The sequence below is a fragment of the Liolophura sinensis genome, chromosome 13, assembly GCF_032854445.1.
Source record: "Liolophura sinensis isolate JHLJ2023 chromosome 13, CUHK_Ljap_v2, whole genome shotgun sequence".
Classification (NCBI taxonomy): domain Eukaryota; kingdom Metazoa; phylum Mollusca; class Polyplacophora; order Chitonida; family Chitonidae; genus Liolophura; species Liolophura sinensis.
The window spans coordinates 8,354,035-8,462,538 of NC_088307.1; the positions used below are offsets into that span (position 1 = coordinate 8,354,035).

General features: G+C 38.4%; 4 protein-coding genes across 4 annotated transcripts; 2 read left to right on the forward strand and 2 right to left on the reverse strand.

The window, feature by feature from the left end:
• Positions 1-4,483: 4,483 nt before the first annotated feature.
• Positions 4,484-28,071, reverse strand: LOC135480222 (transient receptor potential cation channel subfamily V member 6-like). Its single transcript, XM_064759997.1, has 15 exons — positions 27,383-28,071; positions 19,736-19,909; positions 17,846-18,035; positions 17,274-17,427; positions 16,412-16,540; positions 15,898-16,047; positions 14,274-14,356; positions 13,508-13,700; positions 11,829-11,936; positions 11,168-11,319; positions 10,463-10,572; positions 9,971-10,116; positions 6,406-6,522; positions 5,386-5,517; positions 4,484-5,009 (listed from the first exon to the last, which is right to left on the reverse strand). The coding sequence occupies exons 1-15, from the start codon at positions 27,747-27,749 to the stop codon at positions 4,863-4,865; spliced, it is 2,352 nt and encodes a 783-aa protein (XP_064616067.1). The 5' UTR covers positions 27,750-28,071; the 3' UTR covers positions 4,484-4,862.
• A 132-nt stretch (positions 28,072-28,203) lies between these two features.
• On the forward strand, positions 28,204-36,167 carry LOC135480476 (ciliary microtubule inner protein 2B-like). Its single transcript, XM_064760316.1, has 7 exons — positions 28,204-28,432; positions 29,396-29,471; positions 29,817-29,943; positions 30,756-30,983; positions 31,384-31,573; positions 32,387-32,487; positions 34,455-36,167. Exons 1-7 carry the CDS (start codon positions 28,347-28,349, stop codon positions 34,562-34,564), a joined length of 918 nt encoding a protein of 305 aa, XP_064616386.1. The 5' UTR covers positions 28,204-28,346; the 3' UTR covers positions 34,565-36,167.
• A 6,173-nt stretch (positions 36,168-42,340) lies between these two features.
• On the forward strand, positions 42,341-81,190 carry LOC135480288 (large neutral amino acids transporter small subunit 1-like). Its single transcript, XM_064760087.1, has 11 exons — positions 42,341-43,078; positions 57,468-57,593; positions 66,604-66,703; positions 66,950-66,994; positions 69,155-69,278; positions 69,917-70,020; positions 73,673-73,769; positions 74,616-74,765; positions 75,626-75,710; positions 76,232-76,324; positions 77,111-81,190. The coding sequence occupies exons 1-11, from the start codon at positions 42,574-42,576 to the stop codon at positions 77,173-77,175; spliced, it is 1,494 nt and encodes a 497-aa protein (XP_064616157.1). The 5' UTR covers positions 42,341-42,573; the 3' UTR covers positions 77,176-81,190.
• A 5,281-nt stretch (positions 81,191-86,471) lies between these two features.
• On the reverse strand, positions 86,472-100,949 carry LOC135480735 (uncharacterized). Its single transcript, XM_064760652.1, has 10 exons — positions 100,826-100,949; positions 98,084-98,199; positions 97,121-97,272; positions 95,526-95,690; positions 94,590-94,719; positions 91,347-91,469; positions 90,580-90,694; positions 90,049-90,123; positions 89,408-89,511; positions 86,472-86,996 (listed from the first exon to the last, which is right to left on the reverse strand). The coding sequence occupies exons 1-10, from the start codon at positions 100,931-100,933 to the stop codon at positions 86,876-86,878; spliced, it is 1,209 nt and encodes a 402-aa protein (XP_064616722.1). The 5' UTR covers positions 100,934-100,949; the 3' UTR covers positions 86,472-86,875.
• Between the last annotated feature and the right edge of the window lie 7,555 nt (positions 100,950-108,504).

Sequence of the window (108,504 nt, forward strand, 5' to 3'; positions counted from 1 at the left end):
AACAACACCTATCTCCAGGTGGCTATTTCAACTCCTCTGGCGGAGTATTATCTATATGCTGGGCTGGCGGAGTATTTTATTTACACTGGGCTTTCGGAATATTTTACTTATACTGGGCTGGCGGAATATTATGAAATACTCCGCCAGCCTGGAATAAAAGGAGGAGCTGCAATAGCCATCTGGAGCTGAGTATCACCTGGTATGTTCAGAAGTGTATTAACTTTACTCTAGAGTGCCATTCTCTTTGTGTCATGGTCAGACTGGTACAAACTTTAAAACCTGGCTTAACTTTAATACTCTTTTGAACAAGTGCTCCCAGAAAATTATGATGACAAGTATATTTAAATTAAAAGTTGGACTTGTAACAAAAGTAATGAGAGGTTTCAGTTTTGTAATCAGCAAAATATTTCTGTCCAAACTCTGGCTGATGTGTCTGGTTTCTGTGTGGAGGAAGGTCATAAGGTAATCAAACTCTCAGCAGTATGCATTATATTAGTCCCAATTAAACTGAAGCTTAATTATATGTAACCCATGAAGATATTAAGCCTTTCAAACTGCTCACCCAAAACCAGTACTCAAAAAAAAAAAAAAGAGGCCCTGCGTGTTCTTTCCACCACAGTGTTGTTTTGACAGCAATCACATACAATTGATTGATATTTCAAGTCATATTTAGGCATGGTATACTTACGTAAGATTTATTTACTTGTTCCTAGTGATTTATTTGTAACATATCATAATCACAAATTGTTTTACCTATACAATGATGATCAGTTCTACTCGTGAAAGAAACCATTGTGCCCTTAACACTTTGATTTTGTTATATATTTGGTTGGTGCTTTCCACTGTACACAAGAACATTCCAGTAATATGACGGCAGCAAGCATTTTAGCAGGAAGAAAACAGGCAGAGCCCAGGGGAAGCCCATGACTTTCATCAGCTCCTGACAGACCTTCCCACATATGGCCGGGAAGGAAGCCTGCATGAGCTGGATTCGAACTCACAGCGACTTTGTGAACTACAGATATGCACGGCATATTGATGGAAGACAAGAACATGTTCTTCATCAAAAATTAGCGCAAATGGCCACACTAGCAACATCAACCACTTATTGTGTCCATGGCCCCAGTGAGAGCTGTGGAATCTAACCCAATTCCTGCCAGTGTCTAATTCCCTCTTTAATAGGTTGCGCACCTATCAAGGCATATGTTTGGGTGAAAAAAGGAACAAGTGACAACACTGATTTGAAATCATTCATTTATACAGCAAAAATGTTTTCACACTGATAACCTACCAAATCTATTTTGCGCATCATATCAGTAACAATAAAACATCCATGCTTGCACAGTTTTGATCTCACAACAGCAAAGTAACCTCCCTTGGTGACCTGATGTTTGTCGTATTATTTAAGATATCCAGTTTCAAGGCCTTCTTGTGTTACAAGGAGCATGAAATGAAATCATTATAATCTTGATAAATTTCCTAAAATTATATCCTATGTTACAGTTTGACATGTCCTCTGCAAATCCCAGAGAATCATGTCCACATTTTCCATACCTTACGTCATATGAGAACACAGTTGAGCTTAGGGTCACCCACAGATGTTATACAGATAACCATGCTGTAAATGCCAAAAGCTCTGACTTCATTCCAGCAAGATTAATGGCCTCACTGTACATTCATGATTCAACAACACATCAGAAATATTTCTGCGCCACGTCGAGCAAAAAAAAAAGGAAGTACAAGGCTCGTAATTTCACAAAACTTCCGAAGTCCACTAAACTTCTTACGCAAGTCCAACATTGTTTCTCCAAAAGACTAAAATCAAACACTACCTACACTCATGTATGGTACATACGTATAATTTAGAATAACCAAGAAGCTTGGTGAAACTGGGGCCAGATGACTAAAACACTTCATGATACGTACCTATTAAATGATGTAGTATATTGTAAATATAACCACGGAGCCTGGATTTTTGTTCTATATAATGGCCTCATTAATATAACTGTTAAAATTGATAAGTTCATGATGATGGGTACATCTTCACTTCAAAATTTTGCAGTAACAGTATTGACAACTTAACATTTTGAACACTCTAGCACTTTGTTTAAATTACTTGTAAAATTATAACCATTTCATGATAATTACCACTTTATTACATTTACACATAAATGACACCACCACATCTGATATCACAGAATTTATACTTGAACTGTCATACGTGGGAAGGTCTGCCAGCACACTTCCCCCCTCCCCTATCGAGGTACATACTTTATGGGCAGCCCTCATGTGTAATTACAACATGTCGTGTTAAACCACAGAGACTTTATTGGCCTGTTTCACAATGTCATTTTGTCAGAAACTTTCATCTCCTCTACAAAACAAACCCCTTGAAATTGCCTGAAATCATTCTACTACAGCATAGAAGCATTGGTTAATATTCACTTTTATCAATTTTAATGTACATTTACAAAAGAGCTTCATTTGATTACATTTTTGGGCTAAAGCCCGAATCGCATTGTGAAACAGTCCCCTTGCATGATCACACCCTGATGACATGACACTTGTTAACAGTACAATAAATATGACTAAATAATTACTTGGAGAATTTACAAGACCTGTGCATGGAAATCTAAGCACTTTATAGTCCTACTAAATACCTGTAACTGACGCTGACTAGTGAGCTACACAAGATATACATACATTACATCTTAATGCTAATCTATTTCAGCACAGTCAGCAAATCACACATGTTCAGTATATACTGAAATGAGCAGGAACGTTGGGCTTCCCCCGGGACCTGCCCGGTTTCCTCCCACCATAACACTCGCTGCCGTCGTATAAGTGAAATATTCTTCAGTACGGTATAAAACACCAATTAAATAAATACATAAATGCAGATGTGCCCATAACACTGTCTCAAGACAAGTTCTCTTCAATGAACATTTAATGACTACTCGTCACCACAAAGGTTACTCAAATGGCTCTTATTAAGTGAATTTTTCACAAATTTGTATTGCTCCTCCAGAGCACAATTATGTACTGATCCTCCAGAGCACAATTATGTACTGATCCTCCAGAGAACAATTATGTACTGATCCTCCAGAGAACAATTATATACTGATCCTCCAGAGAACAATTATGTACTGATCCTCCAGAGAACAATTATGTACTGATGCTCCAGAGAACAATTATGTACTGATCCTCCAGAGAACAATTATGTACTGATCCTCCAGAGCACAATTATATACTGATCCTCCAGAGAACAATTATATACTGATCCTCCAGAGAACAATTATGTACTGATCCTCCAGAGCACAATTATGTACTGATCCTCCAGAGAACAATTATGTACTGATCCTCCAGAGAACAATTATGTACTGATCCTTCAGAGAACAATTATGTTCTGATCCTCCAGAGCACAATTATGTACTGATCCTCCAGAGAACAATTATGTTTTGATCCTCCAGAGAACAATTATGTACTGATCCTCCAGAGAACAATTATGTACTGATCCTCCCGAGCACAATTATGTACTGATCCTCCAGAGCACAATTACGTACTGATCCTCCAGAACACAATTTTGTACTGATCCTCCAGAGCACAATATTATATCAGTACTCCAGAGCACATAATTTTGCATCAAACTGATCAACCAATGCAGAAATTTACACAAATGTATAAATTTATCAACCATTGTACAAGTTTGTATTGAAGTCCACAATGATCATCCATTCCATAAATATCAGTTACAATCTACATCGCATGAACACATTTACTGCTGTACATATATCTTCACATTTACAACAAATCACCTGTAAAAAATCAGCTATAAAAATTACATATAAAAACATTATTTCTAGCCATCAAGTGGGTGTAAAAATTATATGGATAAATGAATACTGTAAATTCTATTAAAACTTGACAATCTTGTCAATATGAGTACAAAAATACATGTACATAGATATCTGAATGTAAAACAGATGAATAAAAGTTTAATCAGCAGTAAAAACATTACAGTTGGTTCCACATGTAGCTTCAGTTTTGTACCAGCAGAACTGTCCACCAATGTTTGGGCATCCTCCTGTGAATAGACGTTTCGAAACACTGGCATTGTTCTCTGTACCTGTATTTGGGATATCAACACTGCATTCATCTTGGACACTTACTGTTATTATTATCATGAACACAACTCTAAGTGTTGTGTATACCTTGAGACACCAATGTGACCATATGTATTGGACACCGATCTTGTTGTATCTTAGACACCAATCTCAGCGTTGTATGTATCTTGGAATACCCCACTGTAAGCACTGGACGGCTCTCAGTCTTGCATGTATCTTGCACCTCTTCGGTGTTGTCTGTATACTGCACACACCTCCCTCAGGGTGGTATCTTGGAAACTCCTTTCAGCCTTGGACACCCACACACAGTGTTGTATTTATATTGGACACCCCCCCCCCCCCCCCCCCCCCACCTTCAAAGTGGTATTTTGGACAACCCTCTCGTTGTATGTATCTTGCACACTCTTTTCAGTGTTGTCTGTATCTTGGACACTCGTCTCAGTGTTGTATGTATCTTGGACACTCGTCTCAGTGTTGTATGTATCTTGGACACTCCTCTCAGTGCTGTATGTATCTTGGACACTCCTCTCAGTGTTGTCTGTCTCTAGGACACTCCTCTCAATGTTGTCTGTATCTTGGACACTCCTCTCAGTGTTGTATGTATCTTGGACACTCCTCTCAGTGTTGTATGTACCTTGGACACTCCTCTCAGTGTTGTATGTATTTTGGACACTCCTCTCAGTGTTGTATGTATTTTGGACACTCCTCTCAGTGTTGTATGTATTTTGGACACTCCTCTCAGTGTTGTATGTACTTTGGACTATTGAGTCTAGCCTCAATGTTCTGATCAACCTTCACAGTTTCCATATCTCTTCTCTTCAAATTGTTTTTGGCTCGAGTATGATCCATCTCTCTCTTACTCTTCAGGGTTTCCTTTTCCTTTTCCTGTATGTCAATAAACAAAATTAATCACATTAAATTAATTAGGATACAAATCCATGAATTTATAACACTTTATTTGCCCTAATACATTAACTTAAAAAAGTGTATTTTTTAACACCACACACAAGAATTTTTCACTTATATGACATGTAGGTCAGCAATCAGATTTATAGGCAGAAAAAAACACAGGAGCATCTGGAGTAAACCATCAACCTTTACGAGACATCAACCTTTACAAGGTACGAGACAAACCTCTGAACAAATAAAACTGCGGCAGAAACAGCAAGAACTGGATCTGAACACTCAATCTTAATCAAAGACCTGATAGTCACAAAAAAATTGTTCTTGGATTGGTGAAATGTCAATCATGTTCACTTACCGACTGATGCCACCGACTGACCAGCACCCGCTTGTGCGCGTCCTCATTCATTGGTTGAGAGTAGGCCAATTGCTCTTCTCGCCGATGAGCTGTTGTGACACTCTGCTCAATCACCAGTACAATGTTTGCCCACTGCAAAAAAAGGAAAAAAACAAAAAATGTGACAAAATCCAATATACAAGAAATGTTCAGTATCAGGTTGGCTTGGTCTGAACTCCTGTGCGGGATTTGAAGGTAGCCAATTGATGTATAACATTAATTTCAATTTTAGGTAAATGACATCCGTAATACTGGTAACTTTTGTATAACTACATCTAGTTCACATCTACTACAAACCCATGGACTCACCTGTCTGAACCACTCTTTCTGTGTGTAGTTCACAAGCTGGTAATGGACGACTGTTTCACACCTACTACAAACTCATGGACTCACCTGTCTGAACCACTCTTTCTGTGTGTTGTTCACAAGCTGGTAATGGACAACCAGTTCACACCTACTACAAACTCATGGACTCACCTGTCTGAACCACTCTTTCTGTGTGTAGTTCACAAGCTGGTAATGGACGACCAGTTCACACCTACTACAAACCCATGGACTCACCTGTCTGAACCACTCTTTCTGTGTGTAGTTCACAAGCTGGTAATGGACGACCAGTTCACACCTACTACAAACTCATGGACTCACCTGTCTGAACCACTCTTTCTGTGTGTAGTTCACAAGCTGGTAATGGACGACTGTTTCACACCTACTACAAACTCATGGACTCACCTGTCTGAACCACTCTTTCTGTGTGTTGTTCACAAGCTGGTAATGGACAACCAGTTCACACCTACTACAAACCCATGGACTCACCTGTCTGAACCACTCTTTCTGTGTGTTGTTCACAAGCTGGTAATGGACGACCGGTTCACACCTACTACAAACCCATGGACTCACCTGTCTGAACCACTCTTTCTGTGTGTTGTAAACAAGCTGGTAATGGACGACCGGTTCACACCTACTACAAACCCATGGACTCACCTGTCTGAACCACTCTTTCTGTGTGTTGTTCACAAGCGTGTATGTATTTCCCATCATAGCAATCAGCATGTTGACCAGAAGCAGAGTCACCATGATCATGTATACTAGGAAAACCACCTAATCAAGACGAAGAAGAACAGTTCATAAACTCAGGCACAAAAAAATTCACACCAGTGGCGCCTGGGTTTTCTTTCATATATTTTGTAATTTTTATCCGCTTAATATCTTCTAACAATTCTCTGCAAATTAGCAATGAAACTTTCGTAAAATTTGCGCATGCATGTGCACTAGTCTCTGCATGCATGTATATGTATAAAAGGAATTCACCTGCAATGAAGCCTTACATTTATGTAAATTCTGCATGTAATTCAGCTAAAGTTTCGCAGTTTTGAAGTGGCACATTTTGATTGATTTTGATGGATTAATCCACTATAAAAGATTACTTTGAAGTCTGGTCTTAAATTTTTTGCAAAAACCAAACTAGGTAGCAGGACATCGAAAGTATCATTTTAAGACCTGCAAGTGTAAGTGCTGCGATCTGAAAGTGCATCATTACATACAAGTTTTTGGGCGATATACAGTACATGTAAATGTTAAAGAATACTGGAAACTCAAGTTCCTCGTTGAAATTAATGCTACAGCTCAACAGTGAGAGGTTTTGGCAGGTACCTAAAGGTGACGCTGATTTCCCACATCTCTGAACCACACTGCATGTGTAAAATTGAAATATTCTATTACATGTATACTAAATATTCGTTCAAATAAATCAAAGTATAAACTTATAGATGGGGAATTTAACAGTGGACATGTACCACCAAAAGACATTTATCTTATACAGTATAATTTTTCTTTTTCTTCCATTCTATCCCTAATTATAAAGACTCACATTCAGAGCATGGAAATGTCGGGATTCATCAAACTCTTCAACAAAGTCTTCAAATTCACCCGTTGCCATGGTGAGCAGAGCCATTATTGTTTCTAAGCCACTACTAAAGACTGTGCGCTTGGTGACGCCCAGGAAGGCAATGTAGAAGGCTACAAGTGCAGGGATTGCAGGGTACATCAAGTGCCAGGGAACCACACGAGAGTGAACATCAACCACACCGATACAACACCAAATACAAAGAGAAGAAAAAACAAGAAAGATATGTGTAAATTAGGTAATATCACCTTGGAGACTTGAGTGAAGATTGTTACAGCAATTTAATGAAAGTGGTGTGTAAATTTAATTTACATGTCTTGTTACAGCTTTGTTAAACCTGGGATTAATACAGACAGAGTCATTCTTAATCCAGGGTTAAATTGTCTAAATCCATATGCACAAAATTCCAAGCAGTGTGCACTTTGGTAATCCCAACAAATAGCGCTAATATCCATTAACAACAGTGTTGATTTATCTCCCCTTGGTCAAAGAGGTAATTAATCATACGTAAATGAATATGAAATGAAAATGAATATGTCTATGTACCATAATTCTTCCAGAATTGCAGACACTCTAGAAATTCAGACACTCTCGAATATCTCCCCCCCACCCCTCCAAGGCCCAGGTATTTAAACTTCTGAAAACATGGCTGATTGGATTATAGCTCCCTTACCCAACCTATCACCTGTACAGCTGTGCCTGCAGGGCTAGCCTATGATTGCCCGGAGGGCCAGCCAATTCTCCTCTACTGTCACGAGTGTTAACATGGCAGCTAAGTTTCATTTAGATATTAGTGCCAAACTGTTCAACACAAGCTCATTATTTGGAAGGCAATATAAAGTCTACAAAAAATCTTGGCAAATTTCACCTTTCAGCAACTCTCTACATATGCCAAATTTGTTACATTATTTATGCCACCTATAAATAATGTAAAGTTTTATGGAACAAAACAGTTTTCCAATAATGGTATACTGCAGATAATTCAAGCATGACCCTCTGATCTATAAGAGAAAAGGAAATGTGCATATTTCACAACATCAGAAAAATAAACAAATGTCTATTAAAATACCGGTACATGTAAATTGATCATGTATTGTAAATCTTCAACCTTTTCAACCACTAAAGCACTTTTTCAGTGGAATTGCATACGTTTATTATGAAAATCATGCTAAAAATGATTTGCTTGTAACATTAAAGATACAAACTTCACAAAAGTGTGCAAATTATTTCTCTACATTCCATAGTACTTTCAACATTTCAAAATATTGGTTGCATAGGTGGCTGAAAAGGTTGAAGAATTAGGATATGCACAACACTGAAAAATAAAGGTGCAATGCTGAAATAAAAAGGTGCAATGCTGAAATAAAAAGGTGCAATGCTGAAACAAAAAGGTGCAATGCTGAAAAAAAAACACAGTATAAAGTGTGTCACATAATTCATCTGCAACAGTCAACTGGCTAATGAAATATGCAAATTATGACAAAAAACTAAAAGTTTAAACAAAACCTCTTTCTCGAATGGTGAATTAAGAAGAAAGTTTCAAAAAAATGGTTAATGAAATATGCATGTACTGGTTCAAGGTAGCAATAAAGGCACACACACATGATACATCCACATGTCATTAAGCAGGGGTATGCTCATATTAAAAAGAATTTGCTCTTAAATTCAATGTAACAGTGACATCATTATACCATACAGCTCAGCTCAATACTGCCAATATCAAATTCACTTTAATATAAAGACAAAATTTGTCTTATTTTCTGTAACATTTTGCTGGCCTGGAGAAGAAATATTCTTAATTACACAACCTTTTTACAGTTTGTCCACACAATTTGTCCTTTTATACGTGTGTTTTATAGTCAGAAATAACAAGAGGGCATTTCATGAAGAAGCCATTATAGTTACCTTGTCTTCAGTGTACCAAAATTTGTATAATACTGGGACATTTTACTTGCAACTCTGGAATGTCTGGGTCAATGCACTTTCCAAAAACTTGGAAAAAAACGTTTCACAATTTTTCTTTTATTCCTAGATAATGTCATTTCCACTATGAAAAACATAAAAGAAACTGAACACACACTGTTAAAGAACAGTTACATCGGACATAAAATGTTGAGAAAAAAATGGAATTACGAAAATTTGTTAAAAAAAAATTGTATTTGATTTCTTGCCTTTTTTTCAGGAGAAAAAAAATCCTTTTCAGGGACAAATAAATGTCATAAAATATCACTTTTGGTGCTAAAACACCTTTTTGGGGGTGGGGGGTGGGGGAAGGGGGTAAATAAACTTTTTTCCAGTGCAATATAATCCTCCTTTCCAAACAAACCTCAAAACACATTTCTGAGACTCAGACAAAATAATCAAATAACTTATGCATGGACACAATTTTTGCTCATTTACCATATCAGAATCATCTTTGGGAATTCTTTCATGATCTGCAGAGTCACTCTCATTATGTACCAGTATTATACAGACCTTCGTCATCAATCAACTACACACCCTCAAAATTATTTAGTGCAGAACTACAATGAACAAAACAAGTGAATTTTTAAACACAAGTGCAATACTGTTGTGACTCCAGGCAGCCACAAAGACACTGGGGTCCTGGGGTGTAAAATACATGTGCACCAACATTATACATACTCTGCCAAGATCAGGGTATTTCGTCTCAACAAACGAGTCATAAATGTCTCCAAACTCTCCTAGGGACATGATGTACATGCCCATCATGGATTCTATTGGATGACTGAACACACTCCCATCCACTCCCCCAAACACCACGAACATGGCTGGAAAGTTGATCATTGTGGCAACGGTTTGTTATTGTAGGTAAAATCCAAAACCAGAAATATTTATTTAGTTATTAATGACTTGACTGTTGTTGACGGCTGTCAGGTTTATGGGCGGAGGACTGCCTGGAGTATTAAAACCACCTGCCTTCACAGATACTGTATTTGATCTACAAACCATGAACACTAAAAAGCTCAATCACTAAGAAATTATCATTAAACATTATGGGCGTGAGCATGTGATTTGCCATGTGAGAAGGTCAATGATGGTGTTCATACATATATGTATATGGAATATCAGTATAAGGTTACCAATGCACATAATGAATATGTAGATATTATTTACCCTGGGAGAATCCAATGACAAAGATGGCGTAGATGATGAAAAAGCGCAGCAGATCTCCACGAATCATATTGTAAATCATTACTACGAACGGACCCACAATACGGAAGCCTCTACAAATTAAGGAACAAAGCATCAAACATTACAACAGATGCTGCAACTGAAAAACAACCACTTCCTTTTCACACCTTAGTTTTTTTTTCAATCCTATGTGCTAAATCAGTTTGCAATGATTCAAGCACTTCAGCATTTTTTTTTTTTAATTTCTTATATGGTCACCTCTTTTATTAACATCCATAAATTTGACAATGGTGAATGTCATAGATTATAAATATTTTTGAGTATGGCTCAATCACATAACAAATTAATAACCAAATATTTTTAACAGTCATACAAAACATAAATAAAACGAAATTAATTTCCGATCTTAGATAAATCAGTACCGAAACTGCTACGCTGGAAATGATATAAAGTATACTTCTATGGACCAATCTGCTGGGTGACTTCTGGTGATGTTTATGGTTATTGTACCGGAGACTAACATCATTTTACTGATCAATCAATGTATTCATAACAGTGAAATCCCCCGTACCAACATGTAGTTCAAGTAAAATGACTGAGTCTACAATACTCTTCACAGGTAGGGCAAAAGATAATACACGCAGAAAGTTAACCCTTCAAATTGTGGAAACAAATCATTACATGTACCTGCAGAAGAAGAGGAAGTACGGGGCTGTAAACAAGATAGCCAGAATTCCCATAATGTCTTCATACTGGTAAGCACAGGCGGCCCGTCCAGGTAACATCAGGATAACAAACACACAGGACAGCAGGAACAGGGCCTTTGTCGGGGCTCCTTTCTGAGAAAACAATCAATAGATATCATGACAAACACACAGGACAGCAGGAACATGGTCTTTGTTGGGGCTCCTTTCTAAGAAAACAATCATGGGATATCATGACAAATGTATGACAGCGGGCACAGGGCCTTCCTCAGAGCTGCTTTCTAAGAAAACAATCAGGAGATATGACAAACACACAGGACAGCAGGAAAAGAGCCTTTGTCTGAGCTCCTTTCTGAGAAAACAATCAATAGGTATCATGACAAATACACAGGATAGCATGAAGAGGGCCTTTGCTGAGGCTCCTTTCCGAGAAAACAATCAGGAGATATCATGACAAATACACAGGATAGCATGAAGAGGGCCTTTGTTGAGGCTCCTTTCCGAGAAAACAATCAGGAGATATCATGACAAATACACAGGATAGCATGAAGAGGGCCTTTGTTGAGGCTCCTTCTTGAGAAAATAATCAGGAGATATCAGGACAAAGACATACATCAAAAGTAAATGTATAAGCATGTAGTTACCAGAGTTGTGAAGAATATTTTTGTGCCCTGGTGGTAGATTTCTTTCATAGCCAGCAGTATGTAGAGACAGGACCCTAGGTACATCATCACCTCCAAGACAAACCGAGCCTGCAAACAGAGTGCAGTTTTATGTGGCTTTGCACAGTAAGAAAACCTTGCCAAAACTTAACTGTGATCATTTCGGTCATGAAGTTTCTTTTGAAATTTCATGCCCTGTCCTATAAAATTTAACGATTTGAATCTTGACTGCAAATTCCAGACTGTTCACAATTAGTTAAAACCATGAGAGCTCAGCATTCTGGTGTTGCAGACTTGCCTGTCTGAAACCACATTACCATTTATCAGTACAAAAGACTAATCCTGCTGTATGAATGCTTCACGATAATCATTCAATCAAATTTATCAGATTTCTCAATCATAATATAAATAAAACACATGTATACATTTATAGTCTCATTCTGAGTCCAGTCTAAATCAATATGACAAACAACGCAAGTCCAAGCTCTGATAGGTGGGGTGCGGTTGGTTTCAATAAAACATGTTAAGCTGACAACTTCCCTTAGTAAAACAAAGACTGAAGAAATCTAAAGTAATTCAGAAGAATTTATATCCGGCCATGCCAGATATCCAAAAACCTAAGGAATGGATCAAGCTGGGTTTTATCTGTGCAGACACAAATGAATCTGCACACAAAATTTTTTCAGAATTGTAACAGAAATCAACAATTAATGAGAATCCCAGAAATAAATTTCCCAACCTTCCACAAAGTGACCCCTGGCACATACAAAGTGATCGAACCTGATCGATTTGGGACATGGAGTTGTGTATTAAGGATAATTTTATACATACATAAATTTACAAAAATTAGACAATATGAGCAGTTATTGCATGGATACCAAAGAAGGTTTGACATATGGGCTCAAATAAATATATCCCATGCTTTTGCTGAAGCTTGGAATGAAAAGAAAGACATATAAATATACAACATAAGACAAAGCATGACCAGTGTCACATGAAATACTTTGTGGCATGAAGATTTCACTGGAAAAAAAATATTTTCACCAAAGCAAAGTCAATTAATTTACATACATGATACTCTGATAAAACTGAGAAAGGAGAACAGTTCAGTTTATTCCAGCATTCATAGATTGCCTTTGTTTACCACATCATCCTTAGCTGCCACCCAACCATCCTCCCACAACGACAGCACTTTTCAATGGCTGCACCCACTGAACCATTCATTAATCTAACTCTGCTTTCTTTGTATTACTGGAACTGATGTGCACACATACATACCAGCCACTTGTGCTACGGTCAATGACCTCAAATTTCACTCTGGACTATGTTGTACATTTTGCCTGATTATAAGGAGGTCTTGTGGTCTCAGAAAGATGTTTTAATGTTTGTTTGGATGATAGGATGGTATCCTTCCAGAAAAATGTAATTTTCACACCAAAAGTAACGTGACATTTATCTAGACTTCTAATAAGGCACTTTTATGGATGAAATTATACATCATTTACAATCCTTTCTACAAATCATGCCAAAAAATGTCAACAAACCTCAAATATGCAACTCCTCAGTATCTATGTATTTCCATTAATTATGGCATAAAGATTATTAGTGGATCAACAACAAAATTAAACATAAATGTCTTGTTCAGTTCAAACAATTCTTACGATGTCCTCTGTCCTGTAGGGTTTCATCAGGTAGCAAGGATTAATGGTGGTTTCCTTGACCAGGGTGACATTGCCGTCATCTGTTACATTTTTCTCTGTAAGGGTTGGATTTAAGTCTGTGCCAGGTCTCAGCAGAAATGCCCCAATCACGATCAAAAAGTAGAACACAAACACAACAAGTCTCCGGTAGAATCTGAAAAATAAACGAAAGTCATGAGGATGAACAGCTCATTCATTACAATGAAAGACTGTTTATACCAACACACATGTACATAGATTGTCAAAGTTTAAATATTACCTGTTACTGTCCTGTTCAGCTGACTGAACTATCCAACACAAGGGCTCGCCCGGCCTATTTTCACTTTTCTTTATGGACTAATTTACTGAAGGTAAAATCAAGGTAAACAAACAAAAACAACTAATTGGTAAATTGATGAATTAACAGGTACACATGCTGGCTTATAATATATAACTGAGCCAGAATGTCTGCCATTTTTCCATCTCAACGACTTTTTATGACTTTCTGTGACCTTCTGGCATGAATTAACATTTGTCACATTATTCAATTTAAAATGCACAAAATCAAAAAACAAAAACTGTGAATTTTCATTACTTTTCTTCACCAGAGAGAACGAAATAACTTTTATGAGTTAAGTGTATAACCCGTGCATGTAGTGGAATAGCCTGCTGAGGGTTATGGACCCAAATGTTGATGGTTCAAACCCCCAACACTCTGCACTCACATGGCGTCATAGCCAGTGGTTACCTGAATCTGATAAATGTCCGCCACTTCTCCTTTAACAGGTACACTACAAGTCCATCCATCATCTCCAGGTGACTTTCCTTCTCCTAAAACATCCATTTGAATTCAGAGAATCTATTTCATTGTTGTGTTATGCCATTCTCAAGAATTTTTAACTTACACAAGGGTTTTTAGCTTTATGGGTGGAGGAAACCTGAGTGTGTGGTCCTCAGGTCACGAAACAATCTTAGACTTACGTCAAATTTGAAATAGTTAATTCTGATGTAGCCATGTTAAACATTGCTTGACAACTTTAATTCTGGGTGAGTTATTGTACAACAAATTTCAGCTAGAACAACAGCAAGGATTATGCCAAATTGAATGATTAAAAGTTTGACTTATGTTTAAGAACGCTTCATGATCCCTGGGGCTGGAGTAAACCACCAAGCTGTGCATGTTACTGACAAACTTCTCCATGTGTGACCTACAGATATTAAAACTGACTACTATGCACTGGTGGCAGACAAGTGGTCTTCAATGTTGTTGAATGTTGCCCCGTGAACAGTGAGAATGAGGTGAATGTATAAACCCAACAATAACCAGGTTTGAGCCGGCCTTAATGACTACACCATGCTCTCCTCCTCAGAGAAGGTAAATCTCAGATTTAATATGCAAAACATACACAGATACACCTGGTTTTGAAACCTGATCTGGGGAGCCTCCGTTGCTCAGTTGGCGCGGTCATTGTGAGTTCAAGTCCAGCACATGCTGACTTCCTCACAGGCCGTAAGTGGGGAGGTCTGCCAGCAAACTACAGATGGTCATGGGTTTCCCCCGGGCTCTGCCCGGTTTCCTCCCACCTTCATACTGGCCACTGTCGTATAAGTGAAATATTCTTGAGTACGGCATAAAACACCAAGCAAAGAAATAAATACATAAAACAAACCTGATCTCGGGAACACAAAAAATGAACCTGCACACAAAATTGTATCCAAATCAGGCAATACATGAAGCCGTAGCTACACGAAAACCAAGAAGCAGCCAATATCAAGGAAACATGTAAAACTCATGCAACACAGTTGCTACAGGAACAATAAGCAACCGATACAAAGCAAACAAAGGGGCATGTATATGCTAGTTAGTTATACTGCATGTATTTATGCTTGGGTTTTTACACCATATTTAACAATTTTTCAGTCATATGACAACGAGGAGTCATATTAGGTGTGTGTACATACATGTACATGTATACCATGTTTTTGTGTGGCAGGGAGAATCCATGCTGTGTTAGTCCTGCCGCCACTGAAGTATCATGCCGAAGACACCAGACATGACACCCCACCCAATCACATCATACTGACACTGGGCCAACCAGTCCTGTTTCCTCGCTCTAACCTCTCAGTGGTGAATGCCAAGTGAGGCAGCAGCAAGTACCATTTTTACAGTCTTTGGTATCACCCGACACAGGTTTGATCCCAGGTCCCGTGACTTCGAGGCATAAGTAATACTGAAGTGAAGCTGAATGTTGTTTGGTGAAAGTCGGACTGAGCAGAGGAAAAAAAGATGGTCAGAGGTTGAAAGCTAAGAATATAAATGGAAGGCAAAGATGTGGATACAAGTTGCCGGATTTTGCCACTGAGCTGCTCACCCCATAAACAATGAGATGAAGGGCTGAGTACTTGTTTATCTCCCCTGTCACAGAGATGGTGTCTATGTGCTCCAGAGGGTAGCCCGCACATGTCACATTCCCGTAGATCCAGTAATCCTCCCGCTCAATTTCCAAGATATACTCGTACATCTGTCAATAAATTCAAAATCTGCATTTAAAATGGGTAGATGTAACTCCGTCAGATTATTTGCTGATCACTGAAGCCTTAAATAAACATACAACAACAGCAAGTTTAAGTTTTCATGTAAATGTACATACCATTTAAAATAAACTCATCTTTATCAATATCAAACAGGTCATTGTTATTAATGTCCCAGCAAAATTAACACGCTTGAACTTTAACAATTTTATGTGCATGTTTAAATGTTACAGCTTGAAATATCACAAATGACAAGAAGTTTGTGACGATGTTGACAGCAAGTTTGACTGGCAATTGTATATTATTACTGTGTAACAACAACTCAGTGATGACATAGATATAACAAAAACCTACCGTCTTCCTGGCCAGCTTTGCTGCCAGTGTGAGCGGAGTGAGATTCTGTCTGTTGCTTATATTCAACTTTGCTCCCAGTCCATGCATCAAAGAAAACATGTCCTGGAAACAGTATTCATCATATAAACCCTGTAATATTTAACATTTTAACTACATGTAACTAAATGTTATCTCACTGTTATACACTCAATGTTATTGAATCTCTACACATGTATATGTACCCCTTCCCATACTATATGCATGGTACATTGAACTGTGTGAAACGTGTTTTCATGGCAAAATTAATCTGTCATATCCAGTGAGTTATTGTTAACTGTTATAATGGATTATCATTATGACATGGGGGCATCTGTGGCTGACATGATTGGCATGTGAGCGTGGCACAATGACCCAGGAGTATCTCACAAATGTGGTCGCTGTGAGTTCAAGTCCAGCTCATGCTGGCTTCCTCTCCGGCCATATATGAGCAGGTCTGTCAGCATCCTGCAAATGGTTGTGGTTCCCCGAGCTCTGCCCAATTTCCTCCCACCATAATAGTGGCTACCATTGTGCAAGTGAAATATCCTTGAGTACAGCGTAAAACAGCAATCAAATAAATAAATAAATGTCTTTTGCAGGCCTTTGGGGAAGAACAATTTCATTGTAAACTGATCGCGCAATCTTCATTAAATGAAAATATTATTTTTATTTTTATTACCAAACAACAGACTCATGTAACACATTACCCCTTAATAAGATAGGACAAGCCAGCTTGGGTTTTATTTCGGCCTTTATTTATTAACTATACGAAAAAGATATTATATTATTTTTTGTCAATATATGAATAAACGCAATGTATTGTGAAATAAACAAATAATGCAACCTTTTTGTCATAGATAACCAACATATGCAGAACTGTGTTCCCATTGGAATCTTGAAAGTTGAGGTCTGCCCCTTTAGCCACCAATAACCTCACACATTCCTCCTGTTCCAGGCAGGCAGCAAAGCTTAAAGGGCTTTCTCCCCAGTATGTGTACCTGGCCAAGGGAAAACAAAGAAACAAACTCATAAAAAAGTTTGAAAAAGTCAGATATACAAGTACATGGAGGTAAATGCAACCACTTATTTTACCATGCAAAAATCTTAAGCTTACACTTCTTTATCCTTGCTATATTTCGGCCTTAAAAATGCATATACGTATAGATTTATGAATACATTCACTGAATGAACCTTGAAGTGAGCTATTTCAAGCAAAGGATTACGAATGTAATGTCACTGATACCCTCCGGTTCACTACAGGCCAACGTAGAATCTGATGTTTTAAAACCATTTTACTTGGTTGGGAAAATTCTAAAAAAGTAAACCACAATATTTTCTTGGACAGCGTTTAATGGTCTTTGACCTGATATATTCTTCATTTTAGTGTTTTCTTTGTTGTTAAACACTTATACTTACCCCTCATAGTTGGTTTTCTTGCTGACATTAAACCACTCCTGGTCCGCCACCCCAGTGCGTGAATTCTTCTGGTCATTGGGACAGAAGAACTGACCACAGCACCTCTGGTGGACGTCCGCACCATTATCAAGCAGAAACTTGACCAGCGCTGGGTCCTCATTCACTATGGCAAGATGTAGCACGGACTCTCCTGGAGAAAATGCACAATTTTGAATTGCAGAGTAGTGGTCTCACACAGTGCCATTAATTTACAAACACATGTACATGTAGTGCTTACTAAGCAGAACCACCAAATAGGCCTGCCCTGAATTACCTCCCTTGTTACACAAGGCAGAAATGTCAAGAGATCTTGAATGAAGACCGTCTATTTCAGCTTAAGAGTTTGCCGAAGCTATCTATTGTATTTAATTAGGGCCAGGGTTTTAAAATTACCTGCAAATGGGTTAAAAAATACAGAATGTTCATCATGGGCTTTCCAAATAAGTATACAAAGTTAAGTCTTTAATGCTAGTAACTCACCATTCATCATTTTTTGAGGTCCCACCTAACCACAGATATCACTGATCAGTTTTGGGATATTCCTCAGCCATCATGCCTTACCAAAGTAGATATCCCCGATGCTGATATCACTGATCAGTTTTTGATATCCTTCCCTTTAGTAAACACTTTTTTTTTTGCACAAGAACATTTGTAATTTTGTAGTCCGGCACTATTTTGTTTGACGTAAAATATCTGAATCAAAAGAGTATCATGCTTTATTATTTTAATGAGATTTCACTGAATAACATGTAGAACAAAATGACAATACTGCGGCTGGTGTGAATCATAGCAGCCATCTTGAGAATTTATCCAATCAAACACGTTACTATCAGACATTTCAGATTGCATGGCCTATGCTGTGACATGGCCTTTTCCCATTCACTCCATGAATCAGTTGTTTTACAAGCCGTGTAATATTCAACGATGCCAAATTATGTCAGACACTAGCATACCATCTGGGCTTAAACCGCATTCATCTCTCAACAGACCCCTACAGGTATAATTAGTCACTCTGTTCAAACTACATTTTTTTCATTTATTTTAGTGTTTAGACAACAGTTCTGAATAACAAAATTTATTATGTAAGCCAAAAATTTATTGATATGACAAGACAGCATCTAACCGGATAATACTGAAAATTAACTAAATCTTATGATAAATAAATTAAATCTTAATGATATATTTTTTTCTCTGAATTTATTACAAATGAAGAATTTAAATTTTGCTCCTTCGTCTGTCTCACATACAAGGGATGTTTCTTCCCTTTTCTTCAAAGTCAAACAATTAACAATGATTTATTTCAGAATTGAGCATGAATCTAGTTGTACAACAACAGTTTGAAAATGTTTAACTGGGGTCAAAATCACCAGCATAACCCCTCCTGAGGCTACGACCTGAATCAGAAATGCCTTGGCCATGCATTTGCAGGTAGGCTATTGAAACAGGATTGCTGGAGTTCCTTGTACATAATATGGTAAGCCTGCTGTGTCAACAGTTCAAGCATTGGAAGAAATATCCTTTCAGTATGTCCAATTTCCGAGAAAGCTATTTATCACTTCGTGACCGAAGTCCACAGCTTTTATCTGCCATAAGCTACTACTTAGACTATTACACGGAGAACACCTTAGACGTTAAAGAGCGATAGTAAATGTGACATCACCTTTCTCTCGATAATGGAGACGTGCTGACGCTGTGTCAAGATGAAGTTTAACTAAACTTTTACTGTGCTGAAAAAAATCTAAAAAAAACATTTAATGCCGGGTTCACTTTAAGATTTACCAAAGTACATGAACATGTCCCCCGATTTAGATATCACTGATCAGTTTGGGATATCCCTCCCTTAAGACTCACCAAAGTACATGTCCCCAATGTAGATATCATTGATCAGCTTGGGGTAATGGTGCAGCAGCCTCTTAGCCAGGTCGGCATGTATAGTAGAGGAATTCAGGAAACAGAGATGTAGGATTGTCTCCCCTACAGTACCTCTTTTGTCTATACGCCAACATGTCTCCTTTACCTTCAGATCTGAAAAATACAATCACCCATAAAATGAACTACTTATATAAATCTTATGCCACGTACATGTATGTCACATATGCATACGAATCTAAAGAAATATATTTATCGTGAAATGAAATTAAATATATGCAAGATAAAATGACATCAAATACATGAATATGTGGAATGAAATCAAATAAAATACAAGTAACATAAAATGAAATGAAATACACATACAGAATGCAATCAAATTAAATACAAGCAGTATGAAATACATCATGTATCATTAAATCAGATGAAATACATACTGCATGAAATTCAAATACAAGTAGAAGAATGAAATACATTTAACATGCAATCAAATGAAATATCTAATGCAGCAGAAGTAGTATCCCTAGGCTTCCCACTTCAATTTCGGGGGTGGGTGCGTGTGGGGGTGGGGTGTGCAAAACCAACAGCCCCCACAGTTCAGCTGCTTATGTACATGTAACATGCATTCAAATGAAATACATCAGGAGCGAAGGAATGTCATGAAATTTGGTGGGGGGGGGGGGGGGCTAATGCAGCAGAAATTTCAGGGGTTGGGTTTGTGAGGGGGGGGGGGGGAATCTTAAAAACCTATTTGTTCAATACATGTTACATGAGTTTGAATGCACCGCTCACGGTTTTGGCCAAGGCTTCAAGTTACAACACTCAGGTTTGTCATGTGCCTGACAAAGTTCAGTGGTTTTATACTCTGAGCACTCCTCTTTCCTATATATATCATGTAAAGTGAAAATTCTTCAACACAGCCTACTTATTTTTATTTATTTGATTTGTGTTTTACACCATAATCAAGAACATTTCACTTTTGCAATGGCGGCCAGCATTATGATGGGAGGAAACCAGGCTGAGCACAGGGGAAACCCATGACCATCCACAGGTTGCTGACAGACCTTCCCACACATACAGCAAAAGGGGTAGCCGGCATGAGCTGGACTTGAACTCACAACGACCGCATTGGTGAAAGGATCCTGGGGCACTGAGACGCGCTGGCATGCTAACCCAGTCAGGCACGATGAGTACAAAAAAACTTCATGGGTACTTTAATATTAGCAGTAACTAAATTTTACACCATATAGTTAAGATTTACCAGCAGTTGATGGGTTTGACTCTTTCAGACTGTACTTTCTTTCCTTGTACCTCTTCCCATACACAGACTTGTTTGCTGTAGCACAGCTATAATCAACCATATCCCGATAATTCAGAATTTCTACGAGTGGCAGATCATACCCCTTGCCTTGGTGATACATCATTGATCTGATATCCCGAATTTTGGCGTCGAGCTTCGAAAAGTCGCCTGTTTGCTTAGCCAGCCTACACAGTTCCACCAGTTCTCCACCATCATTCAAATCCACCAGTTTGTAAACAGGGTTATAACTGTGGTCACCCTGCTTTCGGACATCCCGTGTTATATCCTCGGACTCCTTTGACCAGCATGAATGCCCCATCGCTCAGGCTTGGAGGACTCTATATAATGACGTCATAAAGTCATCACCTACATGTATAGTATAAACACTGCCACCGGTTACCACAATCACAAGCCTAGTTAGGGACACACTTTACAATATCATGAAACTATTCATCTCAGACGTGGCACCAAACTACATGTAAACCGCAGAGAATTGGTTACACACACTTCAGACATGCTTAGAGATCACTCACATATCCAGGTAACCTGTCCAGCATCCCTGCTCCAAAACCTTTGGGTCTTGCACCTTTGAGTGTCCTCAGGTACAAGTATACAGGTAGCACATTATAAGGTATTGTAACACCTTAGCCTCGCTTCAGGGAATAGTTCCTTGTATATGTATAGACTGTGTGATAATTCACATACAGATATACCTGTACACAGCGCAAGGTTTCGTCATGCATCACAACAAAAATCTACACAAACCCCTGGTAATATATTGTTGTAATGAGGCGACCTGAAACCCACAATTTGTCAACAGCAAACTGAAACCTGATTCAACCCTCTCAAGGATCAATCACTGTGACAGTGTCAGCCCACAAATCATAATTTTGAACACATGCAAATGTAGGTGTAATGTTATTTCAGTTTACAATCACATGCCATCCCTAAAGCAAATCATTTCTGACTAAATTTTTTTTCTCAAAAGAAGAAATCATTAAAATAATCTTTTTTGTATCATTACATGTACACGTAAATGTGGGTCTCAAAAAAAAAATATGAAACAAAGTTCTTTTCTGTGAGCATCAAATATAGGTCAGGCACCTGTACTTGTACATGTATGTAATGCTGGGGGTCCTTCACTGGGCTTCTCTAAGTGTTGTCCTGTCTCTTACACAGTCTGGTGACCTACATACACCCCTGCTCATCACATACAATGATATGCACGTCAGTACTTGTCTGTCTTATCAAGCACATACTCTACTAGTACTTGCCTCCTTTTAAGACGTACGTGTACATGTACAGTATAATGACACTAATTGTCATTACAGCCTATCACAGAATTACAATCCCTGCAGCCAACTGGACCAGACCACAACATGAGTGAGTGAGTGAGTGAGTGCTTGGGGTTTAACATCGTACTTAACAATTTTTCAGTCATATGTTGCAGGACCACAACATGAAGACTTGAAACTTTGGCACTTTATGTATATGTATGCTTGTTGTTTAACGACGTTCTTAATTAGTACTTAAACAAGTACATGTGACAACATGTATGAAATAATGCATAGTTTACATGTACACAGGTTTTGCTGTCCTAATTAAATAACTTATAGGTTGTACAAGTGTGTATTTTAATTGCAGTGCTTTATATAGACATATTTTATATAAACTGTTCCAATATGATTCTACATATTTATTTATTTATTTGATAGGCATTTTGCGCCATACTCAAGAACATTTCACTTCTGCGATGGCAGCCAGCATTATACAGAAATGACCGGGAAAAGCCCATGGGAAAAAAACACACCATCCACAGGTAGCTGCAGGCCTTCCAATGTATGACCATTTATGACACCTGATATTACAGTTACATATGGCTAGTTGTTTTATACTTAAGTACATGTGCATGCTACGAGGTTCAACTCGCAGATAAATCCAACCGGCATTCATGCCAAGTACTCTAACACTGCAACTAGATACATTTCTGTCTAAAACAAAACATGTTCAAAATGAACTATCCATTAGTGTTCTGTGATCCAATATTACATGGTGTATTTACACGCACTGTTATGTTATGAGCAATAATGACTTCCTAACTACAAGACCCGGACAACAATGCTACCCGGTAATTCAAGTATGAGGCTTTGGGGTTGCCACTGGTCTAAAGTAGCCAGTGGGCCAAAACTGCCACCTAGCTCTGACAGCCAGCAACTGGACTCGCACAGTTGGGCTTAGACTGGGGCGGGAATATACAAAATGGCTGGAATTACCACTTAGCCAAAATTGCCACATGACAGGATTGCCACGGGAGTGGAAACCGTCACTGGGCTACATGTGATATTACTGTAGGGACAGAATTACATGAACATTATGCTAGTACATGTACCACTAGGATGAAATTAATAACCACAGGGCCAGAATTATTGCTGAGACACATGTAGAATAGCCAGGTGGCCAAAGCTGCCCGTTGGTGGAATTGCCACAGGGCCAGAATTTCTACTGAACATGAATTACCACCAGATAAGAAGTGCTACAGTCAAGTGCTACAAATGTATTACTTGCCACTGGGTCTGAATTGCCACTGGGTTAGAGATGCCACAGGACTAGAATTGTCACAGGGCCAGAATTGCCACCATCCTAGAAGTGCCACTAGATTAGAGTTGCCACTAGGCTATAACTGCCCAAAAGCCAGAATTGTAGCTGGAATTTCAAAAGGCACTAGAATTTGTCACTCTGCTAACAAAACTGTCACAGGGTTAGAATTACCACAGGCCGAGAAATCCCACCAGACTAGAATTGCCACATGGTGAAAATTGCTAACAGGCTAGAATTGCCACAGGTCGAGAATTGCTACTTGGCTGGAATTGCAGAAGGGAGAGAATTGCCACTGGGCTGAGTTAACTCATGGCTACAATTGTCACACTGCATAACTTAAAGAAATACCAAAAAATGATAACAGCATCAACTGACAAAAAACTCCACTTGCCCTGTATCCCATTTATACACACATACCAAAAAAAGGCAAAAATTGCCGTACAGACAGACAGTTGTATAGATAAGGTTAAGACCTATAGTCCCGACCAATAGAGGACTAATAAAACCAAAAACACTGAAAAGTAAAAAAAAAAAAATAGATACACCACAAATATAAATTATTTTCTTATTCAATGTACACTATATACAAATATTACACCTCAAACATACGGTAGAGGAAAGTAGCGCCCCCTCAAATACAGGGCGGATGAAAGTAGCGCGTCCTTAAATACATGGCGGAGGAAAACAGCGCCTCCTCAAATACATGACAGAGGAAAGTAACACTTCCTCAACTACATGACAGAGGAAAGTACAGTGGACAGTTTTTCAGGGCAAAGAACCATACATGTGAAGTGCCTGTACCATACATGTACCCAACAGACTTCTACATATACAGTTCAAGCGGATACTAGCCATTAATCCTGCACCCATTGTGGCCAGAGGATACGCTGATGATTGGCCCATGGTCAGCGTACGATACATCGACCATGTCACCCTTCATATGCGTACCGTGGCGTGATCCTTCGGCTTTCATACGCCAACCCTCAGCCAACCATGAGCATCAAATGTTTCAACGCTATATATGATATATGGACCGATTTGCTGTAAACTGTCATGCCTCTTATCAACACCGTGATGGTTCACAGCATATTTACTTGCTGTGGACAGGGATTCAAGTTTACGATATTTTCTATGTAACATAAGTTACTTCACTAGTTATTAAATAACAAGACTTAGAGGTATTTATGGCAGAGTTATGTGCCAACAAATATACATGTATGCATAAGCAACACATTGCTTTCTCTGAAGTCCGCATTGTACATGACCGCTCTATACAACCGTGGCAGCGATTCACAATTTGAAAACGGACTCAAGTTCTTTGGCTTATCAGTTATCAGTAAATTTACCACAGTTTCATGTTGAATACAAAATTACGCAGGAATATTTGATTTTGGTGTGTGTGATGTGTATCAACCTGCGTGCTTATATACAACAAAAGGCCCTTTAAAAACCTATATTGAAAATGTATATGTGATAAGCCATATCGGTAAATCACACAATGCCTACAATGTATAAAATTCAGACACATATATAAAGGTCTGCATGTCACTGTTTTTCCTTTTAATCTTGATTCCCTTAATTGTATCCCTTATTCCATATTTGTTGATCCTATCATTTATTAAAGGAGAAGAAAATTTAAATATCAATCAAATAGCATTGAAAAGAGTATGCTTTTCTTCACAGGTGCAAGCTGATATATTATAAATAAAGTCAGCGCCAAAATCCGCTGTGAACGAATCCATTTTGCCTAAGAACAACTCCTGAGGTCTTCTGTGTTAGGAGGAGAATTGCTGTCGGAAACCGCCGAAGTGCAGTTTGTACATTTCTGGTAGAACTCTTCTTCCCAAAAGGCAGCAATGAGTACAGTTCATTTTCCACTTGACGATCAGGAAACCAGAATGTTGGACGTAGGTTTCGAGTTTACATGAACAAGCCGGCAGTTTAAATGACTCCTACTGGCTGAGAGGCAACGCACTCCCAGCATAAATTACAGGGTGCTAAAGATGGAGGACGCGATGGACTGGGCAATTTATGCCACCTTTACCCTTTTCAGGCTTTACATGTATGGCGAGGAAAAATCGCAAAATTATGCAGTAGGCACCACCAGATAGAAAACAATGTGCTCTTTTCAGCCCATAGTGTCATGTTTTTAGGTTTTCTTCTCCTTAAATTTTTATTGACACAAAAACAAGTTTATTGTAAGTTTATGCACAACAAGTGCAATCTTATTTATCTTTATTTTCACTTTACATGTACATGTGAACACATGTGAGTTGTAGGCCTATATATATATATGTACCCTAAATCTTGCAACCTATTAAATGTATTACATATTTTGAGAATATTCCTTTTCTTGTCAATGTACAAATTATAAAAACACATCGAAGACAGTAAAAATCGATACCGAAGATTTTTGGCACTGTTAAAAAAATCTATTAGCGCTAATTCAATTTGCTTTTTGCTGTTACTTTAGAAAAGCCCAAATAATTACCTTTCATGCAAATGTTACGTTCAAAATCAGCAATAAAGTTTGAAAAATTTATGGAGCAAGTCCCATTATAACTTTAGAATCATTTTAACAATTTCAATATTACAGGTATGCGTCTGGCATTTACAGCTTGAAACTCGGTTTAACACAAGCGAATAATACAAGGCCTACAGTGTACATCTGATGTTGTTACATCAAACTCGCAAGTGCATGACTGTTGTAAAATGATACGCTAACCATGCCGCCACCATGCATGGACTGTCGGCGGACCGTGTGCGGACCCTACGTAGATGGTAGGGCGGAAGATGACGGCGTGTTTGATCAGGGTCAGGCCAGGGTCAACAGCTATTTCGAAATCACAGAAAAAAAACAAAATTTATGCAAGCAATGTACATGTAAATACAAGTTTGCGAGGGAGGGGCACAGGTGGCTTCTTTAGAGAGATTAGAGTTGATTGTCAACCTGACTACTAAGAGTTGAACAATTCTTTGATTAGCGCCAGAGTCAGAATTGTAATATATACATGGAGTGTACATGTATATGCTAAAAATCTCTTCTGATTATTGTAAGACACATGTAGACATTAATAACTGTAATGTATACCTCTACACTTAGATAAACATGTGCCTATAAAAAACATACACTGTATCCTTCCTACATAAAATATAGCTTCATAAAAACATTGTTTGTTTCTTGCCTTTATCTGTCATCCAAATTATTTGATGTAGCTATTAATTATACTATTTCTAAATGAAAAGGAAAACTTGTATAGTAGTAGATGAAGTGAAAACAGGCATGTTTTAAGAGCACAACAGATCAAGTGCAGTTTTGTACATTCTGATGATGCAGTCACATGTATTTGCAAAAGTGGCAGGGAGTTGTAAAGACATAGGTGATGCCTTTGTTAATTGCTGACCCACTTCTCAGAAGTTCATCATGAAAAGGAAACCCTTCAATGAACTTACATCACTCTTCCACGTTACAGCAACCTAGTCTTTACAACAACCACGAAACATATTTCTTATTCACTATATGATGGTGTTCTTTCCAAATTTCGCGAAAAACCCAAAAACAAAAAATTTGAAAAGGTATGGATGCCCAATTATTCATTAGGCTTGGCTGGTGATCAGAAACAACTTATTTAACAAGTAATTTATATGAGATTCTTGGATTTTAAGCATTGGTCTTGCCTCATAGTCATACAAAGTCATTACAGTAGCAGCTTACATACAGGTGATATTACCTTTCTTTCTGTACAGATAGTTAAAATCCCCATTGGTGAGCGTGTCAATCTTTGGCAAAGGGTCTGCTTTGCCTTTGACTTTTAATCCAAATGGCTCTTTTCTGTAGTCTTTGTTGTCTCGAATATTCAAGATGTCAATGAGTGGAACTTTTTTACCTCCACCTCCATTGTAAAGCAGGGATTTGAAGCCATTGCTCAAGATAATCTCATCAAGCTCAGAGAAATCTTTCTTTCGTCTTCCTAGTTTGGTCAGTTCGACAAACAAGCCACCTCCATTAAGATCCACTAATTTGTACACATCATTTACAGCGTCATTGCCTTGCTGCTTCACATCGTTCGTGACATTCCCAGATTCTGTATTTCCCATTGTCAGTTATTAAAATAAATTTCAATCACGTAAATGTCTACAAGTAAGTCTGTTTTCTCTCTGCATAATAAGACCTAACAATAAAATTCATTTCATAAATGTTAATGTATGCATGAAACCACAGAGTTCAGCACAAACCTGAGCTGAGAGAATTTTAGCCAGTAACATTTGGCATCAGAAACTAAGCAAATACATTAGATCAGTTCTTTTGAATCCTATTCTTCCATGGATAGTCGCACCGATCTAGTCATCAGACATCAAGCTGCTGAACGGAGCCAAAAACATATTGATGGAGAAGTGCCAAACATCCCTCTCGCCGGGTATCGTTAGACGCCATTTGTAAACAACCAGCGGTGCGCATGCGCACATCATCAACATCTGTCAAAACGGGTCAGTGCGCGTTTGTGGAAGCGGAAATGCACGCTTAGCGACAAAAGCCAGCGGACCTAGTTACGGGATTAGAGCGGTCGCAAACAGGCAAACTGTTAGTCTTTAAGGCCTGTTTTAACCGCAAATTTTCACTTCAGCACAGTGTTTTCAAGGGTCACTCCTCACTCTTTTCGCTAGCAATTGACGCTTCGAGTTTATCAAATAATCATGACTACCATCGCATTCGGAGGCGGCCCAAGTCTGGAACAAAGGAGGTCTTTTGCCGCTCTAAAGGAAGGCGCCCATGTTCCGGGGTAAGATCCAAGATATAGACATAGATATATATTAGAATCCATCACAGTTAGTAGGTATCACGCTAACAGCAGTGTTTGACAGGTCAACAGGTTAAGTGCCAGTGATGTTTGTTTTGTATAGGGCGCTCTAAGCAATAAAGAGACATGTGAATGTTTGAATGTCAATCATGTGTTTGAATATGTCACAGGTACAGTTGAGATGACATAAATCATCGATATCGAGAGGACTGATGATTTTCTCTCTCGTTCATGCCATTTTGTCCACAGATCCAGGACAAGTCACAATGGACCATTCAAATGTCTGTTTTGATGATATATTTTAATAGAATGGAGTATCTGCATTTTATGTGACTTTGATAATGCTTCAATGTTGGACGTTTGAATCCCGTCATTCAATAGTTCAGTTCAGTTAAACATCAAGGTCTTTTTTTTCAACAATTTCTGATATATACCTGCCTCAGCATTTAATCGTTGAATCCAAAAACCCAAGGCAGGTAAATATCAGAAATTGTTGAAAATAGACCTCAACGTCTAAATTAATTGAACTTGTCATTTAAGAATACCAGTTTGATCAGTCAGGCACAATATCATTTCCAACCAACTTGATGTTTCATATATTTAATATGGTTATAGGTGTCAGTGATTTCTCGACAACATCACAATGTCAGAATTGATTCATTTTGCTGAAAACATTATTAATACACTGTTACAAAAAAGGGATACAGGACATTCAGGATTTGGGAAATGTGTATTATGGACAATACATAAATGATGTGGGAATACCCATTATAATAATATTAAGTGAGGTTATTGAACTTTGTCAAGACTCATTTTAAATTTCATTAAAACTCAAAGCAAACCTAGTGAAAAGGGAATTATTTATTCTTGCTTTCTGTGATTAAAGCTGATTAAGAGCGAAAGTAGCTATACAATAATTTCATGTAAATTATTCTTTCTTTGCAGGTACAGAGGCTACTGCCCACAAATCAAATACAGAGTTGGCCAAACATATGGACAGGACACTCACGACTTAGCCAAGGTCAAAAGAAAGCCTAGCTTTTTGTTCCTACTACAGTGCATATTGTGACATTTGACTTATTTCTGTTATATCATATTAAACTTTATGATAATAATTATTAAGATTTATTCCTGACCTCTGTCAAATAAATATGACTGATTTTTAAAATGGACAAGTTTTTGCCTATGTGTATGTCTAAGCTTTTGAAAGGAGTGAATTTTAAAGTTTACAACCTTCCATACTATGTCTGACAACTGTACATCTAACATTGCTTGAGAGCTAGATTGACCAGATGGTTAGCATCTGAACGTTTCTGAGTGATTAGATATAACAAGGTGGTTAAAACAATATTTACACATTTTACAGGGAAAACACCAAGTGAAGACGCAGTATGGAATTCTAAGTCCTGTGGTCAAAGAAACAATAATGAATCGTTTACCTGAATCAACAGGTGATAATAAATACACTGAGAACATGGTTCCTGGATACACTGGTAAGTGCTGTACTAATTAACCAAGAAAACATACTGCATTTCACCTATAGTTTAATACACATTTCCCAAATCCTGAATGTCCTGTAAAAATGCACTTTCAGAAGTAGCTTAAAATGGTACTTTTGTTGCCTACACTTAAGTTTTTCTGAATTGGGTCTAAATGTCCTCTGGAGGCATCCATTCATTTTTCTTCATTACAGACAAGACATCAGATGTAAACATGTATGACACTAAAAAGAAATTTAAGCATATTTCTGTAACAGTAAACAGATATTTAGCAAAACAAATTCAATTTAAAACCCAAGCATTCTGATAAAAATTAATCAAATTACAAAAAAAAGAAACATTCTAAAGAAGCACTCTAAGGTGAAAGAATCAACCAAGATCAAGCCAAATGCTAAACTTTAGGTGGATACAATGTAGACTGAGACACCTGGTGAAATCTTTGTCCATTGTTGTCATGGTTGTTGTTATCAATGTTTCAATGACCATCAAGCTCTTTTTTTGATTTTGAATTCATTGTGGGTCTTGTGTGACACTATTACAGAATAGTTCATGAACTGCAACAGTTTCCTCTCTCTCACAAAAGAGCACCATCAACCACTCATTGCCACCATGGCCTCAAGAGCCATGTGTGATATTGTCATAGTTTGCCACATGCATTTGTTTACATCACATGATCAGCTCCCCTTGACGTTGCAGCATAGCGATTGGCTAATAATATGTAAGTAACATACTGTAACATAACAAGTAACATAAAAGTATTACACCATAGATGCAATAAAATTCTGTGTGCTACATTGTAATTGTAGGCTATGTCCCTGGGATGACATTTAAGTTCGGCAACACGTACAAGGAGGAATGTGACAGCTGCATAGACAACCTCATCACAGGCCAAAGAACTGCAGACATGAAACAGGCCGATCTCAGATCCCAGGTAGCGAGTTACCCACGCCTGACCGCGGTCTCGTACGACCCCCATGTCAGAGACTATCTCAACCTGTACAGGGACACACATCCAAGACAACCCCTCATGCAAGGTTTGTGCAAAGCTAAATGTCAGTATATAAAAATTGTTGAAAAAAATTCCATGTAACAAGGTGTGATATTAGCCACCTCTGGGCTGAAGGAAGTTTGCCTGTAGTGTAGATCTCTAGCTGAGAATCCCTAGCTTGTTAACCTGGTCAAATGTACCTTTTATTTTCTTTTAATTTATTCCTGCATTTCTTTAATAGTGTATTCACATTTTACCATAATTGGTGAATATGGTACATAGACAAAAAATGGAAGACAAATTCAGTTTGTTTCATAACCAAGTGCAATTCTCATCTTAGGTAAATTTCGGCTTTTTCTCTTTCGGTCAACCTCCTTACTGATTTTTATTTCTGCATTATACACAGGCATACATTTATAAATGTTGTGTTGTAATCTTGCACACAGATGACAAGAGAGCTTTCACAGAACCCCCCATGCCTGGTTACCAAGGTTACATACCTAGGATACGACCCACTGAGCTGGGGCTGGGGTGTCGGTACCACACAGCGACGAAAAACGGCCTGGAAGCATTTAGTGGTGAAACCATGAGACATATGGCAAAAGAGAAGACATTTGCAGGATTCCCAACCAACAGGTAAATGACGGTAAATTTTGCCTGTGAAGAAGTTGTACATTTTGCGTGATTCTGAGAGTCCCTTTGATCCTAGAAAAGTGGTGGAAGGTTGGATGATGTTCAACTGAAAAAAAATTTTTGGAAAAATAATAAGTTATATACCTATATATAGGCTTTGCCTGTTTGTCGATGATTTTTATTTATATGAATAATGTATTGAAAGGTAGAAAGACTTTGTTTCGCAGATACATGTATGCATTCATCCTCATCCTATCATCATAGTTTAAACTAAACTCGCAAGTGTATTCGTCATGTCAGTGGCTCTGTTTACACATGTGGGAATTTTGTGTAGCCATTGTTCACAAAGAAGTATTTTATTTTATTTCGAACTTAAATACTGGAAAATCTTTCCTTGACTTTATGCTTAGCTCTGATACAATTTGTCAAGCACTCATGGCTGTCAATTGTTAAGCACGATGTCATAATGTCAGCCTGTAATCAGTTATTTTGATCAAACAGTGTTTTGTTTTTTTATAAAAGTGACAAAATAATTCTTTGTGCTTTTTATAACTGCGTGTAATGCTTTTCAGTTATACCTTTTATCTGTCTTACAGTGTTTAACTCTCCTCTAAGCTCTGCCTCCTTAGTGTGTTGTGAACAACTGGCTTGTATTTGTTACGTCCCTGATGTACATTTAATCCTCCATGGTGACTTGTTTATCTGACAGCAGATAAGTCTAGAGAAATTTTATAGCCCTACATGTTGTGCGCCACTGGCTTGTATTTGAAATGTCCATGTCACATTTTAACTTGTTGTCTTGTTTATTTCTGACAGTATGAGTCAAGACAAGCTCTCTATGAAGGTTGTTCCTGGGTTTGGACGGCGACTTTACATGACGGATGGGATGATCCCAAAATACACAGGATATGTCCCACGTAAGTCCCTTGTGACAGTCATGGCAGGTGTCACACTTGTGTTCAACCTTTATGTGTCCCATGTGAGGTGCTTGTGACATTAATGGTAGGTGTCACACTTGTGTTCAACCTTTATGTGTCCTATGTGAGGTGCTTGTGACATTAATGGTAGGTGTCACACTTGTGGTCAGCCTTTATGTGTCCCACATAAGTGCCTTGTGACAGTAATGATAGGTGTCACATGTGTAGTCAGCCTTTATGTGTCCCACATAAGTCCCTTGTGACAGTAATGGTAGGTGTCACACTTGTGGTCAGTCTTTATGTGTCCCATGTGAGGAGCTTGTGACAGTAATGAGAGGTGTCACACTTGTGGTCCGCCTTTATTTGTCCTATGTGAGGCGCTTGTGACAGTAATGGCAGGTGTCACACTTGTGCTCAGCCTTTATGCATCCCTACATAAGTCCCTTGTAAATCCCACATAAGTAATGATAGGTGTCACATGTGTTGTTAGTCTTTATGTGTCCCACATGGGTGTCACACTTGTGGTCAGCCATTATGTGTCCCATGTGAGGCGCTTGTGACAGTAATGGCAGGTGTAACACTTGTGATCAGCCTTTGTCCCACGTTAGTCCCTTGTGACAGTAATGGCAGGTGTCACACTTGTGGTCAGCCTTTATGTGTGCCATGTAAGACCCTTGTGACAGTAATGGCAGGTGTCACACTTGTGATCAGCCTTTGTCCCACGTTAGTCCCTTGTGACAGTAATGGCAGGTGTCACACTTGTGGTCAGCCTTTATGTGTGCCATGTAAGACCCTTGTGACAGTAATGGCAGGTGTCACACTTGTGATCAGCCTTTGTCCCACGTTAGTCCCTTGTGACAGTAATGGCAGGTGTCACACTTGTGATCAGCCTTATGTGTGCCATGTAAGACCCTTGTGACAGTAATGGCAGGTGTCACACTTGTGATCAGCCTTTATGTGTCCCATGCGAGGCGCTTGTGACAGTCATGGCAGGTGTCACCCTTGTGGTCAACCTTATGTGTCCCATGTGAGGTGCTTGTGACAGCAGGTGTCACACTTGTGGTAAGTGTTTGTGTCCCATGTGAGTCCCTTGTGACAGTAATGAGAGGGGTCACACTTGTGATCAGCCTTTGTCCCACGTTAGACCCATGTGACAGTCATGGTAGGTGTCACACTTGTGGTCAGCCTTTATGTGTCCCATGCGAGGCGCTTGTGACAGTCATGGCAGGTGTCACACTTTTGGTCAACATTATGTGTCCCATGTGAGGCGCTGGTGACAGTAAGGGCAGGTGTCACACTTGTGGTAAGTCTTTATGTGTCCCATGTGAGTCCCTTGTGACAGCAATGGTGTGCATCCCACTTGTAGTCAGCCTTTATTTCACTGCAATCCAAAAACAGTTGCTCTTACATTCCAGCTGAGCCACACACACAACACATTTTTTCCACTTGGTAATGCCATGCCTGCCCTGAATTCCTGACATGGCCATCCCTCAAGCCACAGCCATTTTGCATTCACCACAGTTGTTGTCTGGATGGTGCATGTGTGTTGAACTTGAAACCTGTAAAGAAAGAAGTGCCCATGGCTGATTTGTTTTGAACTAGTCGCCCGGTTATAAATCTGGGGCTGGCATTCCATTACCAAGTTGATTTACGTTTGGGACGGCAGGATCTGTGAACATTTCTGCTTTTACCATTTGGCTTTTCCTCTGTGGTACCAACCAAGGTAAAAGTTGCACTAAAAACTGTCCTGTTGTAATACCTGAGCACTGTGTCACCAGTTTGCACATAAATCATGATCACAAAGACAGGAATGAACAATTTGCTTGTATCACATTATGAATGAAACAGTTATGGGGGAAAGGTAAAATGAAACATAATTAACCTTATTTCACTATCCACATAAGTTCACTAGAAGCTGTTAGTGGTAAGTCTGCAGTCAGCCTGATCATTGTATTCTTTGTTTACAGAGAGACGATACGCATTTGGAAAGACGTACGGTGACACGACAAGATCCCTGGAAGTGTGCGCTCACCCCAGCTCTTCATTTGGGGAGTACGTTAAATTAAAAGGCCATTAGGGTACTCACACATACACATATGTATTATTCAGAGTTAAGTATTATTTGACCGTGACTACATTATATGGATGTGAACTTACCACAAACAAGAGACCGGTATAACAGACTGTACTACAAAACATGTACCAGTCTTTTGTTCACAGTATTACATTTGGGTGATAATTCAGTGGTGGTTTTAGCCATTTGTTGCATATCGCTGTAATGTTCAGTGAAGCATTGGGGTAATTTCATTACATATACTTGTAGGGGTACTTCACTTTTTGCATTCCTGTTTTGCCAAGTATTTGTCAAAGTGGGAGGAATTGGGTTGTTGGTTAGGTTATAGAAGGATCGGGGAGAAATGGATAACATAGAAACGTGTCTATTTTGGTTCTTGTGTTAGTGACATTTAATTCAGAGGGGATTTTTGTTTTGTTAGGGATAGCGTTCTATGATTTAAAGCCTATTCAAAGCTGTTGTCTTCTGTATATTGTTGTTACATATTGAAATAAAATTTGGAAGATATTATATATAAATTCATTCGTATGCTCACCATTTGAGAAACAAATATCTGAGAGCATTTTTATGTAGACTTAATAGTGTGACATGCATGAGGATTAAAACTGTGAGGATTGAACATCTGCATGTACATGGATTCCAAACCAGCTAATACAGGGTGTAACCATGAAAGATGAAGATCAATATTGTGGCATTCTGTTTTGAATGAAGTCAGAATGAAGTCTTGTCCCTGAGCATTACTAACATTTGTGTATTTTGTAAAACTTACAAGTAGTACTACAGGGTTTCAAAACCGTGAAATGATTAATAAAACAACAGGTGAGGATTAAAACAGAGAAATTAGACTTGAAAAGTAAGAGGGGGATTTTTCGGCAGGGTAGTATTCTGCTGCAGGTGCTACGAGTCCTGAGCCGAAAATTCTGTGCCGTGTCCTATTTTTGTCTTTGTCAGTACTAATGATGTTACATTAAAACATCGAATGCTTCGGTATACACTGATGAATAGATAGCAGATCAGACCAACTTTTCATAATTAACAAAAAGGTCATTTTTGTGACAACCCCCCCCCCCCCTTTGTACACTTCAACAGATACTATTCACCAGTTTTTCACTTTCTGTTCATCTCTGATTGTTAAAATTGCTATCTTGTATAATGTACGTTAGACTGTTACTTGAAGTGGGAAATTATTTATTTTGTTTATAAATTGCTAAGCCAGTTTTAATGCTGTATTTTACAACACAAGGGTCTGTGATACAGTATATATATTTATTTGCTTACATTTTACCATATGTTTGTGCATCTGTGATATAGCTTCTTGCTTTATTTATTTTGGTAATAAATGCTGTGTATTTGCATGATTTTTTGCAAGTTTATTAATGATTCTAAAAATAAGCTGTAAACAGTTGCCGATCTTGTATTCCCTTTGATAAAAAAAAAATTTAATTCAAGACTGTTAATTGTGGGTAATTCTTGAAAGGGTATGTATTCACATCCTTTGTGTTCTGGTGGGCACAAGATTTTTTTCCTGTGTCACATGATAATACATGACCTCCTTCTTGGTACTTTTTGTTTCGTGGACATATTTGTTTGGAATACATAAAGAAGGAAGTAATGAAATTTGGTATTGACAGTGTCTTTTGACACTATAATTTATCAGCATGGCATGGCTGTATTTGGTTATAAAATATGGGTATCATATTTTGAAAGTCTAAAACCTATGTAAAGCAATAAAGACTAAAATTGGAGATATATTTGCATAAAATATAGAAGTTCAAAATTTCTTGGGCCTGAAGTTTTCTCTAGGTCTGTTGCTTCCAGATAGTAACATTTGTCAAAATTGTGGTGTATATTTTCCTCCAATTTGTCTTAAAGACTTGTGGCCCTTACATTTCTGTACTTAAGTGTATGCTTGTTTTCTTATAAGGATATGATTCCATGTCTTATTTGTAAAGTAGCTTTTCTTTTTTGAATAGAGGTAAAAACAACTTATGAACTTGTATATTTTTTTTGTTCTCACAATGCATGTAAATGTATTTCTGACACATTTGTCTCTGTTTTCAAGGATATGAATTTCAAATTATATTGGATTATTTCGACGTCCTTTTTCCATCAAAACTTGCCTAAGAGATCAGTAAAAGTTTGTATAAAATTTATCATTGAAATCTGCTTTTTTTATTCCTTGTGTATTTGTTTTTGTTCTTTTTTTTTTCCCCATAAAATTTCCATTTATTCATCAGATCTGTGTCAAGTCATGGTTCTGTCTTGTTCAGTTCTCAACATAAGGGGATGGACCAAGTTCTGGTCAAGTTGGTATCAGTTTACTGTGATGCATTGGATGTCATGTGTGGTGTCTTTGTCATGATCTTCCAGTCAGGCAGCACTAAAAATAGTGCTGTCATTAAGACCAACCTGATAACAGATGAAGAAGATATTGCTCCTGAGCTGTAATTGGTAAACAATGTAACTAACAAATAAATAGGTAAAGATCAAACTTCTGCCGGTGTCGCATCACTTATTATGGCAAATGGATTTCTACATTTGTCAAATGTTCTCAGTCCTCTCTTCAGCCAAGTGGTTAAAACAGTCTTTCAACCACTACAGCGCAGGAGATTTTTAAATTCCAGCCTAGCTAGAAGACAGAATCCTGGAGATTCATCCACCTTTATAGGCTAGTCAGGGTTATCAGTAATTATCAACAGCGTTTGTATGGCCCTTTTGGTTGACTCCATGCATCTATAAAATTGTCATCCTTGCTACAATGAAATGTTCTACAGTATGATGCCATATCCATTCAGGTGAATTAACAACACACCAGCTTTCCTATTAGTCGAGTATGTGTGTGTGTGTTTATGAAGGAGTTTTGGAATTTTTGCTATATGAAATGTTCTTGGATGACAACACTGCCTAAATGTATTCTGGGGGAAAGCCTTCTATTAACTAATGATTATATTATAATTGTGGCCATGGAAAGTAAAATTAAATCTGACTTAATCCAATCATAAATATTGATGCATGCCTGAAAGATGCACACTTGCATTGATACGGGTAGTAATACAACTCTCAACGCCTGCATAAAGTACTGTGGTAATGTGATGGTGGTTGTGATAGATTTATCTTCCCCTTTAGTCCGATCGTGTAACAGTCGTCTTAACCAAGAAATATTGGACAGAGAAGGTTTGGTCAGGCAAAATGATTATGCCTTATAGATAAATATATTAATAAATAAAAATTTAAGAAAACGAAGTAATATTTTACAACTTACAAAATTTTTGGTACAGTACCAGTACCTACAATTTCTTCAGAATGTTATACGACCCACCATTAGGCGGAGAGCCTAAGGGCTATAACTCTATGACAACACAGTTCTGTCATTTCTCTGATCTTTTCAGTATCTTTTGCGCAAATGAAGAATTTGATCATACTTTTGGAACAACTGGAAGAATTTTTTTTGATCGGATCACAGCACCCACCCCCACTCTTCTTTGGCACAGCACCCAACCCCACACTTATTTGGCACAGCGTAAAACCTGGCTGGAAAACCGGGCTGAGGTTTTGCCTAGACTGTAATAAAAACAAAATAAATTTCCCCTACCCTAAAAGGCCTTCAGTACTGGGCCACAACCCAGTCAAAAAAATAACTTTAAAAAAAAAAAAATCAGTTTTCCTATAGTGTTTTCCTTAGGGGTGGGCGCTTATATATATAAAATATAGTAAAACATAAAAATAACAAAATTGTGTTAATTTATGATTCGGTCGACGAAATATCCTCGTTCGCGTTTCAATATTTGGGGAAATATATATTGAATTACCACAGTAAGCCTACATCACAAAATGTATCCTGGAAAAGTGCCATGAACAATAGGGCATACCAAATCTGAATTAACCTAATATATATATATATATTAGAGTTGCATTATATATACCCACCCATTGTTGTGCTGTTTCGTCTAGAGTTATTCCCCTCTTTAGTCCGATCACAGTAAAGTCTTCTTAGTGGACAAAAAGACAGCGAGGTTGTTATTGGAAATGAAGTTTTGATGCATTAAATGTCTTTTTGATCACCTTTATGTGTTATTTCTTGGCCATTTTCAATACGTTTTTGCGCAGTTGACGAGTTTTATCACCATTTTGGAAGAATTGTGAGAGTTACTCCCCCTTGGCTGGCAGAGGGGTGAGGAAAATGGCACACTGATTTCAGCTGCTGCACGTAGCCTACCCTTGCATTCTGCCCCAAAATAAAGTCAGAAAGCACTTTTTGACAAAATCAAAAAAATATTATAGATAAATATATCAATAAATAAAAATTTAAGAAAACGAAGTAATATTTTACAACTTTTACAACTTACAAAATTTTTGGTACAGTACCAGTACCTACAATTTCTTCAGACTGTTATACGCCCCACCATTAGGCGGAGAGCCTAAGGGCTATAACTCCAACAGTTTTCCCCATAGTTTTAGTTTTTGGTGGACTCATAGATACACAGATGATGATGTGTCGTGCCTCACAATTGTCCATTTCCACAGTTGTCATGGTTACCAGATTGCCATTTCCCTTTGTCTACTGTATAAATATACATGATTTCGTGTTCGGGCTATAATGCCAACAGTGTTCCACAAAGAGTTTAAATTTTTGGTGGATACATAGATACACAGATGACAATGTGTAGTGACTGACATTTGTCCGTTTACGGCTGTCATGATAACCAGATTGCCATTTTCCTTATATATAGAATATAGATAGACAGATATGATTTTGTGTCCAGGTTATAACGCCAACAGTTTTCCACAAAGAGTTTAAATTTTTGGTGGATGCATAGATATACAGATGACTATGTGTTGCAACTGACATTTGTCCATTTTCGCAGTTGTCATGGTAACTAGTTAGCCATTTTTCTTATATATTCTGTATGAACAGATTTGATTTTCATGTCCGAGCTACAACTCCAACTGTTTTTCCGCGCAAAGTTTGGGTTTAAGGTGGACACCTTTATCCACTTGTGATGAAGATTCCCCTCAGGGGTTATACTCACCACAATGCTGCTGATTTTTTTTATACATTTCAAACAAATGCATTTGTTGAGGCGTATCTTGTGTTCACCTGAACTCTTGTTTTTAAGTCAATTATGGCGCAGAGCTATAAACAGTAAAAAAAATTTTTCTAAAAAACTCTTTATACCTTAGTGGATATGGTAATGTGAACACATTTGCAATCAACTTGAGATAAAGCTACATTAAAGTCTACAACACAGCTTCTTATTACAAAAGTAATCAGGGAGTACCTCTAATGCTCACTGCGAATAAACTGTAAACACACGTTATATAATACGGTATGAAAACACACATTTGCTACCCTCAATATATGGATCAAATTCCATGACATAACCAACCACCCCTACCCCACCCCTACCCCACCCACACTGACACACACACCACAAACACCCCACCCCATTGGTGAATGCCCCATTTCTTTCTAATCCACCTAAGTGGTATGGACCCACTAATCATTTCCTGTCCAGAATAATACGTTTCAGGCTATTATAATACATTAATGTCAAGCCAACATTATGATGTTGTGGTGAAAATAATCCACATCTGCATAAGGCCAGGTGTATACAGGGGGTTAAGATGTAGAGCAGGTGACCGTAATGCTTGTTTATGCATGACACTTTAGATGTTCCGCGGATAAGCCACAACATTCAGGTTTATAAAAACATAGGGCTGTTCTGTTTCTCTCCTTTTGCAGAATTTTCATTCACTGATTCACTTCATTCCAGCGACTAAGGGTAGCATATGCTAAGTACAGTGCTATAATGTGATGTAGCCCCTACATAGAACAGGCATATGTAACAGCCGTATATAGAATCAAATGCCTTAATTAATTGATAAACATGGATAGAACTTCTTTAGATTCGATGAGATATCAGACTGTAAGGAATATTTCATTTGATGTCACTTTGTATCGTGTAAATAAATCCCGTAAAGGTAATAAATTCAAACACTGTAAACCCAATCTTACCATAATATCTGCTGTAAGTTACAGTCAAAAAATTTAGCTTGCTTTGAGTGCATATAAAGACAATGTATTTTTTGATCTTTTATCTTTTAATTTTGAACAGACGAAGAATAAGTCTGTGATATTTGTCACAGGAATAAGTTGTGTTACAAGAGGAAAAGTAAAGTGTAGATCAGATATTTTTATTTGAAAAGTGAAGTATAGATTTATTTCACTGTTTCCCTGGTTTGATGGGATGTCTCTGTCACACCTTTGAAAAGTAATTAACCTCTTTCAGTTGAAGTCATTTAATCACTATATATATTGTTTTTTATATACCGGTATATATATGTATATAATTTTTTTCATAATCTGGCTTCCAGAATTTTATTTGAATACCACCCAGATACAGACTTTGATTTTGATGTAAATGTCCATTAACTAGGTGCATTCTACTGGTCATGCGAAAAACTGGGCAAATATATCAGTGACATTCTTTAAACCTAGATTTTTTTTTTTTCCTTTATCTGTTCAAAGTTAATTTAACATCCCTACTGTAAGAGAGATTGCAGATATCTGATGGCACTACTGTATTAGGGATTGCAGATATCTGATGGCACTACTGTATGAGGATTGTAGATATCTGATGGCACTACTGAATGAGGGATTGCAGATATCTGATGGCACTACCGTACGAGAGATTGCAGATATTTGATGGCATTACTGTATGAGGGAATGCAGAGATCTGATGGCACTACTGTATGAGGACTGCAGATATCTGATGGCACTACTGTACAAAGAAGAAAATCCGCTCCGTAATATACGCTGAGATTTGTGTGAATGACAGACTATGGACGTAGAATATTCTGTATATTCTAGAATACTCTACCTCCATGGACAGAATAAGGTAAACAAAATATAGCTCTAGCTATGCCCACAATCAGTGTCTTTTATTTATTTATTTATTTATTTTTGGGCCTCCGTGGCCGAGGGAGTTAGCACGCCAGCACGGCACAATGACCCAGGAGCCTCTCACCAATGCAGTCGCTGTGAAGCTCAAGCCCAGCTCCTCTCCAGCAGCCTGCAGATGGTCGTGGGGTTCCCCAGGGCTCTACCCGGTACTCCCACCATAATGCTGGCCACCGTTGTATAACTGAAATATTCTTGAGTACGGAGTAAAACTTATATTTCTTGTATATATTTCTTTATGAACATACCGGTATGGTACGTATCGAGGAAATCACACTGAGCCGGAAGAAAAACAACCAAACCCCGCTTGCATAACGAACTTACTTGTTTAAAGCCACATTCCAGACTATCCTCTGACCCAAGAGGTAGTATAAGCGTATTGCTAGCAGTTTTTCATAACCATTCATTCATTCAACTATTTGACCGAGTTGTGGACCGGGCTCCATCAGACTAAACCACATGAATGAACGTAAAATAGATAAGCTGTGATTGGAACAATTTGGGATCGTCCAAGTTTAACTTCCCAGGGGTGTCTTCAAGTAATTTTGCTATCATAATGATAAATAACCAAAACGAAATTGAATACAACAGGATAACAATTGAGAATTTTGTACAACTACTTCTTTATTCTTATATGCACTCATTTAGTTGGGTGATTTGCGATGAATACATGGTAAATAGTCTAACCTTAGTTCCTGGTTGTATTATGTATTGATCCACTACCACGTGACGGGTCAAATGGCTTTTTTCATTGGCTAATAGAACTGGTATCTATCCGCAAGAGTGTCCGCGTGAAAATATGAGCGGGCTGTTGTAAAGCAAGCACACGTGTGTAGGTGCCCTCTCTCTCCCTGCATTCATTTTCCTACCGAAAATCCGCGCTGCTGGACAACCAGATTTGAAAAAAAACATCGTCATTAAGTGTTCGTTGAAGTGTCGGATTGGACTAGCGTATTGTGAAGCTGTTGGGGAAGCTGTTTTAGGTGGTATTGGCTAGGAAGGCTTGGATTCAGCTCCTACAGATACAACAAGCAACGCACAATAATCAGAGATGGCCGACAAAAACGATTACGCCGCAGTCAAAGATGGTACACCGCAGGCAAGCGCCGACAAGACCGAAGCCGGCGGTGATCATGGAGAGGACACGATTAATTTGAAACCCAAAATAACACTGATTAATGGTGTTACCGTAATCGTTGGTAGTATCATAGGATCTGGTATTTTCGTCAGCCCCACGGGCGTTTTGAAAGATTCTGGCAGTGTGGGACTGTCCCTTATAATTTGGGTTTTGTGTGGACTGTATTCGATGATCGGCGCGTACTGTTATGCCGAATTAGGAACGGCTATTGTACGATCTGGAGCTGATTATGCTTATATCTACGAAGCTTTCGGGCCGTTCCTGGCCTTTCTTCGCCTGTGGGTGGAATGTATGATCGTTCGGCCCTGTTCTCAAGCCATTGTAGCCCTCACGTTTGCGTACTACGTGATCGAGCCGCTTTTCCCGGGATGTGAACAGCCAGACATCGCTGTGAGGCTACTTGCTGCAGTCTGCATACGTAAGTATATGTATAATTATCTTTATTGATTACAGTACTGCAAAACAACCTTTTCGGCGCGATGCCTGGCAATATAAGCTTACACAAAGTGGGCTGTGTAAGTCAAGAATAAGTTTTTCTACTGTGTGCATGTCTAATCTACACACGTGGCCTCTTGCGGTGTAGCTAGACCACGTGGTTCGCAGACTTGTAACATCTGTCACTTAAGTTCATCTTCAAGTCGGTACACAACAAGATCGTTGTAAACCGAGCCAGCGATTTTTATTGACTTTATTTATCGCTGTCGATTTTCCTGCTGAAATCCGTAATTTGATCCCCCGTTCATACTATTGTCACCGACACGGGCCTGCGTCAATGAAGTCACAGTACATGTTTACAGCTTGGCGGAGGTGCATGAATTTGACTATTTGCCAAGTGGATCACGTGCTGACGCCAGCCGATAGAGTGGCAATAGTATCTTACTATTACAAGAGATAATATGTTACAACTGTGGGTTTCCTGAACTCAGTAATACCACACCCAAGGGCTTGGCTCTGGGTTGTGGACAAGTGTTTGTAAACATAAAACTCTGGCTACAATATCAGGAGTGGTTTGCACTTTGCTACCTAGATGATGAAATATACATCCAACTGGTTTTGTGGTGCCATTTCTGTGTTCCTTTCTGTTACCGATAGCTGAATTGTAGATTGCTTGAACCACAGTACATTTATAACAGCAGGCCAAAGGTTACATGCATGGAAGGAAATGTTTAAAGATTTCTTGTGATTATCCAAGCCAGATAAACTTAACAGATAAAACAAGGAAGGAGAAAAGTATTCAGTTTACCTAATAATTTTACTTGTTTTTTACACTGTGCGTGTGGCCCACAGATAAGCAGTGTTCAACTTCCATATACTTGTAAATCATGTGAAATGTCACGGAATTCTCATTTCTGTGAGTAGGGGTAACAGATGGCGAGAAGGCCTGTCACCTTACAAGAGATTCCTAGTTTGAAGTACCTACACGTGTGTATTCCCCAGTTAGGAACTAATATAGTAAGATAATTCAAGTCTTTCCTTCCACAAATGCCTACAAAGTATCTGAACCATTAAACAACCATGCACGGCTTTTGTTCCCTGATAGGATTGACTTCACATGTAGATTTCTGTATCTCTTACAGTTTGTCAGTCACATTCGCAGTGATCCATTATAAGGGCTTTGAAAACAATAATAGGAGGAACAACAAATGTACTCAGAAATGAATGGAAAAAAAAAAAAAGAAGAAAAATTTCTTCATTTATAGAGTAATGATTCAAAAGCTTATGAATCTGAAATCAGACTCCTGTTACATAGCCTTGCTAAAAGCTGGCTTGACAAGCTATTCAGTACCATTCAATAACCAATTCTTATTGCTGCGCGAGAAATGGTTTCTGTTGATATTCTGGATTGGCTTGGCTTCATTGCACAATAATGTACTGCACATGATTATACATGCCAATGCATTGAAAGGTCATGGAGCTCACAACTAGTCTGGGATCGCCCTGACATCAGGTTTGTCAAAATTTGGTTCGGTCAAGGATGGCCTCAAACCAACATCAACAGAGTTCCATTTAGAAACTTCATGCAGTTGTTGTGGCAGTGTGTCCGGCCTCTCACCACTACAGTCACTGTGAGCCCAGTTTCCTCCTAGCATAATCCTGGACACAGTTGTATACATGTAAGGGAAATATTCTTGAAAACAGCATAAAACACCAGTCAAATAAATAAGTAATTGATGAATCACCACCACAAGGAACAGCAGCAATTGCAGATTAGCACAAGGTAGTCACAACCGTATGTATAAACAGGTACTTGTGCAACAGTTTGTTGAATTAAATTTGTAACTTGTAAATATGAACCTGGATTTTCCCTGGTCAGTGGCTACCAGAATGAGGCAGTGCAAAGATGAGGTCGCACACAGTTTTAATGTTGAGCTTTTCATAATCCAAGAAAACATCCTGTTTCAAGGGTAAACTGTTACTGCTCTGAAGTTGTATTGACATTGGACGGAGTGTTGTCAAAGTTTACTCAGTGCCGGAGACTGGATCCATGTTGACAAGCACCTGTTGAGTCTGCTTGGGGGTTTGTGTGTGTGTGAGCAGTACAGCAATGCTGCAGACTGCAAGGATGTGTTGGCTGCAGCTGTATTTTAGACCTGACACCATTATTAAGAAGATGTTCATTGGGTATAACCTAACCAACCCCCAGAAATGGGCCCTACCCTTAAAGTTTTTATTGGGGTTTTGATAATTTTTTTCTGTTTTTCTCCCCATGTAAATTTGATTAAAATCACTATCTTTTTTTCTAGACCAGAATAAAAAAATTATTCAAGCAAACAATAGAATTCTCTATTGACGGACCACAGTTTTCACGATAGGTTTCGGTTGTATGCAATATCTTTTGTTAAAATTGCCATATAAAGCCAGTCAGGCTTGCTGATACTAGTGAATGTGAATAACTGGCAAACAGCATGGAAGTCACCAAGCTCTCTCTCTCTCTGGCTAGTGGCAGGGTGGTCACCTAGCTCCTTCTCTCTCTACCTTTGTGAGTGATGCAATCGTTCTCTGTACCTGGATAGCTGGCTAGTGGCAGGGAGGTCACCTAGCTCCCCCTCTCTCTGCCTGTGTGAATGATGAAATCGTTGTCTGTACCTGGATAGCTGGCTAGAAGCAGGGTGGTCATGTACACATAGTTTTCTTACTATGTTATACAGTCATTGCCTCTTCCTGTGGCTGTGATACAGTCATTGCCTCTTCTTACGGCTGTTGTACAGTCATTGCCTCTTCCTATGGCTGTGATACAGTCATTGCCTCTTCTTATGGCTTTGATACCGTCATTGCCTCTTCCTATGGCTGTGATACAGTCATTGCTTGTACCTGGACATTTCAATACTTTATAAAAGCCTTGATGGAGATGTTAAATTAAATTATGGGAAAGAATTCTGTATTTAATTACGAGAAGGAATATTGTATTAAATGTTTGGAGATGATTTTCTATTAACTTACACACAGGAACCTGCACAACATATGCATGAAATTCAGATTTAATTGAAAAAGTGCTGATTAGAAAATCTGACCAGAAAAAGTCATGCCTGTGTAAAAAGCCTTGTGTCCTGAGCATGTAAAGTTCTCTCATGTAGTACCTGTATACTGGTGTGTTATGTGTTGTGAAGCTCAAGGTGTGACGTTCAGGGGTGAACACCTGGTCATTCTCCATGGACAGACCTGAACATGTTTTCTACATGCGTGAACTACATGTGCCCCTGAACTACAGGTGTACCAGTTCTTCAACCCATTCAGCTATGGTATAAGGATTAAAACTTCATGATAAAAGTTTTCAGAATCGGTGCTGTCAGCACAGGTATTCTTCCCAGATGGAAGAAAATACATGTACATACAATCCCCGCTGTTAACATCTGAGCCCAGTAGACCTGATACATTGTACAGACTTGATGGCTTTGAATATCAGTCTATTTTTTCATTCCCAGTTATATTAGGTTTCTGTGTCAGTCCACCTGTACACATTGCTTGCAGGAAATAGTTACACAAGAATTTACAGGGAGCCAGGATGTGGCTCACATAAATTAATTTCAGACAATACTGCAGGTGCAACCAGTTCTGACTGCAATGGTTAAAAATCTGTCCAAGGATTTCACTTGGTTTTTGCAACAAACTTACTTATAAATCAGTAAATCAGTGTTTGTTTTACCATGGTGATAGAGAACCATTCAAAAATACTGCTGTATGTTGATGGAGCCATTAATTAATTTTGTTGATTAAAATATTGTGTTAACTTTTAAATTTGTGTTGATAATTAATAAAAATTTAAGGGCATAATTATGTTTTTCTGGAGAAGAATTGGGGAGGTGGGTAAAGGGTGCGGATATGCTGTATACTCAAAATGATTAAAGATGACCAAACTAAAATAACTGTGCCAAGAATGATATTAATCGAAAATTTCTCCAGACTCCAACATAGACAGTTTGATATTGCTTCAATGGGTATATACATCAGCATGTATTTTTGTTGAATACTGTGATCATATGCACCTTATTACATTGAACATACATATACCTGACCGATGTATAAATGATGTCTAGCACTTTATTTTCATTATTGTGCAATATTGGATTCTCTTGGCCAGACAAACCACATGAAATTCTCATTCAGTGTATGTTAATTAGAACAAGACTGATCTTTTGGGATAATGGAAGAAAAGATGCTCCAGGACCTACAGGTAACTGTGTATTCTTTGTGCAGCTGGCGATAATTCTGCAGCTGACAACGTTAGAGCTTGATGAACGTCACAGCTTCATTCAGTGCTGCACACATTCCAGGGATGTGTGGTAGCAATCTGTGAAGTGGAATTACCTGTGAAATAGAACACCTTCGTCCATGAATGTCTGTTCGCAAAACAGTGTTTGAACAAGAAAAAAAAAACTGCATGTGGCAGGATTAAGTAGTACATTTACATTATCACGTACAGGTATCTTTTTTTTCTAAGTCATCTACACTTTTGAAAGAGTGAAATGTCTTTGAAATTGGATATTGGAAAAATATTAAATAAAATGTACAGATAAATTAAGTTAGATGTAAATATTCAGTAAGTGCCATCGAATGATAAGTGCCATCGAATATAAAACCCATGTACATGTAAGTAACTTAATAATGTAGCATGCGTTACAGTCATTAATTCATTAACAAGCACTACAGTTCTAATACTTTTCAAACACCTTAATTAGAAATACCTAATTAGAATGTATTCCGGCTTTCACAAATCCAGCTTATTTGATCATCAGTTAATTTTGCTTTCTTTTAAGGAGGTTTACCTCCATTTAAGTATCGCAACATTGTGACATTGTTGTTGATTTATTTTTTTACCTGATATGATATACATACAATGAGAGAGGCTGTTTTTTAATCAACTGTATTTGCCTTCCAGTCTGATCACCTTTTCTACATCCTTGATACATCGCTCAGGGGTTTCCGTATTCAAACTTTTTGATAATGATGATTTCTGAGAAATTTACTCAAATCTGTTACAGTTCACTCAAAGTTTCACTCACACTGCTGATGCATGAGAATTAAACAGTGGGATTTATTTTTATCACATTTAATTGTTCATCGTCTCCTGGAGTGAATGATGCAGATATTTGCTCACAGCAGGTAAGGGCTTCATCTTATAAAGATTAGATTAAAAGCTTAGGATGATTAACTTCCTTTGCCTGATCAAGTTACTGCATCGTATAGAATTTTTGTCACATCTTACAGGTGCAAACAAATTTAAACGATAACATTGTTACTTGAATGCTTGAGTTGTTTTATCACTCAGCGTTTCTGTATTGAAGTTTGATTTTCATTTATCAGATCCGCGAAAGTTGATTCACACGAATGTGTCTTCTTACCAAATCTGCGAAAGTTTATGCATACGAATAAAAAGGCATTTACAGTATTTGTGTCCAATACCTTAAAAAATCAACAAAAAATTTTACTTGGAAGGAATCTCACTCGGAAACATAATTCAGAACAAGAAATTGTATTTTTCACTTAGGGACACATGTCAACTTGAGGGCCTACGTGGGCAAGGGGGTTAGGACGCCAGCACGGCGCAGTGACCTAGGAGCCTCCCACCAATGCGGTCGCTGTGAGTTCAAGTCCAGCACATGCCGTGACTTCCTTTCCAGCCATACATGGAAAGGTCTGCCAGCAGATGATCTTGGGTTTCCCCTGTGCTCTGCCCGGTTTCCTCCTGCTATAATGCTGGCTACCATTGTATTAGTGAAATATTCTTGAGGACGGCGTAAAACACAAATCAAAGAAATAAACATATCAGCTTTGTGGAAATTGTAAAGCAACATGTGGAGATCCTGTAACCTTTACATGCAGGAGCATCGTTAACTATAGCAATTCTTCAACCTTTTTGCATGATTGCAAGGTGTTTATTCAGGCATATTCTGAAGGCATTATTGTGTGTTGCTGATAAAATTGTACTTTTTGTGAAGCCCTGACACAGGCCAATCCAACCAAAATCAAATTAAAAATGGGCATAATCTGAGCTGAAAGTTGCTCTTTAATAAGCGAAATGGCCGAGGAAGAAGGACACAGCCACATAATCACCGTGCTGTCACACAACTCGTGCTGTGACATTTTTAATGTTAATTTGTAAACAAAACCAACTTTTGTCTGCTTCATATATACACCATTCACCATTTTAATTTTCCAACCATGTGGTGATAAATTTAACAGGGAAGACCTTTGTTAAACATTTGCTTTTGTGGATCGATACATTGTTTACACTGTTGACCTTGTTTTGAGTGGTTGGTTGTCTTGTTCTCATGGTTCATAAGACTACATTTTTTACAGTTCAATGCTCTAACCACTTAACCACTTTGTGGTTTGTGAAATATGGGTTATCATGTCCTCATGTCCTATACTTAAAGTGAACAGACGTTCTGGCACATCACAAAGTTTTAATAAGTAAATGAAAATGGCTTTGGCTATTTTGAATGCTGTTGATTTTGTCACATCATTTATTATCATTTTAAAGAGCACACCACCAGAGGCTGCAAAACGGTCATTGCCAGAGGCTGTGAAAATCTCCATGATGAATTGTGCTGTGCGGATACATGTAGAAAAACTCTGTAAAGTGCAAGGATATATTAACATGTGACAGTTATTACACCATAGTTAACCTAATACTGCCAATGACAAATTGTGACAGGAATGTAAATAACCTTGAGACAAATTTTTAAAACTGTCAGTACATCTCCATTAGGCTTTTTTTATGCATATTTTCGGGTTTGTTTTGATCTGTTGTATGAATTAACTGTTTACTCAAAGTTTTGAGTTGGACATTGTAAAAAACTCATCCAATGCTTAACGTTGTGGTAAAAACCTACAAATGCTTTAGGGAGTGTGGAAAAACCTACAAATGCTTTAGGGAGTGTGGTAAAAACCTACAAATGCTTTGGGGAGTGTGGTAAAAACCTACAAATGCTTTGGGGAGTGTGGTAAAAACCTACAAATGCTTTGGGGAGTGTGGTAAAAACATACAAATGCTTTACGGAGTGTGGTAAAAACATACAAATGCTTTACCGAGTGTGGTAAAAGCATACAAATGCTTTACAGAGTGTGGTAAAAACCTACAAATGCTTTGGGGAGTGTGGTAAAAACCTACAAATGCTTTGGGGAGTGTGGTAAAAACATACAAATGCTTTAGGGAGTGTGGTAAAAACCTACAAATGCTTTACCGAGTGTGGTAAAAACATACAAATGCTTTACCGAGTGTGGTAAAAACATACAAATGCTTTACCGAGTGTGGTAAAAACATACAAAGAAATATGCTCGTTACACAGAAAGTCTGACTTTACATACAAGTAATTCCTATTATGACAAACATATTTGACAAAATCCTGATGATGATCATGTGACAGCAATACAGTCATGATGAAAAACGGGACTAAATTTCCATTGTGACTGAACAGTGAATTATAATGGTTATATTATCATGAAATAATAAATGCAAAGATCTGTCAGAAGAATTACATGTATAGAATGTGCCAATGATAAGGTCCCAAAGGCAATATTTTATTCATGTCTATTCATATTCATGTTTTTGGGGCAACTTTTAGGTCAGACGCTGGAATTTTGGGCAACAGAGCACATCTTCTTATACCAAGGAGTCACTTTTCCTGGCTTATTTTAATCCAGTGTTCAACTGAACCAGTCATTTCTCTCCAGTGCAGATTTGCCCATGACTGTGTGCGTACAAAAAGTTGCTTGAATCTTGTCGGAGATTTTGTTTGTTTGCCAGCACAAAATTACACATCGCTAGCTATCTTCCTGGGAGGCTGCTTTTGCCCCGTCATGATTGATTGAGTGACGCACTGACTAATGAGTTACCTGCTGTATAACTGCCGGCACATGGCCTGATTAGTACTGTGTACCTGTGCATACTCATCAGGGAGTGGGGCATTTCAGTGTCGAAGGTCTTGTCAGCAGGGGTTAAGCCCTTGCCAGATTGCCTGTCTTTATTTTGACTTAATAACAAGTCTTGGCAGAAAAACCATGGCAGTACCTACATGTAAATGCAGCTTTCAAGACTGGAATGCTAGCGGAATTACATATGTCTGTGCATTGCTAAGCTTTGTGGAATTTCGCACTGGTACCACAGTTCAGAAAGTGCAGCCTGCATGAACCATAGTGGCAGGGTTTTCATTATCTTTTTTAGGCAAAAAGCAACCTTCAAAAAGAAACCAGCTACATGTACATGTACCTGAAAATTAAATGAAGTGCAATAGTTTTTTTACTGTTTTGTACATTTAAATGGCTGCCTGCTCAAAGTACCTGGCAGCCATCTTCAATTGAGGCCATCCTTAACAAATTCTTTGTTGGTCATGACCCAACCGTATCACAAAGAACAGTCGGTGGGTCTGTTAGGAATTGTTTTGTTGTTTCATTCTAGCTTCTGAAAAAGATTTTTCAAGAATTGTTAAAAAAAAGATATGGAGAGAAAAATAAGGAAAATTTTTTATCTATATCTCAATCAAAACTTAGAGAAGGACACTTTTTTTAATGGGTTGGTAGAGAATTCTTTTTTATTCTAGCTTATAAAAAAGATAGGAAATTTACATAAAATATAAAAAAAGAACTGTCAATATCCCAATAAAAATGGCTCCTTTTAAAGGGTTGGTAAGGGTATATGCCTAACATATATTTTTAAGGATGCCCTGAAGTGGTGGTCATTGTTGTGTAACTGCACAAACGTTCACACGAGCGTCTGACTTTAAGTATAACCAAAGGGACTTATGAACAATGAGGGCTGAGAAAGCACCTTCCACAGTTCACTCCCATGCATGCACATTGTTTGTGATATCATCAAAAATTTACAAGAGGTCCCCAGTATTTAACATGCACACATCATTGCGCTGACTGAAGCAACTCAAAAGCAGTGAAGAACATATGTGTGTTATATGGATTTTTGTTTGCCTGACTGATTTACTTTAATTCCTCAACCTTTTCGAATATAATAGAGCAACATTCAATGCAATTTATGCACATTTGTAATTTGATTTTGGAGACAAAACTACATTGATTGCTTTGTCAAGTTTCATGTCATTGGCCTGTATTATATAATAGTTGTCACCTTGATGTCCTTCTAGGTGTGTGGTACATTTATTTATAGCCACTTTAGTTCACTTGACATTGAGATAAGATTAGGTTATGACCAAAGTAACTACCACAGAATACCTAATAACAGTGGAAACAAAAATGTATAAATACACGTACATGTATATGAACGCAACAAAACTTAAGTACTGTTAATATGAAATGTACACATGTACATTTCATTTTACATTTTCTCCTGGCCTCAAAATCCACGATAATTAAGTCAACTCAATGTAGTCACTGGTTTTTGTTTTTTTTTGGGGTTTATTTTTTTTCCACTTTTACAAGCAAAGCTCCAGTACAGTTCTGGTATAGTTTTCCAGGTAACAATGTTATTTGTAACAAAAAAAGTAGAGTGCAGTGGTGCATTTTGCTGTTTGTTTCACCTGTGTTGTTACTGGTAACCCAGATGTTGTAACTCAGTCAAGCGTGTAATGGTGCTGCGTAATTCACTCTTTGTGTAAAACCTCTGGTAGCCGAAAACATTTAGGGATACACAGTTGCACATTTAACCTGATTTACAGGTGTATGTACCCTTTCTGCATATGAAAGAATAACTTTCATTGCAATTTATGCATATTTTTACCTGATTTTCAAGACAAAACCACATTGGTTGGATTGGTGAAGGCTTCACAAAAGGTACAATTTTATCATACATGTGTGTGTATGTGACATGCATGTTCATGAAACTGTAGTCGCCATGATGGTTTATTCATCCAAAAGAATTTGAATTTTAACTGAAATGTGCCTTATATGTAAACTAAAAGGCTGGTAATGTACATAGCTGAAAGTCCGTTTGAACAGTTCAAAAGTCCGTTTGAACAGTTCAAAAAGTCGTAAGTTTAGTATGGTGTAGTTGTTTTAAATTAGGTTTGTAAGAGTTACAAAATAACAACTATAGTTTATTATGCATGATACTGTACTGTACGATGAGTGGGGGCATCCGTGGCTCAGTTGGTTAGCGCGCTAGCGCAGCGTAATGACCCAGGAGCCTCTCACCAATGCGGTTGCTGCGAGTTCAAGTCCAGCTCATGCTGGCTTCCTCTCCAGCCGTATGTGGGAAGGTCTGCCAGCAACCTGCGGATGGTCGTGGGTCTCCCCCGGGCTCTGCCCGGTTTCCGCCCACCATAATGCTGGCCGCCGTCGTATAAGTGAAATATTCTTGAGTACGGCATAAACCACCAATCAAAAATCAAAAAAACTGTACGATGAGCAAGTATTGAGGCATTCCCCTCATTATTAGGTTTATCTGTGGCGACCAATTTTGCGTAACTCTTAACTAAACTGGTTTGCTTCAAGTCCAGCTCATGCTGGCTTCCTCTCCGCAGGTCTACCAGCAACCTGCGGATGGTCGTGGGTTTCCTCCCACCATAATTCTGGCCAATGCCATGTAAGCCATCTTGAGTGCGGCGTAAAACACCAATCAAATAAATAAATAAACGGGATTGCCCTTTTGAAAAAATGAAAGCTTTCAGAGACTGTAACACAATTGAAATAAATATGTCTAAATGTAAAATTTTATGTTCTTACCAAAAGGAAGAGATGCTGTTTTGGTTTATATTCAGCATTTTAGCATGTGTACATTAAAGTCATATAATTTCCTGTATAATACATACAATATTATGATTTACGTCAGAATTACTGGCCCGTGTGAAAGTCGAAAGGCTTCTTTGAACACCATGAAACTGCCTGTGGAGAGAGATCCTGTTTGTCTGACAACACCCAAACTCTGTTAGAGATCAAACACTTTTCAGCTGTCAAGCTTTACTTAACATCTCCTATCAGATTGCCAGTAATATCCCGAGAAGTGGGTAGCGTTATTTTTGCTAATCACTTTCAAAGTGTTATTCCATACTGTACTATTGATTGATGGTGACGGGGTGTGTCTGTACCAGAAACTCGGGCCTATGAAGCTAAACTCGGACCAGGACACCGCTAACCACCGTCATAGATTCTCTTTGACCTTGACCTGTTTACTGTACACTCACCTTGAATGTTTCTTCCATTGCACCGATATGCACATGCCAAGTTACCACTGGTATTTATGTAGATTTCGGAGGTCTGATTAAATCTCTAATGACATCTCTAACAGAATCCAGTGTGGATTACTTGTCAAGTTGCCTGCTCGCGCGTAGAATACCCCACGTATCAGACTTCAGTTTTTTCGTATAGATTAATGATATATTTGTCTTTGGCATGACTCAGTTAACACTGCACAGGTTTAGACGCAATTTATATTTATCGCAAATAAAGACATACGTTTAATTCTGATATTCTAATCACTTAATTGATTATTTGACGACAAAGTAATGGCATCTAACTCAGATTAGTCCTAAAATCTGTTTTTCTGAGCATAGAGATATAGCACGTTTCTTGTCAGATGGAATGGCCTTGTTTAGTTTTCTATCGGACACATGTAGTTTTCTGTATTGTATTTATAGTGCACGTGCACTAGTAAACATGTACAGAAAGGGTCCCTGTATGATTGGTTTCAGTATGAATTCATTTAGTTTTGTGATTGATTGGTTGATTAAAAAACTGACCATGACTGGCTGCAAAGAGTAGCCACGTGCACATCCCTTAACTTTTATGCATCATTGAGAATGATCAGTGACATGCACATATATATACATATATATATATATATATATATATATATATATATATATACACATTATATGATTTATACCAGTATAAACCACACTGTAAACCAGTAGTTAACATACATGTACATATAGAACATTTGAAACGATTGATTGGCTGACCAAGTATATTTGAACACGTATCACACCTAGCAGTTTTACATCTGCTTGACAACGAGTTTATATCAGATGTACACACAATAAATATTGCATTTCTGCCTATGGTGTGGGAGCACTGTACAGGATTAAAGCTGTCATGAGCGAGTGGATGTATTGTTGTGTTATAGCACTGAGGAGAGCTGTTCAAAGGGTATAGAATAGAAATTTCCTGTTGGCATTGACTTACATGGGGACTGTCACATGGTGGTATACATTTCCCCCATATACATGTGTGTATATATATATATATATATATATATATATATATATATATATATATATATATTTATAAAGCCTGTATTCTAAGCTGTTTTGATCAATATGATGGGTTAATGTTAGTCTGTGGCTAGTGAGCAGTTATTGGCACAGTAAAGGCAGGACCATAATAGTATCAAGGCATTGTTGGTTTGGCTTGCATGTACATGAAGCTTTTTTAGCCTTGGCAGTTTTATAATAAGGCCAGGTGTGGAAAATGATTTGGGGTAAATTATTAAACAAATGTTTGCAATTGTTGATATGACTTTTCAAGGTTGTAAGCACCAGCACTGTTGTAGTTGAAGAGCTGTTGTAAAGTAAACAGCTCAGTCGTTCAGTGTAGTGCTGCATGTAACAATAAATCATAGCGAGTGCTGCACGTAACAATAAATCATAGTGAAAACAATGTACATGTATTTGCACATGTATTTACAAGGTATAAAGATTATATAGGTATGTGTTTCAATACATTATATATGTTGATATGAGTGTAGAATGCTGTAGGTTACTGTGGATTGCTTTTTTCACTTCCCTGGTTTGGCTGTTAAGTAATATATATATATATATACACACATACACACACATGTGTAATTTTAAGAATAAGGTGCCAATTTTCAGTGTGGAATTACCCACTTCCTGAATATATATTTTCACCTCGACTGATTCATTTATTGATTTGAACATGATTGACCTATACAGGGTCACGTCCGTGGGTCACAAATGCCATTAAGCTCACACTGTTAGGGGTGGGTGAAAGCTTTTCTCTCCTCCATATCAGACAAGATGCCACATCACTTGGCATCGTTTCACCTGACTTTTTTCCAGGGATGTAAATATCCTCTCAAGGTCACCCTTGTGTCCTTGCCAGGTTTTGTCCACTCTTTCTCCAATGTAATTTATTTCCATAAATCCATCCCATAATTCTTTTACCTCTATACGTGCCGACACGGTAACAGCCGTAAAAACCGTTATTGATTAAAAGCGCTCTCTCCTATGAGCGGGTTTCTAAAGCCGTATTGGGCTTGATGTGTCCGAGAATAGAAAGCACAATGAACAAAGATGAATGCGCAGGAGTCTGAAGGGAGTCCGATGAAAACATCACTGTTGACAGGTGGCTGCTATAAATAATTGTCTTTTTGGTCTTATAACACACCTGAACTTGAATTCCTTTTAATTAAGGGTGCCTGTGCAGCAATGTTTACAGCTGTGATCCCCTACCCACGTGACACAACGCTGTCTACAATATAAATGGAGATGCAGCTATGTAACTCATGGTGCACATATGCATGGATATGTTCATGTGTAATAAAGGTGGTTCCGGTAACTACATAATGTGACTTGGTATGTTCAGTAATGAGGAAGTATTCCTTTGATACTGGAAACCACATATTTTACAGCAACTGTACAGCGTTCATGTACAAATATGGAGATCATATACATAAGTGTCTGCACCTAAATGCCAGTGCGTTGTATCAGCGTTGATCGTGGCCTCATTTCTCTAACTTTTCACATACTTGTATCTTACATATGTACTTATTACAGTGCTATGGCATTGAATGGTTATTTAGTAACTTTTTTCGGAAGTCTTTGGCCGAAAAATAAATTCTCTGTTGATCCAATTGATTTAAGCATCCTTTGTTATTTTAAGGCATTATTTTATAATGGACAGACCGTGTACAGTTGTTTGTGTGTTCTTACATGATTTTCATTGGAGCTTGACCAGCAGGTGCAAATTTGTGTGTGACAGATAGGAAAGCTTATCAACCAGAGGTGCCTGGTTTACTCTTAGTTTCTGCCAACCACCAAAGTGTCAGTGTCTGAGTGAAGTTTTTTTGAATGTTAAGCACAAAAAACTAACCCTCCCTGGAAATAATTTAAACAGAAAATCTCCACTTCCAAGTTTGAATAACTTTTATGTTGTTGGTCTGCTGTTACTTTAAATTCTGATTGGAATTTTTTAAATATCTACCACTTCTGCAGGGTGTTCTAGGGCTTGAAAATGTGGAGAAAAGGGTTTAGTCAGTGCATATGCAGTAAATAAGTTTTATATATAAGAGTTTTTTTATATATAAGAGTCCAAACAGCAAGTAAATGGTGATTATTTCAGGAAATCCTGTTCATAATAATTGTTTTTTGTTTCTTCCGCAGTGATCCTGACATTTGTGAACTGTGCTGACGTGAAGTGGGCCACAAGGATTCAGGACATCTTCACCTTCGCCAAGGTCGCGGCTCTCATCTTGATCATAATCACAGGCTTCGTCCAGCTTGGAAAAGGTAAGCCACTGTCAAAATTACACCTACAAGTATGTGTACAGTCACAGGGCCAAATACAAGGATGTTTTGATACCTTTTAAGACACCGACTGTCAAAATTATATCAACACATTCGTTGTCAAAATTACACCTATACAGTCACTGTCAAAATTATACCTGTACAGTCACTGTCAGAATTACACCTATACAGTTGCTGTCAACATTGAACCTATACAGTTGTTGTCAAAATTGCACCTAGACAGGCACTGTCCAAATTACACCTGTACAGTCACTGTCCATATTACACCTGTACAGTCACTGTCCATATTACACCTGTACAATCACTGTCCAAATGACACCTATACACTCAGTGTCAAAATTACACCTACAGAGACAGTCACAGGGCTGAATACAAGGAAATTTTGCTACCCTTTACAAGTGCCAAAATTACAGTGTACCCTAAAAGCCCAAAATAGAGATTATTGCCTGATAAATTTGACTCAAATGTTCGGAAAGTTTCTCTATATCTATCTATGTGTACTGATTGTACAAATGTTTATGAGTAATTTCCTCACTATAATTTGCTCTATACTACACTAGTTAGAGTTTTCTTAACGGCTGAAAATAATTTAGCCCCAATGAACCTGCTAAAAGGGTGTCCAAATGAGAAAACTGTATTTGACCGCGAGTCACTAACTGTCCAAATTACACCTGTAATTGATTACTTAAGTCTCTTTGGTGAAAATTCATTCATAATTTTGAGAAAAAAAATTTCAGAAATACCCTGTCAGGACTTGAACTACTTACTGCATTGATTGTTAAGCTATTCTGTGTAATCACTAATAAAACACACAGTGCACAGGTACCTTGTCATTTGTATGAACAGCATTCATGAATTCCCTGGACAGGAAACTTAGAAGCCCATAATCAGGTGACCTGGTTTCACACAGTCTTCTCGTTACATGAATGACCCATGTTAAAAGATAGGAGACCAAACATCTCACTGGTCAAGAAACACACTGTAACGTTAGTATAGAGCTTATTGTTGCAGCTATTAGACTGGGTGAACATAGGTATTGCCAAGGTTGTTTTCCGCTTCAGTAAAGACCATGTACATGTAATTATAGGTGAATAAAGCAACAATTCAAAAGTTATTGCTCCTCTCCAAAACAGACATTGGTCACTTGCTTAAATACAAAGCTTGGGGAGGGGGGGGCACATGTACATTACCCACGAAAAAAGATCTCATTTTGACCTTGGCTTTGTCATTCTGATCAGGATAAGATGATGGTGTTTTTAACTCCCATGGGGGCATGACATACATGTCTATTTATCTGCATTATTAAACTCAGGTCTGCTGTGTACATATTTCTATTATCTTCTCTATCTTCTCTCCAGTGTTAATCTTCCCCCACCCACCCACCCCCCGGCTATGTGTGAATTGTGGTGATGTAATGCTAAGAGGATGATTACGATGTATGCAAGTAGGCGTGAAACTCATGTTTAAGACATAAGCACGCTTCAGGGCTAGATTATCGTGTTATCAGATAAACTTGTGTGTACAGTTCGGTCATTTAAAAGAAAAGTTTGTCATTTACGTGTACAATTATAAGTCAGGTTGAAGTGAGATTTTGCATAACCTTGAACTCCATGATCCATTTCTTTCTTTTTTTTTTCTTTTTTTTTTTTTGTGACATTTGTGATAAAAGTATAATGGAGGTACACAGGTACCGGGTTGGCCTTTTAGAAAATAAAGAACATAGAATGGCCCACATATTTCCAGATGTCACATTTATAGATACCTGATACAAGCACTTTTACAAGTGCTGTATTTGTCCTAAAATATACCCTGAAAACTTAATTAAAGTGACAAAATCTTAGTTTTGGGGAGACAGAAACATTTTCTGGGAGGAGTTTGTATGATCCTACCATCCAATAAACCCATTGAAACCTTTTCTAAGAGCAGAAAAATTCTCAAAATCAGGCAAACAGATTAAATCAGTCTTGCGTGAAATTTTAAGTCAAGTACAATATGTCATCGTCAGATTTTTCAGTTCAACACATTGTGGTTATATTGCTATAAATATTCAACTTTTTCTAAAGCGCTTTTTTCAGGGCAATTTATACATGTAATCACTATGAAAGTAACCTTAAAAATAATTTGTTTGTGTCACTAAAATTCTAGCTTCATAAAACTGTGCAAATTATTTCTTTACACCCCATAGTATGTTTCAAAATATTTATCGCAGATTAGGTGGACATGATTGAAGAATTGGGGTGGATGAATTTGCCCTCCAGGCATTCAGGCACACTGACATATGTATGTATGGACATTTATTTACATGCATATGTACAGTATGCTTGAGTGCTGGTTAAAATTTTCATGTTTTCTTCCCAGAAATTTACACTAGAGGTAACCACATTTTTTGTGTGTGTGAAAGTGCATCATGTCTGGTATGTTTCAGACTTCATAATTTCCAACTGTTTCACATCAACTTAGGCACTTACCGGAACTGTATTGTGTTAATGTACACAAAACTACATGTATTAAATATCAGGTTTTTCATTTAGAATTGGAGGAGGAGGAGGACAGAGTTCAAAAGTAGGCAGATGAATTGAAAGTAATAATGTTACAGTTACTATTGATTTAAGTAGTAAGAGTATTCAAAGTAGGCAGCTACATGGACGGTAGTGGACAGCTGTCTGCAGCCTGCTATGGGGATGGCAGTAGACGGCTGTCTGCAGCCTGCTATGGGAACGGCAGTAGTCAGCTGTCTTACAGCCTGCTTCGGGGACGGCAGTAGACAGCCGTCTGCAGCCTGCTATGGGGACGGCAGTAGACAGCTGTCTTACAGCCTGCTATGGGGACAGCAGTAGACAGCTGTCTGCAGCATGCTACGGGGACGGCAGTAGACAGCTGTCTTACAGCCAGCTATGGGGATGGCAGTAGACAGCCATCTGCAGCCTGCTACGGGGATAGCAGTAGTCAGCTGTCTTACAGCGTGCTACGTGGACGGCAGTAGACAGCTGTCTGCAGCCTGCTACGGGGATGGCAGTAGACAGCCGTCTGCAGCCTGCTACGAGGACGGCAGTAGTCAGCCGTCTTATAGCCTGCTACGGGGACAGCAGTAGTCAGCTGTCTTACAGGGTGCTAAGGGGACGGCAGTAGACAGCTGTCTGCAGCCTGCTATGGGGACGGCAGTAGATAGCTGTCTGCAGCGTGCTACTTGCCCTTTTTGAACACCCTGAATATACTGCTCTAATCTGCAGAATATGTACAGGTGGGGTACATGTATCTTGTACTGTACAGTACATAAAACCTGATTTAGTGTGTCTAAAAAATGACATAAGTTTTGAGAGAGTATTTACAAACTCAGATGGTTTAAAATTACTATGATGTATGCTTAAGAGCATCAGGTACAAAGAAATTGCTGTACATATATAATTTGAACATGACTGGAATGTTTACAATCGTATACTAACTTCAGTCATATTTGCCATTCGTAATGGGGGCAGAGTGATTATCACGTTAGAGGAACACACTGATTCCAGAGCCCCTATGTGGTCCTATCTGATCGCACATGGGAAGGCCTATCAGCAGCCTGCGTTTGGCAGTAGGTGCCCCTCCCCTCTCTCCTCCAATCAAAACAAATCAATTAAGTAAATGATTAATTCTGATGGGGCGCCAGAATTAAACTTGTGTATACATATGTATTACATCCCGTGTAGTTGTCTGGGTTTGGAGTGAAAAGAAGAAAAAAAACTTCTTAAAATAAAAAAACGGAATGATATTTTTCTATTAATGCACTCACTAAAAACTCAGTGAGCAAGTAAACATTGTACTGCATGTTATCTGGCTTGTAAAGTGGATGGCAAATTCCTTGAACAAACAATTGCTGGCAGTAACAGACGAATGGCAAATGTCAACACGTCTTTATGAGACAAGAAGTGAACAGCAAGTACATGTAGTCCAATTTCTAATTACACTGTACCAAGACTACAAGTCCACTTGTCTGACAGGATATTACTGAATGTTGAAAACGGATGAGATTGTAATTAATTTGTTGTAATTAAAGCGAAGCAAGTTTGATTGATATGTCCCAGGGTTTTAATGACCAGCCCAGCTCTGTTTAAAGCCAGCTAACAATCCTCGAGATTCTGCTGGTTTCCTCTGCTCTCGGGGCTTTGCTGGCGATAAGTGGCGGACGGACATACATGTAGGTCTTAAATCTGTTCAGGTGATCTTCATGAAATTTGTACCCCAATTCCTCAACCTTTTCCCATATGAAAGAGAAACTTTCAGCACAATTCATGCACACTTTCAGTTTGATTTTGGAGACAAAGCTGTATTGGTTGGGTTGGCCAGTTTCAGGGCTTCGTGAAACTATAATGTGGGGGTGCCAGGATAATGCCTTAAGAACATGCTTGAATACACCTTGCAAATATGCGAAAAGGTTGAAGAATTACAGTAAGCATTTTTACCGCTTTGCCAGTCACTCACATGTAGAGCTTATATGCAGGTGAAAGTCTGTGTTGTGTGCAAGTCAAATAAATATGTGCTAGTGGGATAATTGAGGATAACTCTTGTCGGGTCGTACGCTCACAAAGCCACACCTTTTTCTCTGTAGAAAATCGTTACTGCCATATTTCATTTGGCATTTTGCCAGCAAGGTGTTTTGGTGTTTAGATGAAAGTCGTAGTCTGATGCAATGAGCTTAGTTGGATGATGCAATACATTGCAGATAATAACTGTTTGTGTAAATATTTGTTACATACACACATGAACATGCATGCCTTTGTATCGGTCTGTACAAAGAAAGAACAGTAAACCAAGTGGCAGATTCCTGTTATTTTGTCCGGAAAGGGTGATGCAATACATTGTGTTTGACCTAGAACAACTAGCCTGGTGGAAGGTGAAATGGCTCTGAAGCTCTCGCTGTACTCCTTCATAGTTCTGCTCAGAGTGGTCTTACACGGATTATTAATTAAAACCCCATATTGTTTTATCGTTAGAAAGAAACACGAGGATAAACATCAAAACTTAGACTTGAAGAAAGAGAGTAATTTAATGGAGCACTGTAAGCGCTTCAGGGCAATTTCACCTTCATGAAGGTTAAATTATCACCAGTTGGTGGGACTAGCCTGTGTAATAAGGCTAGCACTAGAATTGTACCAGATAATATTTCAACTAAGACTTGTTTTTTTGTTTTTTTTTCAATTTACCTGTCCTTGAGAGTAATTCTATTCATCTTAAAAAGGTGTTTGAAGGTTGTTTCAATTTTATAAATTTTGTCATTAAAGACAAGTGGTTGTGTAGCTGTTGCTACGAGTTATGAAGCCACGTAAGAATGTCACAAAACTTTATAAATTATTTCTTTATTTCTTTTAAATCTTTTGGAAACTCCTATAATTCCACTTTGACTCCTGAAAGTAAATAAAAATATCCCCTGACAAAACTACAGCTTATTTGTCACCTTTTGTGCACCTGCCATTACATAGATCTTGGTAGAACATTGGCAACACCTGTGAGCCCTGGTGGAGAACTGAGGATCTCTGACTGTCAGGTGTGCATTCTCAACAAACTAGGTGAGACGGTCAGGTGTCTGACCTCCACTAGGCCAAGTGTATTAAACACCTGGGGGGGGGGGGGTAAGTAGAGGAATGACAGATGGTGGTGGTACATGTGTCTTAACTCTTCAACCTTTCGAAACAAAATCAGATTTGTTGAGCAGATTTGCAGAAAATTCCATAGTCCAAACAATTCAAAGTTTTATGAAATTTAAAAACTATTTTTTTAACTACATGTTTACGTTTGTGAGATTAATTTAACATTGGTTGCTGTTGTTAATTCATTGAAGCTGCAATTTTAGCAATAAACTTTGTATCATTTATAGTGAAATTACCTTTTCGACACAGTTGAACTATTTTAATGAATGAAAAGGTTGTAAATTATACATAAAGGGTAACGAGTACTTTTAATAACCCCCCCAAAGGAAGATTCCAAAAGTCACAATAACTTGTGACCTTGTTGTGACCTTGTGATTCTTGGGAAGAGAGGAGATGGTGGAGGATGAAGTTGTTGGAATGGTGTTAAATCAACAGGTGGTTAAGTACATGTACATATACTCCGGAAATATTGTCAGCATCCTGTGCATAGGTCACAGGGTGTTAAAGCCAGCCGTAAAATATGACAGGGTTAATGAACGTTCCCAGGGGTCAGATGTTTTTAAATTGAGGGTGAGGTATTCATGTACTGTTAAGCAAAAACTACTTGGCTTCTGAATTAACATGCCCCAAGGTCATGTACATGTCATCAACGTACCACAAGGTACGCGGAAGAGTGGAATGTAAAAGACATACTCAAACGGAAAATTATCTGCGTTACACTTGGTTTACCCCCGGCCACTGATAAAGCTGACCCCTGTCGCATAAGTCTCAAGTATGGCATGGAGCATTGTCTGGATTCCTTTGTAGCTCTGTCTGGTTTCCTCTGCAGCTGCATCTGGATTTCCATGTAGTTTCTTTAGGTATCCTGGATAGCTCTGGTTTCCTCCATAGCTCTGACCATTTTCCTCTGTAACTCTGTCCAGTTTCCTCTGTAGCTCTGTCTGTTTTCTTCTGTCGCTCTATTCAATTACGTCTGTAGTTTTGTCAGGTTTCCTCTGTAGCTCAATTTTGTTTCCTATGTCGGTCTATTCCGTTTCCTCTGTAGCTCTGTCCAGTTTCCTCTGTAGCTCTGTTCAGATTCCTCCGTTGTTCTGTCCAATTTTCTCTTTAGCTCTGTCCTGTTTCCTCTGTAGATCTGTCCTGTTTCTTCTGTAGCTCTGTCTGGTTCCCTCTGGAGGTCGGTCTGGTTTCCTCTGTAGCTCTTTTCAGATTCCTCTGTAGCTGTGTACCAATAGAGTAGAAGTGAAATGTACATTCTGGAACATTGCCTAAAGCATCGCTAGTGCCAGTGGTCATGGCATGTAAGAATTATATTTTTGAACGCAGTTTTGCGTCATCAGTGACCCCTTTTGTTTGTTTATGTTTTTCTTTTTTCACCTTTTTTAATTAATTGAAGCTAACAAAAAGTGTAGTACACAATGTAGTTAACACTGTCATGGGTTTCCCACATGCTCTGCCCAGTTTCCTCCCACCATAATTCCGGCCACCATCCTGTAAGTGAAATATTCTTGAGTACAGTGTAAAACACCAATCAAATAAATGAACATGACTCTATGTTGAAACTTGCCAAAGATTTGTAGACTTTTTGTGCACTAGTTCTGTGCTCATTTGTGATATACATCATTGCCTAATTTGAATCAGTACACAATATTTCTGAATACGTATGGTGATATCTCTGAATTTCTTTGGGTCAGTAAAATATCCACCAAATGTGAAGTCAGATGGACAGGTGCAGAGAAAATACCTAAATTACCATAAATTTCATTAACTTGCCCATTTTTCCTCAGTCTGAGAGTTGTATTCATTTTAGAAAATTTGTTTTGGAACATGGGATCATATTCTGCTGGAAAATGTAAGTTTGATCACCGAGTTTTAGCAGCATGTCTCTGAGAGGGGCTTTACACGAAGTAGATGCGTGGTAGTTGATATGGCCCTTGTTAATTGATGCACTCCATGTTTCTGATACCTGCAACTTACAGGTGAAAAACCTGTAGCAAATGGCCATAATATGCTGCATCCTATGTCTGCTGCAGTTAGTAACCACAGCCCATAGTACACCTATTATAATATATAACATTTAGTTTTAATGCCCAATGAAAAATGTATGTTTTCAACATGAACAGTAATGCTTTAACAGCGTGAAACAAGAAAATTATTGCCTTTTCCATCAAATTACTTGTATCTTCGGATATAGCTGAATTATTCCCCAGAAACATAGAGCTCATTGGTTCGTAAATTTTTACGTGTAAGTTATGAGATTCCCCACATCTGATTTATCGTACGGACATCTGGGTTCCGTAAAACTGCAGTTGAGGATACATGTGTCTATTTATATGGAAACAAACAGGATAGTTTCTGCAATTTTCTTGGATAATTTTGATCTTTAGCCATGTAAAATTTTAAATATTTGGTGTATTATTTGGCCATTTCCAGATTTTTAACAGTTCTCAGCTTGTTTTACCTTCAGTGTTGAAAGCACATACAGGTGTATTTCCATGTACGGATTGGATGCTGCGCTGTAGCATGCTGTCCCGTCAGACAAGGTTTAATTCAGAGCTCTCCACTCACTGCCATTGATATTGATTTTCTAAGGGGTTATTTTAGAGGGGATTTTATGTGAATGATGTATTTATATCCCAAGGGCAGATGGAGGTATTGAGTGATTCTAAGTGGGGTACAATCTGAATCTGTTGTCAGGAAGTGACCCCCCGGGGGGCTATCCACTGCCAAGTCATAAGATACTTATCATAGCCCATACTACATGTTAGCTAAGCACATATCCATGGCTGAGTGTGAAGATGATCATTATGACCAGAGCGTGTGATACATGTATTGACCATCAAGGATATATGCATTGCCAAGGGAAGAGATGCAGCTGATTCCAAATTATGGAATAGGTGCGTCAAGAGGTCATTACTGTTACAGGTGAGGAGGGTATTCTTAGTGACCTTATTACTTGTCACAGAAAGGATTTTAGAACTCATAATGAGAGAGCGGGTACATTACAATTACATGTATTTGCCTTGCAGTCACTAAGACACACTAATTGTAGGTTCAAGTCTGGCCTTGGACAAGTGATTTGCAGTTTTCGCCTCTCTCACTGCGTGTGGGACTTCTTGATAACAAGTGATGGGCAGCACTTTTTTGGTCATTTGCACTGTCTTATGATTGCATCCAAAGGATGTGCATAACTGTGCGTCACATGTGGGAAAGTTCATCAGTAACTCGCCAAAGGTCAGTGGTTTACATCAGGCACTCCAGTTTCCTCTACCAAAAAAACCTGACCATCATCGTATAAGTGAAAAGTTCTTGAGTATAGCAGCTGTGAAATGAGTGATTATTTCTCACCCCCATTGTTGTTGTAGGTGAGACAGAACATTTCCAGAATGCGTTTGAAGACACGACCACTGATATTAGTCGAGCAGCTCTGGCATTTTACTCAGGGTTATTTGCCTATAATGGATGGTGAGTGGATTTCACGCTTATCTAATTTGCATATACTAAGTTTGGACCTCACTCAAACCAATATTTTTACAGCTTTTTTTCACTTTCAGAAACCGTATAATTTCAACACATTCCTTGGCTTGCTATTCTATCAAGAGAATATTTTTGGCTTCTGTGGGTATTTTTTCCTGAAGATACGGAATTTTTTCCGTGCTCTTTGAATTTTTTTATTGTTATTACTGTACAGTGTGCGCTTTTTATTTCCAGGAATTACCTGAACTTTGTCATTGAAGAGTTGCAGAACCCTTACAAGTAAGACCTTACAAGTTTAAGTAAAGAAAGATGTCAGGTTTTGTTTTTTTTCCTTTGCTCAGAGACTCGGTTATCAGGTGTACACAACTATTCATAAAAAGCATGATGCTTGTGAAATGCTGATTTGGTTTACAATTATCTATATTAACATTCAGCATCACAACCACAAATAAACAATGTGTTTAGTTGACCCTTACCAATTCAGCATCACAACCACACATAAACAATGTGTTTAGTTGACCCTTACCAATTCAGCATCACAACCACACATAAACAATGTGTTTAGTTGACCCTTACCAGTGCCTGGAGGGCTTGAGGAGAGAGGTGGGGAACATGAGTTTATGCCAAGTCTGTCAGTCACAAAAGACTTTGCTGGACTTTGCAAAGCTTTTCATCATATTGATTTGAAACGAGTTACAAACCAAGTTTGAGTTGTGGGCTATTTCGTCCCATTTTCAACAAAAGTGTGGCTATTTTTGTTTTCCTGTGGTCTAATTATTCTGACGTATTACATTGATAGCTCAGACATGTATTGGGGAAAGCAGTACTTCCAGAATGCTTGTCAGTTAATAAAGGCCATGACACATGACACACACATATTATAATGCTGATTCAGCTTTCAGTTATCTGTATTACCATCCAGTATCGCACTGGGCTTGTTTGATACACTGTAAATGTCATAGGCTATAATCAGTGGCCTGCGGCTCTTACTAAACATTCCCAACTTACAGCACACTTGGCTGATACAGTGACTGTCAATAACGATAACAATTTGAAAATCATCTAATTTGTGGAAAACTTGGAATGTCCTGTGAATTTTTCCTGTTGAAGACATTTATGCGATCGAAAAGCCCATGCAAAAACCGAGGAAAACACAAAATAAAATTTGTGTTGCCTTCGGATGGAGAGGATTATCCTGATTATCAGGAATTGTTACCTGAAGGTCATAATTTGCCGTACTATGAGCTAAATAATCTCGTTACACATCCTGATTAATGTCTCCTGGGGGAACAATAGAGGTCATTTTTATGTCAGCTTAATGGCTAAGTACCACCAGCCCTGGTGCCCATTATGATACCATAAATTGGGTAAAACTTCTAATTTATTACCCAGCCATATGATTGGACAGATTTTAAGAGTACTCATTAATGTTTACCAAGACAATTAAAATTTCCCATTATCTGTTACTCAGAGTTTTATTTGGCACCTAGTCAAGAAGACTGGTTTTCACTCTACAGGTCGTCCTTTAAAAAAATGTTTGATTGACAAAACGTAATTAAAAGTTAGGTAGATCAGATGGGTTTTTGAATTTGCATCGAAAAGCAAATTGCACTGGAAATAAAGAAATAAAAAAAAAATGCTAGAGAAAATATTGGTTAAAAGCATTTTAGTAGGGCCATTTTGGGTTGATGGGTAGGTCGATGCTATACAAACATGTTTTTAAGGATGCCCTTAGCTCAGTTATGATAGGAGAATTTTTCGGTTTTGTCTTGTTTATTTTATCAGATTACTCATCTCAGAACGTTAATAGTGTCAGCCAATTCAGACATACTCTGACCACTTAAACATTTATACGTCCCAGCTCAAGCCGCGTCTGCTGTTATGAGTGGTTTATGGGGATAACTATAGTGTCCTGAGTCATTATGAAGCTATGATGACAGAAACAGTGACCTATATAATATCTAGTGATTGTTATATCCTGAGCACCATTAAATAAGGATGGAGGTACGTTTTGATCTCCAGTATTATGTTATTAAAATCGGTTAACATGATGTGCTACATAAAGAAAAAAATATGTTCAACCTTAGCTGGGCCTTCACCGCCTCTTGATAATTTGCCTAGTTATGCATTATTCTGGCGGCAGCCAACCTGTCCCTGGCAAATTCGGTGTGTGATAGAACTATTGTAAAGTCCAGTTTATGGTAAAATATTCAGGCATAGTGGCTGTTGAAAGCTAGTGTTGATTTCTGTTTGTCATGAAACTCACACACATTTAATACACCTACTCTATATTTACTTATCTGACATTATTTACTCCAGGCTCAACATTCTCAAAAATAAAACGAAAAATTTCTGTTGTTAGATTTTATAGAACTAGGGGGAGACAACTGCTGTATGAAGTCCTACAGATAAGTGATGATTATGCCCCTTGTTTCACAGGAACTTGCCAAAGGCCATCTGGATCTCCATCATCATGGTGACTGTGATTTACACCTTGGCTAACGTGGCCTACTTTACTACCGTCAGCCCAACAGAGATCATTAATTCTCCTGCTGTTGCTGTGGTAAGACAGAATAGACCTTAAGGAATTTGTGAGAGAAATTGTGAACATTTTTGGGGGGGGGGGGGTGAGTGAGAAGGATGAGGAGGAAGGTTTGGCATGTTTGTTACTACATGTATATTTGCATGATTAGAGGGCTAGTGTGTCACCCCAGAAGTTTTAAAGAGCTGGCAACATTGACTACATTTTGTGTTTTGTGTCGTTAGACTGACCATTTGAACACTTCATAGTCAAGTTTTCATCCAAAAATATAAGTTATATTATGCTTTCAATCTGACCATACAACTGGAGATGTCACAAGTTTTTTAGTCCATTAGCCTCCGACCTAGCATGGTTACAGTCTTTGCTCAGCAAATGGTTTCCTTTGAAGAACAAAATAAACCCATTACAAGAAAGTTGTTTAATGCGAATACACTATGTACTTGTATGCAATCTGTTTTAATTTCAATTTTATAAAATTCTGTTGGTATCCTAAAGACCATGTCATTTGTCTTGTAAGCAGTGGATTTCTTATATTAGTTTTGACAACTTATTTTCTGAAAAAAAAAAATTGTTTCTCTTGAAGGTTTGTTTTAAATTAAGATCCAGTATTAGATTTATTTCAAGTTCATCGATTCTATGGCATTATTTTCTTGTTGCAGACTTTCGCTGTCCGTCTCTACGGAGTCATGTGGTGGATTATGCCTGTCTTTGTGGCACTCTCCACTTTTGGAGGTGTGAATGGCATCCTCTTTACCACTTCAAGGTAATTATCCAGAGACCAGATTTAGAAAACCTGTTCTGTTACCAATGTCTGATTTACAAAACATGAACATTTACACTCCAGACCTATATTCATTCCTGACCGGCCCTGATGGCTCAAGTTGGTAGAGTCTGCTTCGGAGACAGTAGACCCAGGGTTAATCCCTTGCCGGGTCACACCTAAGACCTTATAAGAGGAAGTTGTAGCTTCCCTGCTAGGTGTTCAGCATTGAGAGGATAGCCCAACCACTGGTTGGCCCTTATCAGTATAATGACCCTGGTGAAAGGCTTACTTGCCTTCGGTAAATTTTCAGTGAAGCAGCAATAGATAAAAGAGAGGTGGAAATCTGTCCTGCAACAAGGGGGCACATTACATGCACTCTAAGGACTCATTCATTGTCATATGACTGAAAAATTGTTAAGTATGACTTTAAAACCAAAGCACTAACTCTATATTCCTTCCTGACTGTTTTGTTGGGAGCTGTCCCAGCGACCTGCGGATGATCGTGGGATTCTCTGTTCTCTGCCCGGTTTCCTCCCACCACAATGGTGGCTGTCGTTGCATAAGTGAAATAACCTTGAATACTGCATAAAACACCCACCAAATAAATACATAAAATATATTCCTTCCCTTGTATTGGCGACAACAAACAGTCAGCAACGCTTGTACGTCCACATGCTGTATTGGAACTGAAATTTCATCCATGTCTAAGTTAATCATTTTGCCTGATTCTGAGGTGTTTTGGGGTTTGTTTGTAAGGTAAGATCATAATCTACAGGAAAAATGTAAGTTTTAGCACTGAAAGTAAGACTTTATGACCTTTATTTGCCTCCAAAAAAATGAATATATCAGGGCCAATATACAATTGGAGTGATACATCCAATTCTGTTGTGTTGACGTTATTTGACATGTGCATGGCGCTCGCCTGTCCATGTACATGTACTTTGCATTCTGTCGGGTTGACAGGTTTGTTTTATATGGGAATGACTCACTTGTGTCTGTACTAACAAGCCACGTTGTTGTGTTGACAGGTTGTTCTATGTGGGAATGGCTCACTTGTGTCTGTACTAACAAGCCACATTGTTGTGTTGACAGGTTGTTCTATGTGGGAATGGCTCACTTGTGTCTGTACTAACAAGCCACATTGTTGTGTTGACAGGTTGTTCTATGTGGGAATGGCTCACTTGTGTCTGTACTAACAAGCCACATTGTTGTGTTGACAGGTTGTTCTATGTGGGAATGGCTCACTTGTGTCTGTACTAACAAGCCACGTTGTTGTGTTGACAGGTCGTTCTATGTGGGAACGGCTCACTTGTGTCTGTACTAACAAGCCACGTTGTTGTGTTGACAGGTCGTTCTATGTGGGAATGGCTCCCTTGTGTCTGTGCTAACAAGCCACGTCGTTGTGTTTACAGGTTGTTCTATGTGGGAATGGCTCACTTGTGTCTGTACTAACAAGCCACATTGTTGTGTTGACAGGTTGTTTTATGTGGGAATGGCTCACTTGTGTCTGTACTAACAAGCCACGTTGTTGTGTTGACAGGTCGTTCTATGTGGGAATGGCTCACTTGTGTCTGTGCTAACAAGCCACGTCGTTGTGTTGACAGGTCGTTCTATGTGGGAACGGCTCACTTGTGTCTGTACTAACAAGCCACGTTGTTGTGTTGACAGGTCGTTCTATGTGGGAATGGCTCCCTTGTGTCTGTGCTAACAAGCCACGTCGTTGTGTTTACAGGTTGTTCTATGTGGGAATGGCTCACTTGTGTCTGTACTAACAAGCCACATTGTTGTGTTGACAGGTTGTTTTATGTGGGAATGGCTCACTTGTGTCTGTGCTAACAAGCCACATTGTTGTGTTGACAGGTCATTTTATGTGGGAGTGGCTCACTTGTGTCTGTGCTAACAAGCCACGTTGTTGTGTTGACAGGTCGTTCTATGTGGGAATGACTCACTTGTGTCTGTGCTAACAAGCCACGTTGTTGTGTTGACAGGTCGTTCTATGTGGGAATGGCTCACTTGTGTCTGTGCTAACAAGCCACGTTGTAGTGTTGACAGGTCGTTCTATGTGGGAATGGCTCACTTGTGTCTGTGCTAACAAGCCACGTTGTTGTGTTGACAGGTCGTTCTATGTGGGAATGGCTCACTTGTGTCTGTACTAACAAGCCACATTGTTGTGTTGACAGGTCGTTCTATGTGGGAATGGCTCCCTTGTGTCTGTGCTAACAAGCCACATTGTTGTGTTGACAGGTTGTTCTATGTGGGAGTGGCTCACTTGTGTCTGTGCTAACAAGCCACGTTGTTGTGTTGACAGGTCATTCTATGTGGGAGTGGCTCACTTGTGTCTGTGCTAACAAGCCACATTGTTGTGTTGACAGGTCATTTTATGTGGGAATGGCTCACTTGTGTCTGTGCTAACAAGCCACGTTGTTGTGTTGACAGGTCGTTTTATGTGGGAATGACTCACTTGTGTCTGTACTAACAAGCCACGTTGTTGTGTTGACAGGTCGTTCTATGTGGGAATGGCTCACTTGTGTCTGTACTAACAAGCCACATTGTTGTGTTGACAGGTTGTTCTATGTGGGAATGGCTCACTTGTGTCTGTACTAACAAGCCACGTTGTTGTGTTGACAGGTTGTTCTATGTGGGAATGGCTCCCTTGTGTCTGTGCTAACAAGCCACGTTGTTGTGTTGACAGGTTGTTCTATGTGGGAATGGCTCCCTTGTGTCTGTGCTAACAAGCCACATTGTTGTGTTGACAGGTTGTTCTATGTGGGAGTGGCTCACTTGTGTCTGTGCTAACAAGCCACGTTGTTGTGTTTACAGGTCATTCTATGTGGGAATGACTCACTTGTGTCTGTACTAACAAGCCACGTTGTTGTGTTGACAGGTTGTTCTATGTGGGAATGGCTCACTTGTGTCTGTACTAACAAGCCACGTTGTTGTGTTGACAGGTTGTTCTATGTGGGAATGACTCACTTGTGTCTGTGCTAACAAGCCACATTGTTGTGTTGACAGGTTGTTCTATGTGGGAATGGCTCACTTGTGTCAGTACTAACAAGCCACGTTGTTGTGTTGACAGGTCGTTCTATGTGGGAATGACTCACTTGTGTCTGTACTAACAAGCCACATTGTTGTGTTGACAGGTTGTTCTATGTGGGAATGGCTCACTTGTGTCTGTGCTAACAAGCCACGTTGTTGTGTTGACAGGTCCTTCTGTGTGGGAATGGCTCACTTGTGTCTGTGCTAACAAGCCACGTTGTTGTGTTGACAGGTCGTTCTATGTGGGAATGGCTCACTTGTGTCAGTACTAACAAGCCACATTGTTGTGTTGACAGGTTGTTCTATGTGGGAATGGCTCACTTGTGTCTGTGCTAACAAGCCACGTTGTTGTGTTGACAGGTCGTTCTATGTGGGAATGGCTCACTTGTGTCTGTGCTAACAAGCCACATTGTTGTGTTGACAGGTTGTGTTGTGTGGGAATGGCTCACTTGTGTCTGTGCTAACAAGCCACGTTGTTGTGTTGACAGGTCGTTCTATGTGGGAATGGCTCACTTGTGTCAGTACTAACAAGCCACATTGTTGTGTTGACAGGTTGTTCTATGTGGGAATGGCTCACTTGTGTCTGTGCTAACAAGCCACATTGTTGTGTTGACAGGTTGTTCTATGTGGGAGCCCGTGAGGGTCACATGCCTCAGATTCTCAGTATGATCTCTGTGCAGCGGCTCACTCCCATGCCTGCCGTCATCTTCATTGTAAGTAACATTCAAATTTCACTAAAAGTTAAATCTGTTAGACAGCGGGTCATGGCTGAAGGGCGTAGAGATCTTAGGGAGGCAAGTGTTAGTTTAGTCCCAACCTTGCACAGAAAATTTGTAGATTTTGGCATTTTCTGCTCGTAAGTGCCTTGGTGAAAAGAAGCGATCAGCAACGCTTGTGTGTCCATTTATGCACATAAACCTTCTTTGAAGAGTACTTGCCTTTTACTAATACAACATATAAGCTCGTATGTCACACATGGGAAAGATCAGCAGTAATTTGCCAAAGGTCAATGGTTTATGCTAAACACTTTGGTTTGCTCAGAATTATAAACTGACTGTCATCAGTGATCATAAAAATGAAAAATTCTTGGTTATTTCTTTGAGTAGCAATCGATCAATCTTGTAAACGTGTTTTCCTGGTGAACCTTAGCTTTTCACACTGCCAAAATATCACAGTGCAGGGTATTAATTGCTGAAAATACTGTCCAGTTGTAGTGCAAGTTTCTGTGTGGGCTCATTTGCGGGAACCTCACATGTTAGAAAGCCAGCCCAGTCGGCGAATAATTTCTTGCATACTTTTTTAATTCCACAACTACAATTCGCTCACTGTATGTTAATAGATTCAAATGTTGTCCAATTTTGATAAAATTGTGTACGTAGATTCATTTTGTGACACCTCAGCTCAGGTTCGAAAGCCAGCTTGAGTTATGCAAATGCTTTTCCACGATAATGCTGCCGATATAAGCCAAGATATAGTGTTAAGCCATAATCATTCATTCATTTATGCATTTGAAAGTCTTTGGATATATTTTCTCTGAATTATCTTGTTTTTCCTTGTAGGGTTTCTTGTCCCTGCTGTACTTAGCCTCCTCAGATATTTATCTCCTCATCAACTATGTGAGCTTTGTAAACTGGCTGGCCATTGGTCTGTCTGTCGTCTCTCTCCTGTATTTCCGTTATACGAGACCCCATATGGATCGTCCAATCAGGGTATGGATTTTCATTAACTGGATAGTGTCGTCTTCTTGTTCATGGACACAGTCTATTAAGTGATATCTATGGAAACAATGTTGCTCAAGATAAACCACATTTTATCAAAGTTTTAAATTATGATTTAAAGAGAAATTTGAAAACTTCAGAATGACTTTCTTCAATATTATATAATAATGAGAAATAAATTCACCAAACACCCTTAAAAAACCCTCTAAAATCAAAGTAGGCACAGCTAAATAGACCACTTAAAACTGAGCATAAATATACTTTCATATATATTTTTTGGGGTATTAAAGGCGCTCAAGTGTTTGAATTCTAAGGTAAGCTTGATGGACCATACTATCACAGGTTAGGAATTCTGATGTCACAGGAAGTTTATCCAACTCAAATCATGACACTGAATGTTGGAATAACTTTTTTGACTTTTGTCTAAAAGAATACCGAAATGATGTTCCCGAAAATTCCTTTCTTCTGGTGAGCATCAGAAAAAAAGATGATGTGATGTCGGAGTTCCTAGATACCGTCCGTATGGCTCATAAAACCTACTTTACTATTCAAACATTTGAATGTTTTTCAACACTTTTAAAAAAAATCTGAAAAAACTAAATGAAAGAAGTTTTACGCGTAGTTTTCTGTTGTCTTTATGATGAACATTATGAAATGAAAGCTATAATAACATCCAAATAACTATCAAGACAAATTGTATTATTATAAGGATTACATCGCCATAGTTACATGTAAGCATTCTATTTACCCCTTTGTGAATCCGGCCCACAACCAACAACCTAGCCTGGTGTCAAGTCTGAATCTGTCTTTTCCTGTACACCGTATCAAACAATGTCTTGTCTTTCCTCCAGGTGGCGCTAGTGTGGCCGATCATTTACGTTATGGTCACCTTATTCCTCATTATCCTGCCTATTTACTCCACCCCTGTGGAAACTGGTATGTACCACAAACCTCAATGCATTGTGTTTTTTTTTGTTTTGTTTTGTTTTTCTTAAAAGTGGCATTTCCTTCAGTCACTGAGGCATTGGTTCAGTTCCAGCCTCGGATTGGGAAATTTCAGGATTCTTGGAACTGAATGCCCTTGTTTTATACATGAAATTATTCTTTAAAATTGGATCAAACAGCCATGAATTAATGAATCAGTGCTTACACGTAGTGCCCTCACTTTTCGTGAGAAACTTCAGTGTAACCTTTGGATGGGGTTGGGGGGTGGGGGGGAGGGGAGGAATTGTGGAGAAAAATTATTTTTCTTTGTCAGCCCATTTTAATGCAATGAAACTGATATTATGAAAAAAAAATTATATATATATATATATATATATATATGTGTGTGTTGTGTGTTGATGTGCTCATGAAGTGGATTCTAAATTATTAATTTCAGGATTTACAAGTACCTGTATGTTCCTAAACATACGTAAATCCTTTATTGAGTGTTAAAATGGTCCATGTTTTTGCAGGATTGGGCTGTGCCATCATTGCCAGCGGGATACCGGTATACATCATATTTGTACTATGGAAAAAGAAGCCCAAGAGTATCATGAATTTTACTGGTAAGCGGTATTCCTACCATTGGATTGATTTAATGAGTGGGATAATTTGGGAAGCTGGACTGCTTTGTATAAAATTGTAATGTGCATACAAGAAATGAATCTTGAACACTGTTGGGAACATGGGATAACAATTTCCTCAAGTGTTCACGCTCATGTCAAAACACCTCCCCCTTATAACCCCCAGCCCCCCTTTATTTATCTCTTTTTTTTTTTTAGTCAGATATATTATGGGACAAAATTATTGGGCTGCAATTGAGCTATGAATTGATAAAGTACGAACGTTTGAGATGTTCATTTTTAAATTGTCAGATATGCCAGATGTTGGTTTCACTTGCCCTGTGGAGTGGGAAATTTTCAAGATTGTGTTTCGTGGGTCCTGATAAGAAGAGTTTATGTTGTCTTACACGGAGTTTAGTTGGGAATTATTTTCCATGAAGATTTATAACGATGAAAATAAATGTATCAAAATTGTTGTAACATTTGGTCATATTGTGCAGAAAATAATAAATTAAAAAACAAGGTGTCAGTTTTATGTAGTTTCTAAACACAAGTGCAAAAATGGTCGTGGGGTTCACCTGGTCTGTGCCCAGTTTCCTCCCACCATAATGTTTGCTGCAGTCATAGGAGTAAAATATTCTTGAGTATAGCATAAAACACCAGTCAAATAAATTAATAACAGTTGCAAAACTATGCATAGTGCTTGTGTTTCTATGGCATAGTTTACAATGTGGCAGTTGAAATGTGCATAACATGTTTTTACGACTTCTGTCTTACTGGTACTTGCAGACAATATGACAGTTTTGATGCAGAAAGCCATGATGTGTGTGCCAGAGGAAAAGAAAACAGTGTAGGCAAAAAGAATGTGAGAACTGGGTATCAAGTTTGGTCCCTGAAGTGACTGACTACTCATTTAAGAAATGCATCTCGGATCTTGTAACTTCTTTTCACTGACGGAGCGCTTCATCAGTCTTGTTTGAGAAAACCAACAAACTTGTGGTGAGAAATCAGCCTCTAACACAGAAGCTCCAAGACCTGGACACAAAGGGAGATAACTACAAGCTGCCATTTCCCATGCCCTGCACATGGAAGATTACCTTTGAGTAAGCTTTCGTCTTGTCTGTGACGTCGTTGTCACGAACAGCTGTGTGCTCTGCGTTGGAAACAAAAACAGAGGATTTCTCGCTGGCTGCCATTGAATAGATTATTTTATTTGATTTTATTTTTTAGAAACTTAGCAGAGTCTAGGACTCCTTCTGTACATATTTCATGTCTTGGGGATCTAAATAGTTAGTCACAGATTGTTCTGCGTTTACTGATGCCGGTGGACTTCATTAAGAAATCTCACATAAATTATGTTTAGAGTTTCCTGAACATTTTTTTAGAAAATGTTTTTAGGTTTTAGGAGGAAAATTTTTAATGCCCTGGTATACCATGACATTTGCCACTCAGACATTATTGACTTGCCATTTGCAATGCTTATTAGTATCTCAAATCCAGCGTATAGCAAGTTTTAAATTTGTTGACTAGCTTTAACTAATGATGCCAGTAATTACATCTTTTTTATCCTTGTCACAGTGAGATGTTAAAGGAATATTGTTGCGATTATTATGATGATTGATAGTGGCATGATAGCGGCATGAACAGATCTGTATGTTCACAATGCTGTTTTCCACAATATATGGCATTTAATTTTTTAACAACACCGTTTGTTTCTGGAAGATTGTTTAGATCTGTTTCATAATTATTGTCCAGATTCTCAGGGTTTTCAGATTTAGAGTAATTGACTGAAAATCAGTTATTGGTTTCTGTTGGAGTATAATGTGTGTTTGATTTAATACTGATTAATAATCTTTAGTGATTTCCCCATCTATTATTATTGTCACTGTCACAACTCAGTCAATGTTTGTAAGAAATTTTAGAATGATGTTCTAACTTCAGATAGTTGAATGTTTGACAGATGACAAATATACAATAATTGTCGTGAAAATCTGAACATGACCAAGGCACTCATTTTAACTTGCTGGAAAAAAGCAAGTTTTGACACCAAAAGTAACATTTTATGGTCTTTGTTTGCTGCTAAAAATGAATTCTCACAAGTAAATTTTTAAGGCAAAATTCTTTCTTCATTCCACATCAGACACGTCACGAAAGTGTCCCTGTTTGAAGAAGATTCCAGTTGATCCGCCACCACCCTCAACAACTCCCCCATCCTCATATCTTAACCCCTCCTCCCCGGCCTTTTCCAGTCTTCACCCCCACCACCCTCAACAACTCACCCATCCTCATACCTTAACCCCACTCCCCGGCCTTTTCCAGTCTTCCCCTCAATCACCTCCTCGCCCCCACCCCTTCCTCCCCGCCTGCACCCCCTCTTCCCCACCCGCACTCCACCATTTGTGAGTAATCAGTGACCAGATTTCACTGCTACATCTACATGGGTATATATAGATCTACTCTCTAGAATAAGCCATAAGTGTAGTATTCCATCATTTATTTTTTATTTATTGAAATGGTATGTGGCTTTACCTGGGTATTTTGGGTGTTCTGTTCCCATAAACCAGGGACTAAAAAATGGGGAATGTAAAGTGGCAATATCAGAAATGTGGAACATAAAGCTAAGAATGTTAGAAATGCGGAACATGAACCTGGACAGTGAAAAAATGTGAAACATGAACCTGAAACGGTGAAAAATATGAAATATGAACATGGAACTGTGAAAATCTGAAACATGAACCTGAAACTGTGAAAAATGTGAAACGTGAGCCTGGAACTGTGAAAAATGTAGAACACGGACCAGGGACTGAAAAGTGTGAAACATGAACCAGGGCCTGAAAAATGAGAAGTATTTACTGGGGACTGAAAATTGTGTTCCTTGAATCTGGAACTGGGATAAATGTAGAAAATCAGCCCCATTTCCTCACTGCTATTGCATGTGAACATTTTATTTCTTGCTTTGGTCAGTGGTTCATTTTGTCTTTCAGGAATGTTTCACTGCCAACACAGTTTTTATATGGCTGAGATTTTTCTACAAAAGGATCTCCATATAGGTTTCATGTAACAAATTTTGAAGAAATTTGTTTTGAGGTTTGAGGAGTTTGTATGGGATTAGGGTTCTGTTATGGTACATTGGGAGTCAAAGTGTAATTTTTATCAACATGTACATTTATGTCAAAAGCAAACATGACAAAAAATCAGCCCTGAAATTTTATGACAGTTTTGCATTTACTAATGGGATGTTTTTTGTGTATTTTTTGTGGCATTTCATGTACTTTGTGTGTGTGTTTATGGGTTTTTTTGTTTGTTTTTTTGTTGTGTAAAAATCTAGGATAGGATGCTATTTTTAAGGTTATTTTTCAAATTCTTAAATCTGTTGCATTTACAGTAGTGAAAACAAATGTGTGTATGTATATGACTGAAGAAGGTTATTTTTCTTCTGAAAGCATTGTCAAGTGTACATACAATCTTAAAACATCTTAAAAGAATATAAAAAAAATTTTTTTTTTTTTTTGCTAACCTGCGAGTTGATTGCGGGAAATGAATTCACAAGCCATAAATTCTGGAACTGTACCTGCAGGACATGATTAAGGGCATTTGCGCTTTTAGCGGATTTGATGAATGATTATGGCGTAATGGAACTTGGGAAATATGGCAGCCACATCGTGGTGAGGTAAATGATTGAAGGTGAATTCCAAGAGTTATTAAAATCATTTATTCCTGGATAAAGTTTGTGTTTTTGGCATTAAATTCATTTATTCCTGGCTAAAGTTTGTGTTTTTAGCATTAAATTCATTTATTCCTGGGTTAAGTTTGTGTTTTTATCAGCTTTATGTTTGGGCCTAATGCACACACATAGGGTACTTACAGTGTAGCACACTTGATCCTCATGATGGGCCCTAACTCCCCAACTTTCAGTGCAATTTATGCACACTTTTAATGTGATTTTGAAGTCAAAACTACATTGGTTGTATTGACCAATTTCAGGGCTTCACAAAAATTTAATCAGTTTACACAGAAAAATGCCCTCAGAATATGCCTGAATAAACACCTTGTGACACGGTTGAAGAAATACATTAAGTGCAACATTCTTGAGTATAGGATTTAAAACCAGATACACAGATATAAATCTCAACACGTAGATAACCTGACAACCAGATATGGTAAGTCTGTGTTTCACGTTATTATAAAGGGATGTAGAATCCATGCCATTTGGCTGACAGCAGAGAGAGTTTCCTTGATTATACCCTGCAACCTTGGTCACGCTTGAATAAATCTGCCGTCCCTATAATTCAGCTTAGGCTGGACTTGCCTATCTCTCACACCCACAAATCAGAATTGATTTTGGTATGATTTTGTAAAATTGAAATGATTGAACTTTTTTGATTTAGCAATGTCTGATATGCTGGGGTTTTTTTTGGACGTGATTTTTTTTTTTCCTGATTTGATTTGTTTGTGTAAAATTCGCAAAATTTTATAATTTCTAGAAAAAATTGTGCCATCAAGTGTAGTTATATGTAATGCCTGTTTGCTCCAGATACGTATATATTGCCATATCCATGAACCCTTCATGGTGATAGTAGTTGTGAAAATTCAGTGAAATGTTGTTACTGTGTTCAAATATTGATCAGAATTAAATAATAAATAAATAAACAAAGAAATGAAATTTTTAAAATGTCCTTGAAGTAAGTAGATGGACTGTGCCAGTGTTAATAAAGTGAATAAAGACAACACAAGTGGTTCCTGGCAGTGGCAGAACTTGCCTTTGAGCAGGAGTGTAATGTACATATAGCAAGGTACGTAGCAGTGCACTATGTAGTGGTGGGAATGTATAGATTTATTAGAATTCAACAAGAAAAATAAAAATTAAGTCTCGTAGTTCACAGCTTTTGTGTTTTTGCTGTAAGACATGAGCAGTGCTACTTCAGTGTTTTTGCTGTAAGACATGAGCAGTGCTACTTCAGTGTTTTTGCTGTAAGACATGTTTTTGCTGTAAGACATGAGTAGTGGTACTTCAGTGTTTTTGCTGTATTTCACCTAAAGTTTGGCATTTTTTCAGGTGACACATTTTGATTCTGATGAGTCCGTCACCTTTATAGTGTTGCCTGAGACCTTGTTTTTGTAAAGTTTGATTAATTTCATATCAGAAAAACTGAGGTGTTATTGTCAAAAGTACAACTTTAAGACAGTAATGAGCTGAAGGTACATTTTTACATTGCAAAAAGTAATGCAGTAAAATACGGTGTGCTCTCCCCCCCCCCCCCCCCCCCCTCCCAAAAATGGGCCCTGGCTGGCTTGGTCAACTAAAGGATGGTTGTTGTTGCAGGTGATTGATCACACTGTTACAGGACAGAATCAGCCTCATTCTCAAATACTTGCGCCCTCTGTAGCAATTCAGCCTTTTGAATTTAGAGCCTCTCTGAGAATATCTCAACCAATAAAACAGCAGCAAGTTTAGTAATGACAGCAATAATGCATGTACTGGGCTGCATGGTTGAATGAATCGTACTTAGTGTAGCCCTTAACTATTAAAGAGCGCTTTATATATCTCTACAACAGGCGTTGTCATGGTGCAGTTGCATGTAAGGGCTTACTTAACTAAGCGCATTTCAAGAAACTACACCTTGGTGCTGACTCTATAGCGACTTAAAATTTAATATGTTGTCATAATGCTTAGTTTTTGGTAACGGAAGTTGAAATTTTGATACATTTGTAATAAGATAACATTGATGAGGTGGTCAAAATTTTAATTTACAAAGTCGGAAATTTAGCTCTAACATTTTGGAGCTTAAAAGTTTTTACTCAAGTCAAAACAGGATGTGGAAACAATCCCAGTGATGATGTTAGAACAGGGGAGATAACAAAGGTCCATGTGCTGGACCAGTGTGCTACTTAAAGTTAGAAAGCAAGCGATACCTCAGTAACACAAGTGAAACATTAAGGGTTTAAATGCCAGTCAAGAAAATAAAGGTAAATATTGAAATACATACATTAGCTTGCCAAGTACTGTTGTACACAGTCAGAGATTTTTCTGATGTAAAATTGCAGCCCATCACCCAGCTTGGTGTTGATACACATACGTGTATACTGTGGGTTGGGTGTGCTGTCCGGTGTCCTTTACATGTTAGTGTATATGTAGGTACCGCTATACTGTGCCTGGATGGAGTGTCTTGTCCGCTGCCTATATACCGGGGTGGGGTGGGGTGTCATGTCTGGTATCCGTATATTGTGACAGGTTGAGGCGTAAGATTAGGTGTCCTTATACTGTAACCGGGTGAGGCGAAAGATCAGGTGTCAGTATACTGTAACCGGGTGTGGCGTAACATTAGGTGTCGGTGTACTGTAGCCGGGTGAGGCGTAAGGTCAGGTGTTGGTATACTGTAACCTGGTGAGGCATAAGGTCAGGTGTTGGTATACTGTGATAGGTTGAGGCGTCTGGTCTGGTGTCGGTATACAGGGGGTGGATGGAGTGTCATATCTACTATAGGTATACTGTGACAGGGTGAGGTTTACACTCAGGTGGCGGTATACAGTGAGGGATCTGGTCAGGTGTCGGTATACAGTGACAAGTTCAGGTGTCTGGTCTGGTGTCGGTATACAGTGACAAGTTCAGGCGTCTGGTCAGGTGTCGGTATACAGTGACAAGTTCAGGCATCTGGTCTGGTGTTGGTATACAGTGAGTGTGTGCGGTGTCATGTCTGTATACTGAGACAAGTTGAAACGAAAGATTAGGCGTCCTTATACTGTGACAAGGAGAGGCATAAGATCAGGTGTTAGTATACAGTGAGTGGGTGAGGCATCTGCATACAGTGAGTGGATGGGGTGTCATGCCAGGTGTTTGTATACTGTGACAGGCTGTGGCAAAAGATCAGGTGTCTGTATATTATAACAGGGTGGACATCTGCATACAGTGAGTGGATGGGGTGTCATGCCAGGTGTCCGTATACTGTGACAGGCTGTGGCAAAAGATCAGGTGTCTATATATTATAACGGGTAGACATCTGCATACAGTGAGTGGATGGGGGGGTCATACCAGGTGTCAGTATACTGTGACAGGCTGTGGCATAAGATCAGGTGTCTGTATATTGACAGGGTGGACATCTGCATAGAGTGAGTGGATGGGGTGTCATGCCAGGCATCAGTATACTGTGACAGACTGTGGCAAAAGATCAGGTGTCTGTATATTATAACAGGGTGGACATCTGCATACAGTGTGTGGATGGGGTGTCATGCCAGGTGTCCGTATACTGTGACAGGCTGTGACAAAGATCAGGTGTCTGTATATTATAACAGGGTGGACATCTGCATAGAGTGAGTGGATGGGGTGTCATGCCAGGTGTCCGTATACTGTGACAGGCTGTGGCATAAGATCAGGCGTCTGTATATTATAACAGGGTGGACATCTGCATACAGTGAGTGGATGGGGTGTCATGCCAGGCATCAGTATACTGTGACAGGCTGTGGCATAAGATCAGGTGTCTATATATTATGACAGGGTGGACATCTGCATAGAGTGAGTGGATGGGGGGTCATGCCAGGCATCAGTATACTGTGACAGGCTGTGGCATAAGATCAGGCGTCTGTATATTGACAGGGTGGACATCTGCATAGAGTGAGTGGATGGGGTGTCATGCCAGGTGTCCATATACTGTGACAGGCTGTGGCAAAAGATCAGGTGTCTGTATATTGTGACAGGTTGGACATCTGCATACATTGAGTGGATGGGGTGTCATGCCAGGTGTCCGTATACTGTGACAGGCTGTGGCATAAGATTAGGTGTCTGTATATTATGACAGGGTGGACATCTGCATAGAGTGAGTGGATGGGGGGGGGGGGGGGGTCATACCAGGTGTCAGTATACTGTGACAGGCTGTGCCATAAGATCAGGCGTCTGTATATTGACAGGGTGGACATCTGCATACAGTGAGTGGATGGGGTGTCATGCCAGGTGTCCATATACTGTGACAGGCTGTGGCAAAAGATCAGGTGTCTGTATATTATGACAGGTTGGACATCTGCATACATTGAGTGGATGGGGTGTCATGCCAGGTGTCCGTATACTGTGACAGGCTGTGGCATAAGATCAGGTGTCTGTATATTATGACAGGGTGGACATCTGCTTACAGTGAGTGGATGGGGTGTCATGCCAGGTGTCAGTATACTCTGACTAGGTGCGTGTCCTGTTTCTAGTGACTTTTACATGGTGTTTCAATGATCGGGAAATATGAAAATTTCAAGAGCCTATAAGGCAGAAAAGGTGGATGTCTATTCTGTATGAAAGGAGACGGAATCTTGTTTGTTTTTCTCTTTGACAGTATCTATCACTATGACCATAACCCTTGTCTCAGCAGTATGATCGACACATCCACTGGTAATGGTAAGCAGTGTATAACTCCCTTATATTCTGCATATCACTGATCTTGTTCAAAGAAACTGAACAATACGGAAAATAAAGATTGTTGTCCGGCAACAACAGCTGTAGTGAATAAATACGCTGAGATGCTTCTCTCCAGGATGGGCTATCTCAACAGTCAGACAATCAGCAGAAAACTTAAAAATTCAACTCCTTGTTACAGTAATGAATTGAAAACACAAATGATACAAGATTTGGTAGAGAAGTGTACTGTTTATTATCTTAACAGTCAGCCGTACATGGGGAGGTCGGGCAGCAACCTGTGGATGGTCGTTGGTTTTCACTGGGCCCTGCTCGGTTTCCTCCTACCATAATGCTGATCGCCGTCATATCAGTGAAATATTCTTGTACCGCGTAAAACACCAATCAAATAAATCTTAACAGTCAGAAACAGAAATACATGTTCAATCAAGATGTACCATGAATCTAATGGTTATTGCTATATGTGATGACTGCAATCTGAATATGTTTAATTGCATATACTTCAAAAAATAGTTGAAAAAAGAACCTACATGTATATGGTAGACAAACAGGAGTTACTGTTTATTTGTCAAAGAGTGAATTACATAAAATACCAGCTTACTGCTGTTGATAGACAACACACCGGATCATCCTAATAAAGAAGTCCTTCAACTCCAGTGTTAAGATGAAAAAAACAACATATATTGTGCGACAAAAATGAGCACAACTGCCACTGTTTTCAACAGGCTTCTGTCTTGGTGGTAGATTCAAAAATTGGACAGAATTTAGGAATTCATTCTCTAGATAATTAGGTCATGGACAAAAGAACTTGCAGGATTATAACAACATCCAAAATTAGTTGACAAAAGGTATAAAACACCATTTGTGAATTAATAAAGCATGAGAATTTAAAATTGCATAAATTTGCCATTAATATTTCACAAACATTTAATACCTTAATTCTTGTCAGTGTCATCATATGGAGGGTCAAATAGATCTGTATGCATGTATATAAACCTCCTTCATGTTAGGAAGCACGAAATACAAAAAAATACTGATACAACCAATTCTACTGTAGACATTCCAGTTGAGGTAAATCCTTGTCAGATATACATCATTAAATGTACATGTATGTATGTATGTGCATATATACTTCAAATATGTATATCAAAAACTTACATGTAATAACAAACATATATATGCATCATAATAAACTAATGTAAAATACAATGCTTAATATATAACATGTATACAGAAGAGTATTCAGAAAGTGTATGTGTAGAGCATGTAACATCAGGTATAAATATAAAGTACCGTGTATATACCTATATATTTATCTCACAAATAGTCATGAAAATAGTGTCTGGGGGACATTTTCACAAAAATGTGTTAACTTCATTTCTTTTGTTTCTGAATAATGCTTTGCCATCAAGCAATATACCTAAAGATACATATAAAGTCAAAAAGGCAAAATATTGGGTGATATTGAAGTCTCTATTTTCCAGAGATACATGTACACACTTTTCCAGAGATACATGTACACACTTTTCCAGAGATACATGTACACTGGATAATTCCATAAGGCACATGTACATTCACTCATTCCTCAACCTTTTCACTTTGACAGAACAACAGTAAGTGAGATTTATGCACCTTTTCACTGAGTTTTTGAGACCAATCTACATTGGTTGGGTTGACCAATTTCAAGGCTTCAGAGAAAGAATAATTTTATCAGTCAACAGAGAAAAACGTCCTCAGAATAATCTTGGCCAGCCAAGGGCACGGCTGCAGCCAAATGAGCCAACAAGTACCATGTGGCCAATCCTTAAGTCAAAATGTAAAACCTTTTCACAGTGCTTAGTTGTTTTTTTTTGAAATTTTGAGTATGAAATTTTGTTGTTTGTCTGAAAATAAAATTAATTTAATTTCTAAGGGCACAATATTAACCTGTAAAACCGTATTTCAAATTTTGATGAAGTCACACAGCTTTGTGGAATCAACCCCTGGCGTATAGGGTATAAAGCAAGAAACCATTATCCTTAGTATTTGATTAATATTCAGTCGCCATACTAACTGCATGGTAACACAATTGTGAACTTTCTGGACTTCTCAGAGAAATACCAATACTATGACAGGTATGTAAAAAACATTTCTGAGACAAATTAGTTCTCTCTGAAGAAGATTTATTTAGTCATGTTCTTTATTGCTTCACATAAACGCTGGACGCCTGGCCAGATCTGATCTTCTTGGCAAACGCTGATGGACAGGCGGAAAGCGTTGCGACACTTTTCATCTGAAGAACACCTACAACAACAACAAGAGTAGATTACAGTATAGGCTAAAAGAGGTTTTGATCCTGCCAAATGTTTAACTATCATTTGTCTTGTATTGAATATGTACACATTTTTGTACTAAAAATGCATCAAAATCTGTTAAGGGTGTATCTTGGTTAAATAAATGCAATGTTCTGATTAGTTTTCTGAATTGGTGAGTTAGTACACAAACTGGATGGAGAGCAGACAAATAGCAGAGTACAGGTCATGCCTCAGAGTTAATCACTCTTCTGACCTCATCTGGCACCAAATTAGAAATCTTTTCCATTTGTGACTTGGAGATCTTTGCCAGTGGTCAAGTTCAAACTGTGTGTCAAACTGACTGGAATGAAGGCGATTTCCTACGACCTCAAGAGCGCTCTTAACTGCTTCTATCCACCAATATCAAATTAGATTGGTTAGCAATCTCAGATATTCACTTGGGAGGTATCTCTTAACAAGTCTAGGAAATCCACTTGGGAGAAATATCTATGAACAGCTGGGGAGGGATCTCTAAAAGTAACTGGGTAAAAATAACAGAGATTCAATGGGGAGAAATATTGAAGATTTGTTGAGAGGCAAGATCAGAATCACTGAAGAGGTATCTCTGAGAATAACTTGGAAGGAACTAAGGAGGTATTTCTGAGTATATCTGTGGAGAAATATCAGATTTCCTGATGTGGTATCTCTAAAGAATAACCGAGGAGATATATCAGAGATTCACTGATGTGGTATCTCTAAAGAATAACCGAGGAGATATATCAGAGATTCACTGAGGAGGTTTCTCTAAAGAATAACCGAGGAAGAATATCAGAGATTCACTGAGGAGGTTTCCCTAAAGAATAACCAAGGAGATATATCAGAGATTCACTGAGGAGGTTTCCCTAAAGAATAACTGAGGAGATATATCACAGATTCACTGACATGGTATCTCTAAAGAACAAGCAAGGAGGAATATTAGATATTCACTGAGGAGATTTCTGTAAAAAATAATTGAGGAGGAATATCAGAGATTCACTGACATGGTATCTCAAAAGAATAACCGAGGAGGAATATCAGAGATTCACTGACGTATCTCTTTAGAATAAGTGAGGAGGAATATCAGAAATCCCCTCAGGAGGTATCTGTAAGGATAACTGGGGAGGAATCTTGGAGATTCCCAGTCTCAGAGATTCAATGATGTATCTCTTTAGAATAAGTGAGGAGGAATATCAGAAATCCCCTCAGAAGGTATCTGTAAGAATAACTGGGGAGGAGGTATTTCTGAAATTAACTCAGGGAGAATATCAGAGATTCACTGAGGAGGTACCTCTATGAATAACTGGGGAGGAATCTTGGAAATTTCCTCAGGAGGTATCTCTAAGAATAACTAGAGAGGACGTATTTCTGAGAATAACTTAGGAAGAATATCAGAAATTCACTGAGGAGGTATCTCTAAGAATAACTGGGGAGGAATCTAGGAGATTCCCTCAGGCGGTATCTCTAAGAATAACTGGGAAGGAATCTAGGAGATTCCCTCAGGCGGTATCTCTAAGAATAACTGGGGAGGAATCTAGGAGATTCCCTCAGGCGGTATCTCTAAGAATAACTAGAGAGGACGTATTTCTGAGAATAACTTAGGAAGAATATCAGAAATTCACTGAGGAGGTATCTCTAAGAATAACTGGGGAGGAATCTAGGAGATTCCCTCAGGCGGTATCTCTAAGAATAATTAGAGAGGAGGTATTTCTGAGAAGAACTCAGGCAGAATATCAGAGATTCACTGAGGAGGTATCTCTAAGAATAACTAGGGAGGAATCTAGGAGATTCCCTCACTAGGCATCTCTTAGAATAACTAGAGAGGACATATTTCTGAGAATAACTTAGGAAGAATATCAGAAATTCACTGAGGAGGTATCACTAAGAATAACTGGGGAGGAATCTAGGAGATTCCCTCAGGCGGTATCTCTAAGAATAACTGGGGAGGAATCTTGGTGATTAAGACGGGCGATATCTGAGTATTTGCCTCACACCATAGGGAGAAACAAAAGTTTTATCCAGCATCAAGCCTAAGATAGCACTCTTGCTATATTGCTTCATTTTATGCTCAGCAAAAATGGATAGGCTAAGTACAAATCAATCTCGTGTCAGTATACAATGGCTGAGAGAGGTATCCTGTATGGTATATCACACGGCATTCCAGAGAGTTGACATTACAACATGTCAAAACCATAACAAAACCATTGTAAATGATACATCTGTGACCAAATAATGTTGAAAGTGACATTAATCCTCAAGAAGACAACCACACAAGTCATTTTGTTGTATAGCAAGAGTCATGCAAAGTTTTGTTACCACATTTTCTAAAAGTTGACCTAGAGTCTGATTTGAACTCTAAGCCTGAGAGCTGAAGGAGCACCGTACCTTATTCCTTCCAGGAAATCCACATCAGATCCATTCAACACATTGGTCCTCAGAACCTCAGCATCTAAATTCTCAGGCAGCATAACCCAGACAAAATAACCTCCCTGACAGAAGAGTGAATTAATCAAAGAATAAAAAATACCGAATACAGCAGATCCCAGTTCCACACAGCCATCAAAAAAACGAAATTAATCGCAAACTGATATAGTTTTTGCTGGAGCTAGTTATTTTGTTTTCTTTCACTTGGAGTAAAAATGGCTGATACAATGTAGACTTTCAACAATATTAATTTTTTTTTTAATATCGTAAGTTTTTTTTTCTGCTGCTCGCATTTTTTGCCCAATCATGCTGAAATGCATTTTACCCACTTTCCACTTACATGCCAAAGCTTTCAATATTCCCTGTTTTCCGTCAGTTGATTAAACTGAAATGGAACCTGGCAAATGGTTTACTCTGGGTGTTTTCCACCCATAAATCAGAATGCTGTCATATTAAGTGAAAAATTTTCAAGAAAGGCATTTAATAACAATTAAACGAATAAATAAATAAATAAACAGTTTTTGCAAGATATATTATATATTTTACCTGCATTATTTATGTTTGATGAGGCTGAGTATATATTAAGTAATCTACAATCTTACCTTTGAATACGTATACACTTCACAATTTTCAGGTAAAAATTTTTTTAATGCTTCATGCAGGTGTTCCATACGTCGCTGAAATGTAGAAATACAGGTACACTACACCTACATGCATTAATTACTATTGAAAGAGAAAATAAAGCCAGATTAATGGTTTCCCTGAAGGTCAGTTTGACCAATACATCTCCTGCAGGGAATTTTATTATGTTATGCTGACAGATTGGTTATCGCCACACTAAATAATATTTCATTATCAATGCATCAAATTTTGGGTTTCGACAAGAGAAACTTTCATACTTTCATATTATTTGCATATAGGTCATCGAAAAATGGTGATGGACAGCTTTGCAAATCAAAAGGAAGCCTACACCATTCAGCTAGAGGAAGCAACGGCTTCCCACTAACATTACAGGCTTTCAAAGGAAATCTAAGTCTGAAGTTAGGTAAGAGCACGCTGTAAAGTACGAAACATTCATAAAAATATCAGGTAAGTCCAAAAGGGCAGACAAGCAGAAGCGTTAAGCTAATGACCTTGAGAAGTGTCCTTAGACGTCTCATATTCGCTGTTTCTAGGCCGAGTCTGAGGGCTTCAGCCATGATTCGTGCTGTGTACTGATTGACACATCCGCCGCTCCGCAACACGAAACTGAAACACAACAATTAGACAGGCATAATATCTATGACTGAACAGACAAACACACGAACAAAAACATCCGATACCACAATACAACACATAATACAGGCCTTTTTAAGTAGCTGTCAGCAGAATTATGACCTTCGAAAATTGAATTCACTGGGTTTTTTTTTTTAAATGAATGCAGTTTAAATGTTTAGGTTCTTCGATGGACCATATTCATGATGCTGATGCCAATCAAGTGACAATAATGTTTCTGGTTATATTTTTATTAGGTGTAATTAATTTCTATGCGAAACTCTAGTGCCACTGAAAAGTTGGAGGGTCAAACAAGTAACAGGCTAGTTGTTTGAAAAGCTCTTAATTACAATAGTTAGAATCCATATAAAACACAGTTTCATCAATGAGCAACATAAAAGTAGGCCAATTTGTTTAGAAGCAAAACGGGCGATATAAAAGTGGGCTAACCTGTTTAATGACATCTTATCAAATGGGCAACATGGAAGTATACACAGGTCTAACTCTTTAAAAGCAACCTGAAGGTTTGTCAATAAAAATAATTAGGTCAACCTGTTTGAAAGCAGCTTAATGACTGGGCAAAATGAAAGGCAATCAACCTTTTTCAAACCATCTTTCTGATTGGCAAATATTAAAGAAGGCCTACCAGTTTAAAATCAGCTTCATGACTGGCGGTGAAGTCTCTATCCATCCAAGTCGCAAACCAGGGCCAAAGATTTTGGTAAAGGTGCAATTTGATACAACACTGCCGCAAAAGTCTGTGTCTGAGCTGCAAAGGAAATTGTCAGAATATTTCACTTTACGCTATTCACCAGCAAGCCTTGGTGAAACACCTGCTTTCGCTAGGCAATAGACACATACACGGGCACTGATATTAGATAGAGGAAGTTGGGATCAAATATGAAATCTCAATGGTCAACTGACTGCTGTCTAAGATAACTGAGCCAGCATAAGCAATGCTTGACGGCCTCACATTTTACTTTTAATGAAGTAATTCTATGGTAAATATTCCCAATTCAACATACACCGTACGGTAAGACAAAGTGTAATTCACAAACATTTCTTTTTCCCAACAAACAGAAAACTTTACTGGCTTAAATCCAGCTGGCTGGAATGATACACGTTCTCCGATGTAAGACTTGCATATAAACGTCAAGCTCATAGTAAAGCGGAATGAATGACACTTCAATGAATATTCACAAACCAGTGTACATTAAGGATTTTTAAGGTCCGCTCTAAAACAGAATGGAGCTGTTAACCAATAAACATTCCAGTAACATGACATGCAAAACCATGAATTGAAACAATCTCGTGCTGCGAATAAACAAGGCATTCAGAGAACACCGCCAGCTCGCCTGACTGAGCAGTTCATAAAACTACATGCTGTTGAGGTGAGGTGATTTATGTTCAAATGCTGACCTCTAAACCAAAATATAAGAGTAGAATGAAACTGTCATACATAGCTATTATTCTCTAGGAGGTCGGTGCTAAGATCTTGCAATTAAATCAACAATCAAGGCCAAAATTATTATACTGTCACAAATCTGAATGTTTATCATACGTACGGTATGCACGAAGATTGCAGAGCAGTGACTGCGTATGTTATAGAGCTGTAAATCTTTGCAATGGTAAAAGGCATCATTGTGGGCAATGTTCTTTGATATGCAAATTATGACCTGCATTTGCCAGTCCGTGTCCTGAGGTGGCAATTGCAACCCTGTGACTGGCTGAGCAAATGTTAAGCAATGGTAGTAAAAACTCGCTCTCGCAAGTTCGAGTACCAACTCGCTAGAGAGCTCTTTGATATACGAATCGCTGCCCACGACTGGCTGTCCATGTACTATTTATGGCCAACGCAATCCTGTGATTGGCTGAGTCAAACCTGTTGTATGCGACCAGTGAAGGGACACGTAAAAAGTGGCCACATATGACATAACTGTTACAGCACTAATCTGTTCTGCTACATAAATTTCATAGAATTATAACAACTGTAGTAAAATAATAACTCAATAATTTCAAGTTTCGTGGGGTAGAACTATGGACTTCGCTTACGGCAGATGGATGTTGATTACAGGTGGCCATAGGTACAGGTTTGACTGTACTCAGAAAATGAAGTCCAAAAAGTAGATAAACTGACACTCCACATATCTAGTAGAATTAGAGTTTAAGCGACAATAAGCTTCTTTAAATGGGTGTTTGCAAAAGAAAATGTATTCCTACAGTGAAATTTCGCAAAAACAGAAAAATGACAAATCTGGTAAAATCACCTAGGGAACCTGGTTATCCTACATGTAGGTGGTCTTGTGCACAAAAATTGTAGCCCTACAAAAAGGCCTTCTTGATCGTAAGAAGCAAACCTTGAAAAAAAAAATAGTCACAGAAACTTGATGTGCAAGAAATTGCAGCCCTACTTGATGTGTTTACTACAGAAAACAAAGGAGTTTATACACTAATAAATGGTAAATTTTAACAGTAAATGTCTATCAATCAATATGCAGAAAAAGAAAAACAACATTCACAAAGCCCATAAAACTAATACCTATAAAAAAGTTCAACCGTCCATAAATAAACGCTATTTAGACATACACACTATCTGTGATCCCTTAAACATGGGAGTGAAAAAAATATAAAAACAAACATGTTGGAGCTATTAAAAAAAGCTAAATCTTCAATCCATGCATAAGTGCTCAAGACACAGGAGCTAAGAAAAAAATTAGCCTTCCATCTGAGTATGTACATTTACACACCATACCTTAGACTAGGGAGCTAAAAAAAGCTTCTCCCTTAATGTATGTATGAGTGCCCAATATACAGGAGCCAAAAAACAGCTTAACCGTCCATCTGAGTTGCACAAACCTAACACAAGGGAGCTAACTAGGCAGTTGACAAAGAAAAATCTTAACCTTCCATCCTACATTACACACCGACACTTACTTTTCCTCCCTCTCACATTATGTGGCCTTACTTTGTACAGGCAAGCTAATAAAAATAATCAAGTGCAATAGAATATGGGTTCCCTCCTGCCATTATACATAACCCATCACACTTCATTCCTTATCACCAATCAAACAGAGGGGAAATGAGGAATGCAGTGTCACTGGCCCTAAGGGTAACTCACAGCCTAGCTCGTCAGCCCGAGATTTATTTGATGGGTGTTTAACACCATACTCAACAATATTTCATTTATACAATGGCAACCTGCATTATTGTGGCTGCAAACCGGTTAGACCCCAAGAGAAACCCACAACCATCCGAAGGCTGCTGACGTACCTGCCCATGTACGGCCAGAGAGGAAGCCAGCATGAGCTGGACCTGAAGTCCCAGCGACAGCATTGATGAGAGGCTCTTGGGTCATTGCGCCGCACTGGCAGGCTAACTACCTGGGCCATGAATGCCCCTGATTGTCCCAGTAATTTTTTGCGTTATTATTACATACAAATTTATTTTATCAAAAGGCCTTAAATAAATCTAAAAATCTTAAAAATATCAAAACTGGACAAAAAAAGTAGGTAAATTCTCACTTTTATTTTTAGTCCACTTTTGGACTTTTTATTATCAGTTCGCCTGTAAAACACAAAATAAGACTGGTCCAACTAACCTTGGTTTTGTATTATATGTATGTAAGAGGACTATATGTGTCATTATGGTTTCAAAAATATCACTGGTTTGGCCGTGGCTTGAAATCAAGAGGTTTATCAATCATCTGGTGAAGGTTAGCCATTTTCTCTGCAGGGTACTGCCATCATGGTAGTGAAAAACATTGAGGAGACCCAATTAGTTCAGCAACAATCAAATAAACAAACATTAAATCTAGCATACCTATGACTTTGCCTCAGTCAGACGAACAGCTGAGAACTCCAGGCTGACGGGGGTGGGGGAATGTACTTACACATGGTCATAGGCCAACAGCCTCTGAGGAGGGGCCTGGGAATCAGTATAATGCAGAAGGTTATACACATCATCACACACCAGTAGGATTTTGTGTTTGCGTGCCACGGCTATCAACTCTTTACATCTGTCTGAGAGGAACAAATGACAATTCAGAAAATATTGACTCATTGGCGTTTAACCCCGTACTCAAGAATTTTTCACTTACATGATGGTGGACAGCTTAATAAGTGGAAATATTCTTGAGTATGGTAGTAAACCCTCATCTAATGAATAAACCAAAATGTATTCAACAAACAGAAATCCCTGATGAAATATTTATTTTACTTGAATGTTGCCATGCTGAAGTAACATCAATGTCAGGCATCAATGTCACTTATCAACTCCTAGCATCTCGTTAAATAGCTACTTTAGTGTTAAGACATGTGTGTCCTTAAAGCAAGGTTAAATGATAAGGATTGAGACAGTAGAAATAGCTTTCTTAAACTGTAAAACAAAAAATGCACTATATTAAGGCCACTGTTGTTAGTTCGGGAAGACAATACACAAACAAAAGTTTTCTGTCAATTCCCATTTTGCCTCGTGTGACGTCATGCAAGAACACTTAACGTCACCCATCACGTCACATCAGGAAAATGTTTAGGAAACTGCCCAAGATTTTGTTTTCAAGGACTCAATTATAGGGGTATAAACAGAGTTATACATTGTAAACTGTGGCGCTAGCTATATTCCTATACTCTTTGGACTGAAGTAGCACTGTAACATTTCTGCTCTAACAGCTATTCACTGGACTCCGTGCAGGTAACATGAAACCAACTAGATTCTATGAGACTGGTAACTATGAAGTTGTGAGGACATATCACTCTGTTTTCATTGGGTCACAACATGGGAAGGTATATAGCAAAGGTTACATGTTCTGATGTGAATGTAAACTCACCAGCACTATAACAAATGCCTGTTGGGTTATGGAACGTGGGAATAAGGTAGGCCAATGACCAATAGGGTCTGGAGTCATCCGTGACAACATGGCTAGCCTGTAAACGCTCCTTTGTGAGAAGTCGATCCAACTCTGTCACCACAAGACCATCTTTGTCTAAAGGCACTGAAAGTACATTTTCATCCTTTTAAAGTTGAAATAAAGTTAAAAGCTGAACTAAGGTGTATCGGACAGGCAACTGAAAACTGTACATAAAAACATTTTCATTTATGTTTGGAGCGGTAAAGGCTTTCAAATGTTTGAACTCTATTACTAGTTTTTATGGCCATACTGATGGTGTTCAGGGACTCTGATGTCACATTATTTTTTTATTTTGGTAGGAAGACATTTTGGAAACATTATTTCAGTAATCTTTCACAAATGGGTAAAAAGAGCTATTCCATCATTAAATGTCCTGTTTACAGTAGTATAAAACTTTTTGTGATGTCAGAATTCCTATCAACACTGGTGTTTGGTCCACAAAGCTCATTTCAGAATTTAAAGATGGAGAAAACATAAAAATCACATAGAGATCAGATGAAATAGCGTGAAAAGTTGTAAATGTGGTTTTCAATATATTTTTAGACTTTTCTTCAAAGAGAAAAAGACACCTGAAAATCATTTTTGCATTATTGTGTATTTCAGACCACCTCATGGTATATATGCTGCAAAACTCTTCCTAGACAAACGTAACAATCAATCATCAGCCGAAACTTTTGAAATGTTAAACTTAAAAACTATACATGAAATTATCCTATACCAAAAAAATCTCACTGTTTGCAAATCCATAAATGACCACTATCCTGACTATATGAAAAAGTTGTCCCCAATCAGAGAAGAGCCCCATCATGAACTAAGATCATGTACAAGCAATCAAGTAAAAATCCCTTTTCCCTGCACAGAACAACTTAAGAAAAGCTTGTCATACTCTGTGGATGTTCAGTGGAACAATTTGCCTGCCTTCGTGCCATCTGCCTCTTCAGTTAAATCGCTTAAAAATTTGCATGAAAAGTGGGAGAAAGTGCCAAAACACATGTCTTGTAAATATAGACACAGACACAGTCTGTGTAAGGCACAGACTGTGCAAAAGTAACAAAGGGATGAAATTTTAGATCATTTACCACAAGTTATTTTGCAGGTTCAAAAAAAAAAAAATTTCGACCATTTATGAACTCAACCGTGAGAACAATGGCTTGTTACACACAACAAACAACATTTTAATGAGGGTCTAGAGGACTAGTGGTTTTATAAACACCGATCTATCAGTATATGCCTGGTGAGTTCACCCCATGAAGCCAGGGGCAGCATTCAGGCCGTCACTGGGATTACAGCACAACTGGGAGTTGATCACTCCCCCTGCCACTTTAGAGCTAGAAATTTTCACATACACACTACATGAAAGACAGTATTCAATTTTGAACGGTCATCTGCTTTAAAATTTTATAATCTTAAAATTATATTTTTGAGAATCCCAGTAAGCCCTAAAAAATTTGGGACAAACATGTATCAAGAAATATAAGAAGTCATAATTAGCAAAAGATTTGGATAACTCTTACCTGGTATAACTTTCATATTCAACTGCTTGAAAAGCTGTGTGCCATGATAATAAGACAGCTCCTCCACGAACACAGGGTTATCCTTAGTGAAGAGAGATGTGGCCAGTAGGTGGAGCCCTTGAGACGCACCACAAGTCACAAGCAAATCTTCACTTGTTTTTAAAAAAACAAGAAATTAATTCCTCACTCATTTTCATATTTTACTGGTTAAAGTTCTTTAAAACTAGCATTTTGGAAGCACTGTTTTTGCAATACATGAAGCCTGCCAGTTTACGACATCAGATTACCATTACTTACACATATGTCCATGTTCTCAACAGAAAAAGAAATAGGTAGCAAGTTGGTAAAAAATGGTCAAAATGGTCAGAAACTCAAACTTGATCTTTAACTCGACAAGGTGAACAATTATAAAAAACATTCTGGAAATCTGTTTTGTAACAGACTGATTGACTGACAGATTAGTTGTGAACTGAGCAACGGTATTGGTTCATATGCGTATCTGAGGTTCACAAACCAACTTCTCCAACAGTTTTCATGTATATATGACTCATAAAGTTACACCTAAAACTTGTTCTCATATCATTTCGTTAATGTATCTAATTTAAGTATTATTAAAATATTAATAACTGTACCTGATTTATATAGAACATAGAATATTCACTTTTTTGGAATAGTACCACATATATTGTTTGACCATTTTGATATTTAAGCTGCATTTATAAGTTAGGATAAATGACCTCAAATTTTATTCTGAAGCATTTTGAGAGGCAAATAAATGTAATGAAGCATTACTTCTGGGGCTGAAACTCACATTTTTCCAGTACCAAGACGTCAAACTACTTTCCAAGCAAACCTCAAAATGCCTTTTTGAGATCAACAGAACTCTTAGAATAAAGCAAAAAGGAGCTACTTAATCATTTAAATTATTTAATGTGTTAGTTGTTCACTGTACGTTCTTTCTACCTTGAAACTTTGTCTCCGTACTCCGATGTTAAAAATTTGGCCAATTCTTCTGTAAACTCTGGTGGGCCACGACTGAAACCATACTGAAACAGGCTGTATTCTATGTCAGGGTTGGTCTGAGATGGAAAGAGAAAGAAGAAAGCTAAATCAAACAAATGTGAAATTGAACCATCCGTCTACCCTGTCAGAGGTCCAGATGCTACTTAATTTTTGAGAAGTAACTTTGACATAATTTTGTGCAATGTAATGTCAGACAGAGATGAAAGTGAACATGTTTCTGTACAATCCTTCACAACTTACAAATGAGGTATTTTAATTATATATTTAGAATTGGTTATAATTTTAATGCTATGAGATTGTTTTGGTCCTTATCATTTAACTATTTTATTAAATACATTTTGGGATTTAACAATATCTGTGAAGGAGAAGACCATCTTTAAATAAAGTCATCTGAAAGTTCATTTTAAGCAGAGTTAAATATGGTTTTCATGATTTCTGCACATTTTCTTTTAACAATGAAAAACTGTTTACACTGAAAAAAAAATGTAAAATAAAAAAAAGCATGAAAACCATATCTGGAATAACTTTTAGATCACATGTTCTATATTTAAAGGTAAATGTAGTCTATTCCCAGAGGAAATGAAATTTATTATATAACTAAATCAGATCTGCTACTTTCTCTTGTATGAAAGATTCTTGCTTTTGCACTCAGGACAATGGTCACCATGGCAACTGAAAGAGCTTGGACTTACAACAGTATAACAATTTATTTTATTTATTTGATTGATGTTTTACGCCGTACTCAAGAATATTTGACTTACACAACGGCGGCCAGTATTATGGTGGGAGGAAACCGGGCAGGGGGCCGGGGGAAACCCGCAACCATCCGCAGGTTGCTGACAAACCTTCCCACGTATGGCTGGAGCAGTACAACAAAGGCCGAAATATCCAGATACACACATAGGCATATACCCTAATTCCTCCACCTTTTCGCACATGAAACAGCAACTTTCAATGTAATTTATACACAATTTTAACTTGATTTTGGAGACAAAAACTACATTGGTTAGTTTGGCCAATCTCAGGGCTTCACAAAAAGCGAATTTTATCAGTCTACACAGAATAATGCCTTCAGAATATGCTTGAACAAACACCTTTCAAAAAGTGAAAATGTTGACGAATTACAGTATAATAAATGACTTATAAGATATCCCAGCGCCCAGCGTATTTCTAACCTAACTGTTGAGACTCAGAGTGTATTAACTATTATATACTGCCTGATGATCAGTGACCTTAATACAGAACATCGCTTCACAGCACAGCGACAGAGGGCCAAAACTACGCTTTGCTGACATTCAAAATTGGCATGCGCTGCGCTTTTTTTTCAGTTGTACGTGTTATCAGGTCATTCTTTAGTGTTATTATCAGAGTTCTCACAATACCATCCAATTTCGTTCAATTCCCAACACTATCCAATGTTTTATTTACACCGTGTCAATGCTGCAGAGAAATGAATGCCCAGTTGTACGCAGCCTTCAACAGAACTTCAACAGTAACCATTCCACTGTTTGGAGACGGTGTTATCAATTACACAAGATGGATAGCTTGATGCTTTACACTGAAGGCTTTCATTATTATTTTTTGTACAGAAGACTTAGTACTGTGGAAATTAGACCTAATTCTTCCAATGCGGTCGCTGTGAGTTCAAGTCCAGCTCATGCTGGCTTTCTCTCCGGCTATAAGTGGGAAGGTCTGTCAGCAACCTGCCGATGGTCGTGGGGTTACCAAGGGCTCTGCCTGGATTCCACCCACCACAATGCTGGCTGCCGTCGTATAAGTGAAATATTCTTGAGTACAGCGTAAAACACCAACTAAATAAATAAATAAATAATTCTTCCAATTTTTGGGACATCAGGTCTGCTTTTTTCAGCCAATATATATGTAATTATAACAGGCATATTTAGAACAGTTTCCTTTTCTTCACATGGTTAGTCCATCTAATGAACAACATATTTATATCTTTACTTTTCAAAAGGAATAAAAAAAAGGTTGAAAACTGTAAATCTCTGTTTTCAGTACTAATGATATCTGTGATAAAAATTAGACTAATTAGGGTAGCAAGCAACCTGACAGAGGATTAAATGAAGTAAAATGGGAGCTTCAAGCATAATCAATCTTCGTCTCAAGGATGCATCTGTAACATTAATGACAGCCTTGGCTTTAACTGTTTATAAAGACACAACATGTCTACTGTAGGAGGCCAATAGTACTGTAGAAAAGTAACAAGCAATCTGACAGAGCTAGGATTACATGAAGCAAAATAGGAGTTTTGGCCAAAGTAAGCAGCTACCTGCTCTATTTTCTACAGAAGTAGCAAGCTGCGTGTAGAAGGTAAATGCCTTCCGATGAGCTGTCTTATACACATACCGTAATTCCTCAACCTTTCGAGGCAGTTTATGCAGATGTTTGAATTTTTTTTGGAGACAAAACTACATTGGTTTCAAAATTAACTCTACATATAATGCTGAAGACGTCCAGTTAAAAGGAATAGCAAATGACACTTCAAAAAGCCTACTTTAAAACTTTTTGCACGCATTTAACAGTCACGTGATACAATTTACATACTTGTCCTGTCATATGATCATTACGTAATCATGCCACAAACCCATGTGATCAGATCCATCATTCCGTGCATAATAACGAAATCTGAGCCTTCACTGTATGTGTTTACCTTATACATACCAGTATATTCTGCGAGGCTATTCCCAGTATTTCACTAGCCCCCTGGATGCATTCCTTGGCAGGATGGCCCTGTCTGAGATTAGCAAATTTGGTGGTTTTGTCTGACATCGTCCTAAATGTGTCCCTTTCTTAAACCAGAGGTGCAGATAAACAGCGCTGTGCACTACCTACATTTGAAGCTCCACATGTGCACCAAACTGACAAAGGTCAAGGCCGCCAAAGGTGACGCCTTTTGTCTTTTTTTATAACATGAATTAACATGAAATAACATGAAGTAAAATAGAATTCAACAGGGCGCGAAACACCAATCACGCGAATAACTACATCACACAGGTCTTTTTTTTATGCAGAATTTTATAGTTCTCATCGGATCATCCTCCCATTTAACTGTATAGCATAGTCTTACATCCACTGAACAGTGGAGCTGCTTTTTGTATGCCTCCCTCTAACAATGAAAACTATTGGGATGGATATTGGGATAGCCTACTGGTAACTTAGATTTAGTTTAGGCCTAAATGTACATGTATATCTAAGCAGGAGTAAGTCAACGATCTGTCCGGAATTACCTTCGACAGCTGTGGGGTTAATATATATTATTTTATAAATAGGCTATAAATATATATTTTTAGGAACAAATAAAATTGCTATATTATTCATGTAGTTCTTTATCTATGATTTATCTAGATAAAAATACATACACAGTCATATTATAGATGCTATCCTGCACGCGGTCATTACTAGTACAGTGTATGTAGAATGCTCGGTAATTTAACCTTGGATAGAACTACAACATATCATATCCCAGATTTAACTGACTTTTACTGCCGGTCCATTATCATATATATATATATGTATGTGTGTGTGTGTGTGTGTGTGTGTGTGTGTGTGTGTGTGTGTGTGTGTGTGTGTACCCTGTGCTTTACGCGGTGACTTATACTCTGTGCTTTACGCGGTGGCTTATACTCTGTGCTTTACGCGGTGGCTTATACTCTGTGCTTTACGCGGTGACTTATACTCTGTGCTTTACGCGGTGGCTTATACTCTGAGCTTTACGCGGTGGCTTATACTCTGTGCTTTACGCGGTGACTTATACTCTGTGCTTTACGCGGTGGCTTATACTCTGTGCTTTACGCGGTAACTTATACTCTGTGCTTTACGCGGGGGCTTATACGTTGTGGTTCATGCGGTGACTTATACTATATAGCTGTGTTTACGCAATGGTTTACTCTCTGCACTCCAACCGTAAACCTGATCGCCGATTAACACGTAAATGAATAACCGGGTTATCATATAAATAAACATATATAGATAAGTAAATGAAATTACAAATCCACAAGAACAAGTTGGCGGTGACAAATATTTTTTAAACCAGTTCTTTCAAGTGATGCCAATTTTTTCATAAGACGAACTGAACATTTTATATTGTACGTGCGTCCAACTAAATTTACATTATATTTGTAAGTATTACTTTTGTGATCTCACAGCCTCAGGTGGATCTTAGGCCTGTAAATAGTCATGTCTTAATCTCTCGATCATTTTTTTCTTTTTATAATAAACTGAATAAATATTAACACCGTCTCATTTCTAAGCGGAAATCTCATATAAACAAACTTTGCGGTTACTGGATCTCTGCCGCAGTGTCACAGACCCGGCACGTACGAATTATGGCCCGGGCTGGTGCGGGACGACAATTTAAATTATGACCAGGCAGAGCGTCGCGGGGTGCAATAATTACGCGATGCAAGATGATATACCGATAATATTTGAACCATAGTAGATTGAATAAGGCTTGTCTTATTGTAATCATCGTGCAGGGTATTGAATTTATCTCGCAAATGTTAAATATACACCTGCTACAGGTGAATAGACAGTCAAGCGGAAGACCATTAGGGCCTACCGGTAGCCTACAATGCTGGCCAACTAGTGCCTGTCCTTCAATGAATTCCGTGCGCAGCGAATTAGACTGTGTTCTCGGCTACTGCCGGTAACATAATATCGTTTTCGATAAGCAGACACACGTGAACAGCTCGGTCAAACAAAAGACTGTTTATAGGCTAGGTAGAATTTTAACCCGGTGTAAAGTAATCGGGCATAATTAGAGACATTATAGTCTTTTAAATGATAAGTAATTTACTTGAAGATGAATTCTTAAGCAGCGGCCTTCACTTCCAAGAAAACAGATGATATGGCTAAATAGGTGGTCTTCCTAGAAACAGTGTTGCTCCTACATATAAACATGAGGTCATTGTGGGTTGTAACTTACAGATATGTTAAAATATTCATGTGAACTGGTTCAAGTTATCCTCAAGTACATAGTTTTCTACTAGTCTAGTTCACAATTTCTATCTCCATTCCATTCGCCATCTATAGTAACAGATTAGTTCAAACAGGCCATCTCATAGCTGAAGTAACATGTGGAAATAAAACCATTACGGGTAGCCTACAATGGTAGTCAACTAGGGCCTGTCCTTCAATAAATTCCGTGCGCAGTGAATTAGACTGTGTTTTCTCGGCTATTGCCGGTAACATAATTTATTGTTTTAGATAAGCAAAGAATTTACTCTTGCACAGACACATGTGAACGGCTCGGTCAGCCAAAAAACGGTTTATAGGCTAGGTACAGTTTTAACCCGGCGGGCAAGCAGGTCTGCCAAAGACTTTTTACTGATGCTCGACCCGTACTACTTTGTTGTTCATTAGAAATCATGTTGTTATTACACTGTTCAGTACATACTTTTAATTTTTTTTTAAGTGCGATAACATTTCCGTTCAAGGTGATTCTATGATCCTTGCGATATAAACGCAAGTGTCAGAATGTCAACACTCTCTATAAGTGTTAAGCTGATAAATCGTGCTAAATATTGTAAAATGTGATTGCCCACGCCTTAAAACTATTTAATCGAGTAATGACTACATGGAAGGTACATAATGTTAGATTAAAAGACTTTAAACATAAAATGCCTTATATACACAAAAGTGTAAAGAAGTGATGTTTGACGTAAGATAATGGTACATTACTGCACTGCCTCCTTATATAAACTGTTAAATTTCTTCAACCGCAGAAGGCTTAACCTAGCATTCTGGATGTTTTCACACCTCCACCACTGTCACCAAACAGGTTTGAATATTTTTCTTAAAATGTAGTGCAGTATTCAACATAAAACTCTTATCTCACAACAGAAGTGAGCAGATGTGACACGGCTGAGCGATATGTTGTACTGCATGGTCCTAGACGGCATTATACCATGCGGCGTCTACAAAGTGCTGACATGAAATAGCCCACGTGGCGCTGAACACCATAACCATGAAAATATCCGTCATACGAACCATCTGAACCAAAGATGTCCTGCCATTGCTGTCTAGAATATAGTTGATATTCTAGGGCGTGAGGAGAATGTAAATGTCTGAATCTTTATGCAGACTGATGATGATGATGATGATGATGATGATGGCTGTAGTTTTATGGCGACGAACTCCATTCCATTAAATGGGTTGCACCAAGCCATTGGTATATATGTTCAACACAACACATCCATTATAGCTGCATAAATGTACCAACCCTGACGAAAAATACAACGAAATATCTGTTTGTATACGTTCTTAACACTTAAAATTGGTCCAGTGGTACAATTGGTACATCTATAGACGATGAAAATAATTTGCTACGACAAATTAGTTGAGTTGTTATTTCCATTTCATATGTTTTCCATACACAAAGGCAGTCTTATATTTAAAATACACTTACAAGTATAAATAAAAACCATTAGGCTGACTCCACAATTCACCTGACGGATTATACTGATACATATTGCATCCCCATATACCATAACTACACTGACTGTGACCTATACCAAATTATACTAAACCATTCAATAGCAAAACAAGAAACAAAATCACCGATAACCATGAAAATATCCGTCATTATGAACCTACAAAAGACACACGTACATGGGCAGCATATATAACTCGACCTAAGTAAAACATAATCAATGTCTCCCAGACGAATAGGTGTACATTATGTGCATATTGGTATACCTTAATAAAGATGTACAACACTCATACGCTGTTAACCACAGTTAATAGGGCCTACCAGTATGTTACCTATTACGAATATAGATAATCTTGCCCATGTTAGATTAATCTTATGTACACATACATGACATGATCTGATCTAAGCTTGAATAGAACTTAATTTGGGCCGCACATATAAGACGTTCCAACGGTAGATTGTTTTAGCAGCTTGATTCTTGTTTGGTGTTTTACGCCGTACTCAAGAATATTTCACTTATACGACGGCGGTCAGCATTGTGGTGGAAGGAAACCGGGCAGAGCCCGGCGGAAACCCACGACCATCCGCAGGTAGCTAGCAGACCTTCCCACGTACGGCCGGAGAGGAAGCCAGCATGAGCTGGACTTGAACTCACAGCCACCACATTGGTGAGAGGCTCCTGGGTCATTACGCTGCGCTAGCGCGCTAACTGACTGAGCCATGGAGGCCCCTAGCAGCTTGATAAATTAGTATGAACCCATGGTACTAAAATTTCTGGCACGTAGGTAGAACGAAGGCCAGAACTTGGAAACCATTTTGACGGATTGACCCTCTATGGAGATACATAACCCTACAGAAAAGTGTCCGGAATGCAGTTTACAGAACAAAACATTAGCACGCAAACGAGGCCAGAATGACAGAAAGGCTAAGTATATGGACAGGATTACCCAGGAGTCGGCTACAAGGGGCGGGAAAACTGAGCCATGCACCATACACGTTCATCATAAACTACTGCATGGACACCCATCAAGAACACTTACTAAATAAATCGCGTCTCAAACTACTCAGAAATGATAACGTACTATATCAACTGTTTTTACATTATTGGTTCGAAATCAACGAGCTCACTGAAGACGAACGCGACCGAAATCGCTCGGCTCGGAAGTCGTATTGTTCGAGTTACGTGACCATGACGGCAAGACAGGCTGTGTCGGTAACCAACCGGTAGCCTCTGTGGCCAACGATTCCGGCCTGTTCAAGAAGCAGACCCGAAATTATTTCTGGATGAGCCTATATATAGATAGAAATGGTTTTCTCATTAGTTTCTTTTGTGGATGTTAATAATTTCTGCCTTGCTGAAACTTACATACAGCCTGTCGGTCATTGCGTCTTCACACCGGACCTAAGAGATTTGTCGAGAAAGTTTACTATAGAGGCCTTAACGTATAAAGCTCGTTAAATTCATCCTCGGCATCCTGAAGAGGTGATCCCAATTCTTGCTCTTCTCCTGCTGCGCCCTGAGGAGACTCCACGCCCTGGTCTGTTGCTGGTTTGCTAGACTTGCGCAGATGGTGAAGCTCACACACTATCTGCTGTTTGTGGCTCTCCACAATTTATTTTGACTGTGGGTCAGTCAATCTTTGGCCGTTGACATACACTTCAACGAACACCTCGATGTTTTTACGCGAAATCTGGATATCTTTGCAGAAGTGAAGATGTTTTGCCTGCTGAGTCAGTAGACTTCAGGAAAAAAGAACTCTAATCAATATTAATACATCGCAGCTTAGTTAATTAGGAGTAGACATTTTGCGAATCTCTACAAGTGACATTGTTTCTCACAAAAAATACACAATCATAATAACATAAATGTTAAATGTTTCATTTTAACTATGCAATTGTTTTTGTATGAACATTTTACTGATGTATGCATGAAGGTCATCTGAAAGCTGATCGCCTCTCTGCATGGATGCCGAACACCAGATTGGGCCACGGAGTTAACCTAATCCTAGCGCAAATGTAAACAAGATTGAAATTTACGAGTGAACTCTAATCATGGGATGAGATAAGTTGTTTTGCCCTCCGCCTTTCAGATCCCCATTATTTACTCATTACATGGTATGGACGTGTTAAACTTCTTGATGGTAGAAGCAGTAAACCAATTATGGCATCAAATTATAACACACAGTTTTAGCAATTTGTGTCTTAGGCGCCTGTTTTCCTTACAGAAATGTGAATGTTTGGTATCTGTTTCATCTTAAAGGAATAAGATATTGTACTATGACGGCACACACCTTGAAATATTCATTATTACTTTTATTACCCAAACGTAATACACTTAAAGATATATCAAAATGAGATACAGTTTGTTCTCAATTTTCTCTAGTGTTGTGGGAATATAGTAATCTTTATAGTACATGTAATATACACATTATTAACAAATATCTCCAGCAGATGTCAATTAATGTACTGCACAGCAATTTTGATGAGGTTGACCGGAAACAATTTTCTTGTATTTCTGGAAACTATGCACAAACTATCATTTGATCTCTAGACCTCCATTCGACTTTAAACTGATTCGATTTTACACAACTTGCAGTCGATGTCGAAGTGTTTGGGGATATATTTGTTACATTTAGCGTGTGAACTATAAGTTTAGCGGACATGTGTATGGAGAAATGACTGCATAAATATATGCTGTTCATTCAAACTTTTTAAAAAAAATATAACACGTGTTGTTTCAACACAGGTAACGTTTCTGCATGTAGACTAGTTTGTCTGATGGCCTATTGTATCTTATACATGTACGTACATCTGTAATGTTTGCTTTCATGAAAAATATATAGGTTCTGTGCTGTACTCTTCCTCTCAGAGTAAACTTTTACAAATGTATCTTTGATTTCTGGTTACTCTGATTACTCTATTTTTCCTTGTAGTATTTGGAAACACATGTACCTGTCATTCGCGTCCTAGTTTTATCTAGTTTTACAGTGAATTCAAGGTGTCTTGGAGAAAAGGTCATTCAGTCGGAACCAGTCCGATATAGTTGTATTGGAAAATACCATTACGCATCATGCTATCCACATCAATCTCTCCTGCTAGCGTAAATCTAGGTAATGTATTATGAATTCAATGGATGGATGATGAGCAGTCTACACCGATAGTAGTTTAATTCATTCAATATATTCTTTGCGTGGATGCTAATGTCTCCGTACACTCCGTACACTACGCATGCGCGTAATTATTACGGCCCGGGCGCTAGACTTGGTCATAATTCGAATTGTCGTCCCGTGCCAGTCAGGGTCGTAATTCTTACGCGCCGGGTCTGAGTGATCGCGAGAAAGGAGGGTTATAGCAAACTGCCTGCCCGTGTTAACAAGACAAGCAGTGATAGGCCTACTGTCACGGCAAAGTTCGCTTACATGAGATTTCCACTCAGAAATGAGACGATGTTTATTGTAGATTGATGTCTATGCCTACGTGCAGATTTAAACAGGTAAAACTTTATTGAGCTTAACTTACAAAAATACTTTCGCGTGTATTGGTTCAGCGTTTTATTGTGTTGGATAATTTTGTAGAGAGCCATTGTTATTTATGGAAACCTAATATACTGTAAATGCCCTCTTATGCGCGTGGTTCTAACATTCGCGGATTTCGTTGCAAACACATTTCCGCGAAATAAGTACCATCGAATATAATACCCATGTAAGTAATTTATTAATGCAGAATGCGTTGCAGTTATAAATTCGCTAACAGGCGCTATACTTCAAGTACCTTTTCAAACACGTTAATTAGAAATACCTAATTAGAATGTATTCTGGCTTTCACAAACCCAGCTTAATTGATCGTCAGTTAATCTTGCCTTCTTTTAAGGAGGCTTATCTCAGCTGAAGTATCGCCACATTGCGACGTT

Bases quoted from the DNA above. Each gene is read 5' to 3' on its own strand.
- LOC135480222 (XM_064759997.1), bottom strand. From the start codon at position 27,749: ATGGGAAATACAGAATCTGGGAATGTCACGAACGATGTGAAGCAGCAA. The intron at 17,428-17,845 runs GTAAGTATAAGT...TCCCTTGGCCAG, and splicing joins AAGAAAACCAACTATGAGGG to GTACACATACTGGGGAGAAA. The intron at 6,523-9,970 runs GTATGTATAATG...CGTCTTGATTAG, and splicing joins AATACCCTGATCTTGGCAGA to GTGGTTTTCCTAGTATACAT.
- LOC135480476 (XM_064760316.1), top strand. From the start codon at position 28,347: ATGACTACCATCGCATTCGGAGGCGGCCCAAGTCTGGAACAAAGGAGG. The intron at 29,944-30,755 runs GTAAGTGCTGTA...TTGTAATTGTAG, and splicing joins CATGGTTCCTGGATACACTG to GCTATGTCCCTGGGATGACA. The intron at 30,984-31,383 runs GTTTGTGCAAAG...TCTTGCACACAG, and splicing joins AAGACAACCCCTCATGCAAG to ATGACAAGAGAGCTTTCACA.
- LOC135480288 (XM_064760087.1), top strand. From the start codon at position 42,574: ATGGCCGACAAAAACGATTACGCCGCAGTCAAAGATGGTACACCGCAG. The intron at 66,995-69,154 runs GTAAGACCTTAC...CTTGTTTCACAG, and splicing joins GAGTTGCAGAACCCTTACAA to GAACTTGCCAAAGGCCATCT. The intron at 76,325-77,110 runs GTAAGCGGTATT...TGGTACTTGCAG, and splicing joins GAGTATCATGAATTTTACTG to ACAATATGACAGTTTTGATG.
- LOC135480735 (XM_064760652.1), bottom strand. From the start codon at position 100,933: ATGTCAGACAAAACCACCAAATTTGCTAATCTCAGACAGGGCCATCCT. The intron at 98,200-100,825 runs GTATGTATAAGG...TTTCCATCTCAG, and splicing joins TAGCCTCGCAGAATATACTG to ACCAACCCTGACATAGAATA. The intron at 90,695-91,346 runs GTAGGCCTTCTT...GTTGTGTTTCAG, and splicing joins ATGAAGCTGATTTTAAACTG to TTTCGTGTTGCGGAGCGGCG.